The sequence below is a fragment of the Anomaloglossus baeobatrachus genome, chromosome 6 (genome assembly GCF_048569485.1).
Source record: "Anomaloglossus baeobatrachus isolate aAnoBae1 chromosome 6, aAnoBae1.hap1, whole genome shotgun sequence".
Taxonomy (NCBI): Eukaryota; Metazoa; Chordata; class Amphibia; order Anura; family Aromobatidae; genus Anomaloglossus; species Anomaloglossus baeobatrachus.
This window is the reverse complement of record NC_134358.1, coordinates 222,987,413-223,131,591: the sequence shown is the minus strand read 5'-3', so window position 1 is coordinate 223,131,591 and position 144,179 is coordinate 222,987,413. Positions and strand designations below refer to the sequence as shown.

Here is a 144,179-nt window from a genome sequence, read left to right as displayed (position 1 = left end):
AAGCTGCAATGCCCTGCTCATGAGGTAAGGGCATGCCTAATCAGGAGAACTACTGTAGAGGAAGCTCTGCTCACTGGTATATAGGTGCTCAGAGGTAATAATAGATAAAATTAGTGAGTAACCTCGGCACTCTAAATCTCCCAGACTAAGTCAGTAAGTCACAACGGATAGTAATGCAAAATCACTCTTTATTGGTCCGTATTAAGAAAAAAAAAAATTTCATAAGCATATATGTTTTTGTCCAAAACAAGTTACAAATGATGTTTCGGCCTGAGCCTTCGTCAGATTGGACTTATCTGCATGTAATCATGAAAAATGACAATAATCAGTATCACATAAGAGTGAGAGAACAATAACATAAACTCGAAGAATGTAGAGGTACAATTGGGATGCAGCAAAAAAATTGCAACACTGCAAGAAATGAAACACATGATACAAATGTCATAATACAGTACAAGGACAATATAGTAATGACAAATATGGGGTCAGAGTAGACTTAGACAGCTCTGGTACGAAAGAGATGTCAATCATAAAGTAACATGTGCAGTAGGTGTAGAGCTACAGTGTGCATGGCAGAGCTAATGGGTAGACCGACCATAGAAAAAGAATGGAGAAAAAGTGGGGAAAAAATGGAGAAAAAAATGGAGAAAAAGTGGAGAAAAAGTGGAGAAAAAGTGGAGAAAAAGTGGAGAAAAAAATGGAGAAAAAGTGGAGAAAAAGTGGAGAAAAAGTGGAGAAAAAAGTGGAGAAAAAGTGGAGAAAAAGTGGAGAAAAAGTGGAGAAAAAAAATGGAGAAAAAGTGGAGAAGAAAATGAAAAAAAGTGGAGAAAAAGTGGAGAAAAAGTGGAGAAAAAGTGGAGAAAAAAATGGAGAAAAAGTGGAGAAAAAGTGGAGAAAAAGTGGAGAAAAAAAATGGAGAAAAAGTGGAGAAAAAAATGGAGAAAAAGTGGAGAAAAAGTGGAGAAAAAGTGGAGAAAAAGTGGAGAAAAAAATGTAGAAAAAGTGGAGAAAAAGTGGAGAAAAAGTGGAGAAAAAAATGGAGAAAAAGTGGAGAAAAAGTGGAGAAAAAGTGGAGAAAAAGTGGAGAAAAAAATGGAGAAAAAATGGAGAAAAAGTGGAGAAAAAAATGGAAAAAAAGTGGAGAAAAAGTGGAGAAAAAGTGGAGAAAAAAAATGTAGAAAAAGTGGAGAAAAAGTGGAGAAAAAGTGGAGAAAAAGTGGAGAAAAAGTGGAGAAAAAAATGGAGAAAAAGTGGAGAAAAAGTGGAGAAAAAGTGGAGAAAAAGTGGAGAAAAAGTGGAGAAAAAGTGGAGAAAAAAATGGAGAAAAAATGGAGAAAAAATGGAAAAAAAGTGGAGAAAAAGTGGAGAAAAAGTGGAGAAAAAAATGGAGAAAAAATGGAAAAAAAGTGGAGAAAAAGTGGAGAAAAAGTGGAAAAAAAGTGGAGAAAAAAATGGAGAAAAAGTGGAGAATAAGTGGAGAAAAAAATTCTCCACTTTTTCTCCACTTTTTTTCCACTTTTTCTCCATTTTTTTCTCCACTTTTTCTCCACTTTTTCTCCATTTTTTTCTCCATTTTTTTCTCCACTTTTTCTCCACTTTTTCTCCATAAGTGGAGAAAAAGTGGAGAAAAAGTGGAGAAAAAGTGGAGAAAAAGTGGAGAAAAAAATGTAGAAAAAGTGGAGAAAAAATGTAGAAAAAGTGGAGAAAAAATGAAGAAAAAGTGGAGCACCCTTTGGTGCCTTTCATGTGGCACTAAGGGGTGCTTAGCTTTGTATTTAGCCAAAAAAATGAAAAAAAAAAATGACGTAGGGTTCCCCCTAGTTTTGTAGCCAGCTAGGGTAAAGCAGACGGCTGCAGCCTGCAGACCACAGCTGGCAACCTCACCTTGGCTGGTAATCCAAAACTGAGGGCACCCCACGCTGTTATTTTAAATTAAATAAATAATTTTAAAAAAAAACACGTAGGGGTCCCCCAAAATTGGATCACCAGCCAAGGTAAAGCAGACAGCTGGGGCCTGATATTCTCAGACTAGGGAGGTCCATGGTTATTGGACTCTCTCCAGCCTAAAAATAGCAGGCCGCAGCCGCCCCAGAAGTGGCGCATCTATTAGATGCGCCAATCCTGGTGCTTCGCCCCAGCTCATCCCGCGCCCTGGTGCGGTGGCAAACGGGGTAATATATGGGGTTAATACCAGATGTGTAATGTCACCTGGCATCAAGCCCTGGGGTTGGTGAGGTCAGGCGTCTATCAGATACCCGACATCACCAACCCAGTCAGTAATAAAAAAAAATAGACGACAAACACATTTTTATTTGAAAAAACACTCCCCAAAACATTCCCTCTTTAACCAATTTATTAGAATGACAAACAAATCCAGGTCTGGTGTAATCCAAGGGGTTGCCATGACGATCCACACTGTCCCAGTCAATGAAGAGCAGGATGTTCCCCATTGGCTGGGAGAGCAGTGCAGTGACCTGAGCTAACATCAATGGGTCAGCCCAGGTCACTGCAGGGCATGACAAGTGCTGCTGTCAGCGAGGTACATTACCTGCGCTGATCTCCAGCACACTGACAGCCCCTGTCACTGAGTTCAATGACCGGCGCCTTCACACCAAGCATCGCGAGAGGTCCGTGACGTCACCGCTAGTCAGTCTCGGGTCGGAAGCGAGAGGTGATGTGACAAGCGGCGGCCATGGAGGACAGTGACAGCGCTGAGGTCGGGATGGCGGGACTTCATCACCGCAGGTAAGCCGAGCGGGGGGGGGGGAGTGTGTGTGTGTGTATGTATGTGTACATGCCGCGGGCAGGAGGGGGCGGAGCGAGCTGAGCGGGGAAGTGTGGGCTTCCTGCACGTAACTAAGATAAACATCGGGTTACTAACCAAAGCGCTTTGGTTGGATACCCGATGTTTATCTTGGTTACCAGCTTGTGGCAGGCTGCCAGCGATGGCTCCTGCACACTGTAGCTGTAAAAAGCCCTGCTTTTTGCTGCTAGAACCGTTCTCGAACATATCTAGAACTATCGAGCTTTTGTAAAAAGCTCGAGTTCTAGTTCGATCTCGAACAGCCCCCAATATCACTCGAGCTTAGAACTGGAGAACCTCGAACCGCGAACCGCGCTCAACTCTACTCAGGACACTTCATCAGGTGCTTCTGTACATCCTATGTCAGCTCTCCGCAGGCTGCAGTGCATGCTACATGAACAGCAGCTTGTGGACACATGTAGGTTATTGCACCTGTGTTGATAAGGACTATTCATTCTATTCAAATGCACATGGAGTGTACTCCAGATTGGATTACTTTTTTGTAAAATATAAAGATCTTGATAGGATCTCACAAGCTCAGATAGATAGCATAACTTTCTCTGACCATGCACTTTGCACGGTGTCTGTTTTGCTGCAGTCTCCGATTCCACAGCAGTGGCAGTGGAAGCTGATCACTTCCCTGCTGGAGGACCCTGAAAGTCTGCAGACAGTACAGAATTCTTTGATAGAATACTTTACGGTGAACGCGAGTTGAGATACTTCACCAACGACGGTTTGGGAGGCCCTCAAGTGTGTCATTAGGGGGGTGCTCATACAGCAAGTGGCAAGAAGAAAGACGGAAAGGGAATTGGAGGTCACCAGGTTGTTGTCACAGCTGAGAGGTTTGGAGACACGACATAATCAGATGCCTTCGGGGAAAGTGGGGGGATCCCTATTCAAAGTTCGGGACGATTTGCGGAAATTACTGAATAGTAAGGCAAAGGGGGTCCTTAATAGAGATCATAGGCATTTTTAGGAATACGGGAAAAAGTGTAGCAAGACATTAGCAAGAGCTCTCAGACAGCAACAGGCGACAACCTTTATATCAAAAATATCCCCCACACATCCCCGGAGTTCCATATTACACTCTTCGGTAGAAATTGCTGAGACGTTCCAAAAATTCTATGCGTCCTTATATAATTTTGAAACAAATTTTTCCCCAACTCCAAAACCATCTCTCAAATGTAAAATTTTAGAGTATATCAGAGAAGCAAAAATGCCGAGGTTGGAAGACTATGAGATAGCTGCATTCCAATCTCAAATCAAGAATTGGTGGACGCAATTATGTCATCCAAATCGGGAAAGGCGCCAGGGCCAGATGGCCTCCCCCTTGTATACTCTAAAAAACTTAAGGAGATAATATTCCCGCACCTCCTGTTAGCATTTAATTCTAGGGCTTCAGAGGGCTCAAACCCCAATGCAGATTCGCTGAGAGCACATATTACAGTATTACCAAAGACAGGGAAAGATCCAACACAACGTGCTAGTTATCGCCCGATATCCTTGTTGAATGTGGACACAAAACTATTTGCTAAAATCCTAGCAAATAGGTTGGCACCTCTACTTCCACGAATAATCCACCTAGATCAGGCGGGATTTATGGCGGGCCGTGAGGCACGGGATAACACAGTTAAGGCCTCTAATTTGATACATAAAGCCAAAATTGAGGGTCTACCAACCATGCTGCTGTCAACAGACGCCGAAAAGGCGTTTGACAGAGTGGATTGGACTTTCATGGAAGCCACGCTCGGGTGTCTGGGGTTGGGACGCGGAATGATGGGTTGGATCATGTCTTTATACTCGGTACCCTCGGCGAGAGTCCAGGTAAATGGGATCCTTTCGGACCCATTTAAAATATCCAATGGCACCCGCCAAGGGTGTCCGTTGTCACCTTTAATCTTCATCTTGACGCTGGAGCCCTTCCTCAGACACGTACAAGCCAACACAGATATTGCGGGTGTTGGGGTGCGTCAAGACACGCATAAAGTAGCTGCATACGCGGACGACCTTCTGTTCTTCGTGTCAGCTCCCAGGATTTCAGTCCCCAACTTAATGAGGGAATTTCAGAGATATTCCAGCTTATCAAATTTTAAAATAAATTTCACAAAATCTGAGGCCCTTAACATCAATCTTTCATCCAAAGAAGTGGAAGAGCTGAAAGCATCGTTTAGTTTCCGATGGGCAACCCAGTCTCTAAGCTACCTGGGGATACGGCTGACCAGTGACCTGGGTCTACTTTACTCTCAGATTTTCCTGTCTCTGTTGTCTTCTATTAGGAAAGATTGTGACAGATGGGGGACATCATTATTTTCTTGGTTTGGCAGAAGCCAGATATATAAAATGAATGTCCTACCCAGAATCCTGTACCTGTTGCAGGCGCTCCCAGTTAAAATACCTTCAGGATTCTTTAAATCTCTGGAATCAATTCAGTCCTCGTTCGTTTGGGCAGGTAAATCGGCACGCATAAAAACAGCTATCTTGCATAGGACCAAATGTATTGGGGGAGATTGGGTTACCAGACATGAGAAGATATCACTTAGCGGGTCATCTTACTGGAATGATTGATTGGTGCAGGAACGGGTCTCAGAAGGCGTGGATACAAATAGAGCAGTCTTTTTCCCCAACACCCCTTAACAAATTGCCATAGGTGCTCTCAGAGGTCCCTGCAAGACTGAAAGCACATCCAACTATCGGCCCAACCGTGACATATTGCAACACAGGGAGGGTGCAGTCAGAAATGATACCCATGCATTCTAGTCTGATGCCTATCCTGAGCCATCCTGCCTTTGAGCCAGGTAGAGTGGACCCAGTTTTTCAGGTGTGGGTTCGAGGCGGGCCTTCATCAGCTGGTTTAGCAGATAGACAAGACCCCATCCCACTTGGCCAGTGGAGATGCCTGCAACTGGCGCATTTTTTCAGTAGTCTTCCAGCCAGGTCCCACTTTCAGCGACCTAAGACACAGTTTGAACAAATTTGTATGGGATCAGGCACAATACGACATTCGCTTTCGGCGGTATATTCGCTTTTGTCTTCGCCCTCAGACCAACAACTTTCCTCATTTGCTTCACAGTGGGAACGGGACCTGGGAATTCAGCTGACACCAACACAGTGGGAACAGGTCTTTAGACTGGCACACACATCTTCCATCAGCTCCAGGTAGGAGGCTAGCTATAAACTGTTATCCAGATGGTACAGGGTGCCCTCTAGGTTACATGCTATGTTCCCATCTTTAGACCCCACATGCTGGAGGTGTGGTAAAGCAGAGCAGAGGGCAACATTCTACATGTGTTCTGGGGTTGCGGGGCGATCCAGCCCTTCTGGAAGGGAGTGTCTAACACCATTCGCTGGGTTACAGGCAATGATGAGGAATTGGGACCTGCTGCTGCCCTGTTGCATCACTGTGGGACTCCTGAAAAAATCTACAAGAACTCCTTGAGGAAATTCCTCATTATGGCAGCGAGAGTATGTATCCCAGAAAGATGGAGGAGCAAGACACCTCCCACGTTGGTTCAATGGATCAATAAGGTCAATGACCTCATGTATATGGAGGACCTAACCTCGTCGCTGCATGATTCATATGAGATATTCTGTGCCACGTGGGGGGAGTCGTTGGACTTCCAGAGGACTATGGCATTCTGGTGGGGGGGGCGACAGGGGTGCCGAGGGAACCGCAGAACGCAATACATAGTCGAGCCCCCCCTGAAGTTTAGGGACACAGTGCAGAGCCATTTTGTTGGGGACCGTAAAGTGATACTAATATTTTTAAAGTGTCACCAAAGACAGCTAGCATAGTGCTCCACTGTAAACTGTGCTCCACTGTATTCTGTGCCTCACTGTATACTATGCCCCATATACTCTACCACCATAATCCTGTGCCCCATATACCGTTCCCCAATATTTATGTGCCCCCATATTCCTTTGTCCCAATATTTCTGTGCCCCCATATTCCTCTGCCCCATATTCCTGACCCCCCCATATCCCTGTGCCCCCATATTTAAGTGCCCTGATATGCCATGTCCTGATATTTCTGCGCTCTCATTTCTGTGCCCCCATATTTCTGTGCCCCAATATTTTGGAGCCCCCATATTTATGTACCCCCGTATTGCTTTGCCCCCATATTTCTGTGCCCCCATATTTCTGTGCCCCATATTTCTGTGCTCTGAGCACTGAGAGGAGAAACTGTCAAGACACCAGAGACACAAGATAAGCTGTTGGCCGGGATCTGAGGTCCGAGGTGACATGCGGTGAGGAGGGGCGCTCTGTAGCCTGAGCCCAGCACTGCACTACAGATGCCATGCCGCAATCACCGCTCCCAGCCGCATGCACTCACTTCAGACCTCCACCCCCAGCAGCCTCTTCTGTCAGCCTGGTGTCTTGGCTGTTCCTGCTGTCAGCGATCGTAGCACAGAGCAGTGAGGAGGAGCTTCCGAGAGTGGGACTCCGAGGTGAGTACATGCTGTGGTGAGTGATGACCACAGCCTGCCATCTCCGGTCAGCCTGGTTTCTCTCAGCAGCTTCTCCTGGCAGTGCACAGAGCGCTGACAGGAGAAGCTGCCGAGAGCGGAGCTCCGAGATGAGTATATGCTGTGGTGATCACAGCCTGCCATCTCCGGTCAGCCTGGTGTCTCTCGGCAGCTCCTCCTGACAGCACACAGAGCAGTGACAGGAGTCACTGCCGAGAGAGGAGCTCCGAGGTGAGTACATGCTGCGGCGAGTGGAGATCACAGCCTGCCATCCATAATACAATACCATGCTCACGCTGCAGATCGCTGCTCGCCGCTGTACTCAGGAAAAAGTGGAATGCACAATATATACACTGTGGGCTCCACAAAGATGGCGTCGGTCTCCTCCCAGAGCTGTGATCTGGACATCCCAGTTGGCGTGTCCAGCTCACAGCAGGAAGAAGTCTCAGTGTTAAAGATAGAGTCGGAGGGCGACTATCAGTCCTTATGCACAGGGTCTGCCGTATTTGAGGTGATCAACTGTCGTTATACACAGCAAATCCAAGATTGGAGCCCCTAGTATTTGAGTAAAAATAGAATTAAATAAAAACTAAGAATTAATTTAATTTTGTATTAAAAATAATTGATTCCATAATCACTATTTTTAATACAAAAATTAAAAAACGTGGCACCTTCCCTTTGATTAGTCTGTTAGGGTTATGGCTTGTTCACTAACATTGTTAGGAAAGTCCAGGGGATACAAATTTCACAGCTTTATAAAAACCCTGCCTCTTCTAATCTTGGGCCAAAAAAACAGCAGCCATGGGACTTCTAAGCAGCTGCTTAGCACTCTGATAATGAAATTGGTGGAGGCCCACCAAACAGGAGAAGGCTATAAGAGGATAGCAAAGAGTTTTCAAGTTGCCCTTTCCTTAGTTGGAAATGTAATTAAGAAATGGCAGTTAACAAGAACAGTGGAGGTCAAGGTAAGGTGTCACGGGTGTATCACGGATGACAGACAATCCTGAGGTGTCTTGCTATAAAAGTTCACAGCGTTTGACTGCACAAACTGCTCCCTGACCTTGTATTATTTCTGCTTGGTTTTCATCCCTTTCCCTTTAGGACCCTGCAGAGTTCCTTAGTTTTTCAGATGCTTTTCATCAGCACTTCCCTTGGTGTCTTTATATACCTTCACTTACTATTACAATGTGCTGGTGATAGCTCTTATACCCTTAAAACGTCTTGTGATCTCACTGTTACAGGGGGATCCACAATCCTGGGATTTCTCTTTGCCACATGTCTCTGTTTGCCTCCTATCAGTGAATGGATTTTCTGATGCCTTGGGTCTCATTTATGATGATTCTGACCTACTCTCTTTGGTGGAGTCCATGCAGGGGAGTTGGGTGGCGGAGACTTGTTGCTCTGCATATTGTAGCTGAGCAACCGACACCAAGTGGAATGACCTGGCTCTTAGAAGCCAGTTTTGCCAGGGACTTTCAGAGAGGTTGAAGAATGCCTTGCTGATTTATGAAGCCCCTGAGAACTTGAAGGCCGCTGTGTCCTTGGCTATACGTGTGGATAAATGCCATCCGAGAGAGGATCGTTAGACCACTTTCCGTGGAGACTCTACCTTGGGGCAGCACTCCACTGTCGGAGGGCAATCTGTGGGGGAACCATCACTCATAGGTTTGGAGGAGCCTATGCAGTTAGGGGGAGCAACTACGTCACATGTTTCCACTGAGATCCGCCATAAAAAGAGGGGTTTTTTTTGTGGTCATTTTATTGGAGCCTGCTCCTTGATTCCTAAGCAAAAAGAAACATCTGGGGCTCGGCTGACCCTTGGTGGTGTAGGCGTGGACAATTGGAGTGTGTGTTTGTCTTCTACATGTAATTCTCAGTTTGTCATCAAAGCAAAGGTGGTGTTAATGAGCAGGACTGAGAAAATTTCCGTGTTTGTGGACAATGGAGCAGGAGTCTGCATGGTGGATGCTCTGTTTGTAAAAACTCATGGGCTTACCTGCAGTATGTTGCGAACCCCATTTTCACTATGCCATCAACTCAGCGCCGCTTGCTCAGGGATCCCTGACACAGCTTGTACATGATATAAAACTGAGGCTAGGTCTCCTGCATTGTGAAGTAATTTCCTGTTGTATCCTGGAGGGCCTTCCCACTCCTATTGTACTGGGTCTACCCTGGTTGGTGAAACATAATTGTGTAATGGATTGGCAATCCAAGGAAATTGTGGAGTTGGAAATTACTGTCTTAATAGTTGCCTGAACACTTTTCTCTTACTGCATTTTTATTGGGTTTTGAGGATGTATTTTTCAGAGAGGGGGTGTCAGAACTTGCCTCCCCATTGTGTATACGACTGCCCCATTAATCTGCTTCCTGAAGCAAAACTACCCAAATCCAGACTGTATAATCTTTCTGGTCCATAGAGACAAGTCTTTGATAGAAGAAAGACAGGGGTCTCAGTCATTTTTGGATTTTCAGAAATTGAATCGAATTACTGTCCAAGGCCCTTCTTCCTCTGATTCCGGTTTTATTCAACCAAATTGTCAGAGCTAAATGGTTCTCCAAGGTGCACTTAAGGGGGACTTACCAGCTGGTTAGAATCAGAGAGGAGGATCAATAGAAAACTGCTTTTAATTACCTGAGGAAAATTTTGAAAGGCTGACCATGCCAATTGGTCTCGCTAATGCCCCTGCTGTTTTCCAACATTTTGTGAATTATATTTTTCACCATTTGATGGGCAGGTTTGTGGTGGTTTATTTGGACGATATCTTGATCTACTCGCCCGATATGGAGACACATCAGATACATGTAAAACAAGTACTACAGATTTTAAGAGATAACAAACTGTTTGTCAAACTGGAGAAGTGTGTTTTCGCTGCCCAAGAGGTACAATTTTTGGGGTACCTGTTGTTGTCTTCAGGGTTTAGGATGGCTCCAGAAAAGATTCATGTGGTACTTGACTGGGATCGTCCAGAAAACCTAAAAGCATTGCAGCGTTTCTAGGGTTTACCAACTTTTACCAGAAATGTACTCCGAATTATTCGGTAATTGTGAAACCTCTCACTGACATGACAAAAAAGGGGTCAGAATTATCTAAATGGTCGGATTCCGCCCAGCAGGTTTTTTTTTTCTTTAAAGAGATGTTTTTCCAGGGTACCTATACTCATTCAGCCTGATGTTTCACAGCCTTTCGTCGTGGAGGTTGATGCATCTGAGGTGGGGGTTGAGGCTGTGTTGTCACAAGGTCCGTCTCCTGGTAAATGGCATCCATGCACTTTCCTTTTCATTTCCAAGAAATTGTCTTTATCCAAGAGAATCTATGATGTTGGCAATACAGAATTATTGGCAATTACGTTAGCTCTTGAGGAGTGACGTCATTGGGTGGAGGGTGCAGTCCATCCCATTACCGTAATCACAGACCATAAAAACAGGTCATACCTCAAGTCCATCAAATGTCTCAATCCTAGGCAGGCTAGATGGTCTTTGTTTTTTACTAGGTTTAATTTTACTGTGACTTTCCATCCAGAGGTTGGTCAAGGCAGTTGATTTATCCCGAACTTTCCCTGGTGGCAGTGATCATGTGAACCCTGTCTTCATTTTGTAAAAGGGGGTGGTTTTCTTGACCTTGTGCCCAGGCCTGGAGGGGGAGGTTTTTGAGGCTCAGGGGGACACCCTAGCCTCTTGGCCTCCAGGGAGGATGTTTGTGCTACCTAATTTGCACCATAAAATTATAATTGGAGAACATCACAATACTGTACTTGCAAGATCATTCAGGTAGTAAAGCAACCTCAGACCTCCTGTCGCTTTTGGTGGCCGGAGTTGTATCAGGATATGGTTGACTATGTGTATACTTGCAGTATGTGTGCACGTTCCAAGGATACGCATTCTCGGCTGTCTGGTTCTCTCCTACCATTGACAATCCCCAGTAGACCTTGGATGCATTTATCCATGTATTTTATTATAGATCTATCTTTGTCTGCAGGTAAATCTGTGGTCTTAGTGGTTGTGGATAGGTTCAGTAAGATAGTACATTTTATCGCATTACCGGCACTTCCGAATGCCGACACTAGCTCAAGTGTTCATCAATGAGATTGTGAAGCTTCACAGAGTTCCTTCTCATGTGGTCTCAGATTGGGGAACCCAGTTTGTCTCCATGTTTTAGATAGCATTTTGTGCTGAACTTGGGGAGCAGTTGTCATTTTCTTCTGTCTTGCACCCTCAATTGAATGGTCAGACCTAGCACACAAATCAAAATTTGGAAAATTACCTTGAGTGTTTTGTCTCCAAGAACCAGGATGATTGGGCATCTTACTTGCCATTAGTCAAATTTCCTATAAACAATCATCATGAGTCTACTGGCAAGTCAACTTTCTTAGGTGCATATGGCTTTCATCCGCAATTTGGTACTGTTAGTGGTAAAGGGGCCTCGGGAGTTCCTGAGGAGGAACATTTTGCCTCATCGCTCTCTTCTGTATGGCAAGGGGTTCAGAGTAGTTTCAAACTGATGGTAGACAGATACAAATTAATGGCTGACAAAAACCGCTTATGAGGTCCAAAGCTAAGTGTGAATGACTTTGTGTGGTTGTCTACCAGGAATATCAAGTTGAAGGTCCCTTCCTGGGAGCTGGGACCTAGGTTTATTTGTCCCTATAAGGTAATTACCATCATTAACCCAGTAGCATTTTGTCTAGAGTTACCTCAGGCTCTTAGGATCAACAATCTGTTCCACAGGTCCCTGCTCAAGAAGGATGTGGTACCCTTGGATCCGTCTCTCTTGCCGTCGGCCCCAAACATGGTTGATGGCATTTTAGAGTTTCTAATAGCTAAGGTTGTTGATTCTCGTTTTCTACATTGTTCCCTTCAATACTTGGTGCACTGGAGGGTTTACGAAGCAGAGGAGAGGATGTGGGTATTATCATCGGATTTGAATACCAAAAGGTTGGTTCGTTCATTTCATACTGACCATCCAGATAAGCCTTGTCCTGAGTGTCTGGAGACCACTCATAGAAGGGGGGTTACTGTCACGGGTGTGTCACAGGTGGCAGACAGTCCTTTGGTGTCCAGCTATAGAAGGTCACAGCATTTGGCTGCGTAAACTGCTCCTTGACCTTGTATTATTTCTGCTTGGTTTTCATCCGTTTCCCTGCAGCGTTCCTCAGCCTTCCAGATGCTTTTCATCAGCACTTCCCTTGGTGTCTTTATATACCTTCACTTCCTATTACTCTGTGCTGGTGATAGCTCTAAGACCCTAATATGTCCTGAGTGCAAATAGTCGGCTCGTATACTTCTGGACAGACTTTGTGGTTGTTGCAGTTCCCCTCCCTGAGTCTTCTGGAGATTAATAAATTAATTGGACATTAGCACTCAAGAAACAGACGGACCCGGCAGGTGTAGTACAACAAAGATGTATGAATGTACTGTTTGTGAGGCAATTAAAAATCTTCTGGAGATTAGTTATTCATTCACTTTTCCCTGTTTGTTCTCCCTGTGTCTTATTTAGAGCTTACTTGGATTGACTAAGTGCTCATCCCATCTGCTACATACCTAGGGAACACTTAAGGGTCAGCCAGGGTCAGGTATACGGCTCGGCACATAGGTGCAGAAACTATCTAGGGTCACCATCTCGCCCTTCCCTAGACAGAGGGTTTCCCTTCCCCAACGCCATTCAGTTGGCCTTTCACCCACATCTAGCGGGATATAAGGTCTGGAAGACCAAGCAAAAATTTCTTTGAAACTTCTGCTTGTAGGTGTAACGCCTGCCTGGATCCACAGACTCAGACGCACTGTAATGGACAGGCTAGGGGGAAGCCACTCACCCAGCAGGCCCCCTAGAACCCTGAAACCCTTTAACCCTTATACAGGGATTTGGAATTACACAGGGCCCTGGAGATCATTACCCGTGGAAGGCAGCAGTCCGGAGAGTAGTCGTCAAGCAGGGTCAAACCAGGAATTGCAGAACAGGGACAGAATCGGCAGGCAAGGACGTAATCAGCAAACGAAGCAGAGATCAAATCCGGATCGGGCAGCGAGGTACATAAATGACAGGAAGAAGGGTAGTCAGAACACAAGCAAGGTCAGCACACAGGAATCAAAATACAAACAGCACATGAACCAGGAATACAAACTATCTCTGGCAGTGGTCACATGACAGGAGGGGGAATAAGAAGGGTGTGGTGTCTTCCCATTGGCTGCAGGTGAATGATGGAACTTCAGCTGGAAGACACAGGCCACCTACAGTCAGCCAGTGGTACTGCAGGTTTCAGGGAAACCCAGCCTAGTGGATGAGTGGAGCCTGTGCTCAGCAGAGCAATGGGCACCGACTCCTCTCCCATCACCAGCACTATCCATGGCAGGAACACGGCGTTGCCTGGCGATCGGAGCAGAAGGGGACATGACAGTAACCCCCCTTCATGAGGGGCCACCGTTCCCTCAAAACCCGGCTTGTCAGGGAACTGGAGGTGAAATTGCCTGACAAGACCTTTAGAATGAACCTCACTTGCTGGGACCCATGATCGCTCCCCAGGGCCATAACCCTTCCAATGTACAAGATACTGCACCGCCCCTCTAACAATACGGGAGTCAAAGATCCTCTGTACTTCATACTCCAGGTTACCCTTGACCAAAACAGGGGGGGGTGGGCCTGACCGGGTGAATGGGAAAACGATACAACTTGAGGAGGGATTTGTGGAACACATTCAATATTTTGAAGGACTGAGGGGAGGTTCAGGCGGAAAGCTATGGGATTGATAACCTCGACTATCTCATAAGGTCAAATAAATCTGGGACCCAGCTTAGCAGAAGGGACCTTGAGTTTAATATGACGAGTGGACAACCATACCTTATCCCCAACTCCAAGGCTTGGGCCCTTGGAACGCCTCTTATTTTCAGCTGAGGCTTGACCACCCTGTACCCTCTTAAAGTTCTCTTTCACCTCAGACCAGATAGCTTTCAGTTTGTTCACAGTGTTTCCAGCCTCAGGAGTATCCACCGTAGTGAAAGAAAATTACCCAAAACGTGGATGCAACCCGAAATTGCAGAAAAAGGGGGAAGTCTGGATGGACTCCTGATACTGATTATTGATGGCAAACTCAGCTAGTGGTAGATATTCCACCCAGTCAGACTGATGATCGGACACATAACACCGGAGATATTGTTCTAAGATCTGATTAGAACGTTCAATCTGACCATTGGTCTCTGGGTAGTAGGCGGAAGAAAAAGATAACTATATTAATCTTTTTACAAAAAGCCTTCCAGAATTTCGAGATGAACTGCGTTCCTCTGTCAGAAACAATATTCTCGGAAACCCCGTGTAACCGCACAATATGCTTAATGAACAACCTGCTAAAGGGGGCTTTACACGCTGCGATATCAGTAACGATATATCGTCGGGGGTCACGTCGGTAGTGATGCACATCCGGCGCCGTTACCGACATCGCAGCGTGTAACACAAATGAGCGACGATCAACGAGCACAAAAACGTGAAATATTGTTGCTCGTTGACACGTTGCTCATTTCCTTAATATCGTTGCTGCTGTCAGTACGATGTTGTTGGTTGGTCCTGCGGCAGCACACATCACTATACAATACAAAATAGCACATGAACAAGGAATACAAACTATCTCTGGCAGTGGTCACATGGCAGGAGGGGGAATAAGAAGGGTGTGGTGTCTTCCCATTGGCTGCAGGTGAATGATGGCAACTTCAGCTGGAAGACACAGGCCACCTACAGTCAGCCAGTGGTACTGCAGGTTCCAGGGAAACCCAGCCTAGTGGATGAGCGGAGCCTGTGCTCAGCAGAGCCACGAGCACCGACTCCTCTCCCATCACCAGCACTATCCATGGCGGTAACATGGCGTCGCCTGGCGATCGGAGCAGAAGTTGCAGGAGCGGATTCCGGTGGGGACATGACAGTAGGATTACTATAGTGGCAAAAAAAGAAACCCCACTTCACTGCAAATGACCATCAGGAAGGATTAGCAGACTCTGGAGTTGTGATATATTGTTCTACTGTTCAGAGACACCTGCACAAATATGGCCTTCATGGAAGAGTCATTAGTAGTGATGAGCGAGTACTAAAAAGCTCGGGTGCTCGAGGCTCGGGCCGAGCATCCCAAGATACTCGTGTACTCGGCCCGAGCACCGAGCCCAATGTTATCCTATGGGAGACCCGAGTATTTTTGTGAAATGACCCCCCGGCAGCATGTAGAAACCCTAAAAATGTCACAAAAGTCTCAGAAGAGTGCTCAAATGACATGGCAACAGCATGGGGAAGACCCCTTGAAGCATTTATCACTCAAAAGTCACAGCTGTGAACAATTTTGTCCGCGTTTTACGCCATTTTTACGGACTCACCAGAAAACCTTCCAAAATGACACCAAAATGAATTTTCATGGCGGAAATGTTAAGGGCACATACCCAATAGTGAGATAGAGCTAATGTATGTTACTTTTTGAGATCAATACATGAAAGATTATACGTAAAACATTGTGTGGCACTCCGATGTCCCTGAGAAGAGATGTACATAAAGGCCTCTGAGTCTAATGTGGCCATTTTGAGGAAGTGAGTCTTTGTAGTATTTTCCTTTGCCAGGGCAGTCCAAAATTGTGAGGTTCACCAATGCCCCTGCATACAGACGTGCATGATGGCCTGTAAACCTGAAGTGCCCATTGTAAGGAAGTGGGTCTATTGTAGTATAGCCCTTAGGCAAGGCAGCCAAAAATTGGGAGGCTCCACGTTGTCCCTGGATAGAGACGTGCATGATGGCCTGTAAACCTGAAGTGCCCATTGTAAGGAAGTGGGTCTATTGTAGTATAGCCCTTTGGCAGGGAAGCCAAAAATTGGGAGGCTCCACGTTGTCCCTGGATAGAGACGTGCATGAGGGCCTCAAAACATTAAGTGTCCATTGTCAGGAAGTGGGTGTATTATAGTATAGCCCTTTGGCAGGGCAGCCAAAAATTGGGAGGCTCCACGTTGTCCCTGCATACAGACGTGCATGAGGGCCTGTAAACCTGAAGTGCCCATTGTAAGGAAGTGGGTCTATTGTAGTATAGCCCTTAGGCAGGGCAGCCAAAAATTGGGAGGCTCCACGTTGTCCCTGGATAGAGACGTGCATGATGGCCTGTAAACCTGAAGTGCCCATTGTAAAGAAGTGGGTCTATTGTAGTATAGCCCTTAGGCAGGGCAGCCAAAAATTGGGAGGCTCCACGTTGTCCCTGGATAGAGACCTGTTAGGTTCTTAGTGCCTCCGTGCTTGCATTTAAAAACCGCACGTCTGTGCCTGTTGGTGGCAGCTTTCCGCTGCACTTGTGTGCGTTTTGCAAAAACTTGGATATAACGCACAAGTCTAGTGAATACACGTCAGCACAGCATTGCAAAATGCGCAAGGGCGTTGTCAACGAACAAGGAAGTGGACGTGATGGTGGTGCAGGCAGAGACCGAGGTCGTGTGCAAGCTATAATTTCGCCACAACAAAGGGCCACATCTAGTCGCTCGCACGTCCTGTCCCAAATTCTTGGGGACCGCAGCAGTACACCGCTCTTGAACCAAGACCAGTGTCAACAGGTTGTTAGTTGGATAGCGGATAATGCTTCCAGTCAGATTGGCACCACCACAAACACTCTGTCTTCCACACGGTCAAGTGTCAGTAGCCGTGATACTGCACCGCACATTTCAGAACCTGATCCTCCTTCCTACCACCAGGCCGAGTACACGTCCACGGACATTACTGATCCCACACTTGGACACTCGGAAGAGCTGTTCGTTCACGTTTCCATTCACACATTCTGGCCTCTCGCCAGCTCCTGTTGAAGTGGGCCATGACGAGATTGTATGTACAGATGCCCAAATATTTGAGCAGCCACGTTCTCACGAAGTTGGCAACGTGTCTCAACAAGGGGTGGACGATGATGAGACACAATTGTCAGGAAGTCAGGAGGAGCAGGGTGCGGAAGAGGAAGACAACGTGGTGGATGATCCAGTAACTGACCCAACCTGGCAGGAGGATATGCAGAGCGAGGACAGCAGTGCACAGGGGGAGGGAGGCGTAGCATCCCAACAGGCAGTAAGAAGCACAATTATATAACGCACAAGTCTAGTGAATACACGTCAGCACAGCATTGCAAAATGCGCAAGGGCGTTATCAACGAACAAGGAAGTGGACGTGATGGTGGTGCAGGCAGAGACCGAGGACGTGTGCAAGCTATAATTTCGCCACAACAAAGGGCCACATCTAGTCGCTCGCACGTCCTGTCCCAAATTCTTGGGGACCGCAGCAGTACACCGCTCTTGAACCAAGACCAGTGTCAACAGGTTGTTAGTTGGATAGCGGATAATGCTTCCAGTCAGATTGGCACCACCACAAACACTCTGTCTTCCACACGGTCAAGTGTCAGTAGCCGTGATACTGCACCGCACATTTCAGAACCTGATCCTCCTTCCTACCACCAGGCCGAGTACACGTCCACGGACATTACTGATCCCTCACTTGGACACTCGGAAGAGCTGTTCGTTCACGTTTCCATTCACACATTCTGGCCTCTCGCCAGCTCCTGTTGAAGTGGGCCATGACGAGATTGTATGTACAGATGCCCAAATATTTGAGCAGCCACTTTCTCACGAAGTTGGCAACGTGTCTCAACAAGGGGTGGACGATGATGAGACACAATTGTCAGGAAGTCAGGAGGAGCAGGGTGCGGAAGAGGAAGACAACGTGGTGGATGATCCAGTAACTGACCCAACCTGGCAGGAGGATATGCAGAGCGAGGACAGCAGTGCACAGGGGGAGGGAGGCGTAGCATCCCAACAGGCAGTAAGAAGCACAATTATATAACGCACAAGTCTAGTGAATACACGTCAGCACAGCATTGCAAAATGCGCAAGGGCGTTGTCAACGAACAAGGAAGTGGACGTGATGGTGGTGCAGGCAGAGACCGAGGTCGTGTGCAAGCTATAATTTCGCCACAACAAAGGGCCACATCTAGTCGCTCGCACGTCCTGTCCCAAATTCTTGGGGACCGCAGCAGTACACCGCTCTTGAACCAAGACCAGTGTCAACAGGTTGTTAGTTGGATAGCGGATAATGCTTCCAGTCAGATTGGCACCACCACAAACACTCTGTCTTCCACACGGTCAAGTGTCAGTAGCCGTGATACTGCACCGCACATTTCAGAACCTGATCCTCCTTCCTACCACCAGGCCGAGTACACGTCCACGGACATTACTGATCCCACACTTGGACACTCGGAAGAGCTGTTCGTTCACGTTTCCATTCACACATTCTGGCCTCTCTCCAGCTCCTGTTGAAGTGGGCCATGACGAGATTGTATGTACAGATGCCCAAATATTTGAGCAGCCACGTTCTCACGAAGTTGGCAACGTGTCTCAACAAGGGGTGGACGATGATGAGACACAATTGTCAGGAAGTCAGGAGGAGGAGCAGGGTGCGGAAGAGGAAGACGACGTGGTGGATGATCCAGTAACTGACCCAACCTGGCAGGAGGATATGCAGAGCGAGGACAGCAGTGCACAGGGGGAGGGAGGCGTAGCATCCCAACAGGCAGTAAGAAGCAGGGTTGTGGCCCCAGGCAGACGTCAGGCAACTGTTCCCCGGAACAACACAACACAAGGTGCCTGTACAAATGTTAGGTCTTCCCGAGTCTGGCAGTTTTTTAAGTTGGCTCCAGATGATTCTAAAAAGGCCATTTGCAACACCTGCCGTGCCAGCATCAGCAGGGGTACCAAAACTAGCAGCCTGACCACCACCAGCATGATCAGGCACATGTCAGCCAAGCACCCGACTTTGTGGGATGTACAACAGAGTCGAGGAGCAGTGCTTGCTGATGTCACTGCTACGTCTTCGCTTGTTGTGCATGCGAGCCAATCCCCTGTCCATGCTGCCCGCGAACAAGCCTCCTCCGGCCCTGCACCTGCAGTTGCCCACGCAGAAATAACACCATCATCAAGCATGTCCTTGTCCCAGCGCAGCGTTCAGTTATCCATTCAGCAAACCTTTGAACGCAGGCGCAAATACACTGCCAACGCCCCACATGCCACACTTCTAAATGCTAACATTTCGCGACTGCTTGCGCTGGAAATGTTGCCTTTTAGGCTGGTTGAGACAGAAGCATTCCGCGACCTGATGATGGCAGCTGTCCCATGTTACTCGGTCCCCAGCCGCCACTATTTCTCCCGGTGTGCCGTCCCCGCATTGCATAACCACGTGTCACAAAACATCACACGTGCCCTGAACAACGGTGTTTCAGCCAAAGTCCACCTAACCACAGACACGTGGACAAGTGCATGTGGGCAAGGCCGCTACATCTCGTTGACGTCACACTGGGTTAATATTGTGGAAGCTGGGACCCAGTCTGAGCGAGGGACGGAACACGTCCTTCACACACCAAGTTTTGCAGGCCCTACCTCAGTCAGGGTTTCACCCACACTCTACAGCTCTGGAATGTCATGCTCCTCAGCCTCCTCCTCCTCCTGCGCATCCTCATCGCTCTCCCACTGCTCGGGTCCGGCTGCCGCTGCTCTACGGCTGCTGCTGCTCGGTGGCTCGAGCGATGGCCGGATCCCGGGGACTCGAGCGGCGCTCATCGCCCGTGAGTGAAAAGGGGTCGTTTGGGTTTTGGGGATATTGTCCGTGACGCCACCCACGGTTGTGGTGATTGTGTGGACACCACCGCTGCTCTGGACGGGGATCCCGGGAGCCTGTGACAGGGAGCAGCTTTGTTGTTATTTCTCCCCTCCGTGGGTAGGGGGGTTGGTTGTCACGGGGCCCGGTGATGGGGTAGAGATGGATGACAGGCGGGTTGCGGGGCCTGATGAGGTGCAGGGGCAGCGCTGTGCCGCACGGCACGGAGGTACTCACTCAGCCCAATGATGATGACACAGTTCACGGTAAAACAAGTGGCTGGATGGACGGGTCCCTCGGACGGCTGCGGTTGTTCCTCCCTGCAGGTTAGTGATGACTGTCTCTCCCTGCACCTAAGTTCAGTGTTGGTAGTGATGGTTTCCCACCGGTAACCCGCTCCCCGACCTGGATATGGGCCGGAGGAGCCCCTTTTGCCCACAGGTGCTGGCCCTGGGAGACGGTTGCCCTTGGCGGTGGCGGTGTCTCCCCTTCACGGTTGGACGGTTGCCTTCTATCGTGACTTGGCTGTTTGGAAACCCTAAGGTCCCCTTCACTAACGGATTTGGCAAATTCACGGCGACACCAAGCCTTGCCGGGATCCGAAAGGCCCCTGCCAATGGTGCTGGCTTCTCTTTGTATACCGGTCCGGTACGGCCGGGTCACCACCCGTCCACGGTCCTTAGGGCAGACTCCAATCGGCCTCCACTGCAGACGGTCACCACATCCTGCCAACCTTGCTGTCCTGTCCGGGCCACACACCCGGACCAACTTCAGGCTCTTTGCTGTCACTTTTCTCCTCTCTACTACTTTCCTCCTTCCACTTCCTTAGCTTAACTCTCACTGCCTGTGTTTTCCCTCCTCCTTCGTGGGTGGAGACCAACCGCCTGGCTGGTGTGGACAACAGCCCCTGGGGAAGGCAACAAGGATTTTGTGTTTTGACTATGATATGCCTGCAGGGAGTGTGGGGTGTGTAAGTGTTATGCTCTGTGGCCCCTGGCTTGTCCAGGGCGACACAGAAGCACTGCAGCACTGCCTCGGCGAAGCGGCAACAGGCTGTGCTGAAGCTAATCTGCATAGGTGACAAACCCCACAATGCAGAAGAGGTGTGGACAGCTCTGAAACAGCAGGCAGATCACTGGCTCACACCTCTGAACCTAAGGCCAGGAAAGGTCGTGTGTGACAATGGCCGGAACCTGGTGGCGGCTTTGAGGCGAGGCCAGCTGACACATGTTCCATGCGTGGCCCATGTGCTCAACCTCGTGGTTCAGCGGTTTCTAAAGTCATAACCAGAGCTGTCTGATCTGCTGGTAAAAGTTCGCCGCCTGTCTGCACATTTTCGAAAGTCACCTACTGCTTCAGCCGGCCTTGCCGGCTTTCAGCGCCGTTTGCATATTCCGGCTCACAGACTGGTGTGTGATGTCCCCACGCGTTGGAATTCAACTCTGCACATGTTGGTCAGGATATGTGAGCAGAAGAGGGCAGTTGTTGAGTACCTGCATCACCTAAGCCGTCGGGAAATGGGTCAAACTCCACACATAACACCTGAGGAGTGGAGATGGATGTCCGACCTATGTACCATCCGCCAAAACTTTGAGGACTCCACCAAGATGGTGAGCGGCGATGACGACATTATTAGCGTCACCATACCGCTTCTCTGCCTTCTAAAATGGTCTCTGCTCAAAAAACAACCATGATGCATTGCAGGCGGAGCGCGATGAGTTTGAGCAAGAAACAGTAGTGGGTGTGGGTGATAACACACAGCCCAGCCTCGTCTCATCACAACGTGCAGTGGAGGACTATGACGAGGAGGAGGATGAAGACATGGAGCAACTCTCTGGCCAAATTGAGGATATGACATGCAGTCATATCCTCGGTTCAGCGTGGCTGTCCAGAGGACAGGGTAGATGATGATGAGGAGGAGGAGGAGGAGGAGGAGGACAGCATGTTCAGTCATCGTGTTGGTCAGGATACTGAAGTGATGGCTGTTAAGAGTCTGGCACACATGGCTGACTTTATGGTAAGCTGCCTGTCTCGTGACCCTCGCGTTAAGAACATCTTGTCCGACAATCATTACTGGTTGGTAACACTGTTAGACCCACGCTAAAAGGAGAACTTTATGTCTCTTATTCCCGAGGCGGAGAGGTCAGGAAAAATGCAGCAGTTCCAGAAGGCCATAGTCACGGAAGTAGGCAAAGCATTCCCCTCACAAAACGCTAGCGGCATAGGTCAGGAATCAGTGGACAACCAAGGCGTACAGCCGAGAGGGGCACAAGTCCAATCCGCCAGAGGTAGGGGAACAGTCTTTAAGATGTGGGTCAGTTTTCTCAGCCCCTCACATACCACAGCCCCTGAGGTGCGGGGTAGTGCCACAAGAAATCCTAAGTTTGCCCAGATGCTCAAGGAGTACCTTGCAGATCAAACAACTGTACTCCGACATTCCTCTGTGCCTTACAATTAATGGGTATCCAAGCTGGACACGTGGCATGAATTGGCTCTCTATGCCTTGGAAGTCCTGGCCTGCCCTGCCGCTAGCGTTTTGTCAGAGCGTGTTTTTAGTGCCGCAGGTGGAATCATTACAGATAAACGCACCTGCCTGTCAACTGTAAATGCTGACAGGCTGACTCTGATCAAGATGAACAAGGGTTGGATTGGGCCAGACTTCACCACACCACCAGCAAATGACAGCGGAATTTAAAGTTTGTAACGGGATTTTGCCATGTACCTCCACTCACCCATGTTAACACACTTCTGGACTTTGGCTAATCGCTGGACTGCTCCTCCTTCTCCTCATGCGCCGGCATGATGACCGTTACAATAGTTAGGCCGTTGTTTCAGGTATACCCCCAGTGGTAAATTTTTTCGCCCATTCTTTCAGAATGGGCATTACAACGACAGGAGACCCGCTCCTTTGCAATGGGAACAATGTTTTGAGGCCCTCATGCACATCTCTATCCAGGGACAATATGGAGCCGTACGCTGCCACCGACAGGCACACACGTGCGGTTTTTAAATGCAAGCACGGACGCAATAAGAACCTAACATGTTTTTAGGAGCGACAATTAATGAGAAGTCTGACACTATCAGACACTGCTGACTGACGTGTATTATTCACTAGACTTGTGCGTTATATAATAGTTTGTGAAAAATGCACACAAGTGCACCTGTACGCTGCCACCGACAGGCACACAAGTGCGGTTTTTAAATGCAAGCACGGACGCAATAAGAACCTAACAGGTTTTTAGGAGCGACAATTACTGAGAAGTCTGACACTATCAGACACTGCTGACTGACGTGTATTATTCACTAGACTTGTGCATTATATAATAGTTTGTGAAAAACGCACACAAGTGCACCTGTACGCTGCCACCGACAGGCACACACGTGCGGTTTTTAAATGCAAGCACGGACGCAATAAGAACCTAACAGGTTTTTAGGAGCGACAATTACTGAGAAGTCTGACACTATCAGACACTGCTGACTGACGTGTATTATTCACTAGACTTGTGCGTTATATAATAGTTTGTGAAAAATGCACACAAGTGCACCTGTACGCTGCCACCGACAGGCACACACGTGCGGTTTTTAAATGCAAGCACGGACGCAATAAGAACCTAACAGGTTTTTAGGAGCGACAATTACTGAGAAGTCTGACACTATCAGACACTGCTGACTGACGTGTATTCTTCACTAGACTTGTGCGTTATATAATAGTTTGTGAAAAATGCACACAAGTGCACCTGTACGCTGCCACCGACAGGCACACACGTGCGGTTTTTAAATGCAAGTACGGACGCAATAAGAACCTAACAGGTTTTTAGGAGCGACAATTACTGAGAAGTCTGACACTATCAGACACTGCTGACTGACGTGTATTATTCACTAGACTTGTGCGTTATATAATAGTTTGTGAAAAACGCACACAAGTGCACCTGTACGCTGCCACCGACAGGCACACACGTGCGGTTTTTAAATGCAAGCACGGACGCAATAAGAACCTAACAGGTTTTTAGGAGCGACAATTACTGAGAAGTCTGACACTATCAGACACTGCTGACTGACGTGTATTATTCACTAGACTTGTGCGTTATATAATAGTTTGTGAAAAATGCACACAAGTGCACCTGTACACTGCCACCGACAGGCACACACGTGCGGTTTTTAAATGCAAGCACGGACGCAATAAGAACCTAAAAGGTTTTTAGGAGCGACAATTACTGAGAAGTCTGACACTATCAGACACTGCTGACTGACGTGTATTATTCACTAGACTTGTGCGTTATATAATAGTTTGTGAAAAATGCACACAAGTGCACCTGTACGCTGCCACCGACAGGCACACACGTGCGGTTTTTAAATGCAAGCACGGACGCAATAAGAACCTAACAGGTTTTTAGGAGCGACAATTACTGAGAAGTCTGACACTATCAGACACTGCTGACTGACGTGTATTATTCACTAGACTTGTGCGTTATATAATAGTTTGTGAAAAATGCACACAAGTGCACCTGTACGCTGCCACCGACAGGCACACACGTGCGGTTTTTAAATGCAAGCACGGACGCAATAAGAACCTAACAGGCTTTTAGGAGCGACAATTACTGAGAAGTCTGACACTATCAGACACTGCTGACTGACGTGTATTATTCACTAGACTTGTGCGTTATATAATAGTTTGTGAAAAACGCACACAAGTGCACCTGTACGCTGCCATCGACAGGCACACACGTGCGGTTTTTAAATGCAAGCACGGACGCAATAAGAACCTAACAGGTTTTTAGGAGCGACAATTACTGAGAAGTCTGACACTATCTGGACTGTTTTAGACTGTGTACACCAGCCCCAGATATGATGAAGGCTGGTATACGGTCACCACTAGGAATGGCTATATACCCTGCCTGCCTGCCTGCCTGCCTGTATACTGCTACAATAGTCCTGACAAGGACTCTTCTGGTCACTAGCCTGTATTCCGACCTGGCTATACCCTGCCTGTATACAGCAACAATAGTCCTGAGAAGGACTCTGCTACTGTACTCCGACCTGGCTATACCCTGCCTGCCTGTATACAACTAGAATAGTCCTGAGAAGGACTTTTGGTCACACTGTTTGCAGCCCTGCTACGGAAATAGCTATAAAGGGCCGCAAACCTTTCCCTGAAGCAGCGACACTCTACCTGCACTGACTGTCTGGATGGCTGTGAGCAGAGCACAGCGCGCCGGCCGGTATAAAGGCTCGGTCACGCTGTGCGGGCCGGCCAATCACTGCAATTCCACAACTAACAGGGCTGTGGCATTGCAGTGGTCTGCCAGCCAATCCCTGCATGAGGGCTGTCTCTCAAAAGAGCGCCAACATGCAGGGTTGAAGACCACGAGTACAGCACGAGTATCGCGAGATTACTCGGTCCCCGCCGAGTAGCCCGAGTACAGTGATACTCGTGCGAGTACCGAGTAGTAACAAGCATGCTCGCTCATCACTAGTCATTAGAAGAAAACCTCTCCTGTGTCCTCACCATAAACTTCACTGTCAGAAGTATGCAAAAGAACATCTAAACAAGCTGGATGCCCTGTGGACCGATGAGGTTAAAATAGAACTCTTTGGCCACAATGATCAAAAATGTTATTATTTCAATGTTTTCTGTTTCAAGGCACTGCTTTACCCGTTTTGCTGTGTAACAGACGGCATTGTCCTGCATGAAAATTTCTGGCTGGTTGATTGATGAACGCAAGTAAGGAACCATGTGTTGTTGAAGAAGTTTCTAATACACGCTTGCATTCACTTTGCCATTTAGCTGTATGAGAGGTCCAATTCCAAACCATGACACTTCCTCGACCACCATTCACTGACTTCTTAACACACTTAGGGCTTAAGTGGGCTTTACACACAGCGACATCGCTAGCGATGTCGCTGGTGAAAGCACCCACCCCCGTCGGTTGTGTGTCACGGGCAAATCGCTGTCCGTGGTGCACAACATCGCTTATACCCGTCACACGTACTTACCTGCTTAGCGACGAAAAAATAAGGAAGGTTGAGTTTCATATGGCCAAACATAGTTCCAAAAAGATGACAAGTACACCCACGAAAAATAACAATTATTTATTACAGATAGAGCAACTGCTTACCCATATTAAGTGTCTATATAGTAGCCGTGTCCGAGGTCCGGTAAGGAGAGGGGAGAAACGCCCCGACGCGTTTCGCTTGTGGTGCTTCCTCGGGGGGCGATGATCGAGCAGTTGCTCTAAATTATGCACAACCTATGGGCTTCTCTGTGTGTTATACCCTTTGGTGGGCCTCATGAAAGAGACTTACCCCATGGGTTGTGCAGTATGTCTGCCTATATAGAACATTCACTAATGCTGTCTGGGTCCCTGGAAGGGTGTTCTCTGTTTGTTCTTTAACCCTTCACTGTTGTGTATTTTATGAATCCAGCTTTTTCTAATAACAGTACCCCTATTTATATGTGAATTATCTGTAATAAATAATTGTTATTTTTCGTGGGTGTACTTGTCATCTTTTTGGAACTATGTTTGGCCATATGAAACTCAACCTTCCTTATTTTTTCATTGCTATTTTGAGTGGCCCTTTATTTTGCATTGAATATCCATCTGTTACCCTATCTATTTGTTCATTACCTGCTTAGCGACGTTGCTGTGGCCGGCGAACTGCCTCCTTTCTAAGGGGGCGTTTCGTTCGGCGTCACAGCGGTGTCACTAAGTGGCCGCCCAATAAAAGCGGAGGGGCGGAGATGAGCTGGCGGAACATCCCGCCCACCTCCTTCCTTCCTCATTGTGGGTACGGTGATGTTCCTCGTTCCTGCGGTGTCACATATAGCGACGTGTGCTGCCGCAGGAACGACGAACAACCTGCGTCCTGCAACAGCAACGATAATCGGGATTAGAACGACTGGCCAACGATCAACGATTAGATGAGTAATTTTGATCGTTAACGGTCGATCGTGCGTTTCACACGCAACAACATCGCTAACGAGGCCGGATGTGCGTCACAAATTCCGTGACCCCAATGACATCTCGTTAGCGATGTCACTGCGTGTAAAGCCCGGTTTAGTCTTTCCCCATTTTGTCAACGAACATAATGTTTCGCATCAGACCCAAATAAATTATACTTGTTTTTATCACTAAAATGAACTGTGAACCACTACTCCTCTATCCACACAACATGTTTCTCACCAAAGGTGAGTCTAGCCTTTTAATTCTTTCTGCTAATGAATGAGAGGTTTGGTCACTGCAGAGTGGGCTTGCAGTTCAAATGCCTTGTAAACGTCATGACATTGTATGAGGAGACACATCTTTACCCTGTTCAGTGCTGAACTGGCAAGCAATTCCAGCTTTAGAGCGGCTTTGCACACTACGACATCGCAGGTGCGATGTCGGTGGGGTCAAATCGAAAGTGACGCACATCTGGCGTCACTTGCGATGTCGTAGTGTGTAAATCCTAGATGATACGATGAACGAGCGCAAAAGCGTCGTTATCGTATCATCGGTGCAGGCTCCGACATTTCCATAATGCCGGTGCCGCGACAGGTACGATGTAGTTTCTCGTTCCTGCGGCAATACACATCGCTGTGTGTGAAGCCGCAGGAACAAGGAACATCACCTTACCTGCCGCCAGCTGCTATACGGAAGGAAGGAGGTAGGCGGGATGTTTACATCCTGCTCATCTCCGCCCCTCCGCCGCCTGCCGTGTGACGTTGCTGTGACGCCGCACGACTCGCCCCCTTAGGAAGGATTCAGGTCGCCAGCCAGAGCGACGGTCGCAGGGCAGGTGAGTGCATGTGAAGCTGGCGTAGCGATAATTATCGCTACGCCAGCTATCACAAGATATCGTACCTGCGACAGGGGCGGAGACTATCGCGTGCGACATCGCAGCATCGGCTTGTGATGTCGCAACGTGCAAAGCCCACCTAAGTGTTGAAACGATTACCCATCTAGATTCTCTGCATTATTCTGTCCTCTCTTGCATTTGTCTTTCGAAGCGACCAGCCTTCTTAGGGGCTTGAAAAAGTTTGTGGTGTTATAAAGATGCAATACTCTCGAAATTACAGACTTGGAACAACCAACTTCTCTTGCTATGCCTGATAGGGTCACCCCTTTGGCCTTCATCTGGAAAGTCTGCTGCCGGAGAGTTTCAGTCACTTTGGAACGGCACACCATTTTTGCAAAGTTAGTGCAAACTGGAAAGTTATGCCGGCGTCACACGGTGCGATATATCGGGCAATATGTCGGCGGGGTCATCCGGCATCATTTGATATATCGTAGCGTGTGACAGCTACGAGCGATGGTGAACGAGCAAAAATACTCACCTTATCGTTGTTCGTTGACACGTCGTTCATTTTCAAAAAATTGTTTCTTTTTCTCTGCACCAGTTGTTCATCGTGCCTGGGGCAGCACACATACGTGTGATACCCCGGGAATGACGAACACAGCTTACCTGCGTCCCGCCGGCTATGCGGAAGGAAGAAGGTGGGCGGGATGTTTACGTCCCACTCATCTCCGCCCCTCCGCTTCTATTGGCCGGCCACTGTGTGATGTCGCTGTGACGCCGAACATCCCTCCCTCTTCAGGAAGTGGATGTTCGCCGCCCACAGCGAGGTCGTCCAAGAGGTAAGTACATGTGACAGGGGGTTAACGACTTTGTGCGCCACGGGCAACTAATTGCCCGTGACGCACAAACGACGGGGGCGGCTGCGTCACGTGTGACGCAGGTATTAGGCTGCCAGTTAAATACGGTTTCACAGATAATTAAGGAAATTAGAACCAGGTGAAAGATTAACAGCAAAACCTTTTAGGTATCTGAAAGTGTTCTCTAATTTTGATCAGTGTTCTTTTTCATTTATCTCATTTACATTTTTATTATGTGCTTTTGAAAAAAATTCAATGTATGAAATAAGCATAAAATACTGCTAGTTTACTCATATTAGGATATAATCACATAGGACTACACAATGACCTTAACATTTAGGAAATTGAGTGTTGTTCTCTTATTTTGATAACCAGTGTATATACAGTGGTGTGAAAAAGAGTTTGTCCCCCTTCATGACTTCTTATTCTTTTGAATGTTTGTCACACTTAAATGTTTGAGATAACCAAACAAATTTAAATACTAGATAAAAATAACACAAGTAAACAAAATGTAGTTTATCTATATATATAATTGCCTTATTCTGTCTGTCTGTCTGTCTTGCTCCAAAATTGTGTCACCGTGACAGTGTCACCGTGACAGTGTCGTTAGCGTGACAACTGTCGGATTGGCCGCTGGGCTCGGCCTGGCCCCGCCCCCCCACGGACTGGCCGCTCGCCTCGGCCTGGCCCCGCCCCCCGCATGGATTAGCCGCTCGCCCCGGCCCTCCGCACGCATCGCCCGCTCCAGCGTACACCGGCTCCCGGTACACATGTGCAGGGAGCCGGCATACGTTGACGCCTCACCCGCTCGCCCCCACCACACGTTGGCACGCTCGGCCCTGCCCCCGGCGGACATAACCTTGCGATACTGGGATCGTGACGGAGCCGGTGTACGCTGGTAACCATGATACACATCGCGTAACTATAGGAAGCGCTTCTCTTAGTTACCCGATGTGTATCATGGTTACCAGCGTACACCGGCTCCCGGTACACATGTGCAGGGAGCCGACATACGCTGCGGTCAATAATGAAGTGTCATGCAGCGGTGAAAGAGATAAAGACACTGCAAGACACTTCATTATAGGCAGCGGGAACCCCCAGAATAGAGAAGACATAAGAAAGAAGACCCCGCAGTCATACTCACCAGACGCCGACCGGGAGCAGGTGAGCGCATCAAGGTCCTGCAGCGGCGGAACACACACACACACGCACACACATAAGAACAGACACACACACATCAGATCACACTCACTCACTCTCACACACACCTCACACACACATCAGATCGCATCCACACACTCACAACATCCAGTGATATCGCTTACTTCTCGGCGGCGATACTGTGCGTGCAGTGACCTTCCAGGACCTGCCGGAGGATCACATGGCCGGAAGCATGTGGTATCTCCGGATGTTGTGAGTGTGTGAGCGCGTATGTGCGATATCGTCAGTTTGTGCGTGCGTGTATGTGATCGGATGTGTGCGTGTATGCGATCGGATGTGTGCGTGTATGTGATCGGATGTGTGTGTGTCGGCAGAAGGCAGAGGAGCACGGCGTGCAGCACAGCTGCTGGCACCGCCCACCGGAGGGCACAGAGAGAAGTGGGGTGTGAGTGTATGCGATCAGATGTGTGCGTGTATACTGTCTAATGTGTGATTGTGGAGCACGATGGGGAGTGCGCAGCATGGGGGATGGAGCACGATGGGGGGTGCGCAGCATGGGGGATGGAGCACGATGGGGGTGCGCAGCATGGGGGATGGAGCACGATGGGGGGTGCGCAGCATGTGGGATGGAGCACGATGGGGAGTGCGCATCATGGGGGATGGAGCACGATGGGGAGTGCGCAGCATGGGGGATGGAGCACGATGGGAGTGTGCAGCATGGGGGATGGAGCACGATGGGGGGTGCGCGGCATGGGGGATGGAGCACGATGGGGAGTGCGCAGCATGGGGGATGGAGCACGATGGGGAGTGCGCAGCATGGGGGATGAGGCACGATGGGGAGTGCGCAGCATGGGGGATGGAGCACGATGGGGAGTGCGCAGCATGGGGGATGGAGCACGATGGGAGTGCGCAGCATGGGGGATGGAGCATGATGGGGGTGCGCAGCATGGGGTATGGAGCACGATGGGTGGTGCGCAGCATGGGGGATGGAGCACGATGGAGGGGTGCGCAGCATGGGGATGGAGCACGATGGGGGGTGCGCAGCATGGGGGATGGAGCACGATGGGCGGTGCGCAGCATGGGGGATGGAGCATGATGGGGGTGCGCAGCATGGGGGATGGAGCACGATGGGGGTTCGCAGCATGGGGGATGGAGCACGATGGGGGGTGCGCAGCATGGGGGATGGAGCACGATGGGGGTGCACACCTCCCCCTAAAACACACACACAGCGCCACACGCGCACCACACAACACACCACACACACACTGGGAACCACAAACACCACCCTACACAGACACCCACACACAGACAACGCCGCACACACACAACACCCAACACACAAACATCGTGGCATACACAAATATACGCACATACCGTGCAACACACACACTGCACAAAACATACCTCCCCCAAAACACACACACGCACTCCACACCCACACAAACCGCGCAACACACACAGCACCACACACAGACAACACTACAGACATACAGCGCTCCACAAACAACGCAACACACACAACGCAACACACATACAACATCGCTCTCACACACCCCCACCCAGACAACACCCAGAACATTTACAGTGCCCTACACAAACACTGGCAACTACACACAACAACATTGATATATATAACAAAAAACATACATTAACTACACAATAAATTCTAGAATACCCGATGCGTTAGAATCGGGCCACCTTCTAGTACAGTAAATAAAGGTCTTTATTATGACAGACAAATGGGGGGGCCCACTCACCATCGACAGGGGTGGTGATCTTTTCTGCAGTCCCTTGGGCAGATTTCCTGGGACCGCAGTGCTCAGGCCGGCACCCGCATTTTGCTGTCTGTTGACCCTTTAAACCCTGATTTGCATCTCATGGCAAAAAATCGTATCAAAACCGCATGCATTATGATGCGATATTGATGCATTTCTTTTGCCAGGACATGCAGATTTGGTGGAGGAAAATGGTGTATAAATTTCAGCACCAAATCTACATTTGTTGGCAAAAAAATCCTGCGGTTTTGATTCTGTTTCAGTGTGGTTTTCTGCCAGAAGAAGCAAATTTGGTGCAGAAATCTAGTGCAGACATTTCAGCACCAAATTTGCATCTCCTGGAAGTAAACCGAACTGAAACGGTGTCAAAACTATTTTTGGGCATTTTTTTGGTCAAGAGATGCAGATTTGGTGCTGAAATTTATACTCCATATTCTTGCACCAAATTTGCATCTCCTGGCAAAAATCACATTATTATCGCATTACTATCACATCAAAGCCGCATTGTGTTTTGATGCGGTTTTTTTTGCCAGGAGATGCAGATTAAATGCAGGAATTTGGTGTATAAATTTCAACCCTAAATCTGTATCTATTGGCACATAAATCGCGGTTTTCTGCCAGGAGATGCAGGTCTGTGAACTCAGTGACCTCACCTTGAGTTTAATAATGTCAAGTGAGGTCAGTTTACCTATGATCAAAGCTGGGGTACCGTGGGAACCTCCAGCTGTGACTACAAAAAAACTGAGGAACATCACCGCTCATTGTTCTGCCTCAGTCAGTCTCTGCCTGAAGCCACATCATGTGGACATGTTCCGTACCCACGCGCTGTCACTTCAGTATGTATGAAGCAGAGAGGGAATCATCGTGGGATCTCGTATGGATATGTCAGAACTAGGTGTTTGGGGTTCATAAAGGGATGAAAGGGGGTGTTTTATTTTGTATTTTATTTCAAATAAAGGATTTTTTCAGTGTTTGTGTTTATTTCTTTTCAGTTACAGATTAGTAATTGAAGAGTTCTCATAGACCCTGCCCATTAATCTGCTAGGGCTTAGTGGCAGCTATGAGCTGTCATTAACCCCTTATTACCCAGATTATCACTGCACCAGAGCAATTGTAATGAGCTGGGTAAAGTTCTGGGATTGTCACATCTAATGCATGTGACAATTCTGGGTGGCTGCAGGCTACTATTTTAATGCTGGGGGCCCCAAATTGCCATAGGCCTCCCCAGCCTGAGAATACCAGCCCCCAGCTGTCTGCTTTATCATGGCTGAGTATCAAAATTGGGGGAACCGCACACGTTTTTTTTTTAAATGATCTATTTAAATATTTGTTAAAAAAAAAGCTGCAGCTTGTAGCCGTCTGCTTTATCTGTGCTGGGTATCATAATACGGGGTGATCCTACGTCAATATATTTATTTTTACACAATGATAGGGACACACAGAGGGTGTGCGATTGCAAGCAGTCGGATACGCTATCACACAGGGTGGGTGTGCGGTCTTTCTACAACCAATCACAGACTTCAGGACTGCGAGTGGGTGGGAGAAGCCGTGCATATGCATGAGGTTAATGAGTGGCCCTAGAACTAGTGTTACAGCTGCGCGGGAGACTGGTAAGTATAGCTTGCCTGCTCTAGTCCTCCTATCACTTCTACCACCATTTTAAAGCACCTGATTCAGGTTCCAATAGACTTATCTGGAGACCGGCATGTAACCAGATAGCCAGAATTAATGCTAGGCCCGAACCAGGGTTTGTTTTATTTAAACTCGGTTGGACCCGCCGATCTCGGATATCTGCGGGTCCGCCCATTGAAACTTACCACCTCCAGTCCTAGTCGATTGGTCATTAGAATTTCAGGTGTCCAAAATCATTGATTTTCATTTCGTTTGCCGATCTTTACAGTATTTGGTTCATTGGTGAGGTTATGACCCTGAGGAAAGGACATAGGTACTAGCCTCAGATATCCATGCTGATCGCCTTGTTAGGACTTTCTATTGTCTTCACCCTGAATGACTGGGTCCTGAGAGTCCACATGCCCCTCTTAGAGGGAGGGGTACTGTCCCACAGAGTTTTACACTATCATGGTGGCCTCGGGCTCTGTTTACATTGCAAGTCCTCTAGCTCAGTGAGATTGGATGGAGAGCATCTGTGAACAACAATTTTCAAGTCTTGCCACAGATACTCAATGGGATTTAGGTCTTGAATTTGACTGGGTCATTCAAGCACATTAATATGCTTTGATCTAGACCAGTCAATTGGCACTCTCATAGCATGGTAATGGTTGTTGTCCTGCTAGGAGGTGAACCGATGCCCCAGTCTCAAGTGTTTTGCTGCCCCTAATAGGTTTTCCTCCTGGATTGCTGTGTAGCTCCATCCATCTTCCTATCAACTTTAACAGGCTTCCCTGTTCCTGAAGTACAGCATGATGATGCCTCCATCATGTTTGACAGGGAGGATGGTGTATTCAGGGCGATGTGCAATGTTAGCTTTCCACCACACATAGCTTTCTGCATTAAGCTCAAACAGTTCTACTTTGGAATCATCTGGCCAGAGCACCTTCTTCCCCATGCTAGCTGTGTTCCTTACATTGCTTTTTGCAAACTGAAAAAGGGACTTTTTATGATTGCTTTCAAAAATGGCTTTCTTTCTACTATTTTTCTATAGAGATCAAATTTGTGGAGCAGACGACTAAAAGTTGTCCTGTGGACAGATCCTCCTATCTCAGCTGTAGATTTCTGCAGCTCCTCTAGTGTGACCATGGGCCTCTTGCCTGCTTCTCTAGTTAGTGCTCTTCTTGCTTGAGATGTCAGTTTAGGTTGATAGCCAGATCTTCGTAGGTTTGTAGCTGTGTCATACTTCTTTCGCTTTTGGATGATGGATTGAACAGTGCTTCTTGAGATGTTCAGAGCTTGACTTAATTTTTATAACCTAACCCTGCTTTACTCTACTCCACAACTTTATCCCTAACCTGTCTGGTGTGTTCCTTCTTTTTCATGATGCTGTTTGGTCCCTAAGGGCTCATTCAGACAACAGTTCCATTTGTCCTGTTCCGTTCCTGTTTTTTTGCGGACCTACTAACAAATCCATCTTTTCAATGTCTTTTTGTGTAGGATCGGATGGCACACTGAAACAGTTCTGTGTGCCATCAGTTCCTACATAAAACACATGAGATGCTGTATGTCTGTTCCGTTATTATGGAATAAAGCAGTGGAAAAATCCAGCTGGACTCCAAAGGGATAAATAAAAATGCTTCTTTATTTATATCAACTCGATTAAAAATATATATCCATTTCTCAAGTAAAGACACCGGCTTGTTCACACTGATGCATGGCAGATGTATACTACTATGCGTTTCGGCGGAACGCCTTCCTCAGGTCCTGACCTGAGGAAGGCGTTCCGCCGAAACGCGTAGTAGTATACATCTGCCATGCATCAGTGTGAACAAGCCGGTGTCTTTACTTGAGAAATGGATATATATTTTTAATCGAGTTGATATAAATAAAGAAGCATTTTTATTTATCCCTTTGGAGTCCAGCTGGATTTTTCCACTGCTTTCTTCCATTATCTTCTCGGCTTGCTGCCGTAATCCGTGCCGGACCAAAGGGGACTAACAGGAGGATATATTCAGGCTTGTCTCTGCATTGATGAGCGGTTTTGTTTCTTTTTTGCACTTGGTTATTATGGAATATGTCCTATTCTGTTCTGTAATTGCGGACCGTGACACAATAGAAGCCAATGGGTCTGCAAAATCCCTGGAAGCCACACGGAAGCACTTTTGTGTGACTTCCATCGGGTGCCCCTGCAGTCTGTGTCCCACTCCCACACCAGCCTCGCAGCTCCTTGCACTGCAGTGTGTCAGCATCTGCCCGTACAGCAGTGCGAGCAGCTGTGGGGATGACAAGCGCCGACATCAGGAGGTTAGCTAAGTTCATTACCTGCTGTGATGAAGTCTTCTGCACTCCTGACAGCGGCGTTCGTCACTGACTTCCATTCCCGCCGCGTTTTCACATCAAGTCTCACGAGCGGCCCAAGACTGTGACTAGTGGTGACGTCACCTGCAGCTCGTGATACTTCGCTTGTGAACGTGGCGGACAATGGAAGTCAGTGGCGAGCGCTGACGTCAGGAGTGCAGTGGAGTTCATCACTACAGGTAATGATCTGAGCTAACCTGTTGATGGCAGCACTCGTCATCCTCTGCAGTGACCTGGGCTGACCTATTGATGTTAGCTCAGGTCAGTGCACTGCTTTCCCAGCCAATGGGGAACATTCTGTTCTTCATTGTCTGGGACAGTGAGTATGGTATGGATGGTCGTGGGACCCCCTTATTGGATTACATCGGACACGAATTTGATTTTTCTTTCCAATAAATTGGTGAAAGAGGGAACTCTTGGGGAGTATTTTTTCAAATAAAAATTTGTTTGTCATCTATTTTTTTTTATTACTGACTGGGATAGTGATGTCGGGTATCTGATAGACGCCATGACATCATGACTCAAGTGCTTGATGCCAGGTGATATTACACAGCTGGTATCAACCCCATATATTACCCCGCTTGTCACCGCACCAGGGCAACGGGATGAGCTGGGGCGAAGCACCTGGATTGGCGCATCTAATGGATGCACCATTTCTGGAGTGGCTGCGGCTGGCTATTTTTAGGTTGGGGAAAGTCCAATAACCGTGGACCTCCCTAGTCTGAGAATACCAGACCACAGCTGTCCACTTTACCTTGGCTGGTGATCAAATTTGGGGGGAACCCACGTTTTTTGTTTTAAATATTTTATTTAAAATAACAGAGTGGGGTGCCCTCTGTTTTGTATTACCAGCCAAGGTGAAGCTGCGGGCTGCAGCCATCTGCTTTAACCTAGCTGGCTACAAAAAATAGGGGGGACCTGGACATCATTTTTTTTTTATTAATTATTTACTTTCTGGCTAAGTACAAGGCTAAACACCCTTTGGTGCCACATAAAAGGCAGAAAAGGGTGCAAAATTACAAGATGCAGGGGAGTGGGATATTATATATATATCTTTCTCATCAAACTATGACGAGTGCCAACATCATGAGGTTAGCGAAGTTCATTACCTGTGGTGATGAGCTCCGCTGAACTCGTGATGTCAGCGCTTGTCACTGAGTTCCATAGTCCACCGCATCACATCAAGTATCGCAGGCTGTGACCAGCGGTGACGTCACTCAGGTGATGTGCGGTCACACGGCTGGAGTCCTCCACCAGTGACCGGAAATCACCTGAGTGATGTCTCCGCTGATTGCACGGCTCAATTCACTTGCGGCCTGAATCTCACAGCAGGCAGTCATGTTTCATGGCTCTCGCTGTGAGATTCAGATGTAGTAGTGCTGGAAGCGTGGTGGGACCTCATGTGGATTACGTTGGACCTGGAGGGGTGTTTGGGGGTTAATAAAGTAGTGAAAGAGGGTGGATTTTTTGCCTTTTATTTCAAATAAAGTATTTTTTAGTTGTTTGTGTTTATTTACTTTCACTTACAAATTAGTGATGAGGGGGTGTCTCATAGACGCCTGCCATCACTAATCTAGGACTTAGTAGCAGCTATGGACTGCTATTAACTCCTTATTACCCCAATTGCCACTGCACCAGGGGAGTCAGGAAGAGTCGGGTAAAGTCCTTCGACTGTCGCATCTAATGGATGCGGCAATTCCGAGCGACCGCAGGCCGATATTTTTAGGCTAGGGGGCTCGCAATAATGTCAGTCTCCTCAGCCCCCAGCTGTGAGGCTTTAGCTTGGCATGCCTCTCCATCTTAAAAAAGCAGCCTCATCGTGCGGAACGTGCGTCATGAAGTCCAGGTTCCTATCTGGTAAGTTTCCAGTTTGAGGGAATTGATTCTCTACACTTTGTGCACTCCTTCTCCTAAGGTAACTAATTGTCCATTGACTTGGGGTTCCCTAGTTTATTTTATACCATGATACCTATGTCATTATGATAGACTTCCTTACCTGGGTCTATCATTGGCATTTACGATCAAACCACAAATATATTATAAGGTATGATCATAGCCTGAAAATTCCTCACTTGGGTCTATGATTGGCATTTATGATCAAACCCCAATTACATTGAGAGTTTGTGTGTGCAGAAATTGATATCTATTCCTCCTCTGGAATCAATTTTCAGAATTATGGCAGCGAATTCCAGGGTTATTTTGTAACTTCCTTTTTGATACCCTGATAATATGTTACAATATTTTTTCATTTTTTGTATTTTGGGTATTTTTGCATTATCTGACAACCCTCTCTGAGTACCTGTCTTGTCATTATCATGTAATCTTACATCCCCCAGATAATTAATTTGTGATTTTTTTTATCTGCTTTTAATACTGTCCTCTATTGTGGTTTTTCAATAAAAATAAAATTTTCTATGACTTGCACATATACTCTATGTTCTCCTTTTTTGTTTAATGTTTATAAGAGTAGTGCTGCTGGAGTTGTTGGCCCTTTGAGGCCACTCTCTGGCCAACCTTTGTGGTTTCAATGTTGAGAATTCTGTTTCTGTTTATCTTGACTAGGTATCAAAATTGGGGGAGGCCGCACGCCGTATTTTTTAATTATTTATTTATTTTACTGTGCGATATAGACCTGCCCACCGGCGGCTGTGATTGGTTGCAGTCAGACAGCTGTCACTCAGCATGGGGGCGCGTCTGACTGCAACCAATCACAGACGCTGGTGAGCGAGGGAAGCAGTGAATATGTATGAGCCTAATGAGCGGCTGGCTCAGGAAGAAGAAAGAGCTGCCACGGGAGCAGTGTGAGCTCCCACACCTTTGTGTTCCCTATAGACTTTATATGGGGATGAGCATCTGGCCAGATACCATCAACTGTATGTAACGCTCCATCCAGTTTTTTGCGGTCCAGGAAAAAAATGGAAGTCAGACTGATGGAACATAGACCGCAGATGGAACGGAACAGTATGGATGAGGTTGTCACACAGATGCATCCATGGAAAAACAGGACCATTTTTTGCAGACCGCAAAAACGGAACGGTCGTGTGAATGTACCCTAATGTTCACAAACAAACCTTTGAGGTCTTCAGAGATCAGTTGTAGTTATACTGAGAATAAATGATACACAAGTGAATTCAATTTACCAATTATATTACTTCTAAAGGCAATTGGTCATTCATGATATTATTTAGGAGTACCAGAATACAGTGGGTTGAATAGAAATGTATGTTAAAAAAATTAAAAATCTAAAATTGTAACTATTTAAAAAAAAACAAACAAAACAAAACTATGCATCATTTCCTTTAGCCTTCACAAATACTTGCTACTTATTGTTGGTATATCACACAAAAATCCAGTAAAATACATTTAAATGTTTGGGTATAACATGAAAAAATATGAAAAATTCACAGGGTATAAATACTTTTTCAAGGCACTGTATGTATGTACATAAGTGTTTTCAATATAAAGGACTAGCACATGACTTATTCCTTCATAAGGCCTTACAATGGACAAGGGAACATTCATTACATGTGGTGCGAAGGATACTCCGGCAATTGAGTAGGAAAGGGTTCTTTACAGTTACAGCAGTCAGACTGTGGAATGAATGCCCTACTGCAAGAGGTAGTAATGGCATATACTATGACAGCATTTTAAAAAGAGCTGGATATTTTTATTACAGCAAATAGCATTGTGGGTTGTAAATAATCTAGTTGTCGGACTTCCGGGATTTCCAGTTCTCTTTTGAAAGAGCTTGCCCTCTGTTAACATGGAGTTTGCTGTTCTGTTGCCCTACTTCCTGTCCACCTGTTTAAAAGGCCGCCCCTAAGCTTAGTCCAGTGCCTGATTATACTGCTTGCTGTGTACTCCTGCTTTGCTGCTCTTGGTTCCTGATTGACATTTTGGATCCTCCTGAAAAACAACCGACACCGACTCTGGACTTCACCCGGTTTCATCAAGCTGTGCCCGGACTCCGTCTGCCGTCTTTGGTCAGCACTTCTGCCCGGTTCCTTCCGGTTCGTAACCACTCTGGACTCTCATCCCGTGCGGACATTTTTGGACTATACCTATTGCCCTTTGTGTCCCGGCTGCTGCGCATTTAAGCCTTCTGGGGTGATTGCCAGACAGTCCCTGTATAGGGGTTCGCTCTTGGTGGTCTCCCTGGGGGAGTCCGGTGCGTGGCCCCGGGAATTCCCTTCGCTCCGATCCTGGAAGGTATTTCCTGTGTTTATTGTTCTATTGTGTTTTGTTCCGTTTATGTACCTATCGTTGGTTACATATTATAAACATCTCTGCACCAAGAACTCGTCTCTGGTTGTCATTGCCCTAACGCTATCGAAATCCTCAGTACATACAATAGTATTACACTAGTGATAATGCATAACTGGTGGAGAAAGGTTAACCTATATCTTTTTTCCACACATGTAACCTTTCTTCACCTACAAGGCATGCATTTCTTACCTCTAAGTCAAGAATGCCAATTAAACAGAGAAAAAAAACTGTAGCATGCTCCATGAGTTGTGTATGATGTATGTAAGGAGGTGTGCGCCACTAGAAGCAATGCCTGTAGGGTGAATATCTCTGTATTTTCAGTACTCAATTGCTAATGCCGCAAAACATAAACTTCTAACCTAAATAGAAAATCTATCAGACTACATTGGAAGAGAAACCCAAATGTGAGTCCGTAGGCCAGTAAGAAATGCAGAGAGGGCTCATGTCCCCTAATTTACCTATTGCTCAAGGAACACTTGGAGTAGAGATGTTTAGTGAGTGCAAGTACAGCAACTAACTTCACTTTAGTAGGGAATCTTATACTTGTCCGAAAATACAGAGCTTTGGGTAGTGGCAAATGTTTTTTTTTTTGTTTTTTTTTTAAAGAATTTTTCCAAATAAGTAATCCATAAAAAAAGACAGACTAAAACCTATAAAAAAAAGTTACCACATTTATATATAAAAAAAAAAAAAAAAAAAAAAGTGCACAAGAGAGAAACAGTACAATTATACTACCACAATAGACTAAGGGTGGCGTTACACGGTACGATATATCATGCGATATGTCGTCGGGGTCACGGAATTCATGATGCACATCCAGCATCATTAGATATGTCGTAAGGTGTGACACCTCCGAACGACTGTTAACAAGCAAAAATACTCACCTTATCGTTGCTCGTTGACACATCGTTCATTTCCATAATGTCATTCCTCCTTCTGCGCACCGGTTGTTCATCATTCCCGTGGCAGCACACATCGCTACATGTGACACCCCAGGAATGACGAACAACAACTTACCTGCGTCCCGCTGGCAATGAGGAAGGAGGTGGGTGGGATATTACATCCCACTCATCTCCGCCTCTACGCTTCTATTGGGTGGCCGCTGTGTGACGTTGCTGTGACGCCGAACGTCCCTCCCCCTTCAGGAAGAGGATGTTCGCCACACACAGTAACGTCCTTAGGGAGGTAAGTACGTGTGACGGGGGTTTAACGACTTTGTGCGACATGGGCAATGAATTGCCCGTGACGCACAAACGACGGGGGCGGGTGCGATCACTCATGCGATCGCACGATAAATTGTTGCGTGTAACGCCGCCCTTACATTGTACTTAGTTTGTAAAAACAACTAAGCAGGGCAGATCAAAGTATTGTAGTGCACCTACGCAGGACCTCATTGCCAGCCTGTGTGCATGACGTAGGACGCATCATGCACCCAAGCTTCAGAAGAAGGAGGACAAAGATGGCCGAAAGAAGAGGCGCCGGACCCGGAGACACCCATCTGCCTAGTCTGCACCGCACCAACCGTTAGGTGAGTATTATCAATAAAGTGATTTTTACATTCTATACAGCGGCCTGGGCTCTTATATACAGCATGTTAGAATGCTGTATATAAGAGCCAACTGGTGGTGGCCGCAGCTTATAGTCGTCAAATCTGGTGACAGGTTCCCTTTAATGCTGAATACTGTTTTCATCTTAAAGTACTTAAATCTCCCAGTGATTCCTAGACTGAGTTTTCATGAGACATTATACTTCATCACAGTAGTAATTTTACATTAATATGATTGGCACTTATTTATGAAAATATCGAAAATGTAACAAAAGTTACCAATTTTTTTGATCTTTACCAACACCAGGTCACAATTCTGAAGCACTTCAGCATGCAGTAGACCCCCTGTAATACTAATTGTATGAACTGAGGATTTCGATTGCGTTAGGGCAATGACAACCAGAGACGAGTTCTTGGTGCAAGAACGTTTATAACATGCAACCGACAATATGTACATAAACAGAACAAAAACACAGTAGAACATAAACACAGGCAATACCTTCCAGGATCGGAGCGAAGGGGAATTCCCGGGGCCACGCACCGGACTCCCCCAGGGAGACCACCAAGAGCGAACCCCTATACAGGGACTGTCTGGCAATCACCCCAGAAGGCCTAAATGCGCAGCAGCCGGGACACACAGGGCAATAGGTATAGTCCAAATATGTCCGTACGTGATGAGAGTCCAGAGTGGTTACGAAACGGAAGGAACCGGGCAGAAGTGCCGACCAAAGACGGCGGATGGAGTCCGGGCACAGCTTGATGAGACCAGGTGAAGTCCAGAGTCTGTGTCAGTTGTTTTTCAAGAGGATCCAAATATCAATCAGGAACCAAGAGCAGCAGGGCAGGAGTACACAGGAAGCAGTATACTCAGGCAACTGGACTAAGCTTAGGGGCGGCTTTTAAACAGATGGACAGGAAGTAGGGCAACAGAACAGAAAACTCCATGTTAACAAAGGGCAAGCTCCTGTAAAAGAAAACTGGAAATCCCGGAATTCCGGTGAGTGTCTGCCGACTTCTTGTAACGCTCCTGAGCCGAAGCCAAAGAGTCATTTAAAACCTCCAGATTCTGTCGTAGCTCCGTCACCGAAACCGCCACCGGTGACCTAGGCAAAACATTCGGATGGTAACCCAAGTTAGCGAAAAAGGGTGTTACCTTAGTGGAGCTGCTCTGAGTGTTGTTATACGAGAACTCCGCCAAAGGAAGCAGCTTCAACCAATCATCCTGCAGATGGCTGACATAACATCGTAGGTACTGCTCCAGGGTTTGATTAGTCCGTTCGGTTTGCCCATTTGTCTGAGGATGGTATGCAGAAGACAAACAGACATCAATCTGGAGTGCCGAACAAAACCCCTTCCAGAATTTAGACGTGAACTGCACGCCCCGGTCAGAGATGATCTCATCTGGTACCCCATGCAATCGAAATATATTCTGGATAACCAAATCCACTGTCTCTGCGGCTGAGGGAAGACCGGTACATGGAATAAAGTGAGCAGCCTTTGTCAACCGATCCACTACCACCAAAATGGTATTGTTACCGCCTGAGACTGGCAACTCCACAATAAAATCCATTGAGATGGATCCCCAAGGGCGAGATGGAACGGGTAACGGTTGAAGGAGTCCCGTAGGAGCCACACGAGGGACCTTGCACCGGGCACAAACCACACATGAGTGGACATAGTCTTTCACATCCTTTAAACAGGTTGGCCACCAGAAAAAACGACTCAGAAATTCCTGCGTCTTCTGTAACCCCCTATGACCTGCCAACACGGAGTCATGGACCAACTTGAGAACCCGAAGTCTTACAGCCTCCGGGACATAAATACGTCGCTCTCTCAACCACACACCATTCCGAAGGACAAGAGTCACATCATTCGGGGGGGCAGCAAGAAATACGTCACCATCATAGGCCAGCTTGATGTCCTTCCACAAGTCCTGGTCCTGGATTACTCCAACGAAATTGGCATCTGATAACACGGTCTGAGACGGGGTTCCAGGCACGGAGTCCATGGCGTGGATTCGGGACAAGGCATCGGCTTTCCCATTACGTGACCCTGGACGGTATGTAACGATAAAATTGAACTGGTTAAGGAACAAGCTCCAACGGGCTTGCCGTGGAGACAGGCACCTGGCAGATTTAAGAAATTCCAGGTTACGATGATCTGTGAGAACTATCACTTGCTGCGCTGCTCCCTGTAAGTGGTGTCTCCATTCCTTAAAAGCTGAAATAATCGCCAACAATTCCTTGTCCGCAATGTCATAGTTCTTTTCTGCAGGGGACAACCGGCGAGAAAAGAAAGCACACGGGTGCAAGAGACTCTTGTCCCCAGTCCTTTGGGAAAGGATAGCCCCTAATGCATAATCGGAAGCGTCGACTTCCACAATAAAGGGGAGTGCGGGATTCGGGTGTATTAGTATGGGTGCTGAGGTAAAACAAACCTTGAGACGATTGAAAGCTTCCTGGGCCTGGGCAGACCACAAACTTCTGTCCTTTCTTGGTTAACAGAGTGATAGGACGGACGATCTCTGAAAAGTTACGGATAAAGCGTCTGTAAAAGTTAGCAAAACCGACAAAGCGTTGTACCTCCTTGATGTTTCTCGGTTCCGGCCAGTCTAGAATTGCTTGTATCTTGCCAGACTCCATGTTCAGTCCCTGAGGAGAGATGACATATCCTAAAAATTGTATTTTTGAGCAATGGAATTCGCACTTCTCCAGTTTAATATACAGGTGGTTATCCCTCAGACGGGTAAGTACGGTCTTGACGTGCTCCTGGTGTTCCTGTAGGGAATCAGAAAAGATCAAGATATCATCCAGGTAAATCACCGTGAATTGGTCCATTATATCCCTAAAAATATCGTTGACTAGGTGTTGGAAAGCCGCAGGGGCGTTACAAAGTCCAAAAGGCATCACTAGATACTCATAATGTCCATACCGACATCTGAACGCTGTTTTCCCACTCGTCCCCGGGACGTATGCGGAGTAGATTATATGCCCCACGGAGATCCAATTTAGTGAATATTTTTGCCTGTTGAACTCTCTCCAATAGTTCAGGAATCAACGGTAACGGATACCGGTTCTGGATGGTTATCTTATTTAGTTCCCGGTAGTCGATACATGGTCTCAGAGTCCCCTCTTTTTCACAAAAAAGATGGGTGCCCCTGCTGGTGAGGTAGAAGGGCGAATAAATCCCTTGGCTAGACTTTCATCGATGTAATCTTTTAGTGCTTGTAACTCTGGTGCCGCCAACGGGTAGACATGACCAAACGGGATCTCTGCCCCTGGGAGTAAGTCTATGGGACAATCATACGGTCTATGCGGGGGAAGCCGATCTGCTTTTCTTTTGTCGCATATATCAGCGAACTCATGATAAACCGGGGGTAGAACAGGTACCTGTACAGTGCCCTCCGCCTTCGGTGTTACTGGAACCGGTACAGTTGGACTAATGGTCGGACCACTCTGGGGTGGGAAGGATGTTTCTTTAGTCTCCCAATCGATGACTGGATTTGTAGACCGCAGCCAAGGAATTCCTAAAATTATCGGAAAATGGGGAGAAGAAATTAACATGAAAACAAGGGTCTCCTGCTGACCTGGTTTCATCACACATTCTAGGGGTACTGTTTCCCGATCAACTGGTCCAGAAACTAACGGAGATCCGTCTACCGTCTCCATGGTAACCGGTGAGGATCTTTGTTGAGTCCGGATACCGTGTTTCCTGGCAAAAGAAGAGTCCATGAAATTTCCCCCTGCCCCAGAGTCTATCATAGCAGATGTAGGAATTAACTGTCCCTCCCACCGTATCTGAATGGGAAGCGAGCAATGGGTGTTTTTCCCTTCTGAGTCCTTAGGTGAAGTTGACATTACAGTCAAGGGAAATACCGCATCCAGGTGTCCACTTGCCTCAGAGATATCGGACTCTGCGTCCGTGTTGTCACACTCTGCCATGGCTGCCAGTACCTTATTTGGGCGATTTGGACAGTCAATCAGGAAATGGTCCGATTGACCACAATAGAAACACAAACGCTCACGGAGCCGGTATTCACGATGTTCGTTGGTCTCTCGCTTTTGTAGAGAGTCCACTTGCATAGGAACATCCTCGGCCTCCCGTGGCGTCTTGAGAGCGGGTTCTCTAGAAGGAAATGCAAAGTTGGTTACCCGGTTTACAGCTGCCCATTTTTCCTGTCTACGTTCCGTCAAGCGGGTATCGATACGCACAGTGTTGGAGAAACAGTTCAAAATCCCCTGGAGATTCGGAACGAGCTAACTCGTCCTTGATGGTACCGGACAAACCCTTTCTGAAAACTGACAATAACGCATTGTTTCCCCAGTCGGTGTCTACCACTAACCTTTTGAACTCAGTGGCGTATTCGACGACAGACTGCTTTCCCTGATGTAAGGAAAGGAGAGCCGATTCAGCGGTAGCACGGCGATTAGGATCATCAAACATTTGCGCCATTGCTGTTAAAAAGTCATCCAGGTGATTTAAACGGATATCACGGTTCTCTATCATCGGATTAGCCCAAGCCAGTGCTCGGGAGGTTACAGCATGATTATACATAACACTTTTGACCGGTCAGAACGGTAATGATCAGCATGTACATCAAAATAGTATACACTGGTTAACAAATCCACGAAACTGACTACGATCACCACTGAAACGAAATGGGGGTAACCTAGGCATACCGGCAGCTGATACGGACGTAGTGGGGGCGGCTTCCTGAGCCTCCACTCTGGTTTGCAAATCCTGAATAGCCGGACCCAGTACCTGATGATCATGGCCCAGCTGTACCTCCACATCTCTAAGCTTAGTTTGCACCGCCTCCATCTCCTGCTGCAATGAGTTAATCATGGAAAAAAGCTGATCTACTCGTGTCTCAGTCATTGCCCCAGCGAAATCCTTTTATGGCCTGAGTATAATGTAATACTATTGTATGAACTGAGGATTTCGATTGCGTTAGGGCAATGACAACCAGAGACGAGTTCTTGGTGCAAGAACGTTTATAATATGCAACCGACAATATGTACATAAACAGAACAAAAACACAGTAGAACATAAATACAGGAAATACCTTCCAGGATCAGAGTGAAGGGGAATTCCCGGGGCCACGCACCGGACTCCCCCAGGGAGACCACCAAGAGCGAACCCCTATACAGGGACTGTCTGGCAATCACCCCAGAAGGCCTAAATGCGCAGCAGCCGGGACACAAAGGGCAATAGGTATAGTCCAAATATGTCCGTACGTGATGAGAGTCCAGAGTGGTTACAAAACGGAAGGAACCGGGCAGAAGTGCCGACCAAAGACGGCAGATGGAGTCCGGGCACAGCTTGATGAGACCAGGTGAAGTCCAGAGTCTGTGTCAGTTGTTTTTCAAGAGGATCCAAATATCAATCAGGACCCAAGAGCAGGAGTACACAGGAAGCAGTATACTCAGGCAACTGGACTAAGCTTAGGGGCGGCTTTTAAACAGATGGACAGGAAGTAGGGCAACAGAACAGAAAACTCCATGTTAACAAAGGGCAAGCTCCTTTAAAAGAAGACTGGAAATCCCGGAACTCTGACACCCCCATGATAAAAGCAGGGCCAGCACAGGTGCAAAATACTGATGAAGCAATTACTCACAAACCTACCATTCATGGAGGGGATGGTTGTCTATTGTTATAAATGCACTTGGATAAGGCTTGTATAGGGCTCCAGGCACACAGATGTAGTGCATATGGTCTTGATTAGTGACACCCATACTATTAGATCAGGTGGGCTGCCAGAACTATATAACAATGTTTGGCCCTGAAGAAGGGGACTTGAGCCCTGAAACACGTAGACCTATAAAATAAAGAAAATTATTAATAATCAACAATCTCTTCATTCGGCAGCAGCGTGGCATTAACTCCGCTTTTCCTCTCCAGCACCGATTAACCCTCGTGGAGCTGCGGCAGCCGCCATTACTTTACAAGCCTTCATAGCGGTTGTGACTTTCAAAACTTCATTAAGTGAGTGTCAGTGTAATATCGTGCACATTGCAAATTTATATCTGATAAGACCCTATTTCCTTTTTCTCAGCTTTACATAGTCATTAAAATTTACATTTTGTGTTTAATCTGGAGGAACCACTTGTTTATATTAGTAGCGTTAAAATTATTTAAAGGGGTTGTCCACTCTTTGGACAACCCCTTCTCATTCCCCTTGTTCGCACCTGTAAAAAGAAATTAGCTTATAGTCACCTCCAGTTCCAGCTATGTCTGAAGCCGCGATTCCGGCGTCCACATAACGTTGTTATGACACGTGGTCCCCGTGACCAATCAGTGCAGCTTGTTTCACTCTGCTTTCAGACATTTGAGCAGGAAGTCAACGCAGCACTCCCATCCTGCTCAAATGTCTGAAGGTGGGGAGACAGACACTGGATGCTGATTGGTCGCAGGGCCTATATGCCATAAAAAGGTCACATGGCCCCAGGAATACGGCTTTAGACATCACTGTAACCACGGCAGCACGGGAGGTAAGTATAAGCTTATTTAATTTTACGGGGCGAACAAGGGTGAATTAGTAGTGGTTGACCAAGTAGTGGACAACCCCTTTAATTTGTTCAATTCACGCACAGCACAATACAGCACATACAGTACAGCGCACAGCATACAGTACAGTGCACATACACTACAGTGCATACAGCACAGCACACATCACATACAGTACAATGCACACTACATCACATACAGTACAGCACATACAATATAGCACATACAGTACAATGCACAGTACAGCACATACACTACAGAACATACAGTACAGCGCACAGCACAAACACTACAGCACATACAGTACAGCACATACAGTACAATGCACAGTACAGCACATACAGTACAGCGCACAGCACAAACACTACAGCACATATAGTACAGCACATACAGTACAGCACATACAGTACAATGCACAGTACAGCACATACAGTACAGCACATACAACAGAAAAGGGGGGAGCCAGCACTGCTTCTGAATGGCATGCAAACAATTAAAAGTGAAAATTCACATATTATTCCAACTGTACTATAATGCAAAATGAGATTTTTAGCAACTAATTGATCAATTTTTTGAGCCACCCCTGCCACTTCACGGCAAATCTCAATAGGGGGGTCCTACTCTATATTTAATATTTACATTGTGCCATATGGCCTCCTAAATTAATTAAAAGCAGAACCATATTGAAGCAACACATATACCTGTAACATTTCAGAAACCGCTTCCATGTTTTCAAGGAAAGGCAACTGTGAATGAAGGCAGCCCAGGTCCCAGCATGTGCAGCGAACGCCACACAAGCCGGGACAATGTCAGAACTGGCCCTCACAGTGCCAGACCAGGGTCCATGAATGAAGGCGGAACAGGACCAAGTATAAGGTGCTTAATTAACAAAGCCTGTGGACAAGAGAGAGGTGGTTGAATGTGAACAGCCACCAATGTATAATTTTGATAGAAGCAGAAGGAATTATCAAACCAAACCAGGCGTGAACTGCATTGTGGGAGTCAGCCAACGGACCAGTAAACAACAAAAAGAGGGGGGGCCAGCACTTCTTGACAATGGCATGCAAACAATGCAACAACCTTAGGCTATGTGCACACGCTGCGTAAAATTCGTGGAATTTGCCGCGATTTTTGTGCGGAAATTCCGCGGATTTCTCAAAAACGCGCAGTACAGTGAGTCCCCAGCCATTTCTATGGCATTTGGGAAGTGCTGTGCCCATGCTGCTTTTTTTTCAGCAACAGAAAAAATATGGATCTCCCTGCGGAAAAATCTGCAGCATGTCAATTATTCCTGCGGATTTTTCCGCACGATCCTATACTTACCTGCCTTGATTGAAGACACCGGAGTCACTTCCTCCGATGCCGAGGAGCGCGGTGGAGCCAGGAGCAGGCAGCAGGAGGTGGCCGGGGCCTGCACGAGCTCCGGTCATGTGACAGCCGGAGCTAGTTCAGGCTCACCCACCTTCTTCTACAAAGTGCAGACAGACAGGGTCGGAATATGAAGTGCTGTGTGATGGAGGTAAGTATGAACACCCTGATCACTCCAGCACTTGTTCTGCATTGAGGATGCAGTGCCGAAGCAATGGTACTGTATCCTCAATGTAGAATGCCCGCAGCATATCCGCAGGACATTCCGCAATAAAACCGCAACATGTAAACAGACAAAGTCGTGCTGCGGTTTTCTGGAAGCTCCTGCGTAATGTCCTGTGGATATATCCGCAGGACACTTTTCCACGTGGGCACATAGCCTTATACTTGGACCTGTTAGAAATGTTACAGGTGGAAGTATTAGCTACCTCTTACATTCCCAATCATAAAAGGGGTAAAATTCTGCAGTAGGATGGTGCTCCATCTCATACAGCCATCTCTACAACAAAGTTCCTCCTGCCAAAGATCAAGGTGCTCAAGGACTGGCCAGTCCAGTCTCCAGACATGAACATCATTGAGCATGTTTGGGGTAGGATGAAAGAGGAAGCTTGGAAGACAAAACCAAAGAATCTAGATGAACTCTGGGAGGCAGGTAAGACTGCATTCTTTGCTATTCCTGATGACTTCATCAATGAATTGTATGAATCATTGTTGAACCGCATGGATGCAGTCCTTCAAGCTCATGGAAGTCACACAAAATATTAAATATGGCTCTAATAGCACCACAAATTCATTCACTAATATTATGCAACATATCTTTGTATTAGAAGTTAATTATTTGTTTGAATTTCACATTACTGTCTGTGGGATACAAAATTTTTGTCTTGACAAAAGCTGACCTTTTCATAACCTAAACCAAATTTGGGAGGGTTTCAGCTTTCAAAAGGGTAATTTATAAAACCATTGGATGAATTTAAAGTCAGGTTATAAGTTTTTGTTTACATAATATGGATAAGCGACAGAACTACTGTCAGGGAGTGTACAGTACAGCGCATACAGCACAGCACACATCATACAGTACAATGCACAGCACAAACACTACAGCACACAGCACACAGCACATACACTACAGCACTGAACATACAGCACGTAGCACGCTTGCATACATAGCACAGCACATACAGTACAGCGCAGACCATATATAGTACAGTGCACAGCATATACAGCACACATCATACACTACAGTACAGCGCACAGCACATACAGTACAGCGCAGACCATATATAGTATAGTGCACAGCATATACAGCACACATCATACACTACAGTACAGCGCACAGCACATACAGTACAGCATATATATACACAGCACAGCACATACAGTACAGCATATATATACACAGCACAGCACATACAGTACAGCATATATATACAGTACAGTGCACAGCACATACAGTACAGCATATATACAGTACAGTGCACAGCACATACAGTACAGCATATATACACAGCACATACAGTACAGCATATATACACAGTATAGTGCACAGCACATACAGTACAGCATATATACACAGTACAGTGCACAGCACATACAGTACAGCATATATACAGTACAGTGCACATACAGTACAGCATATATACACAGCACAGCACATACAGTACAGCATATATACACAGTACAGTGCACAGCACATACAGTACAGCATACTGTATATATACAGTACAGTGCACAGCACATACAGTACAGCATATATACACAGTACAGTTCACAGCACATACAGTACAGCATATATACAGTACAGTGCACATACAGTACAGCATATATACACAGCACAGCACATACAGTACAGCATATATACACAATACAGTGCACAGCACATACAGTACAGCATATATACACAGTACAGTGCACAGCACATACAGTACAGCATATATACACAGTACAGTGCACAGCACATACAGTACAGCATATATACACAGCACAGCGCCGCTCCCGCCGTCACTCGTGCGCACGCAGCAATGACGCGCTGTGGAGAATGACAGCCAATGACAGGCGGGAAGCTGTGGCGCTGCGGCGTTCAGAACGGGAGCGTCACTCCGGCCAATCACAGCGTGCAAAAATACGTGAGGCGGGGGTATGCAAATCCAATTTGAAAAAGACGGCGGGAAATCTGAGTTTCGCGGGAGGACCTTCGCGCGTAAACCGCATCCCTTCATTCATTGTCAGCTTCCTGGAGCCATTTTTCAGCCGCGGCGGTGGCAGGGAGGTCGGACCGGGGCCCTAGCACACAGCCGTACAATCCGCTTCCATCTGCCTCCCCCGGAGCTCGATAGCCCTCAGACGAGCTCACCCCATGCACCGGGGGGACCTGCTCTAACCACAGCCCCGACTATTTCCAGGGTGCGGGCTGGGCCGTGCGGATTACTGGGGTCAGCAGGAGGAGAGCGTCCCCGGAGAAGAGCGGCGGCTCCGGACCATGAGGAAAGGAGGCCACCACGGGCACGAGCAGCTGCTGCTCCCCGACAAATGCTCCGGCTTCTCCGGGGGCTTCGTGGCCGGGGGCGGCGCTGTGCTTGGCGCAGGAGGCGGCGGATACCTGCACGTCCTGTCCTCCCCCGGCCCGGTGCACCATCCCCCGCACGGACTGTGCGCTCCGGAGCAGCAGGCAGCGGCCAGCTTCATCTACTCCACCCCGCACGGACCCGCCGCCAGGACCGGCCTACTGCAGCCTGCACTGGGGCGCCCTCCGGTAATCGCGCCCATCCCCCACCATCCTCCATGAGTGTGTGCTGTGTGCAGTGACGAGTGCCGGCGCATTGGGGGGGCTCCTGCAGCGGGGTCACCTGTGTATGAGCTGTGATGAGTGCCCTGTGCATTGGGGGGCTCCTGCAGCGGGGTCACGGCCGGGTGGGGGCAGGGTCACCTGTGTATTAGCTGTGTCTGCATCTGTCACTATGGGAGGAGGGGGCACAGTGTTATGTGCCTGGATCTGAGAGGTGGGCACCACCTGTATGAAGCCCCCACCCTCAGATCCTGGCCTGCAGGGTTAGGCTGTGTTCACATGAGCAGTATATCTGACATCACACAGTGCAGTGTTGTTTGGATTGTTCAGAAGTGTTTTTTGTACAGACTGTGCACAAGAAAATGGCAGTGTGCACTCAGACTCTCCTCCTCTAAGTGTGTGTGTAAAAAATCCGATTCCTGTGGCTCAATAGTGCGACACCTGACTATTACTGACTGGTAATGTAATTGTATTTACTGCTGATGTATAAAGCTGACAATACAGATTAAATCAGTTTGTTTTTCTTATACGCTTGTGTGAACGTGGCCTTAGGAGCAACAGGTGCATATCTGCAAGACGCAACCAGTCTTAGGCCTGCGGCCTGCTCCCATAAGGTGCTGCATGCTATAACGCGACCTGTCGGCTTGATCTCAGCCATATTGTGTAACCTTTTTCTCTAGTTTTCTAACAAGGGTAATGATGGGATGTGTTAAAGGGATCCTGTCGCCATGTTTTCCCCATATAACGTACAGCCATCATCTTTCAGCCTCTGTTAGGCTATATGCCCACGATCTGGACTTGCTGCATTCTGGACACAGCGTGTCTTCTCCTGCAGGGCGACGAGTGCTTTCGTAGGAGATCACAGTGGCTGGTGCCCACGATCAGGTTTCGGGCCAGTGCGGTCTTTCTCTACTGAGAACTTGGGACTCCGCTACTTAAATTGACATGCTGCGGCTTGGGACGCTGCACTGCAGGTCATTTTATGATGTGGGAAGAACAAGCAGTGTGCAAGGGATTTCTGTAAATCCCATCCACTGTGCTTGTACTGTACAACGCATCATTTTGGAGGCAGAGAAAACGTGTGTCCAGAATGATGTGAACCCTGATCGTGGGCACGCAGCCTTAGGCTCTGTGCCCACGTGTGCGTATTGCATGCAGTTATAGTGCGTTTTGCACCGCAGCGTAACTGCACACGCCCTGCGTCCCCATCTATGAAGATTGTGCATTATCAATGCGTACGTTGGGTTTTAGAACACAGCGATTTGCATGCTGCCAAATCGCTGCATTCTAAAAAGCAACATATCACTTCTTTTGTGTGCTTTGGATGCAGCCCCTGCTCTGTCTATGGGAGAGGCTGCATCCAGAGCGCATGAAATCTGCTTTTCAGTACGCACTGTTTCTGCAGCGATTTGAAGCGCACGTGTGCTGTTCAAATCGCTGCAGAAATTTCTGCAGGGACAGAACGCAACGTGGGCACATAGCCTTACAGTACTCTGATATGCTCTATGTCTCAATCCGCCCTGTAAGACGCAAGCATGCTTTCATTATTCAGATGGGATGGTCTGGTCTGATAAGTCTCTCCTCTTTTTGCGATCGCTGTCCTCCTTCTCTGCATCATATGTTTAATAAATTCTAAGTCATTCGGCCCCCCATCTCTCCCAATTGCTCTCTTGCGCAGACACACTTTTTTTCTACCCTGCAAAAGGCAGCGCCAAGTACTGTATTGCGCATGCGCGGAGAGAGGTCAGAGCCCTTTATATAATGTAGGTAAGTGGAGCATGCGCATTACAGTACCCCCCTGGGGTAGAGAGAAGTGTGACTGCGCAGGAGTGTGATGGAGGAGACATTGGATTATGTAGAATGCATCATCCGTAGGAAAGGACAGCGATCTTAAGAACAGAGGAGGTGCCGGATCAAGATCAGAGATGACGATCAGACCACTCTGCAGGTGAGTATAATAAAAGCTGTTTTTTGTCTTACAGAGCGGGTTGGGGATCAAAATGCTGTAACAGACTGAAAGATAAAGGCTATATGCTTATATGGGGAAAACCTGGTGACTGGCTCCCTTTAAAGGCAACCTGTCACCAAATTTGGCAACTATAAGCTGCGGCCACCAACAGTGGGCTTATAAATACAGCATTCGAACATGCAGTACACTGTAGAAGAGCCCAGGCCACTGTGTAAAACGTAAAAATCACTTTATAATACTCGCATAAGGGGTGGTGCAGTGCAGACTGGTCGGATCGGTGACTCCGTTCTCCGGTACCGCCACCTCCTCTTTTTGGCTCTTTGAAAGTCCTCCTTCTTGTGAACCCCAGGCATGATGCGTCATGCACACAAGCCGGCATTGAGGTCCCACGCAGGCGCACTACAATACTTTGTTCTGCCCTGCTCAGGCCAGATGAAAGTGCGCCTGCGCAGGACCCCAGTGTTGGCTTGTGGGGATGACGTAGGACGTGTCATGCACCCAAGCTTGACAAGAAGGACTAAGATGGCCAAAAGAGGAGGTACCGGAGAATGGAGATGCCCATCCGACCGGTCTGCACCGCAACGGCCCTTAGATGAGTTATAAAGGGATTTTCATGTTCTACACAGCGGCCTGGGCTCTTTATACAGCATTCTAACATGCTGTTTATGTAAGAGCCCACTGGTGGTGGCCGCAGCTTATAGTGGCAAAATCTGGTGACAGGTTCCCTTTTAAGCAATGTTCCACTGTTTAGTCTTCTGTGCAGCAATCCCCTTGCTGTAGGCTCACAGGGTGCAGCTACAGGTCAGCCTGCGATGGTGAACCTGCAGCAGTTCATAGGTAGGTTGTGACTGTAGTATGGCCTTGGCTAGGTGGGACACTTCTACCCATGGCCTAGATTGTCTGTGCAAACACTTAGGGGTACTTTGCACATTGCAACATCGCTAGCATCGGCTAGCGATGACGAGCGCGACAGTACCCGCCCCTGTCGCAGCTGCGATTTCTTGTGATAGCTGCCGTAGCGAACATTATCGCTACGGCAGCTTCACACGCACTTCCCTGCCCTGCGACGTCGCTCTGGCAGGCGACCCGCCTCCTTCCTAAGGGGGGCGGGTCGTGCGGCGTCACAGCGACGTCACACGGCAGGCGGCCAATAGAAGCGGAGATGAGCGGGACGTAAACATCCCGCCCACCTTCCGCATAGCCGGTGGAGGCAGGTAAGGAGATGTTCCTCGCTCCTGCGTGTTCACACACAGCGTTGTGTGCTGCCGCAGGAATGAGGAGCAACATCGTATCTCCTATTGGTGCGACATTAGGAAACTGACCGACGCTACACAGATCACCGATTTTCGACGCTTTTGCGATCGTTTATCGGCGCATCTATGCTTTACACGTTGCGACGTCGTTACCGGCGCCGGATGTGCGTCACTTTAGATTTGACCCCGACGATATCACAGTAGCTTTGTCGCGGCGTGCAAAGTACCCCTTAAAGCGCACTAATCATCAGCATTTTCCTATATAACCTAAAGCCAGTGCCATACGGGCACTATTATGCTGATTCTATACCTTTTAGTTGTCAGCTAGGATGTATAGGTTTTGAAACACAAGTAAAGTTTCTGTAAAATGAACATCTGTTTGAGTGGCAGCAGCTGCTGTTAGCTGGGGTGGGTTTTCATTGTGATCCATCCCTCCCCCCCGTCTATCCATCCGCCCCGTTATTTATGCTAATTCTTTTATAGAATCGTTTCGCTATCTGACTAGGACCTGTGCTGATGTCATACCCAGTGACCAGAAGGGGCGGGGCCTCAGCCAACATAGCTGATACCTGGAAGCAACTTAATTTTTCTGCTGGCTGAGGCCCTGCCCCTTCTGGTCACATGGGTATGACATCAGCACAGGTCCTTCTAGTCAGATAGTAAAATTATTCTAAAATAGTTAAAATAAATAACAGGTGAAAGACGGACAGGCAGTGGTGGGAATAACAAAAAGCTGCTCATTTTGCAAACTTTACTTGCTTGTGTTTCAAAACCTATATTTCCTAGCTGACAAAGGTATCTATCAGCATGATGGTGCCAGTATAGCAATGGCTTTAATTTATATAGGAAAATCCTGCTGATAGGTTCCCTATGCCCTCCAGCTCAGCAGCATTTATGCTTGCATGCCCTAATTTCCTGCCTAACCAGCCCTGTATAATGCTATTTACTAAAATCAATATTTAGGGAAAGCTTTTATAAATAGCTCTGTTCCTATGCTAACTAGGCTTTTGACTAGTCGAAGGGATGTTATTTTCCCAGACTAGTTGGCCTTCTTTTCTTTTTATGACACCCTTTAGCGAGGCACATTAGAAAAACAGCTTCTGCACTTCCGATCATATGCAGTGCTCCTCTCTGAAGCCTGAACGTGTACACCCGACTTCAGAGGCATGCTGAGGCTACCTGTAATGAGCTGACCGCATGCGCAAGATTTCCAAGAGCTGTGATAACTCTAGTTCTTGGAAAATCATGTTAACAAGCCCACAGTGGGAATTTTGGCATACACATGTGATTGCTACTGGGTTGGAGGGCAAAGGGAATCTTAGAAATTCCTGCAGGCTCTTGAGGTGGCGTGAGTCAGACTGGAGATACGCTGGTCCTGTACCTGCCATAGAAATGTTATGGAACCAATGTAGATCAGCTGCACTGTTATTTCTGCAGCTCCCGTCGTCAGACTGGAGATGGCGCTCATGAAAGACAGGTAAAGAAATCTAGCTGCTTGAAATCGACAAACGTGGTCTCCCTCATAGCTTGTCACTCCATTGGTGACAGTCCTTGCTGACTGGGCTCAGATGATGCTGAGAGAGATTGTATTAGACCGCTGAGCTCAGTGATTGGCTGCAGTGGGTATGAGTAGCGGGTGAGGTTTTATCACTGCAGCGAGAGGTGGTGCTGGAGCAGCAGGTGGTAAGTACAGTAATGCTGAACTTGTCTTTCAAGCGCTTTAAATGGTTTTTGTGAAAATGGAACATCCCCTTAATATTTAGCGAATATTAGTGTTAAAATCCAGGTTTTGAAAGTGGCAGTTAATGGGTTGTTGTCACTAGCCCCTCCCACCCTTTATCTTCTATAGTGTATGCCTTATGGTATATGGATAGAGGATCCCTGTGTGCCAGATTTGAGTCCCTAGTGCCCTGCTGCATTAATGTGTTACATGGAAAGGAACTCTTGACAATCACATAATGCTACATTTTGGACAGTGTGGCTATTCATGGCTTCATCTGATGTTAATGTAAATGTACAGGGTAATGAGAATCTGGACATGATCGCCAAACCTCTCACCTGCATTAAAGGGAACCTGCCCCCAGATTTTTGGATTATATATATTATATTATAGTGTTGAGCGAGCACTACCATGTTTGATACCTGTAGCGAGCAGTTGGATGCTCAGATGGGTGTGACCAGAGTACCTGAGTCAAACGGAAGTCAATGGTGAACTCTAGCATTTTTACAGGAAATCTTACATTTCTTGCATCACAGGTGCCCATGCATATCTTTTTGTAAGTGAATTATACATGTCCCTTGCTGCATGTAAATTGTGTGGGTCAATCCGATGGGCAAATGCAGATTGCTATCAGCGACATGTCATCTCTTCTTGCTGGGTTGAAGTGAATAATGTCGCCACATCAGCTACACAGTGATGGAAGTCTCGCGCCTGCGCGATGGAATCGGAGGCCTCACAGGTGACATACAAGTGAAGCTGGCGCTCGCGCATTACATGACTTTTAGGGCTCTTCTCCACTTGCGATTTCAATGTGCGAGTGCGATCTGATAAAAAATCGGATCGCACTCGCACCAATGTTAAGCTATGAGGCATTATCCACTAGCTTAATTTTATACGATGCGACTTGTGCTCTTGGTGAAATCGCAGTATGCTGCGATTTGCAGTGTCTCAGCTCTCGCACCCCCATGCAAGCCTATGGGAGTGAGAAAAAAAATCAGAATACGGGTGGCATGCGCATGTCATACAGATGGCATACGCATGTCACACGGATTCTTGACACTTGCATACAGCGTCGGACTGGCTACCGGAGGAATCTCAAGTAATACCAGTCGTGGCCGCGGCTACATGCACTGCACTCCGGAGCTGTCACCTGAGCTCCAGAGTGCAGCCTGGACTGAACAGCAAGCGCCGAGTGATTCCCCGGCGATTGCTGTTCGGCACAGCTGCAAACAGACCGGGCTGAACTCTTGATCTCAGCTGAGAGCTCCGGAGTTCAGCGCAGGTAACCACGGCCAGGAATGGTGTTACTGGAGATTCCTCCGGTAGGCAGTCCTACGCTGCTTGCATAAACAGCAACATAGCACTCGCATGACGCTCGCATGTCATACGGATGCTATGTGAGAAAAAAAAAACATCGTACGCAGACCACACACAGGACACTCAACTCACATTTGTAGCAGAGTATTGCTGTTATTTTTTTTTTTTTTTTTTACGCAAGTGCTTGTACGGCACCAGTGAGGCCTCAGATTCCACTGCGTGAGACTTCCAGTACTGAGTGGATGACTGAGACGTCATTCACTTCCAGATTATTTCCAGGTGGTGCTTGAATGGTCCATCAAGATTGTGATAAGCGCCACCCATTGGAGCGGACCACACAATTTACATGTGGCGTATTTATAACACTTTTTCAAATCTATGTAGGGGCAGGTAAGCTATAAAGAGGTTGTAGGAACTGCATTCACATGATCTTAAAGGTAATGGGCAGAGTCTATAACTAGTGATGAGCAAATAGTAACTATTCATGTTCGGAGAATGCTTACCGAGTAATCCAGTATTCGTCAGAAAAATGCTCTGGTTCCCCATTGACTTGAGTTTAACCCTTAACGACCTCGGGCAGTAAAATTACATCCTAGCGGTCAGTTTTAATAGCGCTCATAGTGGCAGCCGGTGGAGATTCGCGCACATTGTACAGCTGACGTGTGCCTCATAGGCACAAGTGGAATCACATTCCACCCTGTAAAAAAAAAATTTGACAGCGCCATTTTAATGGCGATCGCTGTAAAACTGTACTCACCAGCCACCATCGGACGTCACATGACGTGATCACGTGGACCTGATGGTTGCCATGGTAGCACAGGGTCATGTGATGACTTCTGTATCTATCATGGCTCACTTCCTGTTTCACATGGCCGAGTGATGTGTGAGACAGGAGGTGATCATTTCTGGTGTTAACAGCTGTGTAGCAGTGATCAACAGAAAAGAATGAGCGATTAGACTGCTGATCCTTATAGTCCCCTAGGGGTACTAGTAAAAAAATTTAAAACAAAAACAAAAAAACACAAGTTCAAATCACCCCCATTTTCCCCATTGAAAATTAAAGGGTTATAAAAAAAATATACAGTTTGTGTCGCTGCTTTCAGAAATGCCCGATTTATGAAAATATAAAATCAATTAATGTGGTAAATGGCGTTGCGGCAAAAAAATTCTAAACACCATAATTACTTTTTGTTTGCCAGAAACTTTGTGCAAAATGCAATAAGTCCATCAAAACGGCTCTATGGCTCAGTGACTGCTTTTTTTTTTTTTTTGCGTCTCAACTGACGTTTTTAACGGTACCATTTTTGCGCAGATGCTACGTTTTTATCGCCTGTTAATGCATTTTGCGCAAAATTTGTGGCAAACAGCATTTATGTATTTGGTATTTTTTTGCCTCTATACCGTTTACCAATCAGATTAATTGATTTTATATCTTGATAGGGCATTTCTGAACGTGGCGATACCAAATGTGTGTATAATTTTTTAACCCTTTAATTTTCAATGGGCCGAATGGGGGTGATTTGAACGTTAAGGTTTTATTTAAATTTTTTTAACTTTTTTTTTTTTTTTTTTTTTGCAAGGTCCCCTAGGGGACTAACGATCAGCAGTCTGATCGCTCTTCTATTTCTCCAGATCACAGCTGAGATCTGGAGAAAAGGTGCTTTACTCTCACACACGGCAGTCTGCCGGCAATGAGAGAAAGTGACTCAAGATGGCTACAGGAATCGTCACATGACCCTGTGCTACCATGGCAACCACCGGGAGTCACGTGACTTCCGATGGGGGTGGGTAAGTTATCCTTTTGGCGGCACGCTGTTAAATCTTGCTGTCAGAATTTGACAGCGAGATGTAAGGGGTTAATAGGCGCGGGTGGAACGCGATTCCACTCGCGCCTGGTAGGCACACATGTCAGCTGTTGAAATCAGCTGACATGTACGGATCATTGCGGACTGCTGGCGGCGACTATTAACCTCATGATCTATGACGTACCTGGTACGTCATGGGTCGTGAAGAAGTTAAGATATCTAATCTAACAAACACCATATGCCGTTTATTAACTCCAGCACTCTCCAACTCATCTGGCTGGGATTCACCCTGATCTTGAGATTATGGTGCTATATATCAGGTACAACAGTATTCCTGATTTATAGTGTTCGTACAGTGAGCATCCAGGAGATATGAGCCCTGTCATCTCTCCAGACTCTGCCTGAATGGTGCATTCACGTAACCCGAAATGGGTTTTTGAGAAGGTCAAAAGTGGCCAATTTTTGTTCCTTATTCCTGCCGTTCCTTAGTAGTTTGTTTTATAAGTTAGTTTCTCTGACTTCTATAAATGAATCTGCACATTTTTTATGCAAATAAGCCATGAAGTAAAGGGGGCTTGGCTCTTCACTTACATCTCTGTACTTTCCCGGCCCACCGCCAGCCTCCCATGAAGTTACTGACAGATCACACTTCTGTGGCTTGACCGAGTGCTTGTGCAAGTGCTGTCATTCCCAGGGGCCAGTATATGTGTAGTAATGTCCTAGTGCCCTTTGTGAGAGCCGGCTTATAAGTCTCGCATGTGCTACCACCTTGAAGAGAGAAGTGACCAGTCAGTCACTGACAAGAAGCCGGGGATCTGTAAGGACAGGCCAAGTCCCCTGCACCTGTGACTTATTTGCATAAATAAGTCAAACATGGATTTCTATAAAACCCATGGACTTTAAAAAAAAAAACAAAACACAAATGTGTTTGAATGTAATAGCTTTAAATGGGTGACCTTAGTTCAAGGTCTAAAAACTTACGGACAGGTTCCCTTCAAATTCAGTGTGTGACTCCAGAGGTATGGGCCTTTTTTAGTGCTAATTTGTAGTATTTTATATGGGGGCCATGTCTGTACCCTCATCTGCATTTTTATCCTGTAAGCACTGTCCCTTCATTAAAAAAAAAAAGCACTAAATGTGGTGAGCAGGGAGAATAAAATAAGAGCAAAAACTAGCCACTTTTGACCTCGTGACAGGTTCTCTTTAAGGGTACGCTCACACGAGCGTATAAATTGGACGAGTGCAATGCGAGAAAATTTCATGTTAGACAATGCTGCAGCTCAGATCAGCTATCCCCCCCCCCCACCCTTAACTATTCCCTAAACGAACTGAGGAAATAATCGCAGCATGCTGCGATTTTTTTTTTTTTTTTTTTTTTTTTTTTTTTTTTTTTTTTTTTTTTTTTGCGACTGACTTATTACTCGCACCCATTCAAGTGTATGAGAGCAACGAGGGACTGCACTCAGATGTTATCCCAGTGCAGTGCGATATACGCACAGGCTGACCATGGAGGAGATGGGCGGATTAACTCCTCCCTCTCATCCGCAGTGACGGCCTGATCCCAAGCTTGGGTTACAGGCGCATGACACTTGGCTCACGCCCGCAGCAGAGCCTCAGTCAGGAGTCATTAGCATATCGCATCCATTGCTCTCGCATCGGATGCCATGCGCTAATGTGTCTGCAGCCTAAAGGTGTATTCCCATCTCCAAGATCCTATCCCAATGTGTAGTAGGTGTAATCTAATATATAAAGCTGAGTGTGTGTATGTATGTCCGCTAAAGGAATCCACATTTACAATCACAAAATTTTGCACACACGGCGTGACTCGGGGAATGTCATAGACTATGTTTTGATGGGAAAATTTTAACCCCGCGCTTTAGTTACTCCAAAAAAACAGCCCCCATTAAACTGAATGGAGCTGGGAGCTACAGGTCATTAATAGGTGTTGTGATTGGTTGTTATAGGAACAAAGGAAATTGTGTGAGGTAATGTCAGTGGGGAGACCGAGGCACAGACAGAGAAAGAGGCAGACAGGGAAAGAGACGGACAGATAGGGGGAAAAAAAGGCAGGCCGAGAGACAAACGGTTACTATCCCGGGCAACGCCAGGTGCTACAGCTAGTAATATTAGCAAATACCTCATGTGGAGGGTATTGTAGCTTGGGTATCCATGGATACGAACATAAGCCACTAAGTCGGTGGATGTACCTCATGATCAATGCCCTGCACATGAGGTAAAAGACATGGCTATATCAGAACTATACTACATTTCTAATTGTATGTATTTGGTATTATTAATTATTATTCCTATATATTGGAGATGGGAGTAACCCTTTTAAGTGTAAACAATTGCCCTATGCGTTGCTAAGGGGAAAGCTGTGATTATCCCCTTAACGGCCCATGACGTAAGTAAAAGTAATGGCCGTCGGCGCGCGGCCATTACGTTTACTTAATCACGTGACTTCCTGTGATTGCCATGGTAGCAGAGGGTCATGTGATGACACCTGTAGCTAACATGAGTCACTTTCCCTCAGTGCCAACATTGAGAGTAAAGCACCATATCTGCAGTTCTCAGCTCTGTAGCTGAGATCTACAGATATGGCAGAGCGATCGGATTGTTGATCCATATAGCCCTCTGGGGGACTAGTAAAATAAAAAAGCCTAAAAGTTCAAATCACCCCCCTTTTTGCCTCATTAAAAATTAAAGGGTTAACAAAATAAAAAATATACATATTTGGTATCGCCGCGTTCAGAAATGCCTGATCTATCAAAATATAAAATCAATTAATCTGGTAAACTGTGTAGCGGCAAAAAAAATTCAAAGGCCAAAATTGTGTTTTGGTTGCCGCAAGTTTTGCACAAAATGCAATAGGTGATCAAAATGTAGCATCTGCGCAAAAAGGGTTCCATTAAAAATGTCAGCTCGAGACGCAATCAATGAGCCATAGATCCCAAAAAATGAAAACGCTACAGGTTTCGGAAAATTGCGCAAAACGTGCGCCACTTTTTTGGACAACCTTGTGAAATTTTTTTTTTTTAACCCCTTAGATACAAATAAACCTATACATGTTTGGTGTCTACAAACACGCACCGACCTGAGACATCATAGCCACACATCAGTTTTATCATACAGTGAACATGGTGAATAAAATATCCTAAAAACTATTGTGCGAGCACACTTTGCAATTTTTCCACACTTGGAATTTTTTTTGCTGTTTTCCAATACACTATATGGTAAAACATGGTTTCATTTTAAAAGTACAACTCGTCCCGCAAAAAAGAAGCCCTCATATGGCAAGATTGACATAAAAATAGTTACGGCTCTCGGAAGAAGGGGAGCAAAAAACCCCCCAGAAAAACGGAAAGTGCCCGGGGGCTGAAATGGTTAAAACCCGCAACATATATTGACAGGCTGCACAAATAAAATCTGCCCCACAGGTCAGTTGCTTGTAGATTTGGTGAAATCTTATCCAGTTGGTTCGTGTTGAAATATGCGGTGTATCTGCTTCATATTTTCCCCCCCATCAACATAAAATCATGCGCAGAGTTCGTGTTGTGGAAAAAAAAAAGCTAATAAGAAAATCTGCATTTGGCTGTCCTGTGACTTTGTGGTACTTTTAATATAAGACCATTCAATTATTTAAAAAAAAAAAAAAAAATTAATAATCTGCCAGTTGCTAGATCATGGAGTCATAAGGGCTCTTAAGATGCAGGGTAATATTTGTTTTATACCTCAACTGCATGTTGTGACCACGACCTTAATATCAATTTATGCCTATTTAAAGAAACACTCCCATTTATCTTTGTATGAGCTAAACTGCTGTGAATGTAGGAGTGGTATCTGTGCATTAATATACGCACTGATCGCAGTCTTCAGTGAGGCTCCGGATCTCCTCTGAGTCACATGATTTAAGTTCTGACAGTTCGGATTACACTGCTTTGAGTGATGTGAGCCTATGGAACGTCAGAACGAGACTCCATAGATTTGCATTGTAATGGCAATTGTCAGCCAGCAAGTCGGAATAGCCTTCACGTGACTTGGAGGAGCACCGGAGATGACCGCAATCAGTGAGTATATTACCGTAACCCATGTACACTACATAAACATTCACACTGGATAAGCCCATAAAAACTTTGGGACTACTTGTTTAAAGTAAATGATCACTTGGGTATAAGGCTGTGTCTTGCAGTTGTAAACGCATCCTCTGGCAGAATGTGGCAATGTCAAATTTTGGTTTTGACCACAAAAACGCTGAAAATACGCATGTCTTTATAGCGTTTTTTCTGCTTTTTACATGCATTTTCTGTGCTTAACGACAGATGCATTTTCAATACAAATACACTACTAAATAAAGTTTAGACATTCAAACACAATGGAAAAAATTGATAACAAATATGCTTGACATCATACACAAAATAGCTACAGTGGAACCTCGCTTAACGAGTAACCCACTTACCGAGAATTTCGTTTAACAAGCAAAGCTTTCTGTAAATTTGTAACTCTATTTACGACAAAGCTTTGCTGTACGAGCGAAATTCTCACCGCACACACTTCCGGTTCCGTACATCCACCACGCTCTGACCCGCACTTGCAGTCCACACAAACACACATGCACGCACACACATACGGTATTATGCTCACCTTCCATTCCATCGCCGGTCTCCTGGTTCTTGTAGTCCGCCGGCTCATTGCGACGTCCTCGCAGTGAACTACAAGACCCAGGAGGCCGGTGATGGAGCGGAAGGTAAGGTGAGCATATGTGTACCTTCAGTTCCGTCGCCGACCTCCTGGCTCCTTTAGTTCGCTGCTGTGCATCAGCAACCATAGCGACGAAGCAGTAAGTTCTGCTGTCAGACGCTACTCAAAGGCAGCGCGCTGGCCAATCAGAGGCAAGTGTCTCCTGCCTTTGACGTCAGCGGTCTGGCAGCGAAAGTTCCTCCCTCGTCGTTATGGTAACCCGATACACAGCCCGTACCGGAGAACAGAAAGTCCCAGGAGACCATTGACGGAAGGTAAGGTGAGCATAATATGTCTGTGTGCTCGTGTGTTTGTGCGTGTGTGGAATGACACAATAGGGGACCTGAATGGGACATTTAAGAAGTTGTGGAACGAATTGTCAGCATTGCAATGATTTCCTATGGGAAATCTTGCTTTGCTGAACGAGTAACTTGGTTAACAAGCACAGTCCCAGAACGGATTGTTCTCGTTAACCAAGGTTCCACTGTATTTTAAATAAAAAGATTAATGTGATTTAATATTTATGTATAAAATAACGATAAATTATTTCACTTTTTTTATTGTCGGACTGTGTGTGAAACAAGGAGACATAATGACCTCAATATAATGTTAAAAGCATGCGTTTTGCATCAAAAAAAGCATGTAAAACGCTAGGATTTTGATTGTGTATGCGTTTTGAGAGTTCTCATTGACTTTAATGTTAGCAAAACGCTGCCAAAATGGCAAAAACAATTGACATGCTGCTCCTTCAAACGCAGAAATTTTGACATTTTCTGCAACTAAACCGCTGCGTTTTTAAAAGCATCATGCGCACAAGAAAGCCCTATTTCCCATAGACTTTGCTTGGAAATCAAAATGCATGCAGTTTTGCATTGAAACGCTGCAGCTCAAAACGCTGCGGAAACGCAGGTAAAAACGCAACGTGCGCACACAGCGTTAGGCTGTATTCACATCCACACTTTTTTTTTTTTTTTTTTATTGGAGCATGAAAAATAGAATTCAGGTTTTAGATCTGACACACGTCAAATGGAGGTCTTAAGGGGGCTTTACACGCTACGACATCGCTAATGTGAACTTGTTGGGGTCACGGAATTGGTGACGCACATCCGGCCGCATTAGCGATGCCGTTGCGTGTGACACTGATGAGCGATTTTGCATCGTTGCAAAAACGTGCAAAATCGCTCATCTGTGACATGGGGGTCCAGTCTCCAAAATCGTTGCTGCTGCAGCAGTAACGAGGTTGTTCCTCGTTCCTGCGGCAGCACACATCGCTCCGTGTGACACCGCAGGAACGAGGACGCTCTCCTTACCTGCCTCCCGGCCGCTATGCGGAAGGAAGGAGGTGGGCGGGATGTTGCGTCCTGCTCAGCTTCGCCCCTCCGCTGCTATTGGGCGGCTGCTCAGTGACGTCGCTGTGACGTCACACGGACCGCCCCCTTAGAAAGGAGGTGGTTCGCCGGTCACAGCGACGTCGCCGGGCAGGTAAGTATGTGTGACGGGTCTGGGCGATGTTGTGCGCCATGGGCAGCGATTTGCCCGTGTCGCGCAACAGATGGGGGCGGGTACCCACACTAGCGATATCGGGACCGATATCGCAGTGTGTAAAGCCCGCTTTAGTGTATGGACAAACAAGATGTGAACCAAAGAAGAAAAACCGAACAATATGGTCACTTCATATATCTTTATTGATGTAAAAATACACACAAATAAATAAAAATAAATAAATATTAAAAGACACAAAGCTGTGAACTGGAAAAACGGCGTCAAAAACCTGCATATCATGTGATAACAATATTAATGAATCAAAGTTTCTCAGACAAGTACAATAGGACAGAGGGTAGTATATGGGAATTCAGAGGCTATGTGCGTAGTAAATAATAAATTATATGTATATATATATATATATATATATATATATATATATATATATATATATATATATATATATATATATATATATATATATATATATATATATATATATATATATATATATATATATATATATATATATATATATATATATATATATGGAATAAAGTGTCAAGTGCAAAAGGTTTATAGCAGCAGTGATATCACAATGGAACTATCAGCAAAATTTATAGTTTATAATCAGAAACATTACAGCTGCTGACACATTATAAGCATATTATGCATGAATTCCACAAAATACTAAGCCAATGGCCTAAAAAAGCAGGTGAGATATAGGAGGAGGAGGGCGGCTCAGATATTAATGGCCAGAGGAGAAAAGGTATACTCAAGTCTGTATAGCATTAAGCAAGTGTCAGAATCGACACAATAAAGGTCAATAGAAATATTAAGCACTGATATAAAGCACTAATATAATTACCAATGGCCACGGAGCACGACCACCTCCTGTTATGCGACGGGCAGGCGTCGCATAACAGGAGGTGGTCGTGCTCCGTGGCCATTGGTAATTATATTAGTGCTTTATATCAGTGCTTAATATTTCTATTGACCTTTATTGTGTCGATTCTGACACTTGCTTAATGCTATACAGACTTGAGTATACCTTTTCTCCTCTGGCCATTAATATCTGAGCCGCCCTCCTCCTCCTATATCTCACCTGCTTTTTTAGGCCATTGGCTTAGTATTTTGTGGAATTCATGCATAATATGCTTATAATGTGTCAGCAGCTGTAATGTTTCTGATTATAAACTATAAATTTTGCTGATAGTTCCATTGTGATATCACTGCTGCTATAAACCTTTTGCACTTGACACTTTATTCCATATATATATATATATATATATATATATATATATATATATATATATATATATATATATATATACATATAATTTATTATTTACTACGCACATAGCCTCTGAATTCCCATATACTACCCTCTGTCCTATTGTACTTGTCTGAGAAACTTTGATTCATTAATATTGTTATCACATGATATGCAGGTTTTTGACGCCGTTTTTCCAGTTCACAGCTTTGTGTCTTTTAATATTTATTTATTTTTATTTATTTGTGTGTATTTTTACATCAATAAAGATATATGAAGTGACCATATTGTTCGGTTTTTCTTCTTTGGTTCAGTATTTAATCCGAATGGTCCCATTGATCCTATATCCCCACGTTTTGGTTATATATCATTGACCTTATATTTATAATATACTGTGAATATAAATGTGGTACGGATTCTATTCTTCTATTTTTGGTGTACAAACAAGATGTGACAGATTAGCTGCTCACTCTGTACAACCCTCTGACATCCATAGCTTCTATTTAATGCCTATTGACAGGTTGTCTTCATTTAGGCTTTGGTTTTTTGTTTTTGTGGATTTTTTTGTTTTATTTTTATTTATTTTTTTTCTAGTGCAGGGGTGGCGCTTTAAATGTAAGTTTCCTGCCCCTTTTCTTATACCCTCCCTCTGACGGCTTCATTTTTCTTTTGACGCTGCTCCGGTCCTGTGGTGCCATCTTGTGCTCGTAACTTCTTACTGGCTGGAAGTCAGAAGTTACATTACAGGCTCTCAATGAAAGTCTGAGAGCAGAATGAGGCTGCATTGATTTGTGACTTTTGGCTCACCTCATGAAACATTAGAGCAGGGGTCTCAAACTCTGCTGGGTGTATGGGCCGCACAGAGGAAAAAAAAAATGTGGGAGGCCGCATTTTTTTGCAGGACAAAGTGACATTTTTATTGGTACCATATAATTTATTTTTTTTATTTTTTATTTTTACACACCTTTGGATCACTGATTTTGAACCTTTTTTCACTCGTTTATTATAGCAAACGTGCACATTATTTGTTTAAATATAAATTTATTTTTTATATTTTTACATTTTATTCCTTTCTTGTAACTAAAAGGTGCTTTACACGCTGTGACATCGCTACCGATATATCGTCGGGGTCAAGTCGTTAGTGACGCACATCCGGCGCCGGTAGCGACATCGCAGCGTGTGACAGCAAGGAGCGACTATCAACGATCGAAAAATCGTTCAAAAACTCTGATCGTTGACACGTCGCTCCTTTCCTTAATATCGCTGCTGCCACAGGTACGATGTTGTTCGTTGCTCCTGCGGCATCACACATCGCTGTGTGTGACACAGCAGGAGCCACTAACATCTCCTTACCTGCGTTCACCGGCAATGCCGAAGGAAGGAGGTGGGCAGGATTTTACGTCCCACTCATCTCCGCCCCTATTGGGCGACCGCTTAGTGACACCGCAGTGACCTCGCTATAACGCCGAACGCAGCTCCCCCTTGAGGGAGGGATTGTTTGGCGGTCACAGCGACGTCGCTGACAAGGTATGTGCGTGTGACAGTGCCGTAGCGATAATGTTCGCTACAGCAGCGATCACCATATATCGTTACAATGACGGTGGGCAGGTGCTATCGCACGCGACATTGCTAGCAATCGCTAGCGATGTCGCAGCGTGTAAAGTACCCTAAAGTCTAAAAATTAGCACTATATAGAAATTTTGACCAACATATTTTAGTAATGTTCCCCATCTTGTTGTAATGTGCCCATCCTTGTCCCTATCTTGTAGTAATGTGCCCCATCCTACAGTAATGTGCTCATCCTTGTCCCCATCCTAAAGTAATGTTCCCCATCCTTGTCCCTATCTTGTAGTAATGTGCCTCATCCTTGTCCCCATGTTATAGTGATGCGCCCATCCTATAGTAATGTCCCGAGCCTTGTGGCCATCCTGTACTAATGTGTTCATCCTGGTCTCCATCCTATAGTAAGGTCCCCAATCTATAGTAATGTGTCCATCCTTGTCCCCCATCTTAGTTATGTTCCCCATCCTTGTCCCCTTGTAGCAATGTCCCCATCCTATAGTACTGTCCCCATCCTGTAATAATGGGGGGGGGGGGCAGTGGCTATAATTTACCGATCACCCCCCTCACCTTCCACAGATTCCGTTGTGAAGCTGAGGGGAGCGGTCTCCGGCCCCAGATCCACAGTGATTGGAGAGATCGGTCACAAGGCCGGTCTCTCCAATCAGAGCTGGGGGCGGGTGAAACAAGTCACCCAGCTCTAGCCAATGATCGGTGCTACAGCTGCACTGATCTTGGCTGGCTTTCAATGTTTCAGCCATTTTCAATGGCTAAAACATTACAGTGGCTGTGATTGGCTGAGCGGCGTTCGTCAGCCAATCACAGCCTCCATAGATCGGGGAGGAGACTCCACCCCTCCTGAGGTCAGTCAGAGGTCCCCTCCTCAGCGACTCTAAGGTACTTGCAAAGCGATCGCAGCCACAGGGGCCGCGATTTTGCCATGACGTACTGGGTACCTCATGGGTCCTTAAGTACCAGGGAGCCATGACGTACCCAGTACGTCATAGGTCACAAAGGGGTTAAGCCGTCCTTCACATACACACACAAAATAAAACCACCATTCTCATCTGTCCTGCGTTCCCTCCGCTGCCTCACCTCTGCTTCGTGCGGCCCCCATGCCCGTGCCCCCGGTGACTATCGCGGCAGGGGCCGCAGCCCCTCAGCGATTTATGTCAGATGATTGTATTGCCGACGCGAGAGCGCAGCGCCGGCAATACATTCATCTGACATAAAGCGCAGACAGTGGCTGCGGCCCCTGCACCTGCCGCGATAGTGAACAGGGGCATGGGGGCCGCACGAAGCCGCATGCGGGCCGCGTGTTTGAGACCCCTGCATTAGAGCAACCGGCAGGTCACAAATCACTGAAGACTAATGGTAGCGACCCTGGAAACAGAAGACAGTGAGTGGCAGGTGACTATAAGACAAAGGGCCTGCATGAGAACTGCTTTAATGACTTCGGACTAACAATAGACTTTAACTGTCTGGCACTGTTTTTATTCTGTAGTGATGTTCTAGTCTTCCAGAGACTCCCCATATAGAAGTCAGAAGGCTTATTACAATATTTACCTTTACAATAGCTGTGTACATAGTACTGAAGTGCAGTATATACTTTAATAGGAAGCAAAAACTGTGCTTCTTCCTTTTAGGAATGTCAGTCATGTGAACGCTGGATGTAGGACGGATGCAAGAGCTTCTATTTTCCTGTCACCTTTGCTATGCAGCCAGGTGGCTGTATTTCCTCTAACTGGGGATAAGACAACTTCTCATCTCGCTTTAATGTTGAAGATTTGGCCATAATGGGGATGGTTTACTGATTTTTAAATAGATACCTCTAGTGCAGAAAGCTGCAGTTTGGTTCTGGTTTAATTTATTAGACACGATTTGGTGCAATATCCTTTTCGTACATCGGGGTGGGACTGTGGGTATGGTATTTGGCTAAGCCACAGCTCTTTTGCTTTTGTAAGAGCCGCTCTTGTTTTTAAAAAAAAAAAAAAAAAAAAATTGAGGAAAAAGAAAGAAAATCAATTTGCTAGCACTTCCCGAACAAGGGTGGTACTTGCACATGTTCACCCGGGGGTTTTCAGCAAAAAAAAAAAAAAGGTTACACATGCACACAGACATCTGACAATCTTGAGCAAACTTGGTACTGCGGGTGGTGCATGCACAAATTCAGACCCCAGCTCAATGACTAGCCGAGATCTCAATCTGTGCATGCAGTGCAATTTTTATTTTTTATTTTATTTTTTTGTTGAAGACTGTCCAATAAAGGTGCTCAAGCCTTGCCCTTGCGATGTAAAGCTAGTGCGGATTTTAAGAGACTGGTACAAATGCAAAGAGGCTCTGGCAGAGCCGAATACCCTGCCCAGGGTCCCCGATGTTCAAAAAGGATATTGCACCAACACTTCTACTACTAATTAAATGGATACTCCAAGAAATCTATTACCAGTTAAAGGTTTAGTGAACAAAGGAATGCATTGTCACAATACCTGACCAAATGCTGCCCTCACCTGATGTCTGTCTCCAGCAGACATCTTTACGTAGCATATCCTAAGATACGAGACGGGTGGGAAACTTCTAGGAGCTGACATATTTCAAACTCTGATAGCTTACTAAAGATGACCTTTTTGCTTCATAAAGGTAACTGGTAAACTTTTGTAGTAGAGAAATGTACTTTCTGTATTTGTTACATTTCAGAATACCCCTTTAAAACGAGAACCAGGCTACAAATTGCACTCCAGGGATCTATTAAATCAGTATAACATTCACATTATGGCCATATCTTTTACTTCTAACATATATTACATCGTGATGACCGGTTCCCTTTACATGCTGAAATGGAACTTGCGGTCCTATGACCTTTATAGGGAGCACAATATGCAAAAAAAAATTAAAGCAACATAAGAGAAAAAATGTACAACTACTACCAATCCAAATCGTTATTACTATCCCTACCCCGATCAGAAAATAAAAACTTGTCTGATTTTATGTCATTACAAAAAGGAACACATGCTTATTTCTTGTCTCACTGATGTCAGCAAGAAAATATTAAAAATGAAGCCCCACACATCACTGCGGAATAAATTGAATATCTCAGTGGGAAATATAACAGCTATTTAAGCCGCATGTACAGAAAAAAAAATGTGCCTGTTTAGGAATGGGAAAATGGCTTGGTCCTGAACTGTTGAAGCAAGTACTACTGCACCAGCTGAATGGCTCATTGAACTTAAGTTCACTTCATTGGCTCAAAAGGTAAAGTAGGAATTGAAAACGTGCACAAATATCATGAGCTTTGGTGCCCATCTAAATAGTATTTTGGGCTGCCTTTCAGCAGCTACATTGCACCTAACGACATGCATTACCTATGAGCCTTTACTAGATGTTAAAGGAAATCTGTCACCAAGTTTTTTGCCACCTAATCTGAGAGCAGCATAATGTATGAGCAGAGATCCTGATTCCAGCAGTGTCACTTACTGGGCTGCTTAGTGTAGTTTTAATTAAAATCACTAATCAGCAGTAGATAATTTAAGGACTACTTGGTGTGCTGCTAGATAGCCCAACATATTCATCAGCTCTGTAACTACTAGATCTACAGTAGATAAAACATTTGTTTTTTTTTTTTTTTTTTTCTATTACACTGACAGCAAACAGCTCAGTAAGTGACACATCGCTGGAATCACGGCCTCTGTCTCTACATTATGCTGCTGTCTGAGGTAGCAAAAACCTGGTGATGGATTCCCTTTTAATAAAAGGAATTTGTCAGTATGTGGATCAATTTCTTAGGAAATCTCATGCTTTTGCTATGTAATCTGAGAGTAGCATAATATAGGGACAGACCCTTATTCCAGTGATGTCACTTATTAGGCTGTGTTTTGGTGCTTCAATTGTGTTTTGTCATTAGGCGATTATCACTAAAGAACCACCTTGTCATAATCTGCCCCTACAGGGATTAGCAGCTTTCTGTCAATATGCAGTGTACACGGAAAGCTGGCAATCAATGGTGGAGGTGGGGGTTACTTGGCTCAGCATTCCAAGCTCTGCTAAATCTGCAACAGGTAAAATGGTCATTCTGTAACATTTGCTTCAACCAGTTAACTAAGTGACTCATTGCTGGAACCTGTCTTTGGCCTTACATCATACTGCTGTCTGATTATATACTCAAAAACCTGCCCAATGATTCCTTTTATTACAATGATTCCCCTGCTGTGAGGTCGCCGGTCGTTGCTCAATGTCCTGGACCATTTTTTGGTCGTTGCTCTCCCACTGTGAAGCACACATCGCTGTGTGTGACAGTGAGAGTGCAACGATCTGAATGAGCAGGGAGCCGGCTTCTGCGGACGCTGGTAACTAAGGTAAATATCGGGTAACCAAGCAAAGGCTTGGTTACCAGATATTTACCTTTGTTACCAGCGTCCGCAGCTTCTTGAAGCCGGCTCCCTGCACACGTAGCCATGGTACACATCGGGTAACTATAAGCAAAGCGGTTTGCTTATTAACCCGATGTGTACTCTGGCTACGAGTGCAGGGAGCCAGCGCTAAGCGGTTTGCGCTGGTAACCAAGATAAAATATCGGTTAAAATATCGGTTAACCAAGCGAAGCACTTTGCTTGGTTACCCGATATATACCTTAGTTACCAAGCGCAGCATCGCTTCCACGCGTCGCTGGGGTCTGGTCGCTGGTGAGATCTGCCTGTTTGACAGCTCACCAGCGACCATGTAATGACGCAGCAGCGATCCTGATAATGTCAGATCGTCGACGTGATCGCTGCTGCGCCGCTACGTGTGACCTAGGCTTCCGTCAATTATATTATCAAATACAATAAACTGAATAGACTAGAATAACTAGAAACTAAATGGCTAAACTCAATGGAAAACAACAACCTCCTGTGGTGCGACAGTAATGGCCTTAATTACAGAACAAAAGACGGTGATAATAGGATGTTAGCTAAAATCATTCAGGTCATTCGACCCGTCTCTGGGTTCTAAAAGTAGAAATGTTAAATGACCCCTCTCTGGGACTTCTAGTGTTAAATGACGTGCTCACTGTGGTGTCTTAAAAAGGAAGGGCTAAAGTGTAAGGCTGTGTGCGCACCTGTGCATTTTCCATGCATTTTCGCAGCATTTCAAACTGCAGCGTAAATGTATGCATTGTGTGTCCCCAGCAAAGTATGAGAATTAAGCAGATTCCACGCGCACGTTGCTTTTTGAAACGCAGCATTTTGGATGCCAAATATTTGACAAAATCGATGCGTTTCAAAAGGCAACATGTCACTTCTTTTGTGTGTTTTGGATGCATTTTCCACCCACTCTGCTTTCGGAGCACACTGTCAAAAATGCATCCAGATCGCATCCAAAATGCATTTCAAACTCAGCTTTTTTAATGCATTTTTTAACGTACGTAGAGTCTACTGCTGTCAAAATGCTGCATTTTATTTGACAACCAGAACGCACATGTGTGGAAATAGCCGAAGGGTATGTGCCCACGATCAGGACTCACTGCGTCCTGGACAAAGCGGGTCCTGACCTGCGGGGCTGTGTGTCTCCTCCGCAGGAGACCACAGCTGCTTGTACCAACGATCAGGGTTCAGTGCGGGGGTCTCGATTGTGTTCTCCCCACGGAGGACGCATGCGAATCCGCAGCAAACAATTGACATGCTGCAGTCTGGAAAGATGCACCGCAGGTCAGTGTTTGCTGCAGAGAAGACAAGCACAGTGGTCACGGGATTTCTAGAAATCCCATCTACTCTGCTTGTACTGTACAATGCAGTGTTTTGGATGCAGCTGAAGCACGCTACATCCAAAACGCTGCAAAGACTGATCGTACGCACACACCCTAAGGGCTCATACGCACATTGCGTAATTGCATGCATTTACGCTGCGTATAGCACTGCAGCGTAAATGCATGTGTCCTGTGTCCCCGGCACAGTCTATGAATATTGTGCATGAGATGTGCACACGATGCTTTTTTTGAATGCAGCGATTTGGGTGCTAAAATTGACCCAAATCCGTGCGTTCATAAAATGAGCATGTCAATTATTCTGTGCGCTATGGATGCAGTTCCCACTGTCTATGGTGAGGGCAGCAGCCAGAGCGCATGAAATCGGCTTTTTTTTTGTACAGAAAAACTGCATCCATTATGCAGTGTTTCTGCAGCGATTTGATGCGCACATGAGCTGTCAAATCGCTGCAGAATATTCAGCAGTTGCGTGTGCATGAGCCCTAAGGGTGCATGCACAGTCAGGAGACACTGCGTCCTAGATGCAGTGTCAGGCATCCTGTATGGTCGCGAGTGCCCTCCATAGGAGACCGCAGCTGCCCATGTCCATGAACAGGGTTCAGGCCACTGTGGTTTTACTCTGTTCTCCCTGTGGAGAACACTCGTGCCTTCGCAGCAATAAATTGACAAGCTGCAGCTTAGTAAGCTGCATGACATGTCAGTTTACGCTGGGAGCAAAACAAGAACAGTGGGCGTGGGATTTCTAAAAATCCCATCCACTGTGCTTGCACTGTACATCGCAGCGTTTTGCACGCAGCTCTAATTTTTCAGAGGTCCTCTGGAAAATAAAAGCCATGGGCCTTGGTTGCTATGGGCAAATCCACAACTTTTTTTATTGTTTAGCTCTCCTTCTGTTGAAGAATCAGTCTGTGGTATAGGCACACAAGTTATTCTAGACAAACAATGTCTGGTCATGTCATGTGCCAGTAGTTTTTTTTCCTACATGTTTTGTTAGGCGTAAGCCACACAGCGAGAAAAACTGTGCGAGTGGAGTGAGATAAAACATCTCATTCCACTCGGACCAATTTTAGCATGTGTCAGCACACATGAGCGATTATTTTCTCAGCCCTAATTGGACCGAGAAAACAATTGCAGCATGCTGCGTTTGTAATACGAGACTTTCTCTCGCACCCGTTCAAGTGTATGGGGCGAGAGAAAAATCGCACTGCACTCGCGGTGCACTGCAAGTGCAGGGCGGGAATGGCAATAGCCGGCTACAGAGGAGAGGGGGAGAGAAATCCCTTCCTCCCCTCCTCAGTGCTGGCCGTCCCCTCCTCAGCTGAGGTCCGCTTGCACAGTCGGACCTCAGGCGCAGGGACACTCGCATGACACTCTGCTCCTGCTGTGTGGCCCCGGCCTTAGGCTTATAGTCCTTGCCCTGTCCTAGGTCAAGGGAGCACAACCTGCGGCCCTCAAAACTTTTCTCTGTGGTCCTCATCCATCTGGTCAGAAATGCCTGACAGTGAATGGGGACTACTTAGACATATTTTCAAGGCTAGCGTAGGGGTGATGGGTAGTACCGCAAGAAAGTGTAACTAGTGGTGCACTGTATGGACATGTTATCGTCCCGGTATTGAATAGATGAAGTCATGACTGCATAAATGCTGCCATTAACATTATAATTTATCGGAGAAGTGAAAAACTCGACTTCTCGCATAAACTGCAATAAAGAAGGCTGAATCCATGGTCTCTTCTGGGTTGTGAATGAGGACATTTAACCACCTGATGGGTTAAATGTCAGGATTTTCCCTGCCGCCCATGACAGCACCACATGAGAGATAGGTTCCGCCCACATCAGGACAGGAAACCCACTGATAAAAAGGCGGTACCTCTCCTCCACATCAGTTTTGGTTTCCTGTCCTGGTATGGACAACCCATTGCTGTCCCAGGTCCGGCCCGGTGTGGAAGCCTGGTACTTACCTGAAGCCGGTGCTCGGGCCTGGATGCACCCCCCCTCGGTCTCAGACCTCTGCGGCGGTGAGGCGCGGGCCTGGAGCGGGAGCTTGGCCCGGCGTCGCTCCAGGGATGTGCGCACTCACGGCGGCCGCTGGAAGGCTTGTCCCTGCTGTGCAGCACGCTGGAGTGAAGCTGGAAGCTCCGACCGGAAGTGACGCGATTCCAGGGTGACGTGCGCATTGCGACCAGGAAGTGACTGGTGTGCGCATGCGCACTAGGATCCAAGATGGCGGCGCCCATGTAACGAGACAAATGTGACCGGCGCTTGGGACTGGTGAGTTTTTTTTCTCCTCCATTGTTACCATTATGGCAGGAGATTCACCCCGCAGCAAGGAGCAGCGCAAGGAGTCGCCACAGCGGGGCTCGGAACGCGGCTCTGCGGATCGTTCCCGGAAGGCTGTATCCAGTCCGGGCAGCGTTCGGTCGGTGGGTCCCAAGAGGTCCAAGGGTGATAAGAATCCGCCTCCTGATCCGGTATTGCCTGGAGTCGTGGGGGTGAGTGGACTTCGTGGTCTTCCATGTTTCTAAGTCCCCGTTTCCGTGTCCCCTCTCTTGTTAGGTACCGAAAAAATGTGCCTCCAAGCAGCGTCACAAGGAATGTGCCATATGCCAATCCTCTCTGTCTTCGGATTACACCAAGGCCCTGTGTGCAGGCTGTATCCAACAGACCCTACTCAAAGAGGGGCCGGGGTTCTCATCTGAATTACGTTCCATTATCAGGGCGGAAGTACAGGAGTCCCTTAAATCCCTTAAGGGGGGCAAGAGGCGCAAGAAGTCCCGTCATCATAAGCTGTCTACTCCCGATACCTCGGCGGGTTCGGCTCAGGGCTCTCGGTCGTCGGGGTCCTCGGGATCCTCCCCCTCCGATTCTGGCTCCTCTTCCGATGAAGGTGGTCGCCCTTGTTTTCCTACAGCAGACGTCGGACCTTTGGTGAAGGCAGTACGTTCGACCATGGGTATAGTGGACCCCAGGGGGCCCGAATCTACCCAGGATGTCATGTTTGGGGGCTTGGATTCCAGGAAGCGTAAGGGGTTTCCCATTCCCCAGAAGGTTCAAAGTCTCATTACTGACCAGTGGAAAAAAGTGGACAAAAGGTTGAATCTTGGCTCTTCCCTTAAAAGGAAGTACCCCGTGGATGAGGAAGCGTCTACCTCTTGGGATAGAACCCCAAAAATTGATGTCGCTATTGCCAAGGCGTCTCGTTCCACTACCTTGCCGTTTGAGGACTTGGGGTCCCTTAAGGATCAGCTGGATAGGAAGGCTGATGGTTTTCTGAGAGGTACATGGGAGTCTACGGCAGGTGGCTTGCGCCCGGCCGTGACCAGCGCCTGTGTTGCCCGGTCTTTAATGGTGTGGCTTCAGCAGTTGGAAGACCAGTTGCGCAATGACACTCCTAGGAAAGATATTATCTCATCCTTGCCCTTAATACAGGGTGCTGCTGCCTTTATGGCTGATGCCTCGGTTGATTCTTTAAGACTATTTGCCAGGTCGGCGGCGCTTTCCAATTCCGCGCGTCGGGCCCTCTGGCTGAAAACTTGGAAGGGTGATGTCCAATCCAAGGGGCGACTATGCAGCATGCCTTGTGAAGGTGCCTATCTTTTTGGCTCTGGCCTGGACGACCTCCTCACTAAGGCATCCGATAAGAAACAGGGGTTTCCAGTTTTTCCGGTGGCGTCCTCTCGCAGCCGGCCCTTTCGGAGACGTCAGTTTTTCGCAAAAAAGTCTCAAAAACCGCAAGATCAGTGGAAGGACCGTAGAAAGACTACCTCGGGCTTTCTCTTTGGCAAGCACTCCGATAATAAGCCCAAGCCCTCTCAATGACGCCTATCATCAGGTAGGGGGTCGGCTGTCCCTCTTCCTCCATGCATGGCAGGCAATCTCCTCCAACAGGTGGCTCCTTCAGATTGTGGAGGAAGGGTTAAAATTGGACTTCCGTTCACCCCCTCGGGGGTCTCTCATGATAACATCCTTGCGGTCCCCAGAGCTGCAGATGGCCTTGGAAGTGGAAGTGCTGACTCTCCTCTCGAGGAAAGTCGTTCAGGAGGTCCCCATAGAACAAGAAGGGGACGGCTTTTACTCCACTCTCTTTCTGGTTCGGAAGCCGGACTCCACCTTCCGCACCATCTTCAACCTGAGGAACTTGAATTTACATCTGGTGCAGCGAGCCTTCAAAATGGAGACCATGAAGTCAACTGTCAGGCTGTTGTATCCAGAGTGTTTTATGGCGGTCCTCGACTTAAAGGACGCCTATTATCACATCCCTATTTTTCCGTCTCACCGGCGGTTTCTCAGGTTCGCACTACACGTCTCCGGGAGGCTGAGACACTTCCAATTCGCAGCGCTGCCATTCGGGCTTTCCATGGCCCCACGGATCTTCACCAAAGTCCTCGCGGAGGTCATGGCACATGTCAGGGAACAGGACATATTGATCATTCCGTATCTGGACGACCTCCTGATAGTGGGTCAGTCGGAGTCTCTATGTGCGGCTCACGTGACCAGGGTCATCACCATCCTGGAAAGCCTGGGGTGGGTGGTGAATCAGCAGAAGTCCAGACTCCAGCCTCTCCAGTGTCAAGTCTTCCTGGGTCTCGTCTTGGACTCTACCAGACAGTTGTGCCACCTGCCAGAGGACAAGGTCGCCAGGATCTTGTCCTTTCTCTCTTCCGTAAGGAGTTGCCCAAGCATGTCCTTACGGCAGGCTATGTCGCTGGTCGGGACTCTTACCTCTTGCATCCCAGGAGTGTGGTGGGCCCAACTGCGTTCCAGAATCCTCCAGATGGAGGTCCTTCAGTTTCAGAGACTGTTTGGAGGCTGTTTGGAGAAACAATTGACCCTGTCTGCGGTCACCTTGCACTCCCTGGGTTGGTGGCAGGACCCCTCTCACCTCCGGATGGGGGTTCCTTGGCTTTCCCCGGTCACGGACACAATAGTCACAGATGCCAGCCATTGGGGGTGGGGTGCCCATCTACGCCAACGGGTGCTCCAGGGTCCCTGGGACGCTCAGTTGGTCAGACAGTCCTCCAACTACAGGGAGCTCATGGCGGTTCTCAAGGCACTAGAGGGGTTCCTCCCCTTCTTGAGAGGTCGCCATGTTCGGATCCTTTCGGACAACAGGGTGACGGTGGCGTACGTCAACCATCAGGGCGGCACCAGATCCCCTTCTCTTCTGACTCTGACTATGCACATCTTCCAGCTGGCCGAACAACATCTCGCCTCCTTGACGGCTCTTCATATCAAGGGGACGGACAACGAGGAGGCAGACTTCCTCAGCCGGCACTGTCTCCGTCAGGGGGAGTGGTCCTTGGACCCGGAGGTCTTTCGCAAGATCACGCTTCTATGGGGTGTCCCTGTTCTAGACCTGTTCGCTACCAAGGCAAATCGGAAAGTGGACAGGTTCTGCTCTCTCAACCCCCGAGACGATCCTGTTGCCCTCGATGCCTTCCAGATGTCTTGGTCTCACGGCCTCCTGTACGCGTTTCCTCCCCTGATCCTGTTGCCTTCGGTTCTCCGAAAAATCCGGACCGACAGAGCAGAGGTTATTCTCATCGCCCCCTTCTGTCCGAAACGGGCGTGGTTTTACTGGCTGCGGACACTGTCTCTGGTGGATCCTTGGGTTCTCCCGGACGCCCCTCATCTCCTGTCCCAGGGCCCAGTCCGTCAACCCCCGACCCGGCTCTCCATTTGACGGCTTGGCGTTTGAGCGGCGGCTGCTAGCTCGACGGGGGTTTTCCTCTTGCTTAATCGATACTCTTCTTCGCAGTAGGAAAGCGGTCACCACGGCCATTTACGGTAGGGTCTGGAAGCGCTTTCTCCTTCAGTCGGGGGCTCGGGCGGAGGGCCCCCCTCCTATCTCGGCTATTCTAGAATTCCTCCAGAGGGGGTTGGAATTGGGGCTCTCCACCAGTACGCTCAAGGTGCAGGTATCGGCCTTAGGGGCACTGTTTCATTGTAGTCTGGCGCAGAATTAATGGGTTTGCCGGTTCATTAAATCTAAGTCCAGGTCTGTACCTGTTCAGGCTCCCAGGGTTCCCCCATGGGACCTTAATTTAGTGTTGGATGCCCTCACAGGGCCTCCGTTTGAGCCCTTAGGGGAAGTCCCTCTCAAACTGCTGTCCCTTAAGGTTTTTCTCCTCGTCGCACTCACCTCGGCCAGGCGGGTGGGGGATCTCCAAGCCTTGTCTGTGGTTCACCCTTATACCCAGATTCTGGATGATAGGGTAGTGTTGCGGACTGATCCCTTCTACTTACCCAAGGTTTCTACACCTTTTCATAGGTCCCAAGAGATTGTGCTCCCTTCCCTCTGTGACCCCCCTCGGAACGAGGAGGAGGCTAGGTTACACACGTTGGATGTCCGGAGGGCCTTAGTCACGTACCTAGATAGGACTAGGGAATGGAGGAAGTCTCAGGTCCTGTTTGTCACTTTTCAGGGGCAGTCCAGGGGGCATGGGGCTTCTAAGGCTACCTTGGCCAGATGGGTCAGGGATGCCATCGGTTTGGCGTACTCGGCTAAAGACGCCACTCCTCTTCCGGGCATAAGGGCGCACTCCACTAGAGCGGTGTCTACGTCTTGGGCGGAGAGGGCGGATGCCTCTCTTGACCAGATCTGTCGGGCGGCTACTTGGTCGTCTCCTGGGACTTTCTTTCGGCACTATAGGCTGGACTTGTCCTCCACAACTGACCTTTCCTTTGGGAGACGGGTCTTGCAGGCGGTGGTCCCTCCCTAAGGTGGATGGTCTATTTAAATCTCTCATGTGGTGCTGTCATGGGCGGCAGGGAAAAATCTTAATTACTCACCGGTAATGGGATTTTCAATAGCCCATGACAGCACCCTTAGTTCCCCCCCTATTCACTGGTTGTGGGCACCCTTCGGGGAGTGTTAGTTATGGGTGTTTTTCCTTGGGTGGTGGTATGATTAATCTGTTTCTTGTGTTTTGTTGGTCCTCTCTGGCTCTGAAAACCTACTGATGTGGAGGAGAGGTACCGCCTTTTTATCAGTGGGTTTCCTGTCCTGATGTGGGCGGAACCTATCTCTCATGTGGTGCTGTCATGGGCTATTGAAAATCCCATTACCGGTGAGTAATTAAGATTTTCCACCTAGTAGGTTGTACATCCACCCCTGTTCTAGGTCAAATCAAGGTAGGAATAAGCACTTTGATCAGAACATGTTTAAGGCTGGAAACACATCTGTGCGAGTAAAATCGGTCCGTGTTGGCTGAAAAAAAAACTCGGCTGATTTTAGTTCACGTTAGGTCAGAGAGGAATGCAACTGCACTGCGATCTTGAGATTTTTCTCATGATTGCAGTGCTTGTGCAATGCGTGTGTGATCCTTGTTTCTCAGCAGCTGTCATCTGCCATTCAGCTCTGCTACATGGCCGCTGACAGCAGCCACAGACAGCCATGTAGCAGAGCTGAATGGCAGAGGACAGCAGACACCGACAGAGCCGCACGATGAGAATGAACTCGGGTGAACTTCACCCGACTTCATTGTCATGCCGCGGCTCTGTGTCGCGTCCTGATTAGCGGTCACCCGTGAAAGACTCACTGGTGACCGCTAATCCCCTGAGTGACTGAATTGAGCAGCGCGATTAGCGCTGTTGTCACTCAGGTTACCTGCGGCCAGCTGGATCCTCCCCCCGTGACCGCAACTCACCTGTGACTTAATCGCTGTCACTCGGGTGACTTGCTGTCACTGTTGGAGGATCCAGCGGTGGCCACGAATTACCTAACTGACATCAGCTGATCGCGCTTCTCACCTCAGTTGCTGCGTGGAGGTGACAGGAGCGGTGGTGTTCTTCTGCAGCTCCTGTCACCTTCATGTAGCAGAGCTGGAAGCGACGCGGGACCTCCGTGGATTACGTCGGACAAGGATGGGTTTTTTGCGTACTTAATAAAGTGGTGAACGAGGGTCTTTGTTATTATTATTTCAAATAAAGGATTTTTTTTCACTGTGTGTTTATTAACTTTAATTTACAGGTTAATCATTGGGGGTGTCTCATAGACGCCTGCAATGATTAATCTAGGCTTTAGTGGCAGCTTTGGGCTGCCATTAACTCCTTATTACCCCGATTGCCAACGCACCAGGGCAAATCAGGAAGAGCCGGGTACTGTCCCAGAACTGTCGCATATAATGTATGCGGCAATTCTGGGCGGCTGCTGGCTGATATTGTTAGGCTGGGGGGCTCCCCATAACTTGGAGCTCCCCATCCTGAGAATACCAGCCTTCAGCCGTATGGCTTTATCTGGCTGGTATTAAAATTGGGGGGGACCGCACGCCGTTTTTTTTAATTATTTATTTTAATGCACAGCATAGACATGCCCACCTGCTGCTGTGATTGGTTGCAGTCAGACACGCCCCCACGCTGAGTGACAGCTGTCACTGCAACCAATCATAGGTGCCGGTGGGCGGGTAAAGCAGGGAATACAAGATTGTTTAATGAGCGGCCGGCTTTTTCAAAAGAGGAGAAGCCACCGGAGCAGTGTGAACGCTGCGCTGGTGATCGGTGAGTTTGAGAGGGGGGGGGAGAGGGATAGACCGACATGGACAGAGAGTGAGGGACAGAGATAGTGACAGACCGATCGTTAGAGACAGAGAGGGAGAGACCGACTGACAGAGAATAGTGATTGACAGACATTGTGAGACATCACTTGTTTCCAGTGTTTTAGGAAACATGTGAGAAATGCCGTATTTTTCGCTTTATAAGACGCACCGGAATATAAGACGCACCCCAAACTTAGACATAAAAAATGGTAAAAAAAAAGAAAAATGGGGTCCGTCTTATACTCCGGTGTTCTCTTACCGGAGGGGGGCAGCAGTGGTGGTGAAGCGGGGTCACAGGAGGCACAGGTTGTGCTAGCAGGCGCGGCAGGTCAGTGGCAGCGGGGTCCGTGGTTGCAGGTGCCGTGGCGTCCGTGGTTGCAGGCGCGGTGGCGTCTGCGGTGGCAGGATCCGTGGGGTCCGTGGTGGCGGCAGCAGCCGTGGCGGGTGAGCCGTGCAGCAGGCCGGTGCAGTGAGTGTCCGCGGTCCCGGTTCAGTGGTGGCAGCGGCGGCGGCGACTGCTCAGTGGTGGCAGGGACTGCTCAGTGGTGGAGTGTGTCCGTGGTCCCGGTTCAGTGGTGGCAGCGGTGGCGACGGCTCAGCGGTGGGAGCGGCGGCAACTGCTCAGTGGTGGCAACGGCAGGGACTGCTCAGTGGTGGAGTGTGTCCGCGGTCCCGGTTCAGTGGTGGCAGCGGCGGCGACGGCTCAGTGGTGGGAGTGGCGGCGACGGCTCAGTGGTGGGAGCGGCGGCAACTGCTCAGTGGTGGCAGCGGCAGGGACTGCTCAGTGGTGGAGTGTGTCTGCGGTCCCGGTTCAGTGGTGGCAGCGGCGGCGACGGCTCAGTGGTGGGAGCGGCGGCGACGGCTCAGTGGTGGGAGCGGCGGCGACGGCTCAGTGGTGGAGTGTGTCCACGGTCCCGATTCAAGTAATGGCGCCCGGAGCGACGCATGCGCAGATGGAGCTCTCATCCAAGGGCTCCATCTGCGCACGCGCTGACTCCCGAAGCAGCGCGTGCACAGATGGAGCTCTCATCCAAGAGCTCCACCGGCGCCATCATTTGAAAGTGGGACCGCGGACAGCTGGTAAGCTGCACAGCCGCCCGCCCCACATGCACAGAGTGGCAGCCAGCAGGCTGCCCGCCCACCCTGCGTACAAGCCGCCGGGTACCTGTGCTTGCGTGCGGTGGCAGCCGGGTACCCATGGCTGTGTGCAGGCGGCAGCGGGGTGACTGTGTGAGGGCGGCAGCCGGGTACCTGTGTGAGGGCGGCAGCCGGCTGCTGCCCGCACGGGCACCCGACTGCCGCTCGCACACAGCACCCGGCTGCCGCCCGCACACAGCCATGGGTACCCGTCTGCCACCGCATGCAAGCACAGGTACCTGGCTGCCGACCCCACACAGCACCCGCTGCCGCCCGCACACAGCCACGGGTACCCGGCTGCCGCTGCACGCAAGTACAGGTACCCGGCCGCTTGCATGCAGCCACAGGCACCCGGCCGCCCGATCGCCTCAGACAGGACACCCCCCCCCCGCTACCGCTTTATAAGACGCACCCCCCATTTTCCTCCCAAAATTTGGGGAGGAAAAGTGCGTCTTATAAAGCGAAAAATACGGTATTTAGAAAACCGGATGTCACTAGGATGGTGTGAGTGCCGTCCCGTGACATCCGATTGTTTTTTGTTTTGTTTTGTTTTTTTTACACGCTCCCATAGACTTGCATTGGAGAGACTCGCAGTAGAAACTCTCAAAAAAGCAGCATGCTGCGATTTTTATATTTTTTTCTCAGTCCGATTTGGGCTTCAGTGAGAAGCAGCCCTAATACTGTCTAGTTCTTAGTGCAAACTTCGGCTAGAGAGTGTTAAATTGCTCCAGATTTCAATAGTTTATGCAGTCTGATAACTGGTGGTGCAGCTTTAGGCTACATTCACATGACCGTTCCGTTTTTGCGGTCCACAAAACACCGGTTGTTTTTTTTTTTTTTTTCTTTCTTTATTCCCCCGGATGCATCCGTGTGCTTTTTCGTTTTTTGGGGTTCTTTTGCGGACCTCAAAACACAGAAGCAGCTAGATAAATAGATGGATAGCTTGATATAAATGGACAGATGGAGGAATGAATGAATAGGATAGCTAGAGTGATTAATAGATGAGAGAGACATATAATGCCCCACTCCCCAGCATTTTGTAATCGTGAACCCTTTCATGTGGCACTAAAGGGTACTTAGCCTTGTATAAGTTTTCAAGGCTAGCGAGCTAGCCAAAAAAATAAATTAAAAACGACATGGGTCCCCCTATATTATATTTTTTTTTTTTTTTTTTTTTTTTTTCTGTAGCCAGCTCAGGTAAAGCAGACAGCTGCAGCCTGCAGACCACAGCTGGCAGCTTCACCTTGGCTGGTAATCCATAACAGAGGGCACCCCACACTGTTATTTTAAATTAAATTATTTAAAACAAAAAACGTTGGGTCCCCCCCAAATTGGATAAACCAGCCAAGGTAAAGCAGACAGTTGTGGTCTGGTATTCTCAGACTAGAGAGGTCCGCAGTTCTTGGACCCTCCCTAGCCTAAGAATAGCAGGCCGCAGTCGCCCCAGAAGTAGAGCATCCATTAGATGTGCCAATCCTGGTTCTTTGCTCCAGCTCACCCCGATGCCCTGGTGCGGTGGCAAATGGGGTAATATATGGGGTTGATACCAGATGTGTAATGTCACCTGGCATCAAGCTTTGGGGTTATTATGTCATGGCATCTATCAGATACCCAACATCAGTAACCTAGTCAGTAATTAAACAAAAATAGACAGACAAATTTTTATTTGAAAGAAAACTCCCCAACACATTCCCTCGTTAACCAATTTATTGAAAAAAATAAATCCGGGTCTGGCGTAATCAAATAAGGGGGTCCCACGACGATCCATACTCACTGTCCCAGTCAATAAAGAATAGAATATTCCCCATTGACTGGGAGAGCAGTGCACTGACCTGAGCTAACATCATAGGTCAGCCCAGGTCAGTGCAGGGCATGACCAGCGCTGACTTCAGGAGGTTAGCGAGGTACGTTACCTGCGGTGATGGAAACCGCTGCACTCCTGACATCAGTGCTGGTCACAGACTTCTATGCCCCCCGCGTTCTCAGATCACTTCTCGCGAGCGGCCCGTGATGTCACCGCTAGTCAGTCTCGGGCCGGCCGCGCGGGGTGATGTGAGAATGCGGCTGTCAGTGATGAGTGCTGACGTCAGGAGGGCAGGAGTTCATCACCGCAGGTAATGAAGTTTACTAACCTCCTGACGGCAACTCTCATCATTCCCCCGGCTGCTCGCACTGCAGTGCTGGCATATGCTGACACTGCAGTGCGGGTAGCTGCAGAGCGGGACACAGACTGCGCGGGCACCCGACGGAGGTCACACAGAAGTGCTTCCGGGAATTTTGCGAACCCATTGACTTGTATTGAGTCACGGTCTATTATTACGGAACAGAATAGGACATGTTCCGTAATAACAGAACGGACATGCGGCATCTGATGTTTTTGTTTTTTTTTGTGGGATTGGATGCACACGGAAGTGCTACTGTGTACCATCCGAACCTACATAAGACATTGAAAAGATGGTCCTGTCCGTGGGTCCGCAAAAAAACAGGAACTGAACAGGACAAACTGAACGGTCATGTGAATGAGCCCTTAGACTGTCTAATCTAAGTTGGTATCACGTTGTGGGTAAATCTTGTCACACAGGGCTGCCTGTCAGGCCGTGCCTCTTCAGTCTTGCCTTTTTGGATGCCGTGCAGTGTTTAAAACTTTTTATAAATATGGTGCAAATCATGTAAGATGGTGTTTCACCAATATTTTGGCACATCTCTGGGATCCTTTACTTGATCATAAATTTCTCCCAATGTTGCAAGTTTTTCTGTCTTTGGTTTTCCTCGCACCTATATAGTTCTACATTGAAGACTAGTTGCTAATCTGTAAGATGCTCCAGATTGCAGCTAAAATAATCATTGGCTTCTGACCCTATAATTAAGGCATCAAGTGATAACTGGCAGTTTTGGATTATTGGTTTTTGATTTGGCAATTGGTCAGTGCCTTGTCAGAGAGCGTTAATGGAAGGCTAAAATTTAAGAAGCCCATTTACCTTGGCTTTAATATAAAGGGTTGAAGGGGTTGGCTGCTTCCAGAAAAATTTACATTGTAGAGTCATTGAGCTCAGTTATTGGCTGTGATGCTATTAATGCGACATCTGTGCTTTTGCTAATACACTGAAAGTACAAAAGGGGACTTGGTGGTGGCCATGGGTAGGATAAGTATAGCACAGTTTGTTGTGTACAACTTGTAGGAGAAAGTTCAGACCTAAGACAACCCCTTAAAGGTTTGTGCTTTTCAGTGAGCCAGTATCCATATTGTGATGTTTAATGCAGACAGGCTGCGCCCACTCGGTGAGCCAACTGTTCATATTTGTCACAACACGAGTGTGGAACATGGATCTAGGCAGTGAAAGCAATAAAATAAAATTACTTCTGTAGCTTTGTGTACAGTTCTTGGAATCTGCATAAAAATGAAACCATTTTACCAAATGATCAGCTTGCAGTAGATTGTCCACTGTGCATGATAAAGATGTGCACTAAGTAGGTCATACACTTAATTGTGTACAGAATAATCTTAGGTTTCATGTTATACTCTGTCTCTAGTATGAATACCCCGTACACATCTTCCAGTTTGGAAACTATTAAGGTCAGTACTAAAGCAAAATTCATAATGTGTGACATTTAGGCATCCCCGTCCCCTTCAATAGTTTGTCCGAACATCTATGCCTTCTGACCTACTCATACCCCTGCATGGTTGGTTTGGCAAAGCATTTGAGCTTTCAATGTGCAGCTCTATATGCCACTGTCAGACTTACGACTGACGTCCCTTCGAGAACCTGCTCAACAATTTCTCACTTGGAATCTGGACATGTCTGGTTCTCAGGGTTGCGATCAGGGCATTACAACCATGAATCCTGTATATGGCCCAGTGAGCAGAAGCCAGGAGGGGGCCTGGCTGTTAACTGCCTATGCCCCTCCCCTTTGATTCCTCTGCTCATCAGGCCCCAGAGGGTGGGGCCATTCACGTCACCACAATTGCAATCAGGGCAATGATGGAGGGCCCAGGCCAGTCATAGAGAATTGCTCTCTTCCTTCTCTGATCTATGTGATTGGTGCAGGACAGGATACTTACCGGACCAGAATGGAGGCTGTAGGAGCTGAGAAGGTGAAGGCTCTTCTGTCTTTCAGGTCATCTGACTAATCATGTGCCAGATCACATGATTGGAAAAGTGCATTGGAAGGTCGTATAGCTGTTCAATTGCTGTAGCCTCCATGTAGGTATCACTTGCTTCTCTCCTGCTCTGCACCTATCAGGAACTGCAAGATGAGGTATTGTATAGTGTGTAAATAAATGTGCCTATTGTAGGGCTGTGTGTGTGTGTGTGTGTGTGTGTGTGTGTGTATGTGCATGTGCATGTAGCAGAACTGTGTGTCTATAGGAACGTGTGGAATGCATGTAGCGGAGCTGTGTGTGTGTGTGTCTCTATAGGTGCGTGTAGCGGCGCTGTGTGTCTACAGGTGCGTGTAGCAGAGCTGTGTGTCTGGGTGCATACAGCAGGTCTGTGGGTCTATGGGTGCGTGCAGCAGATCTGTGTATAGATGCTGTGTGCGCCTCTTACATATACACTGCTGAAAGATATTAATAGATTTATTTTTTTTATTTTTTTTTTAACCTGCCTACTCTACCCAAGTAAACTTAAAATTATTAATAATGACCCCTCCCCTTTACACAGCCAGAGAAGTTTTAATAGGAAAAATATTTTTTTTACATTTTCTGCTGTGTAAACCTGTGGTGTGTGTTATGGTAAAGAGCGTCTTTATAGTCCAAAAAACAAAATATGGTACTTAGCTTTTTTTTTTTTTTTTTTTAAGCCTCGGGGCCCCAGTCATATCCACAGCTACTTGAGAGGGGGCTGGGCTTGTGTGACATCACCAGTAACGTCTGACGCTGCTGACCCGCCTTTTGTTCATTATTGTGAAGTTTGTACTGTGCATGCGCAAAAGAGGCTGCTATGCACAGTACAAACAGGAACGGAGTGGAAGACTAAGCATGTCACCGCGAGGAGAGAGGAACCTCCCAATCACTGCCAAACTCCAGGGCTCCATTTGAACCTTGTCTTCAGCGTCGGAGCTGCTTGCTGTTCGTAAATATAATCTGTCTTTTGGATCTTGTTTGCAGCTCATACACAGCACCATACTGTATATAGACATGTGCACACTATAGTCTGCATTATGCATATGGAGTAAATGTGTGTACAGTATAGTGCTGTGTATACACTATATGTTGCCTCTATATTATAAATACACAGCCAGCATCCACTATATTTTATTATATAGCTAGTAGCCTGTATCCTCCTAATAAATATATACATGCATATGGCTGGCTATTATGTCTGGGACTCGTCATTTTGATAATGAAAAACTGCATGCAGATTTTTTCACGCTGTCAAAATGACAACTAGTGGATAATGTTTGGTGAGGACTGTTTGCAGATTTAGAGATTCTCAAAGAGTGGAAGGTTTGAAGGGTAGAGGCGGACCTGGGATGGAGTCTTAAGGGGGCCCGAAAATCATAGTGGCAGCCCTGCTGGTTCCTATCATGACACAATGTCAAAGATTATGCTACTATATTGAATGAAAAAATGAAATCCATGTGCCGCATGCTATAGATGGTGGTTTCTAGTAAAATGTAGACTTGTGTTTTTGAGCAAGGGTTCCCTAAAGGACTGAACATCTAGTCCTTGGGATGTTACGATCTGCTGTTTGACCTCCCTTCTTAAGGCTGCTTTCACACTGTTTTGTTGTTTGTTTGTTTTTTTAACATGGGTCATGAACGTTTTTTTTCCTGTAAAAGTGGATCCTGTTTTTACAAAGAAAAACACATGCAAACGCATGTTATTTTGCAGGATCCGGTCACTTGAAGTTTATGGGCGGGTATTGGAGTCATGTGATCGGGAGTGAGGGGAACTGAACGTGATATACTGGGAGCCGGCATCTGACAGCTGCGGACGCTGGTAACCAAGGTAAACATCGGGTAACTAAGCGAAGTGTTTTGCTTGGATACCCGATAGTTACCTTGGTTACGAGCGTCCGCAGCTGCTAGGAGCCGGGCTGCCTGCTCCCTGCACATGAAACAAAGGTAAACATCGGGTAACTAAGCGAAGCGCTCTGCTTGGTTACCCGATATTTACCTTGGTTACGAGCGTCCGCCGCTCTCAGGGGGAGAGAGCGAGCAGTAGCGTTTTTGAAAAAAGTTAAACTGCAAGTCGCTGGATCCTCACTATAACGCACGTGAACGCATGTTGACGCTAGTCCATTGCAAATGCATTGAAATGAAAACGCATTTGCACTGGATCCGTTTTTGTGTTAAAAGTTCATGACTCATGTTAAAAAAACGTAGTGTGAAAGCAGCCTAAGTTGATTATTCAATTTATATTAAAGCTGTGCTTCTCGTTTATGCATCCATGTGTTTCCTTGTGTTTTGGATTGCATTGATGCTGCTAATTGTCATAGCACTGCTGTCATTCCCCTATCCTATTTAGATAAGTTGTTTATAGATGCATTGCAATTTTACACTTAATATCTGTATTATCATGTGTTTTTAGGCTAAGCGACGATTAGAACTTGGAGATGGAAGCCAACAGTATCTATCTGAAGGATTAAAAACTCCGAAAGGCAAAGGAAGAGCCACTGTATTCTGTCCGGACAGTCCAAAAAGTGGGTTTTCGTTAAAACTTGTTGCTAATTGCTAGCCTAATTGGTCAAGAATGCTTGGGCATTCACTGTCTTGTCACTTAAAGGGCCTCTGTCAGCACAGAATGACTGTTCACACCAAGTACAGGTGCTCATGCATCATAGCGGAGCAAATCATTTAAATTCACCTTCCCACCTGCTTGTTTTCGATCGCCTCCATTCTCTGGCTCTATGAAGCCAGAGCTGTTAAAGGGAACCTGTCAGCAGAAACCTAACAGATTCCCCCTCTGCAGCTCCTGGGCTGCATTCTAGAAAGGTCCCTGTTATTATTGTGCCCCCTTTCTGACCAAAAAAAAGACTTTATAAAGAGGTACCTTTTTGGCTTTGGATTCTATAAATGTGACACGGGGGCGGGCAGCCTGATGGCCGTTATTCTGCCCCCTGGTCCTGTATGCCGCCCCCATCGCTGACTTCCATACTTTTGGACGCCGCCCACTGCTCCAGCCATCCCCACGCATGCCCAGTGCCAGTCTCACGGGACTGAGCACTGTGACTGCTGGTGACGTGTGCGCAGGCAAGTGATTATGGGCGGGACTGTGACTGTTATCAGCAAGTAAACGCCCATAATCTCGTGAGCGCGCAAACCTCTCCAGCGGTCACACTGTGCTCAGTGTAGATGCTAGACTGTATGGGCTGCTTCCAGGGATGACGTCCCTTTGTCACGTGATAGGGGCGTGTTCAAAATACTATCTAGCTCACGAGATTATGGGCGGGTACTTGCTGATAACAGTCACAGTCCCGCCCATAATCACTTGCCTGCGCACACGTCACCAGCAGTCAGTGCTCAGTCCCGTGAGACTGGCACTGGGCATGCGTGGGGATGGCTGGAGCAGTGGGCGGCGTCCAAAAGTATGGAAATCAGCGATGGGGGCGGCATACAGGACCAGGGGGCAGAATAACGGCCATCAGGCTGCCCGCCCCCGTGTCACATTTATAGAATCCAAAGCCAAAAAGGTACCTCTTTATAAACTCTTTTTTTCTCTAGTCCCTTCCACGACAGCATAGGAGGTTGTCTCTCCACGCCCTAATTGGGACAGGAAGTTCAAGAGGTTTAAAAGGACCCTCCCACCTCCCACAGCCAGTGTCTTTCCTGTCCCCATGGGGCATGGAGAGGTTTTTATTTTTCTCCTATACTGTGGTGGCCGGCGAAACTACAGTATAATATTTTTTTTTTTTTTTTCTCTCTTCCCCTGTTACCTTAAGCCGGACAGCATCGGTCGGGCCTTCACCGCTCCTCCCTTGCTGTTCCCTCACGCTGTGGGGGACCGCTGCTCCAGCCTTCCGGAGCCTCCTTAGGGGTGATGCAGGCTGTTGAGCTCCCCGGCCGGCGTCCTCCCTGAGCCGCCGGCCGCTTCCTGCATGCACGCTGCCGGAGCGATCCGGAAGTGCTCCCGGGGGCGGGACTTCCGGTCTTGCGGACTTCCGGTCGAGCGCTTCCGGTTTGCGGAGGCAGCGTGGAGGACACGCCGACGGTGACACGGCCTGTCCAGGACCGGATGCGGGAGGCGGGGAACGTTTACCGTCACTGGGGAGGCAGGCCCTTTTTACATAAGGGCTGCCGTGAAGACGTCGGATCATGGTAAGCAACCGTGCTCCCTGTCATGTCTTCTGCTGCAGCTGCATCTGCAGAACCCAGTGTGCCCCCTGCTACTGTAAGTATGGAGGGGAATGGTCCCTCGGTCATAGGTCTCAGTCAGATGCTTATGGCTCTCTGGTCTGTGTTTTCTAGGAGGACAAGGCCACCAAGAAAACTGACAGAAATGAAAAGTCAGAGAAGCCTGAGAAGTCAGAAAAGACTGACAAGGATAAGCCTGATAGACCTGACAGATTGGAAAAAATTAAAAAATGTCCTATCTGTATAAAGAAGCTCCCTGCAGTATGGGATAAAAAGCTTTGCCAGCAATGTACGGACCAGATTATTAGGGCCGAACAACCGTCCCTGATAGACGAGTTGCGGTCCATGATGAAACAGGAGATTAGGGCCTCACTGGCCTCCCTTCCTGCTCCTGGCCCTGCTCCTGGACCCTCTCCTCCAAAAAAGAGGAGACTCCAGTCGACCCCATCTGATCAGGAGGACGCTGATTCCACCTCTGAGGGTCCTGATGAAGGAATTCCCTCTGGGGGGTCTGACCAGTCCTTTCTGTTTCCCTCAGAAGATTTGGGGGATCTTATTGGGGCAGTTCGGAGCACTATGGGATTAGAGGAAGTGCAGTCACTTCCCTCTATCCAGGACGAAATGTTTGCTGGCCTGAAGTCAGTCAAACAGTTAGGATTTCCAGTCCATGGCAATATCTTGGATATTGTCTCTCAAGAATGTGAATTTCCTGAGAGGCGGGTACGGAGTGACCCTAAACGCCGGTTTCCTCTGGAACCTTCTGGATTACATTGGGAGGTCCCAAGAGTAGACGTTCAGGTGGCTAGGGTAGCTAAGCAAACGGCTCTTCCCTTTGAAGATACTTCCCAACTGAAGGATCAGATGGATAGGAAGGTAGAAGGCCTGATGAAGCGGTCCTGGGAGGCATCGTCTTCTATTCAGGCTAACATTGCCTCCACCTGTGTATCCAGGTCCCTAATTAGGTGGTTAGATCAGTTGGAGGCTCATATTTCCCAGGGAACCCCTAGGGAGGAATTACTGGAATCCCTTCCCTTGCTTAGGAAGGCTACCAGTTTTTTGGCAGATACCTCGGTGGAATCTGTCCGCCTGGCGGCCAGGACCTCGGTTCTTTCTAACTCTGCCAGACGTGCCCTCTGGCTTAAGGCCTGGAGCGGAGACTCCACCTCCAAAATGAGGCTTTGCTCCCTTCCGTTTAAAGGGGATTTGGTGTTTGGGCCTGCCCTGGATGATATCCTGGACAAGGCGACCGATCGTAAGGCCTTGCCCGATCCTAGACCCACCAGGAAGCGGTCCTTTCGTCCCTCGATGCCTCAGGCCTCCCAGCCCAGAGGGAAAGGGAAGGCAGGCAGGTGGAGCTATCCCAAGGGTAGAGGGAGAAACATCCTCATCCCTCCCCATCAGCAACGTCCTCAGCAGGACAAACAGTGACTCGGCCCGGGTGGGGGGACGACTCTCGGCGTTTCTTCCCCAGTGGCGGTCCATAACCACTTGCCAATGGGTTCTGAAGATAGTCTCGGAAGGTCTCCTCATAGAATTCCTCTCCCCCCCTCGTCCGGGTCTCCGAGTCACTGCTCTGGCGTCGCAGGTTTCACAGGCTCTGTTGTACGCAAAGATTATAGAGCTAATGCACTCGGGGGTCGTTTCCCCAGTCCCGAGTCAGGAAGAAGGGGTAGGACACTACTCCCGCCTCTTCCTTGTCAAGAAGCCGTCTTGCGACGTCCGGATAATTATCAATTTAAAACGTCTAAACCGTCAGGTCAGGTACCGGCGGTTCAAGATGGAGTCAGTAAAATCAGCTATTCCCCTGATAGGTCTACACCACCAGATGGCCTCTATAGATCTGAAAGACGCCTACTTCCATATACCGGTCCATCCGGGTCACAGGCAATACCTCAGGTTTGCGGTGCTACACGGGGAGGAAGTGCTTCATTTCCAATTCAATGTACTTCCCTTCGGGATCTCCTCGGCTCCAAGGATCTTTTCGAAGATCATGGCAGAGGTGGTCGCCTTCATAAGATTGCAGGGTATCTGTCTGGTTCCATATTTGGACGACTTTCTTCTCATGGCTCCATCTGCTCCAACCCTCCGGAGCCATGTGGAAAGGTCTTTGGGAATCCTTCGGTCCCTGGGATGGATTCCCAATCTCAAAAAATCACAATTAGCCCCTTCCTCCACTCGGCAGTTTCTCGGAGTGCTGCTGGACTCCGACACAGGCATCTTTTCTCCCAGAGGGCCACAGGGTAGCTCTGTTAGCCAAAATATCAAAGCTTCGCAGGCAGGTTCGCCCGACGCTTCGAGCGGCTATGTCAGCTCTGGGTTCCATGACGTCCTGCATTCCCTCAGTCAGGTGAGCTCAGGCCCATTCTCTGTGTCTCCAGGATCATATCCTGGCACATTGGCACAGACTCCAGTCATCCCTAAACAGACGGTTTCGCCTCTCGGGGTCCGTCTCCTCATCCCTTCTCTGGTGGCTGCGTCCCGCCAACCTGCAGGTGGGGGTTGCCTGGACTCAGACACCCCTGGTTACACTGACCACAGATGCCAGCCTACGGGGATGGGGGGCAATGGTGGCAAACTCCCCATTTCAAGGGGTCTGGAGTCCTTACGTCAGCTCCCAATCCTCCAACTACCGGGAGCTCAGGGCAGTCAGAGAAGCCCTCCTTGCGGCTCAGGACCTCGTCCGGGACTCTCACGTCCTGGTGTATTCAGACAATGTCACAACAGTGGCACATCTCCGCCATCAGGGCAGTACACGCTCAGGCGCCCTGAAGTCAGTGTCCTCCCGAATCTTTCAATGGGCGGAACAATCTCTGCTCTCCCTTTCTGCGGTCCATCTGAAGGGCTCCCTAAATCTTCAGGCGGATTTCCTGAGTCGTCGGGATGTTCATCCGGGGGAATGGAGTCTGGATCAGGCGGTGTTCTGCTCTCTGGTGGCACGGTGGGGTGCTCCAGAGGTGGACCTCTTTGCTTCGGCAGGGAATTGCAAGGTCGCAACATATTTCTCCCTGAACCCACGGGACAAGGCGTTAGGGGTAGACGCTTTCTGCCACAAGTGGTCCTTTCGCCTCGCTTACGCGTTCCCCCCTCTTCCTCTTCTCGCAAGGGCACTGAGGAAGATCAGAGACGAGGGGGTCCCAACTATACTGGTAGCCCCGCTGTGGCCTCGGAGGAGTTGGTTCAGCCTGGTCATGACGCTAGGAATCGACGGCCCAGTCCTCTTAGGTTCGGACCCCAGCTTACTGTCCCAGGGTCCGATTTTCCATCCGGCTCCCCAGAATCTCAACTTGGCTGCCTGGCTTCTGAGGCCCGGGCACTGAAGGCCCAAGGGCTTTCTGACAGAGTTGTGGCTACCCTACAGAAGAACCGTAAACCTGTGACAAATAGTATTTACAACAAAATCTGGAAGAGATTTTCCTCCTGGTGTGGTTCTCAGCCTCCTGACCCACTTCGGCCTAATATTGCGCAGATTCTGGACTTCCTCCAGAGTGGATTGGACTTAGGCCTTCGGCCTAGCACCCTGAAGGTTCAGTTGTCAGCCCTCAGTGCAGTCTTTGACACGGCTCTGGCAGATCATCGTTGGATCCGTCGGTTCTTTGTGTCCGCTAGTAGACTCTGTCCACGTCAGAGGGTCCTGACGCCTCGCTGGGATCTCAATGTGGTCCTTACCGGACTATCTCAGTCACCATTTGAACCTCTGTGCTCTTGTAACATTCGTTCTCTTTCTCACAAGACTGTTTTTCTTGTGGCTATTACGTCTGCTCGCAGAGTCGGAGAACTTCAGGCTTTGTCTATCAGGGAACCTTACCTGACCGTCAGAGATGACAGCATTGTGTTTCAGCTGGACCCTTCCTTCCTTCCCAAGGTAGTTTCGGATTTTCACCGTTCTCAGTCCATCGTCCTGCCTTCCTTCTGTCAGAATCCTCGGACTCCGGGTGAGGAAGTGTTTCATTCTTTGGATGTCCGTCGGATAGTGTTGCACTACCTGAAGGTTACTGCTTCTTGGCGCCTTGATTCTAACCTGTTTATCCAGCCCTTTGGCCGCAATAAGGGCAAGAAGGTGGCTAAGAGTACCATCGCCAACTGGATTGTGCGGGCAATTAGAGACGCCTACCTCGCTCAGCATCTCTCTCCGCCTACTGGATTCACGGCGCACTCCACCAGGGCTACCTCTGTCTCCTGGGCTGAACGGGCAGGGGCCTCCCCTGAGCAGATCTGCAAGGCGGCTACGTGGTCTTCGCTCCATACTTTCACGAAGCATTATCGGTTGGATCTGGATTCCAACAGGGATTTGGCCTTTGGCAGGAGGGTCCTGCAGGCTGTGGCCCCCCCCTAGGTATCAATTCTTTGGTATTCCTCCTATGCTGTCGTGGAAGGGACTAGAGAAATAAGAATTATTCTTACCGATAATTCGGTTTCTAGGACCTTCCACGACAGCAGGTAATTCCCTCCCCTTTGTATTCATTTATTCCTGAATGTGTGGTACTTCTCATATGCTATGGATTCTTTGTAAGACACTGGCTGTGGGAGGTGGGAGGGTCCTTTTAAACCTCTTGAACTTCCTGTCCCAATTAGGGCGTGGAGAGACAACCTCCTATGCTGTCGTGGAAGGTCCTAGAAACCGAATTATCGGTAAGAATAATTCTTATTTTTTGGTCAGAAAGGGGGCACAATAATAACAGGGACCTTTCTAGAATGCAGCCCAGGAGCTGCAGAGGGGGAATCTGTTAGGTTTTAGGGGAAATTTCTGCTGACAGGTTCCCTTTAATCACAGAAGAGTGAAGACTGTGGGGAAATTGAATTTAAATGATTAGGCCCACCATGATGCATGAGCACCTGTATTTGGTGTGAATAGCCATCCTGTGCTGACAGACCTTTTAAGTTCTGGATGTGATATAATCCCTTTTACCTGCTGATACTGGTAACCACTTGTTGAGTAGTGTTAAAACCATGTCTGGCGGCTGCCTTACTGTAGAATGAGCTATAGGGAGAAAATGAAGTTGTATTCTACCTGCAGCCGCTTACTTCCAGTATTCAGAGCGGTGCACATTATGGCACACTACAGTAATCATTACCTGTACATGGATTGGCAGCATGCTGGCTGTGAATGTACAGGGGAGTGACTACAGTGCTCTAACAGCTTCCTTCACCACCCTAATGACTGTAATTGAGTGGTTACAGGGAGAATGTAACCCCCCCCCACCCCCACCCCTATGTGTAGCCACTCTTCCATTAAACATGCTAGCTATTACACAATTGTTATTTATCTGCACATTACCAATATAATTACAATAAATTTAAATAGTTTGGACCTGTACACGTAGCATAAGTATTGGCTGATGTTCCACAGTCTAAATTGTGTTGGATTGTTTATATAGGCTTAAAAATTATTAATTTTTTTTTTTTCTTCCTGTACTTTAGCGCCAAAATCACCTCTGGAAAAAACAAGATATGACACCTCACTTGGCCTTTTGACTAAGAAATTCATTCAACTTCTTAGTCAATCTTCTGATGGTGTGGTGGACTTGAACAGAGCTGCTGAAGTTCTCAAGGTGCAAAAAAGAAGAATTTATGATATCACGAATGTATTAGAGGGCATTCATCTAATTAAAAAGAAATCTAAAAACAACATTCAGTGGATGTAAGTATAGATTATATCCGGTAAACTTGCAGCAGGATGTCTATGGATTAGGATAAAGGCAATCACCCTCAATACTCTGGCATTTTAGGGAAACTGTACTTTGATGGTCTGGCTGGGGATCATAGCTGAAGACTAAACCAGTCAAACTCTGCCCCCGGCAGGCTCTTTCCAGCGCCGATACAAGTTTTTGACGTATTTCTTGCTTGAGTGGGATTTTTAAGGTTCTATGAAATGGTGGCGTTTTTCAGAAAGTTTATTTTGCGTCAGTCGTGTAGCCATACTGTCTGGATAGCATGAGTCTCCCAACAGGTTCCCCTTTAAAATGACTGTGGTAACGGTTCTTGTCATGGTGAGAGAATGTTATGTAGGTCACGCAATCGCTCCCTTATGGCTATTGTCTGACCCTATGACAGAGATTACACACCCATTGCATATGCAAATTCCTCCATGGAAGGCCATTACAGATTTCTGATCCTGAGGCCCTGTATTGGTGTGGGTTGCCATCAGCAAACTTGTCTGGGTGCCTCCCTATGGTAAACGCACAATTGGCACAAGACTCTTCTGAATTATTTGATCTGAAGTGGGAGATATTTTGAGAGAGCATGAATTTGATGTACCTAGGTCAGGTCAGTGAGGCTGGGGTCCTTAAATCATTCCAGGCCCTGAGGCATGAATATGCTGTTCCGAATAATTTATTTTTCATTTTCAACACTCCTAGTTCCCACATGCTCCCCCTGTCCTTCAGGATTTTCTCCTGATTTGGGCTTTTGGACCCCTCCCCTCTTTTGAGCATGCATATATGATGGGAATCTTTTTGTATCATATATGTCACATGAGCTGGAATTTTGGGCCAAATGATTAGGTTTATTACATGACCGTTTGGGGAAGCCCCATTACAGATGAACCTAGAACCAACATTTTTGTTTTACACGAAGATGTGCTCAGATGAGTTGAGTTCCCTGTGACTGCATGGCCTGCCATTCCTCTGGATTGTCGCTGATGGCTGAAGCCCAATGATCGGACCATTGGCGGAATCTGTGTTTTGTGTACATATGGTTTAGAGCTATAAAAACTTAATTTATCTGTATTTAATTTTACACATTGTCCCCCAGCCATGAGGTCATAAGACCTTTAGGAGCAGTTGAGATTAAAATAAAATATTTTAATACTTATTTCCCTTGTAACTGAGGGGGATTGGCATTATAGCATAGCAGAGCTGTCAGTCTGGTGTCACCCAGCAGCTCTTGCGTTCTCCCTATACACAGCAATCACATTACTGCTGTGTATGGAGGAGGATGCGCAATCAGCGCCTGTTTAACAATGTGTATGCAGTGAGCAAGAAGGCACAGATGGTAATAACTGTCTCTGCCTTCTCCTTGGGGACTCCGGCTGTCACATCCAGATCACCTCTTCTGCAGTTACACAATCGCATGTAGCTGTGCTACTATGCAGTGACTTTAGATTGTCAGCCCATCTTGTATGTTGTATGCCTGTATACTGCATATCATGAATGGATATACGTTTTGTTTTCTTTGTATAACTAGAATAGATCAGTTTACGCCGTTGCAGATTGTAGTCTTTGTGATATACATATTTCATCCTGTAATTTCTTAATAAAGTTTTTGTTTAAAAAAAAAAAAAAATGAAAACAAACCAACCCAGGGGCTGCACACTTCCTGATGATGGATGTAACATGGTACGATGCCAAGGCTTGTCCAAGGAGCTCGCAGAGCTTAGTCAAGAGGAGAAGAAACTAGATGACTTGATACAAAGTTGTACCTTGGATCTGAAACTTCTAACTGAAGACTCAGAGAACCAAAGATATCCTTTACATAATGCAATCCCTATCCGTGTGGCTGTGTGAAAGAACAATCCAACCTTCATTTGTAAGTTTGGGTGAATACACAACTATAATACATGTGGTGTTTTTTTCATGGCACTTTGTGCATTTTTGCACATTTGAATTCCATGGTATTACTGTAAAGATAATTGTTCACATTTATGTATGAAGACGCGCACCCATTAATTTCATAGATTTCTTATAGCAAGGCTTGACAATCTGTTGCTGCTCAAAATATGGCAATTTATGCTCCCACGATGAGTTTTTGATGTCTCTTATTTTCGTTCTGCAAAAACGTCTAGTATTTACATACCCCAAGCTCTTTTATTAAAGGGAACCAAACATCAGGATTTTCGTGTATAAGGTGCAGTACTGGCACTATCAGGCACATTGTGTACATACCATTAGTGGGCAGCTCGGGTGTTTAGGCTGTGAAATCCAACTTTATAAAGTTTGATAAATTCGTGCACTTTTTGATTGATGTGTGCACCTCTCTGCTAATGTCCTGGCGTGTTATGCACTTGTATCTCTGCCCCCCCCCCCCGTCCTCCGCAGCCTGTTCCTCCCTCTCTCTGGTTGTTTGCAAGTTTCTCTTCAGAAACATGGCGCCGGCGCCATGTTTCTGAAGCCCGCAGTACTTAGTATTTTGCAGGAGAGGGCGGCGCATGCGCCCTCGCTTCTTCAGATCCCGTTGTGACCGCGGGAGCGCGCGTGGTCACAACAGGACTGCAGAACAGCTGATGGGAGGACGCGATTACTACCTCCTCAATCATCATTATCCTCCTCCTCCTCCAAACATACCTGCGGGACAGTGAGAAGAATCCTGCTGTCGGCTTTTTCCTGTGGCGTCCCGGTGTCCTAGGCGGCTGCTGTGCTGTCACTGTGTCGTAGCTGCAGGTAATCGCGTCCTTCCATCAGCTGTTCTGCAGTCCTGTTGTGACCACGTGCGCTCCCGTGGTCACAACGGGAGCTGCTCACTAATGGAATGTACACAATGTGCCTGCACCCTATACATGAAAATCCTGATGTTTCCCTTTTAAGCGTTTTTAAGGCTATGTGTGCACTAGTGCGTTTTACCCGCGGATTTGTCGCAGAAATTTCTTGAGAAATGTCTGCAATCTTTGTGCAGACATTTCCCAGCAAATCCTATGTGAAAAAAAAATAGCTGTGCGCACACTGTGGATTTTTCTCAAGAAATTTCCTTGAAGAATTTCTTGAGAAAATGAGCATGTCAGTTCTTTTCCGCAGGTACCCTGCGGATTTCGGCAGTACAGCCTGCAAAATCCGCAGGGAACAACCTGCGGGAAAATCGCGCCAAATCCGCATGCGGATTTACCGCGGATTTGGTGCAGATTTTTTCCGGAGGTCCAGAAATCTTCCACTCCCAGACGTTTCTCAAGAAATTTTCTTGAGAAACTTCACATTTCTAGTGCGCACAAAACCTTAAACTTGCAACATATCAATCTCTTAATGTATGCTGAGTTTTAGTTGTGAATTTTCCCCATAGGATTGCATGTGGAAAATTTGCAGGTTAGGAAATACATTTAAAAAGATTTGTAATAAACACAACTGTCAATAAACTTTGACACTGCCAAATACCAGGAAGTATAAAAAGCTGTTTTATTTAAACACCTGAAGCCAAAAAGACACCTCTGCATCAAAAGCAATACAAATGCAATGGAAAAACATGCATGTTACATAATTGTTGATGGGTACGGAAAATTTGCAGCATCACAAACTCTCCAAATAAAATAAATCCTTTTAATTGACCTTAATTACCCTTAATTTACTAATTGATCATGATTCCGAGCCAAAATATTTCGGTCATTATTTAAATTCTCTGAATTTCATGTTTTAAGCCTTAACTTAAGATACGTTGGCTTATGTAACTTATCAGGATATACGAAAAATTAGTGGCCTTAAGGATCAAACTGTTATTGTTGTGAGAGCTCCTCCGGAGACTAGACTTGAAGTGCCTGACCCAGTTGAGGTAAGTGTAATGGCCTACAAACCGTTCTTTCTTCTTTCATTTATCACTAATCCCTTTCAGGCCGGGATCACACTGGTGTATAGCATCCGATGTGAGATAACTGTATCGGGATTGCAGATACTGATACAGTTGAAATGATGAAAGAGGGACCTGTCTGCTATCTGCTACCTCCCCATTGTGTCTGTGCTTTGATATCTCAGGACAGTAGGCGCAATATCACTGTGTGCCCGCTGTGCCGAGCTGCAGAACGTACCACGGCAGAGATTGGCGCAGCGGGGGAAAGAGGAAAGGCGAGTATTGTTTGTATACTAGTGGCCTCTGGCCAAAATTAATATGGATCACTATGGGGTGCATTATAATATATGGATTTATGGATTACTATGTGGGGGCATTATAATATATAGAGGTCTATGGGGGGCATTATACTATATGGAGGACTGTGTGGCCAATTATACTATATGGAAGTGCATATTATATGGAAGGCTAGTGGAGGCCAATATACTATTTGGAGGCTTATGAGGTAGCCTTAATTGTTTATGGAGGTTCAGATGAGGGCCATTATACTGTATTCCAGCCATTATACTGTATGCCAGCAATTATACAGTGTGAAGTCTATCATACTGTGCAGAGGGCTAGTGGTGGCCATTATACAGCATAGAGGGTTGTGTGGGGGTGTCACAGTTGGGATCATACTGTTGGGGTCACTATACTTTGCTGGGGAAGTTGAGGGGAGGGGGGGGATACAGTAGTATCATCATACTGTGTCTGACAATTCGCAATGGAGGTATCGTACAGTATTTATGGGGAACTTTTGTTGGCAACGTACTTTGAGTGCAAAAGTGAAAGGGGGATCTAGGGTTTTCAACATGAGGAAAATTTACTTTGTAAGGGCTGTTAAAGTTGAGATGTTGTATGTCCCAGACAAACTATTTCTGTGGGGTAGTGGACCTGTAACTTTTGAGGCCCCATGATTTCTGCTCCCAGTCGGCACTTGCTTAACTGTCTCCGTTTCAGACATATTAAACATCAAGAGGACATTAGCAACCAGCCGCTGTTCTCACTTTTTCTGGATGTTTGATTTGTCCAAATGCGGAAAGGGTGAAGCCAGCACGGATTAAGCGCAGGGCCTGCATTACATAATACATGAGCCCCAGGAGAGTCAGTGCCAGCACCGAAAGTGAGTATAAGGCCACGGTTAGGCCGGTTTCACACATTCGGCTTTTTGCCGTTTTGCCGGATGTGGCGCTCTCCCGTACATTTAATACAGTACAATGACAGCGCAACAAGCGCCGGTCACATGCTGTCATGTGACCGGCGCATGTGACCCGGAAGTTACAGCGCTGTCATTGTACTGTATTAACTGTACAGGAGAGCGCCGCATCCGGCAAAACGGCAAAAAGCCGGATGTGTGAAACCGGCCTTATACATTCAGTATTTGGTCGGTGTTTTCCATCAGTATTTGTAAGGCAAAATTAGGAATGGAACAATTAAAGAAAAAGTATAATAGAAATGCGTTCTCCTCTTCTGCATTCTTCACCCACTCCTTGTTTTGGATTTATAGATGCTGATTTACAATACTGACCAAATGCTGATAGTGTGCACAAAGCAAGTATTATTTTAATGGGTGCTTATTAAGAAGGGGCTGTCAGAGTAGTGAAAAGCCCCTTTTTAAAGGGTATCTGTCACCATGGAAATGCACACCTCTGCAAGTAACAAACTATAGAGCAGGGGGTGCTAAGTAGATAGATTATACTTAATCTTTCCTCACAACTATTACCTGTGTTTTGAACATCTAAAGCTGGGTTCACACATAGCGACAACGACATCGCTGTTACGTCACCATTTTCTGTGACGTAACAGCGACCTTGTAAGTCGCTGTTATGATCGCTGCTTAGCTGTCAAACACAGCGTCGCAGCAGCGATCATAACGTCGCTACATGTGCAGGGAGCTGCGCACACTGCTTAGCGCTGGCTCCTTGCTCTCCTAGCTACAGTACACATAGGGTTAATTACCCGATGCGTACTGCAGCTACATGTGCACAGAGCAGGAGCCGGCACTAGCAGCAAGAGCGGCGGAGGCTGGTAACAAAGGTACATATCGGGTAACCAAGGACAGGGCTTCCCTTGGTTACCCGATGTTTACAGTGGTTACAGCTTTCCGCATCTGCCAGATGCCGGCTCCTGCTCCCTGCGCTCTTCATTTCGTCGCTCTCTCGCTGTCACACACAGCGATGTGTGCTTCACAGCGGGAGAGCGACGACGAAAAAATGAAGCAGGACATTCAGCGACGAGCAACGACCTCACAGCAGGGGCCAGCTTGTTGCTGGATGTCACACACAGCGACAGGAGGTCGCTGCATTGTCACAGAAAATGGTGACGTAGCAGCGACGTCGTTGTCGTAGTCGCTGTGTGTGACACCACCTTAAACCTCTGCTCTCTGTGGGATATTTGCTCCAGCGGTTCTTTATCAGCGATTAACAGCTTTCTTTGTACGTGCACAGTGTGTTTGGGGTTTTTTGTGTCTATTTATCGATGAGATTCCTGAAATTTTGTGCACATTATGCACTTCTCACCCCCCCCCCCCCATGCAGATTTGGTGCAGGAATCTGCAGTATGTCAATTCTTTAAGCATTTTTGCAGCTTTTTTTTCCCACCCCAGAATACATGAAAACGCTTGCAAAAAAACACATCAAACTTGGGGGTTTGTCTGCCAAAAAATGCAGATTTGGTGCAGAAACTTTTGTAACCAAATACTCAGCCAGAGCGCAGTGCCTTAATGTGCATACAGAAATAGCAGTCAAAGTTGTGTTACTGATAGGACCGCCCACTGGGCCCCAAATCCCAGAAAGAGCAGAGGTTTAAACAAAACACAAGTTGTGCTGAATCTTTTCTCATAAAACTGTATCGGACTGCAAAGCTCTGACATGACTGCAAATTGGACGGTTTTCATGGTGACAGGGAGAGACTGGTGAACTCGCAGATGTTTGGGTTTGACTGGTTTGGCCGAACTTAAGTTCTGGTTGAGACCGGACGTTGAATCCCATATAAATGTATGGGGACCTGAACTTGTGTGCTATCACGTGTTAGTAAGGGTTAGGGACTGCTAAGGGAAGAAATATGGGGATTAGAGCAGGACAATTATACTAAGGGGATGTGTGCACGCTGCAGAAAATTTGTTCACAAAAAATGCACCTTGTGGCAGAAAAATGCATCTTGTGCCAAAAACACAACAAAAATCGCATGCGTTTTTGTCCCATGTGGTTGCTGGGTTTATTTTAATTTTTTTGTTAGAATCAATGACTGGAAAGGCTAAAAAAAAATGCAGGACAAAAACGCACAAAATTCACATGCAGTTTTTTGTGCATCAAAAATTGCAGCAAAAAAGCAACATGCACAGAATTTCTGAATACTCATAGACTTTGCTGGGAGAAGGAAAAGCATGCAGTTTTGGGCAACAAACTGCACCAAAAAAAGTGGCAAAAAACGTAGTGTGTGTGTGCACAGACAGCCTTAGTGTCTCATGCGGCTGTCACACTGCTTCCAAGTCCGATTAATTAACATTGATGCATATTCACTGCTTTCCCTGCCCACCCTATGACAGCATCTGTGATTGATTGTGGAGTGTAAAAATAATTATAAAAGATGGCGTAATCCACATGAGGTCCCACAAGGATCCCAACTCTGCTGCATCTGAGGTTGCATTGCGCTGTCAATTAGAAAACGTGACCACTCACTACTGCGGCAGAGACACACTGATGGATCTGCAGCTATGAGCGGTCATGTCATTGAGTTCACCTGACTTCACAGCTGGGGTTCCCACAGTACCCCATCTGTGACCTCGGGTGAACTGACCTCTGTTGAACTTGGTGACCTCACCTTTTATGTGAAGACATTAGTTAATTTCAGATTAGGCTATATGCACATGTTGAGTATTTGGTTTCACACATTGCCTAATCCAGTAATCCGAAACTGAGTTCAATGACATCTTGAGGTGATGTCACGGAGTTCATTCACCAAGTCAGTTCACCTGAGGTGATAGCTAGGGTACCTTGGGTACAATTAGCTGTGAATTCAGTGACGTCTCTGCTGTGTTAATGGAGCCCTGACGCTGTATTGCTCGGTCACGTTTTTTAATGTGTCAGTGCACTGCGACCTCATAATAATGATAAATTGGAGAAATGGTGTGGTGGGTTTTGTTGATTACTAATGGGGGAGTCAAATCACAGCTGTCATTAACCCCTTATATTACCTCAATTGCCACCAAACCAGGGCAATATGTATGAGCTGGGAAAAGCGCTGGAATTGGTGACAATTGGATGCGACAGTTCTGGGGCGGCTGCAGACTGCTATTTTTAGGCTGGTTGGTCCAATGACCATGGGACTTCCAGCCTAAGAATACCAGCCCCCAGCTGTTTGCTTTTATCTTGGCTGTGTATCAAAATTGGGGGGGGAAGCTGCACACTATTTTTTTCAAAATTATTTAATTTTAAAAAGAGCCGCATGGGGTCCTTTGTATTTTGATATACAGCTGGGGGCTGGAGCCTGTAGGTATGTTATCTGTACAGGGTATAAATATACGGGGGACCCTACGTGATTTTTTTTTTTTTTTTGCCAGTTTTATTTTTATATTCCACAACTAACCAGACTCTGGCACAGAGGGTGGGCGGGGAAACAGTGAATATGGACAAGAGTTAATGGACCCGGAAGCAGTGTGACAGTGGTGCAGAGATTAGCATAACTGTCCTGTCCTAATCCCCTTTCTGCCTTTTTTTTTTTTTTTTTTCCCCTCCCCCAATAATGAACAGCAGCATATAAGGGGAATTTACTGCAAGGAGGGGAGCATGATGGGCACATTACTGCAAGAAGGGGACCCTATGAGAGAATAACCACATAATGTTTGCCAGAATTACTATATATTGCGAATTGTTAAACAATATTACTTACAAAAAGGGGATAAAATGTGAAAAAATCTAAATGAAAAACATGGAAATTTCTTTACAATTTTAAAAATGCTTTTTTATATATCAACCAAAATAAACAAAGGTCATGTTATCGCCACATCTGTAACTGTTCAAGCTATAAAACTGTACCATAACATGATGAATTCCATTAAAAAAATGATCCAAAGGTTTATATGGTATTACTAGAAAATGTCATTTTGTCCTGCAAAAAATGTGCAAACCCCCCCCCCAATATTTTTTGAGTAGTTTGAGATCCTTGGTCTAAGCTAAATTTCAATGTTGTACTGAAATTTTTCCCACAATGTATCACTGCTCAGCTCCTCCACTACCATCCTGCCTGTCAATAAGGTGCCATGTTCAAAGTTCTCTTTAGGGTGGGATTGTAAACTGGGCCAGGTTTAGTCAGTGGAACACCATTTATTTTTTTTATTTTTCCTCTCTATAAAGCTAAGCACTTATCAGGAAGTAATTTCTAACAACCCGCCTGTGCTGCTGTGACTCTCCTGGCTCAGTCATCATGGACCTCTCCTACTGAGTCTCCTGCTTCCTGTGACTTCTGCTCTGTGGACGGAGCTTCGCTACCGACGTTCTGTTAATAAGCAGAGTCTGCTGTCCCTGAATAAGACATCAGCAGTGATGCCTTGTCAACACCACAGGAGAGAAGGAACAGCTATGTCGGCTTGACATTACAGAAAGCAGGAGAATCAGCCATGATGGTTCTAAGCTGGGGGACGTAGTCACAGTGCAGCACAGGTGAGCATTTGGAAAGCACCTGCCTACATGGGTTTGACCCCCCCTAGGGAAGAAAAAAAAAAAGTATCGTATTTTTCGCTTTATAAGACTCACCGGAATATAAGACGCACCCCAAACTTAGACATAAAAAAGGTAAAAAAAAAGAAAAATGGGGTCCGTCTTATGCTCCGGTGTTCTCTTACCGGAGGGGGGCAGCAGTGGTGGTGAAGCGGGGTCACAGGAGGCACAGGTTGTGCTGGCAGGCGCGGCGGGTCAGTGGCAGCGGGGTCCGTGGTTGCAGGTGCCGTGGCGTCTGTGGTTGCAGGCGTGGTGGCGTCCGCGGTGGCAGGAGCCGTGGGGTCCGTCGTGGCGGCAGCAGCCGTGGCGGGTGAGCCGTGCAGCAGGCCGGTGCAGTGAGTGTCCGCGGTCCCGGTTCAGTGGTGGCAGCGGCGGCTTAGTGGTGGGAGCGGTGGCGACGGCTCAGTGGTGGCAGCGGCAGGGACTGCCCAGTGCTGGAGTGTGTCCGCGGTCCCGGTTCAGTGGTGGGAGCGGCAGGGACTGCTCAGTGGTGGAGTGTGTCCGCGGTCCCGATTCAAGTAATGGCGCCCGGAGCGACGCATGCACAGATGGAGCTCTCATCCAAGGGCTCCATCTGCGCACGCGCTGACTCCCGGAGCAGCGCGTGCGCAGATGGAGCTCTCATCCAAGAGCTCCACCGGCGCCATCATTTGAAAGTGGGACCGCGGACAACTGGTAACATGCTGCACGGCCGCCCGCACCGCATGCACAGAGTGGCAGCCAGCAGGCTGCCCGCCCACCCTGCGTACAAGCCGCCGGGTACCTGTGCTTGCGTGCGGTGGCAGCCGGGTACCCATGGCTGTGTGCGGGCGGCAGCTGGGTGACTGTGTGAGGGCGGCAGCTGGGTGCCTGTGGGAAAGCAGCACCCGACTGCCGCTCGCACACAGCACCCGGCTGCCGCCCGCACACAGCCATGGGTACCCGGCTGCCACCGCATGCAAGCACGGGTACCCGGCTGCCGACTCCACACAGCACCCGCTGCCGCCCGCACACAGCCACGGGTACCCGGCTGCCGACTCCACACAGCACCCGCTGCCGCCCGCACACAGCCACGGGTACCCGGCTGCAACCGCACGCAAGCACAGGTACCCGGCCGCTTGCATGCAGCCACAGGCACCCGGCCGCCCGATCGCCTCAGACAGGACCCCCCCCTCCCGGTACCGCTTTATAAGACGCACCCCCCATTTTCCTCCCAAATTTTTGGGAGGAAAAGTGCGTCTTATAAAGCGAAAAATACGGTAATGGATACCTCAAGTTTCATAGTTCACTATAAGGCTATGTGCGCACGTGTGCGTAATTCATGCAGTTACGCTGCGCTTTGTAGCGCAGCGTAACTGCATGCGTCCTGCGTCCCCTGCACAATCTATGGAGATTGTGTAGGGGCCGTGCGCACGTGGCATATTAGAACGCAGCGCTTCGGCTGCTGCCCGAATCGCTGCGTTCTAAGACGTGACATGTCACTACTTCCGTGCGCTTTGCAGTCAGCCCCTTCTCTATGGCAGGAGCTGCAGGCAGAGCGCACGTTCTCGCCGGCACCATGCGCTTCAGAACGCAGCTTTTCAGCTGCACTCTGAAGCGCACCTTTTCGGTGCGGTGCAGAGCGCACATAGCCTTATTCTAGTGGTGTTAATCTGAGGATCCATCACAATCTGCAGTTGTAGATATTAAACCTCAGAATGTATCCCTGCCTTTTCTTGTGCTGAGGCGTCCCTATCTTGTCTGTTTACTTGATGACCATTTGAAGCTACAGGTTATCGCTGGAGTCTCGAGGATAAACACAGCTAAGCGTATGCATGGGAATGGCAAAAAGGCAATTAAACTTCCCCCCCCCCCCCCCCATTTAAATTATAAAAATCCAGTGACAGTCACCAAAATCCAATGACTAGGTGCAGATTTGAGGTGGAAATGTTCTACAGACAATTTGACAGTGTTGCTTTCAGCCAAGTAGATTGTGTTATGCACATAAACCGAGATGGTTTTCACTAAGCTCTTAATTGCTAGTTGTAACAGCAAATGAGGCATAGGCAGAATAGAGCATGCATTAAAGGGGTTATCCAGGTTTGGGGTGCAAGACTGCAGTCACTTCTCCAGCGCCAAATCAATTTGCATATTTCTGGCTACATGCAGACTAGATTTGTCCAGTCTGACTCTGATTTTTATTGTGTAGTACCACCCACATTGTCAGCACGTGCATGACCGTATGTATGCAAATTGCAAACTTGCTATCCTGACAGCGTGCACACTGCGCTGAGGATTCCCAGGTCTGCAGTCACATAAAATTACTGCAGACTTGCACCCCAAGCCTGGACAACCACTTCATCCTCTTGGTGCATATGTTATACAGGCAGCATTTGCCTTCAAAGGTAGTCTGGCACCAGGTATTTGCCAGCTAATGAGAGCAGCATAATGTTCAGCCGGAGACACTGATTCCTGCAATGTCACTTAAGGTGGTGTCACACTCAGCGACGACGTCGCTGCTACGTCACTATTTTCTGTGACGTAGCAGCGATGTCGCTGTGTGTGACATCCAGCAACGACCTGGCTGTGAGGTCGCCGGTCGTTGCTGAATGTCCTGCTTGATTTTTTGGATGTTGCTCTCCCGCTGTGAAGCACACATCGTGGTGTGTGACAGCGAGAGAGCGACGAACTGAAGCGAGCAGGAAGACTGCTTCTGGCAGCCTGCGGTAAGCTGTAACCAAGGTAAACATCGGGTAACCAAGCAAAGTGCTTCGCTGGATACCCGATATTTACCTTAGTTATTAGCGTCCGCCGCTCTCAGGCTGCCAGTGCCGGCTCTCTGCACGCGTAGCCAGAGTACACATCGGGTAAATAAGCAAAGGTTTGCTTATTAACCCAATGTGTACTCTGGTTAGGAGTGCAGGGAGCCAGTGCTAAGCGGTGTGCGCTGGTAACAAAGGTAAATATCGTGTAACCAGCGAAGGGCTTTGCTTGGTTACCCGATATTTACATTAGTTACCAAGCGCAGCATCACTTCCACACGTCGCTGCTGGCTGGGGGCCATGTAACGACGCTTATTGCGCTGTTCGGTTTAATTTTTGCTACTTTCCTGATAAGTGGCTATATCATAGGATTAGTACACCTGCTACCATGTAGTCCTCCATATTGATAAGCTCTTTATAACCATACCCCTGATTGGCAGCTTTCTAAACGCTGTACATAGGCATAAAGCTGACAATCAGTGATGGGGTAGGGATATACAGAGCTTGGCATGCAGAGAACACTGATTTTATCAAGACTGCAGTATAATAACCCAATTTGCAAATCGGTGTCAAAAACCTGGCGTCAGATTTCCCTTTTAACAGTATTGGAATGAGTTAAAAATTGCTGTTTAACCCTTTTGATTCCACTATCAGGCAGTGGTATTTCATTTTGGTGTCTGGTATGTATTCACTCCTTTTTGTCTTTTAATGATTGCGCTGTGCAAGGAGAGTGAAGGTTTGCCACCTTAGTGTGGTCTTGCTGAAGGCGCTCGTTAGTGCCTATGACTGGGCTTCACAAAATGTAATGGTCATATAATGCAGTACATTAGTTTTGCAATTTTTATAAATTAAAGCAATGAAATGATCAGATTTAAAAAAGAAAAAAAACTCTTTTTTTTTTTTTTTTTTTTGTAAACTGCCTGGATCATTAAGACTAGCATGCACACAATTTGTTGAATTAAACTGCTGGGTTTAGCCATTTTGCTCATGCTCTGCCCGTTTTTGCTAAGCGTTTGGGGACTGGTGAAAAATGACCAAACTGTTAAATGTTTGCTCAAATTCAGATTGCACAAAAATTGTTGGTTTCTTTTTGGAAGTGTTACTCCAGAAAACTGGGAACCCCCACCACCTTTCATGAATGTGACCCTCAGTATACTCTCCATCACATATGTGATATGTGGTAGTATATGTGATCATTGCTGCACACTGGTCAGTAAAAAGGACTGACTTGGAAACCAGGGAAACTTCAGCACAAGAAGAGATATTATACTGGGGGGTTTTTTTGTTTTGTTTTTTTTACACAATTCCCTCCAGCTTTTGTGATTGATCCACAAGTTATTGCTGCAGCTGTAAAAGTTCATAGTATGAAAATATAAAATGAACTCCACTCAAATGCTAAACTGCATAAAGACGAGTTTGAAATGCTACATTTGTAGGGTTCACCCCCCTTACTTTAATTGTACTGTATTGTTAAAGGTATATTATGTAGGAAAGAAGGGTCTCTTTCAAAACTACTTGTACTGCAAAACAAAAAAATCCCTCCATGGCAGTCAGTTATGTAATGTCTAAAAATGGCCTAATGCTTACAGGTTACATTACTGATTTGACCTTTGCACTGACAATTCTGCTGCATGCTTTTACAGTCTCTGTAGATGTATTATATAGGAGTCCTCTCCTGGAGTCAAATTGACATGAGTCATATCAAAACAATCACCTCCTTTTGAATTATTTTCTTCGCAGAGTTTACAGATACACTTATCTAGCACTCAAGGGGCCATAGAAGTTTACTTGTGCCCTGAAGAAAGTGAATCCAGTAGTCCAGTCAAACAAAACAATCCTGATCAGAATGCGAATCTTCATAAGCCAAATTCCAAAGGTAAATCGAACGTTAGTACTATGTCCTAATTGGCAATTGCTCAATGTACTAGGGAAGGAAAAGCGCTTTCTCACAAATGTTTAGTTTTCTTTAGCCTATCTTTAAAGGGAACCTGTCACCTAGAATATGCTATCTGACATATTAGCAGATGCATATTTGCCCTTATAGCAGCTCCCTACCCATCCCTGTGCTGTAAAATTGTGTAATATGAAAGTAATAAAAACCGTTTTATTACTTTCATATTTCCTATGTAACTTACAGAGCCGCTGGCCCCATGGGCAGTGCCTTGCCCTAAGGGCGTCTGCATACTTTCCCTGGTATCACGCCCCTGTGGGCGTGATACCATGGAGTCACATGAGCGACGTCCCTGTCGCTCGTTCTATCCTGCGTATGTTTATACTTATTATTGCGGTAGGCTTCTCTTCTGGGTTCTCCTTGTCAGTTTCAGATGCGCACTGCGCGTCTGAAGCCGGCGAGTGAATACCTGGAAAAGAAGCCTGCCGCAATGGTAAGTATAATAATCGCGCGCAGGATAGAATGAGCGACTGGAACGTCGCTCATGTGACTCCATGGTATCACGCCCACAGGGGCGTGATACCAGGGAAAGTATGCAGACGCCCTTAGGGCAAGGCACTGCCCATGGGGCCAGCGGCTCTGTAATTTACATAAGAAATATGAAAGTACTAAAACTGTTTTTATTACTTTCATATTACACAATTTTACAGCACAGGGATGGGTAGGGAGCTGCTATTAGGGGAAATATGCGTCTGCTAATATGTCAGATCGCATATTGGAGGTGACAGGTTCCCTTTAAAAGGAAACTGTCACCTCAGGGGAAAAAAAAACGTTTACCTGCAGATGGAGGGTTAATATGAAATTCAGGTATCATTGGCAATAATACACAAAGAGAATAACGCTGTAACAAGTGGTAGTATAACCTTTGATTATGATTCATATTTCCTATCAAACCACCAACAATCATGTCTGATCCATGTTGGAACTGTTTTAGGTTAATCAATGCCCAATACGTATAGTCAACCTACCATATTATTATTATTATTATTTATTGCGCCATCAATTCCATGGCGCTTTACATGTGAAAGGGGTATACATAATAGGGACAAGTACAATAATCATAAACCGTACAAGACACACAGGTACAGGAGGATAGAGGTCCCTGCCCGTGAGGGCTCACAGTCTACAAGGGATAGATAAGGATACAGTAGGTTAGGGTAGAGTTGATTGTGCGGCGCTGTATCAGACTGAGGGTTACGGCAGGTTGTAGGCTTGTCGGAAGAGGTGGGCCTTCAGGTTCCTTTTGAAGTTTGGCAAGGTAGGCGGGAGTCTGATGTGTTGTGGCAGAGCATTCCAGAGTATCGGGGAGGCACGGGCGAAATCTTACTCTTTAATCCTCAAAGCGAGGGTTCCAAACAACCAGAACCAGAGAGTAAGAAAGGAAGCGAAGAGAGGTGGGGGGGAGGGGGAAGAACCATGGAGGGATGCAAGGAGGCAACCAGGGAGGGGGCGGAGAATTAGATGGCGTTCCGGGGTAGCCCGAGCAGTAAAAACATCAGAGATACACACCTTGAATATTGACATGAGGTACGGGTGAACTCCCTGCGTAACACTCTTTTGACCCTATTTGACCCACTTTTTCCTATCAGACAGCTATTAGCTGTGCATTTAAAATATATGAAACCTACATATAAGATGCACACCAGATATAATTCATTGTTTTATTAACATATAATTCAAAATTAGAAAGGAGAAAAACCACACAAATAAGATTTAGTAAAACGTGGTGGAATGTTTGTATATAATCAGTACACCAAAGTGCTCCTACTAGATCAGCATGAAAAAATATCACAAAATATAAAGTATTTGGTAGGCAGATATCGGTGAAAAATCACAATCAATTAGAAGGTTAATATGGTGGCATATTCATGTAGGACTAAATTAATATCACCTAAACAGATTGATTTTTAAATACGGTTTCACACAGGGCACCGTGACTATATACAGTATACTGGACGCTGGATAGGTATAAGCAAATGTGTGAAAGTTACAACCTAAGGAGCAGGGGTGTCAGACTGTAATAGACCCACAGAGTTAAATGGAGACCCTCGACATTTTGCTGTGCTTTTAACTAAGGATATGTGTAGATGGCATATTGCAGGCATTTTAAACACAGGCCAATCCACTCATGGCCATGCAGAGACCAATGTTGCATCCTTCTCTGGACAGTGAGCAGTAAATGTGCACACTGTGCAGAGGAGGCGGCGTTGGTGTGCATTCCACAGTGGGACTCATCAATGTGTTTATAATTGCCACTTACACTAGTGAGTGGTGACGAGCTACTCTGTGCACACCACCTCTGACTGAAACAGTGACTCCAGATAGGAAATTAGGTAATTTTTCCTCCAGATTACCTGCATTTTCAAGTAGGGTGGCCAGACAACATTGTGATGCTATTTTCCTGTAGATTAACACTAGCTGCTGGTAAATTATGCTTTCGGAGGTGATAATTCCTTTGAAATCTAAATTTGTAACCATATTTATGTATATTGTCTTCTGCAGACTATCTCTCACCTAACATAGAAGCTGTAAACTGTAAAGTAGAACCCATTTCTCCCTTGACCTCTCCGACCAACCTACTACAGCAAACAGAAGATCAAATACCTTTGAATCTCGATAGTCCTTTTGTGAACTTGCTGCCTCCTCTAGTTCACGAGGATTATTTGCTAAGTCTTGGAGAAGAGGAGGGAATCAGCGATCTCTTTGATGCCTATGAATTGGAGAAATTGCCATCTCTGGAGGACTTTATGTGCAGTTGATGGATTTTTTTTTTTTTACAATCCCGCCACAATGGATTAACTTTCGATACGGAATGTGATTGGAACCTGAGTCTGCATCCCTTACTTGACGCAGTGTTTGCCTCTCCCTTTAAAAAGGCATGTAATAATCAGTGCAGCATTGGGTGCAAAAAGTGCTGTTATGATTGAATATACTTGAGGCTATGCAAATTTGCAAGACTGGGATGATGCTTCGGGGTTGCTGAAGGCACAAATGAATAACTTGAATCAATTTAGCTTCCTCAGTATATCTCAATACTTGGTCTGGTGAAGTCAGTCTGTGCCTTCCTGTACTTTACGTTCTCCCCAGCCTATGTGGAGAAACTCCACAATAAATATGAACTGTTTTGCATATGCTGTGTGCATTATTTTTTTTTTTTTCTTTTTCTAACAGTTAGGCCACCTCACAATCAAGAAGTTCACGAGCCCAAAGAAGTTCAAAGAACCTCACGTTACATAGATACCTTGTACATGGTGTATCCCTTCAAGATGCCCTGGCTCACAATATCCTATAGCGCTTGCTGTGAACTGGGGCTTAAAGTGCCTATTTATTTGCTAAGAGGAAAATTTGATAAATCTATTGTATCACTCTGTTACTAGTCAAGTTCTGGATGTACCTTTTTAAATGAGTATTTTGTGTACTATGTCCTATGGTGTGATCAGTCTTCATATTTAATTTTGGAAAAATGAAGTTTACACATTGTGTGGTTCCTTATAGGAACCCTTGCCTATTTTTAGTGTCGTGGGCCTAGGTGTTTTTGTTTTGAGGGGGGGGTTGTGTGCGTGTATAGCATGCATACTTCAGAACTCCTATATTATGTCTCTTCAAATAAATAATATGCTTTTAATCATGGGATCTAAAGTATGGAGCTCCTACAAGGCTAACGGTGCATTCCCTCATAAGATTTGTGCCTGACTCTTCTGTTCTGGGTTATACTTACTAGTCAGTGAATGAGAAATGTGCCAAAGGCTTTTTATTTTCTAGTGGTGCGGAAGTGCTGCTGTTCTCTACAGGGGAAAGTGGGAATCTAATACCTGGTTTTTGTCACCTAATCTGAGAAGTATAATGTAAAGATAGACCTTGAATCCAGTAATGGCACTTACTGGACTGCTTGCTGAATTTTTAATTAAATCATGGTTTCATTAGAGTACTAGTAAACCTGCTGCCATATAGTCCTCCATATTCAAGAGCTCTGTATAACCCTGCCCCACCACTGATTGGCAGCTTTCTGCCTATGCACAGTTTGCATAGATAGCAGTGGGGTTATACAGAGCACAGCATTCAGAGAACTGGGCAGATCTGTAGCAGATAAGTGACTACAATGCAACCTACTAAAAGATTAGTGAAATTGGGGTCTCTGCCTGAAGTCATGCTGCTCTTAGGGTATCAAAAAGGTGCTGACAAATTCTATTTAACTGTCATCTGATTTATTCTCTTAATGACAACCCCTGTAGCTTTGTTCTGGTGGTCAATAAGTCTGCATTCAAACCCTCTAAGTTCTTTGAGTTGTACCTATGCTGATCAGCAGTTCTTTCTGGGGAAGAAGCTGCTTGGTTATACATTTGCTTCTGCAGACCATTTTATTACATGACTATCATTGAAATGAATAGCTGACCATGCAATCCGTGGTCTGCTTGAGTGAGCAGCTTTTTATTTAGCTAAGAGGGGTTTTGAGCAGGTCACGCCCCATAATGGCCATATTCCTTAATGAGATATATATATAGGTGTGTTTAGACAACAAGCCCTATAAATCTGGCATGCACTGAACTGTTAATTTGTATTTCTATATCCACTCTTCATTCTGCCTGCTAATTGAAGCTTTGGAGACGAGGATTTCCTGTGGTACAGAGCGGCTACACCAATGTTCAGGTGGAATCTTTTACCTTCAAGTTTTGTGGCTGCTTAAGTTTCTCGTCAGGTTTTACAAATGTCCTTAGCAAGTTACACATGTGGGAACTTATGGACGAATACAATGTGAACAGTGTTGCACACGTGTAGTAGGTCTACACCATCTGCTTATGTATCCTACATTACAATTCTATACATAGACTGGAGACCTGAGAAATTGTAATTAGTGCAACTTAAGATATTTTTGTATTTTATTTGGGTCAGTTTTAAATTAAGATTAATGTTATTTAACCGTTACGGTATTTGTGGAGCAGAAAATGAGTGAGTTTTGAATGACTATTATTTTGGGGTGGGGTGTTTGTGTAGGGGTTTTTTTTTTTTCTGTTTTTGTACGAATTTGGCCTATCTGCATGGACAGGAACAATTCACTAAAGTACATTTTATTGAAGACACTTGATTGTGCTTTGTGGTTTTGGACGAATTGTACCATAATGTAAGAAATAAATGGCTATTTGTAAATAAATTATTTACAGGATGTCCTGTAATGTAGCTATTATGTTCTTTACATACATTTTGTAAAGTACCCAATAAATGTTTTGGGGTTTTTTTTCCCTAATTTGTATGTTGTGCAATGAACAGGTCTGATTTTAAAACTGCTAATGACTTTATTATAACACAATTTTGAAGGGGTTCCCACAAACTCCATGTGGCGTGCAGTTCTGATAAAAGCACAATTTTAACATGGCAAATCATTGAGCATCTATATTACCGTTCATAACTTTATTTTTTCCCCTTTCCCCCATTTCTGTTCCGGGGCCTTTTTTTAATATCTCCATCCACTTTTTTTCTTCATTCTCATAAATCAACACTGTCAGTGCACTGGAAAAACAAGCACTTTTGCAATTGCCTCTTAACATGCAGCCATATAAGATATATTAATGCTCGTTTTACCCCTTGTTACTTAGGTGACCAACCACTACTGCTGTCTAATTTGTAAGCAGATTGCTGAAGCTGGATGAGATATGTGGGTAACTGCACTGCCAATCCTGTCCAGCTTCAGAACAGTGCTTACAAGCTCTATGGAAGAGCTTGTATCCGCACCATGCGCTTTGCTCTCTAGCAGTGGTGGTTGGTCTCAAAGGCCGTGACAGAAAAAGCACTTTTTTTTTTTTGTCCCCCCCACCACCTCTTTTTTTTGGCAGCTAAAAAAAAATGCATGTTGTCTTCTGACTGCTTTTCCAGATCAGACTGTGTGCATGGCTGTATGCATATATACATATTTTTACTTTTTCTACTTCTCTGAGTACAAATTAGAAAAAAGCGTGTGAATCTGGCTCAACACAATAATAGACTGCTTATTCCGCTCTGAAAAATAATTGAAAATTGGATGGAAAACATCAATGTTACCTCTTTCCTAACTGAATAACTCCATTTTTTTTTTTGCTTACTCCCCCACCAGCCCAGACCCAAAACCTCCCCCCAGTTCCCTATACCAGCACCATCGCAACAGGATTTGCCCCCAAGGATTAGAAACTTACAACTTTTAACACTAAAAGTTCCAGAGAGAGGTCATTTAACATTTCTACCTTTGGAACCTAGAGACAGGTTCAATGACATGAAGGATTTTAACTAACCACCTATAATCACTGTCTTTTGTTCTGTATTTAAGGCCATTACTGTCGCACCACAGGAGGTTGTTGTTTTCCATTGAGTTTAGCCATTTAGTTTCTAGTTAGTTCTATTCAGTTCATTGTATTTGTCATTTGATCCTTTTTTGGGAGTTCAGGGGGGCGGAATCGAAATTTCTGGGACTTCCACTGTTAAAGTGTGGCGCTTCGCTTCAGGATAATCTACAGTGGCCTTGCACTGCCGAGAAATCTTACTTAGGAGCTGCTAATCACAGCATCTGTAAGCTGTGGCTGGAGCCTGTGATGCTGGATGGCAGAAGGATTCTGGAGCACGGCTGTACATGGTGCATCAGTTCCACCAAATGGTGGCAGACGTCACGTAAGGTGAGGAGGTATGGCCTTGTATGCTGTGGTGATTCCCCTGGTTGCCTAGATGTGCTTGCTGAGGTCCATATCCAGCAAGGAGAGTATGGCCTGGCAATGCATAGTACTCCCTGCAGCTCATTATGTATGACCCAGACAGGAAGTGCAGAGATTACTTATGGGTTTCTCTAACATTTCCTGGGTTGGGTTGAGCTGGACCAGAAAGGACCTCATGAGCAAGTATAAAAACAACTTGCACGATTATCCCAGCTGGAGGAATATTCTAGAATGATTAATGACAACCAGGCCAGAGAGCCTATTGAGAACAGCTACTTGCTTTAGTAACTTTCCTTCAGGATTGGGAGTGTAAAAAATAAAATCCAGTAGCTATAACTTAATATCTGTATTTACTTAAACATATGCTAGGACAGATTTTGAAAAGTTCAGGTCTAAATAAAACAAAAAAAAACCCAAAACATTAAAGAGGGGAATAGGGTTCCAGCACCTCGTCAGGGAAGAAAAATATCATGTTACACTCCAGCTCAGAATATGAAGTAGAATATGGAGGGCTAGGAGAGTTCTATTTAGATGAGTTCTCATGATCACACAAGATCCATTCATTCTCATACAAATAAACTGAGGTTCTCATACAAATAAACTGAGGCAGACAACAGAGTGTGGATTGGAAAAAATGGCCGATTGGTTTTATTAAGGGTTACAAAATAATCAAACATATAAACCATAATAAATGTTTTACCATATAAATAACATTACCAAATTCACCAAGATAAGTACCAAAATCCAGCCAGGGCCACTGGGCGATTTTACCCATATGGATACTAATGCCTGATTAGTGTCCCCCCACACAACCACAAAGCCAATTTTCCACCATATTCTGCAGGCCCAGGTTAAAAATATCAATCACGATGTTTGATAAATGTATTCCATCTACCCTATAAATACCTTGTTGAAAACCCTCATGTCCAAATGCCTAAATGAAAATTCCCCCAAGGAAATAAATTGAATAAGGTTTTATCAAATTCTTTTCCTAATCTTTTCCATGAAGAAAAACTGAGCGGAATTCCATACCCGTCTAGGGATGATTTAGGAAAATACTAACGCCACTGTAGGAAAAAGGTTTTTAACAAAAATAATGTCCCTATTTACTTGTGAAATAAAATCTAGGGTTCTTAATTCATTTGGGAGGTAACGATTTGGGTAAAGTATCAGTAGATCTGGTGACTGGTTGAACATGGCTCTCTTCCTCAATTCAGCCATCAGGTGCTCCCATCTCATACCGCGGCAGCTAAGCCAAAAAATGTTGACCTGATCATGAGTAAAAGAAAGATTTTCAGTATAATTCCGTATAGCCGCATGCTTCTGTGCCCAATAAATAAATGAGTGGCCGACAATCCAAACGATCGGGGGCTCTGCAATTAAGAATCACTAGTTAAGCAACAGATTAGGCCTTACATACAGCTTGTACCTCCCAGAAGACCATCTCCCCAACTTCATAATTCTACTACTATTTAATCCTAGCTAGCCGCAACCGTAGCGGCCCCAATTCTGAATGAAAGAGACGAAATTTTCAAATCACTCTTATCCAGGCTTGCTAGACAACGCTTTAAAATAGTATTAAACTGAAATTTTGTCGTTGGCTCACCAGATATATGCAAAAATAATGCACCCACAAAAGGAAGACGAACAGACAACCACTGCCTAAAGTTAGAGACTTGACACACCCTTGAATCCTCAATAGAAGAAAGTTTAATCAATTGACCCTTCTCAAATTGATCCGTCTTGGAACTGCTAACAAATAAAACAATGAGATCTAAAAACATTAAACCTCCCACAACCTTCTTACTATGAGATACCAACTCGGAAATCCGTAGAGCTGCAAAAAAGGTGAGCACAAAAGCCGCTTTAAACAGTAATGTCTCAAAACTATTCGCACGAACAAAACCCTATGCTACCCATAACTCCTCCAGCAACTCCACCGAAATAGGGCGTCTAACATCCACTTGAGTCAACCCTCTCTTAAGACCCTTTAACAGCTGCCGAATGGGAAAAAACGAAAAAAGTGAGTCAAAACCCCTTAATTTAAGAAAAAAGTTAATACCAGACAAAGCTTTATGCAGAGCTGAATGACTGATACCGCCCGACAATTCAAAATTGATATACCACCAAACAATAGATAAATCGCTCCCATGACAAACCCTGTAGCTGCACAAAACTGTCTCCACCTGTTCCATGCAGCAGCATAAGCCGCCCATGTATTCGGCGCTAACAAATGTTTAATATAACCAGGGATTAAATCCCCAGAAGCTGCAAACAGTGCTCTGGACAAGCTACCTCCACATGTCCCCTCTCCGTTCTTTCCTGCCATCCAGATAGATGCTGTAAAAAAGATAGAGATGAAACAACCTCCGGTTCTTGAATCCAGACTGCTTTCAACCAGATATTAGCCTTCAAACATTGCAACACCAGCTGCTTTAACACCTTCGCAGCCCAAAAGCATTTGTACGTAAGCGTGTTAATCCCAAACACAACACCTTTACTTCTGGAACATATCCTTTTATTACAAAGAACATCACTCCAAATGGAAACCGCTACAAAATCAGCAAATAACTCCAACACAACCTTCTTATTATTCAAACCCACAGCGAACCATTTTTCCAGCCAAGCCTCTGCTGACCAAGCACTGCCCAATGAGACTAAAAACCCATGAGTAACATCTGTACAAATGCTAAGACCCAGCACATCTGACGAGGAAAACTTCCTGCAAACAACTGATCCTGTTAAACTCACCCAAAAATCTCTTCCAAACCAATAAGTCTTCCCTCATCTCAGCAGATACCCGAACATGAGCACTAGGAGAACTTAACCCCTTTGTACTATCGTACAACCTGCGACAAAACACCCTCCCCATGGGAATAATACTAAGGGCAAAATTCAAAGATCCCAACAGAGATTGTAACTCTCGAAGGGTGACTTTCTTTTTAGAAGCAATGCTGCCAATCAGTTCCTGCAACGGACTCAATTTATCAGTTGGAAGGCTGCACTCCATTGAACCTGAGTCAATTGTAATCCCCAAAAACTCCAACCTTTGGCAAGGAGACACTGTTTTTTCGCCAGCCACAGGGACCCCAAAATGATACATGAATATCAAAAACCTCTGCAACAACTCCATGCACAAATCAGAATCCCTGTGGCCAATGAACAAAAAGTCATATAAGTAGTGCAGAACCCCGCCAGATGGCACGGAATCCTGCACTACCCAATGAAGAAATGAGGAAAAGCATTCAAAATAAAAACATGAGAAACGCAAACCCCATTGGCAAACATCTATCAAAATAAAATTCCCCGTTAAAGTTAAAACCTAACGAGTTGAAACCAGACAGATGGACTGGCAGTAATCTAAAAGCAGATTTGAAGTCCGACTTTGCCAGCAGAGCTCCTGACCAAACTGTCTAAGGAGCTCTACTGCCATGTCGAATGACACAGTGAACTGATGCCACACTGGTATCAACTTCGTCATTAAGGGGCCCACTTTTCGGGAAAGACAGATGGTGTATAACCCTAAGACTACCAGCCGCCTTTTTTGGAACTATCCCTAAGGGGGAAATTTGAAAATTAACAAAAGGAAAGCCAGAAAACGGACCTACCAATCTGTCTAAAAGCAACACTTTCCGAATGTGCTGGGAAACAAAACGAATATGCAGCCTAACGGAAGGTAAATTTCGTACTAAAACACACCCCTGGCCAGCAAATGAAGACACAAAAAACCCATGTTCAAAGCCGTTAGTTATTATGCTGGCTTTCAGCTTGTCTGGGAACCATTTTAATCACGGAAACATTTTTCCCAACTTCACCGAAGTCTGTGCCTTTGAGAAAAAGCTCCCGAGGGTTGTTCGACTGCTGACCTGCTGGCACATGTCGCTTAAAGCATTTAACCATGGGATGTGCACCGCAACAGGTAGAACATTCATGCCTGAACCTCTTCATTTGCAGATTAGGAGCTTGCTTTGCAACAATATTCCTTTGTGGTAACATGAGATTCAACCACAATCCTACATCCTTCTCCCCCCATTTCATACTAGAATGTACAGCCATCTGCTGTCTAAATGACTCATCATATGCAAGCCAGGCAATTCCCCCGAAATTACGGTAGGCCTCTAATATAGCATCAATATGCTGAAAAAGCCCACTGCAATCTCCAGGAAATCTCTCACCTAAAACTGAAGCATAGATTGCAAACGCCTGCAGCCAATTGTGAAAGGACTTGAAAATTTTCCTCTTATCTCCGTCCACTTCACCTCTGGCCTCAGACCCCACAATCTGTGTCGACACTCTACCGGTTGGAAGAAGAGAAAACACATCAACATATTCCCTTTTCCAAATCTTCTCCTTCACAGCTCCACTCAAATGGAACCCCAAAGGAGAAGACTGGCATGTTAGAGCCTCTTTATAGCAAGTTTGAGGGATGCCCCAAACACTAAACTCCTGTGGTTCAGATTGCGGCACTGGCTGGGGGGTAACTTTCTAGAACCAGTCTGCATAAACTCTGCGCAAACACTGTAAATTAAATCCCTCACACTATTCACACTGCCTACACCTAGATTAGTCAAAGGGGAAGGGGAATAGGAAAGCTCACCAGTCCTGCAGACACGATCATCCCTCCTGCTGCTTGGATCCAAAGGCTGGGAGATGGCGACCGAGGGGACTGTAGCGACAGGCCTTGGGACTCCGCAGACCTTGCCGCTTTCACTCCCTGAATCTTCGGAGGTCCAGGCCTGTAGCACCGCCGCTGCAACGTAACTCTTTTTGCAGCAGCGGCATGATACCGCCTGAAACAACCTCTTTACCGGCGATCTTGGCAGCGTGTCGCGTAACCTCCAGCTCAGCAGTCGCATCCCGATGACGCGACCTCCGAACGTCTCACGCTGACGTCACAAGATCACGTGAGACTGATGGCGCCGCTATCGCGCTTCCGCTTCCTCTTCTTCCTCCATCCTCGCTACGCGATGCTGCCGCCGACCTCCTCCGGACGCCTGAAGTCTTCCCTCCAGCCTTCACGTTCCTGGACCTCCCTTCCGACACCGGCGGTGAGTATGCTTCTCTCCTCTTCCTCGACCTCCCAATCGTGACGGCACCTTCATCCACCACTGGAACCGAAGCCTGGGTCTCCGCTACTTCTCCCATCACACGACCATCCGATAATTCAGCGGAGCCTCCGCCAAGACAGGCTCGCATCCACTGAACTCCATCTTCTTCGCCGGCCCTCTGGATCAGCTGCTGTAGAAGCGACTCCATGGCAATTTCTTTCTTGTCTGTCAGCTGTGAATGACACAGCTGACTAAAACCCCACTTTATATAGAGAACTTGCTTACCGCACAAAACAACACCAATAATAAAATATTCATAAACACCCGCGCAGTGAGCTGATTGGCACAAGCCACCCACCCGCGTTACTAGGCAGAATATTCAAAATAACTAAGGGCCTGTGTAATCATGGCAATCCCTAAGCTAATCGCCATTGGATTTTTCATTATCATCCTCCTCTGATGATTGAAGATGTCAGCCATGCTTTCCCATTGAAGATGGAGATAAACTGGTGAAGGAAGTCAGGGCAAAAATGAGATGTGACATAACCAAAGTCTGCGCAGGATGTATTGTTCAGATTGGAGGTTTGGAAACAAACACAAAAGCTTCCCATTCACAAAAACTTAGCCTCTGTTCTCAAAAACAGTGGAAAAAGCCAGATAACACATTATCCCAAGGAAATATTTTTTTGAGACAGTCTAGGATAAGGTAACAAAAATAGACATTGCGGATTCTAAAGTGCCCTATAAGACTGTGCTCTCCTTTTGATTCAGGCCTCTTAAAGGACCCGTTCGAAAAGCGGATAACTTTCGTTAATAAGTCTAGCAATATGTGGAGGCAGCCTTAAAGCCCAATATAGCGGCCACATTCACAGCAAGGTCTCTTAGCATGTGGTTCAACCAACATGACTCCCAGATTAGGAACAAGTGTCCAAGAGACTAACTACTAGCAAGCCTCACAACTTTTCTGAAGGCAGGAGATTTCTTGGCAGATGCATCTGCTGTTTCAGTCAGACTCACTGCACATGTTCTTTCTCAAATTCAAACAGGAGGGTTCTGTCTAAAAAAAATCAGACAGGGAACGTTCCTGCTAAATCCAGACTGTGGCATCATTTGCGAAGACAAAGTTGTGGCTCTTGGAAGAAAGGGAGGAAAAAATGAAGACAGAAAATCACCCGGGAGTGAAGATGTTAAAAATTTAAAAGATGAAAAAATGTATTTTTTTGCCTTACAGTACAAAGGAAATGTGTCATTTTTAACGTTAAGCCTTTATAAAGATCATTTTATATTCAACTTGCTTAACTCTTTACCATAACAGTAATTTTCACTAGAGGTGCCACTGTATGGTAAAATTGATCTGACAATGATTTCCTAGGTCAGTAAAAATACATAGATACTAACCATATATATATTGTGGGTTTTTTGTTATTTTTTTCTACCATTAAAATAAAAAAAAAAATTGGGTTTTGTCACCATTTTAGGAGACCCATAACATTCTTACTTTTCAGGATCTGGGCCTCTCTGAGAGCTTTTTTTTTTTTTTGCACCCTGAGCTGAAGTTTTTACCGATAACAATTGGGATTGATATAACATTTTGATCACTTTATTGGTATGTTGTGGAGAATAAAAAATTCTAGCTTTTATTTTTTTTTCCATGTTAATGCTGTTTACTGATCAGATTAATTTTATATATTTTGATAGATTACGATACATTTCTGAAAGCAGCGATATTAAATGTTTTTTTTTATTTTATTTTTAATGGGGCAGAAGGGAGGTGATGTTAACTTTCCTGTTTTTTAAACATTTTTGTCTTTTTATTACTGTTTAACTGCGGTCTTCCGATCGCCTGTGCTATACAGATAAATTGATCAGCACTGCTCTGTATAGCAAAAATCATAATCTATGAATGCTAGTTTGTAACTGGCATTCACAGAAGGATCGTGATGACAGGTATGGGGGTCATTAGCTGACCCCCAGCTGGTATGACAACCCATTAGCACCCCGCGAACATGTGTCAGGGACACCTATGGGCGGGATCAGTGACATGCTTCCTGTAAGCGTGTGTTAAATGCTACTGTCCGTGATTAACAGTGGTATTTAACTGGTTGAATCAGCCATGAAGTGTTATAACTCTGGAATGCTTCAACGGATCCCAGTGATTCTGACATTGTTTGTTGTGACATATTGTACTTCATGATAATGGTAAAATGTGGATGATATTTTTTGTTTGTGAAAATAACGGAAATTTGGCAAATTTGCAATTTTAAACTTTGAAATTTTATGCCCGTAAATCTGAGTTACAGTGGGTATGGAAAGTATTCAGACCCCTTTAAATTTAGTTTCATGGCAACCATTTGGTAAATTCAAAAAAGTTCCTTTTTGTTTCTCATTAATATACACTCTGCACCCCAACTTGACAGAAAAAAAAACAAATGTAGAAATTTTTGCAAACTTATTAAACAAGAAAAATTGAAATATCACATGGTCATGAGTAATCAGACTTTTTGCTCAGTCACTCATATTTAAGTCAAATGCTGTCCATTTCCTTGTGATCCTCCTTGAGATGGTTCTACTCCTTCATTGGGGTCCAGCTGTGTTTAATTGAACTGATAGGTGTGTACATTTCCAAATCAAGTCCTATCTATATAAGACCTCACAGCGCATGTCAGTCCAAATGAAAATCCTGAGGTCAAAGGAACTGCCCAAGGAGCTCCGAGACAAACTTGTGGCAAGGCACCGATCTGGCCAAGGCTACAAAATAATTTCTGCAGTACTCAAGGTTCCTAAGAGCACAGTGGCCTCTATAATCCTTAAATTGAAGAAGTTTGGGACCATCAGAACTCTTCCTAGACCTGGCCGTCCAGCCAATCTGAGCAATCGTGGGAGAAGAGCCTTGGTGAGAAAGGTAAAGAAGAACCCCAAGATCACTGTAGCTGAGCTCCAGAGATGCAGTAGGGAGATGGGAGACAGTTCCACAAAGTCATCTATCACTGCAGCCCTCCACCAGTCGGGCCTCTATGGCAGAGTGGCTAGACGGAAGCCTCTCCTCAGTGCAAGAATTCTGAAAGCCTGCATAGAGTTTGCAAAAAAAACACATGAAGGACTCCCAGACTGAGAATTAAAATTCTCTGGTCTGATGAGACAAAGGTAGAACTTTTTGGTGATGCTGCTTAGAATTATGTGTGGAGAAAACCAGGCACTGCTCATTACCTGCCCAATACAATCCCAACAGCGAAACATGGTGGTGGCAGCATCATGATATGGGGGTGTTTTTCAGCTGCAGGGACAGGACAACTGGTTGCAATTGAAGGAAAGATGAATGCAGCCAAGTACAGAGATATCCTGGAAGAAAACCTCTTCCAGAGTGCTCTGGAACAGACTTGGCAGAAGGTTCACCTTCCAACAAGACAATGAACCTAAGCACACAACTAAAATAACAAAGGAGTGGCTTCAGAACAATTCTTTGACCATTCTTGACTGGCCCAGCTAGAGCCCTGACCTAAACCTGAAGGCCCCTTTACACACTGAAACCTTCTAGCGATCCCACCAGCGATCCCAACCTGGCCAGGATCGCTACAAAGTCTCTGGTGAGCTGTCAAACAGGCAAACCTGGCCAACGACGCAACAGCGATCCAGACCTGCAGAACGACCTAGCTAGTCATTGGGGACGTTGTAAAGCAGCTTTTTGAAAGGGAAGTCGCTAACGAAGTCGCTGTAAAGTCCCCTTTACACACTAAAACTTTGCTGCACAGCGGGAAACAAAGGACCAAAGAATGGTCCTGAACGATTTGTAGCGATCACAACTTCACAGCAGGGGCCAGGTCGCTGATGTGTTTCACACACTGCAATGTTGCTGGGGAGGTCGCTATAACGTCACAAAACCGGTGACGTTACAGCGATGTCGTTTGCGATGTTGCAGTGTGTAAAGCCACCTTAATTGAGCATCTCTGGAGAGACCTGAAAATGGCTGTCCAATAATGTTTACCATCAAACCTGACGGAAATGGAGAGGATCTGCAAGGAGGAATGGCAGAGGATCCCCAAATCCAGGTGTGAAAAACTTGTTGCATCATTCCCAAGAAGACTCATGGCTGTACTAGCTCAAAAGGGTGCTTCTACTCAACAATGAGCAAAGGGTCTGAATACTTATGGCCATGTGATATTTTAGTTTTTTTGTTTGAAAAGTTTGCAAAAATTTCTACATTTGTTTTTTTTCTGTCAAGATGGGAGTGCAGAGTATAAATTAATGAGAAAAAAAATGAACTTTTTTTAATTTACCAAATGGCTGCAATGAAACAAAGAGTGAAAAATGTAAAAGGGTCTGAATACTTTCCATACCCACTATATGTTTGCATTTTACTCTTCAGCAATCATACCCCAGACTCTCATTGCTACCCCCCCAGTGTATTTTAATCTCAGGACAAAGCAGAACAGAGTTCATGGGGTGCAACTATAATATATATCAGGTAAGTTTATCATCTTTAAAGTGTTTAACTTTTTTTTTATGCGTTGTAAATATTATTTTATTTTAACATTAAAGCTATGTTTTAAATTTAAGTAATTATTTACGGTTGCTGGATTTTTTCTTTTGTTCTGTTCTGCATTTCCTGGTAGCCAGTCCAAGATTCCTATGCACCGCACCCTCATGCCTTTTGGACTGGTAATCTGTTAACAGTCTCTCTCCTTACTTGGCAAATGAGATTTAATGTTGATAAATGTAAAGTAATGCCCTAGGTTGGAAGAAATCCTATTGCTGCTTATACATTAAATGGAAGTAAACGTGGGACTGCAGAACAGGAGAAGGACTTGGGTATTCTTATTACAATTAAGCTGAGCAGCAGCAGCTGCAAAAGCAAACAATATTTTAGGGTGTATAAAAGGAGAAATTAGATCCTGTGATCCCTATTTTTACCCCTCTAGAAGTCTCTTGTAAAGCCACATCTTGATTATGGGATCTACTTTTGGGCACATTTTAAAAAGGATATTAAGACCATAGTCAGTTCAAAGGCAGGCAACTAGATTATTACAAGGAATGGAAGGCCTCCCATATGATGAGAGGTTGAAAAAGTTGGATTTGTTTAGCTTAGAAAAAATGAAATCTGAGAGATCTCATTTGTATGCATAAATACATATGTGGGAAATACAAAGGACTGGCACATGACTTATTCCTTCCAAAGACAATACTAAGGACCAGGGGGCATACACTGCCAGTGGAAAAAAGTGATTCCAGCAGCTAAATAGGAAAGGGTTCTTTAGCGTTAGAGTAGAAAGATTGTGGCATGTCCTACCACAGGAAGTACTAATGGCTGACACTATAACATCTTTTAAAAAGGGTTGATTTCCTCAGTACACACAACATTGTCGGTTATAAATGATTTAGTGACAAAATATATAATTAGTGGAGAAAGATTACACTAGATGAACCTAGGTCTTTTTTCAACCTATGTAAATATATGTGACTCCAAGATGGGTCTCCAAGTTGTCTTGTCTGTACTGGCTGGGGTGTGAGAGCAAGAGGCCTAATCCTGTCACTCATCCACCTCTTGATTTTTACAAAGGAAATGCCAGACCACATGCTGTGTGTTGCATGGACCATTTCTCACTGCTGTGCAAAGATACTATGGGGAAATGGGTGGTGGTGGGGTAGCAATTGATGCCAACATCCTGCTGTCTGCCTGAAATGTTTTTAAATATCAAGACTACAAGAAGAGTCTCCAAGTTGTCTGGTCCGTACTGGCAGAGGTATGGGAGTACCAGCCCTACACCTGTATCCCATCCAACTCAATATTTCTTATGTCAATAGTCTAGGATGCTAATGGCTATGCCAAAACAGTGGGGCTGCACTGGAAAACGTATTTTTGCTGGTTCGGAAGCTTTTCGACCTCCGTAAAAGTGTTTTCTCTGCCTTAGGTTTTGCCTCCCATTGAATCCAATGGGGTTTGAAAAGGTTCAGTGTTCAGTTCGGCAAACATAGGGTTTGTTCGGCAAGGCTTGGAGAACCGAACTTTGAAAGGTTTGCTCATCTCTAGTGACCATTAGATTTAGGTGTTAGTAGATCATTAGAAACTTAAAGGAAAAGTGCCATAAAAAAAATCAATAACTCAAAACATCTAAAGTATTAATGTTTTAATATTTTGTTTAAATATTTGTTTTTAATTGAGCAAAATATAAAAAATAATTTTAATAGTTTTGATATTTTGCAGTTTTAAACACTAGGGGGAACAGCTGCTGAAAACCTAGTGTACAACTAGACTGGAATACAACTCCAGTAAAAGTGGGTGAAATCTGCTCTCATGTGACGCTTCCTCTCCCCTTTTAGGTATTTGCAAAAGGAAAGTGAGATTTACAAAAGGAAAGGTAGAAGTTTAGGATCACAGTGCGGAGCCATTTTGTTGGTGACTGCAAGGTGATCCTGAACTGTGGAAAGTGTCACGAGGACAGCTGGCATAGTGCTCCACTGTATAATGTGCCTCATATACTCTGCCATCATATTACTGTGCACCATATTACTGTGCTCCATTTACTATGCACCATATTATTGTGCCCCCCATATACTATGCACCATATTACTGTGCACCATATTACTGGGCCCCCATATACTGTGCCCACATATTACAGTGCCCCCATATTACTATGTACTATATTACTGTGCCCCATATACTGTGCACCTTATTACTGTGCCCCCATATTACTGTTCACCAGATTACTGTGCACCAAATTACTGTGCCCACATATTACTATCCACCATATTACTGTGCCCCATAGACCTTCTCTGTAGGAAAAAAATATGTCTATAAAAAATATATATACATATTTAATATAGACGGACAAATTTATATTTAAATTAAAACACAATTTTATTTCTGTACGTTTAAAAATATAAGTGTAAAATAAGAATCAAATACCAAAAGTCAAAAGTAATGATAAAAATAAAAAAGGAAAAGAGAGAAAAAAATATTTAGAAAAATTGTTTAAAAATGAATGAAAAAAGGGTAAGCAAGAAAGGTAGCAAACCTCACTAGAAAGGGGATAATAAAAACATAAACAGATGAAAAACAAATTCAGTAAAAAGTAATTAATAAATGAGGGAATATATTATTTATTTCGTCCCATACGATGAATAAATATATATACATATATAAGAAAGGGGTTGTTTCGGTGATTGTGGAGAGAGGAGGATAAATATACACATAAAAAAAATCCATATTCTTATTAATTGTTGGGGCTACTAGTGTACCAAGAGTAGGGGCCCTACGATGAATAAATCTGGGGGTTGGAGATACAAATCCCCTATTAGCTTGTCTTGACATAAAATGTGCCAATATTTATAAATTATTTTTTAAAATTTGTTTGCGTTATTATGGAACTCAGTGATGATTGGAATTTGCGCAACTTGTTGGGGAATGGATAAAGGTAGCAGGGATATTATTATTACCACTATCTTTATAGTGTAATAAACCTGTGTGTGAATCTACCTGTGAGCGCCAGTGTATTTCTTCATTTATAATAGCTTTAATGTTGTCCATTAAAAACAATTTTCAAAGCATATGTGGACAAAAATATCCATCTTTTTTTCTTGTTTGCCAAGTGCCTGCCCATTCAGATATCTTATCCAGATTATTTTGTTATATTGAACTATCAAGGTCCATGTTTAATATCTTACATAGTTTGGTGTCATCAGCAAAGACTGACACTTTACTATCAATCCCATCCACAAGGTCATTCATAAAGAGATTAAAAAGAATTGGTCCTAGCATAGATCCCTGCGGTACCTACTACTAACTATAGCCCAATTAATTAAGTTTATACATAAAAAAAGCATTTTTAACCCCTTTACGACCGCCGATACGCCTTTTAACGGCGGTAAATAAGGGTACTTTTTCCGATCCGCCGCTTTTTAACGGCGGTCGGAAAAAAGGGTCTAGCGCCCCCCAGAGTCAGAAAATTTCCGGGGTCTCAGCTGCCGGGGGTAGCTGAGACCCTGGAGATCATGATTCGGGCCGGTTTTTCCGGTCCCCGCTCACCTGATGACCGGTATACACCGTATACCGATCATCAAGTTATAGTAAATGACCGCGCCGGTAAAAAATCATTTATCTCCCATCTGGCATGATCAAACATGCCAGATGGGAGATAAATCTTTTTCCCGGTTCCCTCCGGTCCCCCGGTGTCCCCAAAGTGCCCCCCCCGACCCCCAACCCCCTCCCGAAAATCCAAGATGGCCGCGCGCACCGGCGATCACAGCAGCGCGCCGGCCGCATTTACAGTGTTCCTATGGTTTCTGTCGTATGTGCCATAACACATACGACAGAAACCTGCTCCCTAGGCCCTGCCGGGTCCCCCCCTATCCCCCCCCTGGTGTTCCCCGGTGTCCCCCGGTGTCATACATACCTGTCGCAGCTCTGATCCCCCGCGGCCCCCTCCTCCGGCTCCTTCTGTGCAGACTCCGGTCACATGTGCAGAGCGCAGCTGTCAGCTTCCTGTGTTCAGAGAGCTGTGCTGCTGCACGGAGTCTGCAGCTGTGACCCAGGGAGGGTGGGTGCAGATTCTTTGCACCCACTCTCCTCAAATGGAGGGTCTGCCCTCCTAGAAAATGGGGGATACGTTCCCTGAACGTGTCCCCCATATTCTAGAAGGTCCAGAGGCGACGTGGGACATCCAAATGGATTATTGTGGATTTTTTTTTTTCTTTTCAATAAATTGGTCAATCAGGGAATGTTTTGGGGAGTGTTTTTTCAAATAAATTTTTTTTTGTTGTCAATTTTTTTTTTATTACTGTCAATTAGTTATGTCGGGTATCTGATAGACGCCGTGACATAACTAATTGCTGGGCTTGATGCCAGGTGACATTACACACCTGGTATCAACCCCATTCATTACCCCGTTAGCCAACGCACCAGGGCGCGGGATGAGCTGGGGCGAAGCGCCAGAATTGGCGCATCTAATGGATGCGCCACTTCTGGGGCGGCTGCGGCCTGCTATTTTTAGGCTGGGAAGAGTCCAATAACCGTGGCTCTTCCCATCCTGAGAATACCAGACCCCAGCTGTCAGCTTCACCTTGGCTGGTGATCTAATTTGGGGGGACCCCACGTTTGTTTGTTTTTTTTAATTATTTATTTATAAATAATTAAAAAAAAAAAACAGCTTGGGGAGCCCTCCAAATTGATCACCAGACAAGATGAAGCTGTCAGCTGTGGTTTGCAGGCTACAGCTGTCTGCTTTACCCTAGCTGGCTATCAAAAATAGGGGGGACCCCACGTCATTTATTTTAATTCTTTTTTTTTTTTTTTGGGCTAAATACAAGGCTAGGCATCCTTTAGTGTCACATGAAAGGCAGGTAAGGGGAGCTTCCTCGTTCCTGCGGCGTCACACATAGCGATGTGTGCTGCCGCAGGAGCGACGAACTACATCGTTACTGCTGCAGTAACGATAATCGAGAATGGACCCCCATGTCACCGATGAGCGATTTTGCACGTTTTTGCAACGATGCAAAATCGCTCATCGGTGTCACACGCAGCAACATCGCTAATGCGGCCGGATGTGCGTCACCAATTCCGTGACCCTAACGACTCCGCATTAGCGATGTCGCAGCGTGTAAAGCCCCCTTAACAGTGAGAAATTTTTTGATACAGCAACAGTTTTGTGAAGTACCTGTGGATTCAAAATGTTTACTATACTCCTGAATAAAATCCTTGAGGGGTCCAGTTTCCAAAATGAGGTCACTTGTGGGGGGTTTCTGATGTATAGGTGCCCAAGGGGCCCTGCTAATGTGACATGGTGCGCGCAATTTACTTCAACTTTTCCAAAATTCAAATGGTGCTCCTTCCATTCCAAGCCCTCCCATTTATCCAAACAAAGGTTTTTGGCCACATGTGTGGTATCCCTGCGCTCACAAGAAATTAGATAACAACCTGTGGGGTACACGTTTTGTTGTTGCCTCTTGAAAAAGTGAAAAATGTGTCGCTAAATCAACATTTTTGTGAAAAAAATGAAAATTTCAATATGGCAACCTAAGCTTATCAAATTCTGTGAAGTATTCGTGGATTCAAAATGCTCAATATACACCTAGATTAAAGCCTTGAGGGGTCTTATTTCCAGAATGGGGTCACTTGTGGGGGACCTCCACTGCTTAGGCACCTCAGGGGTTCTCCTAATGCAACATGGCGTCCGCTATTGATTCCAGCCAATTTTGCAGTCAAATTGCACTCCTTCTCTTCTGAGCCCTGTAGTGTGCCCAAACAGTTGATTTCCACCACATACAAGATATCAACAAACTCAGGAGAAATTGCGCAATAAATTTCATGGTGATTTTTTTCCTGTTACCCTTGTGAAAAAAAAAGCTACCTGGTTGAAGTAACAATTTTGTGGTAAAATTTTATTTTTTTATTTTCATGGCTCAACGTTATAAACTTCTGTAAAGCACCTGGGGGTTCAGGGTACTCACCAAACATCAAGATAAATTCCTTGAGGGGCCTAGTTTCCAATATGGGGTCACTTGTGGTGTTTTTTTGCTGTTTACGTACCTTAGGGGTCCTCCAAATGCGACATGGTGCCCGCAATCTTTTTCAGCCAAATTTCCTTTCCAAAATTCAAATATTGCTCCTTCCGTTCCAAGCCCTCCCATTTCTCCAAACAAAGGTTTCAGACCACAAGTGAGGTATCACCGCGCTCATAAAAAAGTGGGTAACAAACATTGGGGTCACATTTTTGGAATTACCTCTTGAAAAAGTGAAAAAATTGATGCTAAAGCAACATTTTTGAGAAAAAAATGAAAATTTTCAATGTGACAACGTAACGTTATCAAAATCTGTGAAGTACCTGTGGATCCAAAATGCTCACTATACCCCTAGATAGAAGCCTTAAGGGGTCTAGTTTCCAAAATGGTGTCACTTGTAAGGGGTTTCTGCTGTTTAGGTACCTTGGCGGACATGTAAATGCAACATGGTGCCCGCAATCTATTTCAGCCAAATTTGCTTTCCAAAATTCAAATATTGCTCCTTCTGTTCCGAGCCCTCCCATTTGTCCAAACAAAGGTTTCTGACCACATGTGGGGTATCGGCGCGTTCATAAGAAAGTGGGTAACAAGTTTTGGGGTTCATTTTGTTGTGTTATTTCTTCTAAAAGTGAACAAATTTGGGGTAGAGCAACATTTTAGGTAAAATTTTATTTTTTGCTTTTTTTCATTCCACTTTGCTTTAGTTCCTGTGAAGCACCTGAAGGGTTAATAAACTTCTTGGATGTGGTTTTGAGTACTTTGAGGCGTGCTGTTTTGAGAATGGTGTCACTTTTAGGTATTTTCTGTCACTTAGGCCTCTCAAAGTCACTTCAAATGTGATGTGGTCCCTAAAAAAATGGTTTTGTGAATTTTGTTGAAAAAATGGGAAATTGCTGATGAACTTTGACCCCTTCTAACTTCCTAACCCCAAAACATTTTGTTTCAGAAATTGCGCTAATGTAAAGTAGACATGTGGGAAATGTTATTTATTAACTGTTTTGTGTGACATAACTCTCTGGGTTAAGGGCATAAAAATTAAAAGTTTGAAAATTGCAAAATTTTCAAAATTTTCATCAAATTTCCGATTTTTTCACAAATAAAAGCAAAAAATATCGTTCTAAATTTATAACTATCATGAAGTACAATATGTCACGAAAAAACAATGTCAGAATCACCGGGATCCGTTGAAGCGTTCCAGAGTTATGACCTCATAAAGTGACACTGGTCAGAATTGCAAAAAATGGCCTGGTCATTAAGTACAAAACTGGCTTCGTCCTTAAGGGGTTAATGGCAAAAAAAATTCATGCTTTGATTTTGTTTTTTACATTTTATCACCTTCTTGTAATTTTGTTTTACAATTAACAGCATCATGTAGTAATCTTAGCCAACATCTTGTAGTAATGTCGCCGTGCTGCAGTAATGTCCCCCATCCGTGTGCCCTGTAGTAATGTCCCTCATCCTGTAGTATTGTTCTCAATAGTACAGTAGTATTGTACCCATCCTTGTAGTATTGTGCCCGTCCTTGTGCCCTGTAGTTTTGTGCCCATCCTTGTAGTACTCTGCTCATCCTTGTGCCCTGTAGTATTGTGCCCATCCTTGTGCCATGTAGTATTGTGCCCATCCTTGTAGTATTGTGCCTATCCTGTAGCATTGTGCTCATCCTTGTGCCCAGTAGTATTGTGCCTATCCTGTAGCATTGTGCTCATCCTTGTGCCCAGTAGCATTGTCCCCATCCTGTTGTATTGTGCTCATCCTTGTGCCCAGTAGTATTGTGCTTATCCTTGTAGTATTGTGTCCATCCTTGCAGTATTGTGCCAAGTAGTATTGTGCTCATCCGTGTAGTATTGTGCACAGTAGTATTGTGCCTATCCTGTAGCATTGTGCTCATCCTTGTGCACAGTAGCATTGTGCCCAATGTGTGGTTTTGGGCTCAACCTTTAGTAATATACACAAAAAAAATCTCACCTTTTCTCCGTTCCCTCTTATTAGGCTCCATGCCCACGATCAGTATTTGCAGCGTTTTGGATGCAGCCTGTTTCAGCTGCGTCCAAAACGCTGCGATGTGCAGTACATGCAGAGTGGACAGGATTCCTAGAAATCCCATGTCACTGTGCATGTACTGCTCGCAGCAAACACCGACCTGCGGTGCGGCTTTCAGAGGCCGCAGCATGTCAGTTCTTTGCTGCGAAGTCGCATGTGTCCTCCCTAGGGAGAACACAGCGAGGAGAACACAGCGTACTGAACTTGAGCATGAGCAGCTGCGGTCTTCTGCGGAGGAGACTTGCTTACTTTCTTGTTGCAGCCAGCAGACCCAGTGACTATCGCAGTTCTGCAGGGGGTCGGCGCCGGCACAACTTTACAACAGTTGAATCATTTTCGGTGCCGCGCAGAGGAGATCTGTGCACTATAGCAATGGCTGCGTCGGCGAATCAGATGCAAAGAGGTGAAATCATACAGCGACGTCACTTCCTTGCATTTGATTGGCGGGCAGGAACCATTGGTATAGTACGGACAGCTCCGCTGCGCAGCGGCACCGCAAATGAATCAACTGTAGTAAAGCCGCGCCGGCCCCCTGCAGAGCTGCGATCGTCTGGGGGTCTGCGGGCAGCAAGAAGCAGCCTCAGGGGCCGCATGCAATCTGCGGGCTGCGTGTTTGAGACCCTGAGACCCCTGCTCTACAGTATAGAGAGGACACTGCTGACCATAAGAGCTTACACTCTACAGTATAGAGAGGACACTGCTGATCATAAGAGCTTAAACTCTACAGGACAGAGAGGACACTGCTGACCTGACCATAAGGGGTACTTTGCACGTTGTGACATCGCTACTGCGATATCGTCGGGTCAAATCGAAAGTGACGCACATCCGGCGCCAGTAACGACGTCGCAACGTGTAAAGCCTAGATGCACCGATAAACGATCGCAAAAGCGTTGTAAGTCGGTGATCTGTGTAGCGTCTGTCATTTTCATAATGTCGCACCAATAGGAGATACGATGTTGTTCCTCGTTCCTTCACACACATCGCTGTGTGTGAAGCTGCAGGAGCGAGGAACATCACGTTACCTGCCTCCACCGGCTATGCGGAAGGAAGGAGGTGGGCAGGATGTTTATGTCCGCTCATCTCCACCCCTCCGCTTATATTGGCCGCCTGCCGTGTGACGTCGCTGTGACGCCGCACGACCCGCCCCCTTAGGAAGGAGGCGGGTCGCCGGCCAGAGCGACGTCGCAGGGCAGGTATGTGCGTGTGAAGCTGCCGTAGCGATAATGTTCGCTACGGCAGCTATCACAAGATATCGCATGTGCGACGGGGGCGGGTACTATCGCACTCGGCATTGCTATCATCGGCTAGCGATGTCGCAGCGTACAAAGTACCCCTAAGAGCTTACACTCTACAGCAGTCATGGCGAACCTTTCGCAGGCCAAGTGCCCAAACTGTAGTCCTAAACCCATTTTTTTTTCCAAAGTGCCAACCAATCCTATTATGTAAATAATTGATTTTAACCATACCTTTGCAGTCTTCTCTTCAGCAGGGGGCATCACACTCATGAATGCTCACCCCACATTGAAGCTGAGCCTCTCCCACTGCCCTTTCCAGACACAGGAGTTGGATTGATCTTTCTGGAAAAAATTGCAGCATATTAGACAGATTTTTAGCAAGGAATGCAATCAGATTTCACCCTGTAATCCACATCTACATTTCAAAGTCTGAACATCTTGAAATCCCATAAAAACGTGTGAGTTGCTCTCCTCCCCTTTCATTGTGTAGTTATGTCCCCCTTCCTGGGCCACTTCCTGGTAAACATGTCTCCCATCCTTACATATATTTCCTACTTTCTGGTATATTTGTCCCCATCATGGCCCCATCCTGGTAAATGTACCTCATCTCGGCATATTCCCCATCCTGCCTGGTAAATGTCATCCATTCTGGTAAATGTACCCCATCCTGGCAAATATACCCCATCATTATAAATCTGTCTGACTTTTTTCTCTCCATGATGTCATATCCGTTTTACCTTTTTCCTCCCCCTTTTTTGCTTTTTAAATCCACATGGATTGGGAATAAGAGCTTGTTAGCTCGAAACGCGTTCCATCATTGTTTCTCATCTCATCTCCTATGGGGATTTTTATATTCAGGATGTGATTCACATCGCTTTTTTATCAGAATGTGAATAAAAGTCAAGTTTTATATCGTGAACACGAGTGCTGGATTTTTCCTGGAATCTTCTGGCTGGGCCAGCCATTTCCGAGCACCTGTTTCTATTGGAGTCCACACTGACCTGGGTGAGCTGAAATCTTTGTTCTTTTGCTCTTACCTGCTATGGCCTTCGTGCTCCCTGGATATATTGAATGAATCTGTAATATGAAGTTTATCTCTGAACTATATTGAGAAATTTTTCTATGTGATTTTTCACTGGATTATTTTGCATTCAACATGGGGACTCCTAATCCTGATATTCCCATATATACTGATGAATTTTTTAATGTTAATTGTCAGACAAGACTTAACAGAGCAGCCAATATTTTTGGTAAAACTGGAAGTGCGGTTTCTCAAGATCAGAATGATTTGAACACGTTGATGCACAAACTAGAAAAACAAATGTCGTCCCGGTTAAAAACATGGTGGAATTACAAAACGTTATCTGCATATTTGGAAAACAAAATGATCCCTAGAGGATTACGTATAAAAAAACGTCCTACCACTGAGTTTGATACAACGTTCTTGAAGGAGTGGGACTCCATTCTCTCTGAATGCTCGCTTAAACTTATTAAGCTTATCACGGACAGAGAACTGTTGAAACTAAATGAATCAGAATTAAAAGTCAAAGAGATTGAGACTGAATTAAAGGATTTTTCTAATAATCCACAATTTACATCTCTGAAAGAAAAAATCAGTAACAATCTAACAAAATTAGAAGACTCCATTACCGTTATGAAGGAGAGGAAATTTAAAAGGGACTCTTTTGACTATGAAAATGATCAGGTATATGATTGGCCGCAGGTTAGGAGGCAGTTCAGACAATATACAACACCCAGGTCAATTGTAAAGAAAAGAGTCAGCTTCTCTTCTACGGAAATGGATTCATCAGAAAATAATATTGAAACATCGGACTCAGAAGGACTGTCCTTATTGGATGCACGAAGTAACCAGGGAACTGTGTCAAAAAACGCACAAGAAAAGTTCCAGAAAAAAACAAAGAAAAAAAACAACATCTCAGACGGGCTGGACGGAAGCACCGTAATAGAAAAAGACCTGTTTTTTCACCGGACGCGGAGGGGCAATTACTTAAGGGCCATGACCTTACAGTAATGAACATGTCAGCCACAATTCTTAGTGATAAGTAGACAAGGCACTCCCAAAATGCTTAGAATGAAGGTTTATTAATGTGCTTATAACGTTTTCGGTCCAATTCTTAGTGATGACCAAATAAGTGTGTTACACAAGGGTCTAAATTTTGTGCCCACATCGAGATTCAATGTCTTTGAAACACTCATGGACGTTAATAAATTTATTAGACGCCTTACTATTAAAAAACACTTCTACAATGATACTGAAACTGAATGTCCCAATGAAATATCCAAATCACAGGATTTTTTTCCAACTTCATTTCCTGAACAGGTGTCGTTAACTATATTGCGTGATCTCTCTGATCTGAGTATAGAACCACAACGTAGCTGTGACTCACAATTTTCTAATCAGGTTCCCAATCCAGATTACTACCCCATCCACTCTAAAACCAATAGTATGGAAGATTTCCAAAATGTCATAGAGTCCGAACTAATTAAATTAAGAAAAAATAATAATAATAAAAAAAATATTAAACAGAATCTTAATTTAAGTGAACAAACAGCCTTGTCCCAATTACAAAACAACAATTATATTGTTGTAAAAAAATCTGACAAAGGTGGATCTGTTGTTATACTAGATGTCGGACTCTATGAGCAAGAATTAACCAAAATGCTAAAGGAAAATTCTATATACAAAAAAATGTCTACTAATCCCGATGAAAACATCAAAAAACATCTTTCTAGAATTCTGGAGGAGGGCGTACAACTTTGTGTGATTACAGTGAAACAGAGTGAATACTTGAATCCATCTTCCTTTATTACTCCTCTTTTTCATGCTCTGCCAAAAGCGCACAAGAATCGCTTTCCTCCAGAATTCAGACCTATCATATCGGGGATTGGTTCGTTAACAGAACGACTGTCTGAGTAGTTGGACATACGCCTGCAGTCCCTGGCTCAAATTTCACCTAGTTATGTCAGGGACACTAAACATATTTTGAGTATTTTTTCAAAGTTTGCATGGAAAGGGGAATACAGCTGGCTAACATGTGACATTGCCAGTCTGTATACATCCATATCCCATGAACTGGCCCTCATGGCCCTTAAACATCATATGTCCAGATATAGTACCTACTCACCTGATCTCCAGATTTTTATTCTGGATGTGACATGTTTTTTACTTAAAAATATTTTTTTACTTTCATGGGTGGTCACTATGTCCAGACACAAGGTTGTGCCATGGGTGCGAAATTTTCCCCTTCCCTAGCAAACATTTTTTTGGCGGAGGGTCATACCTTTTCTGTTGATAATCCCTTTTCACGCGACATTGCGATATTTTTGCGTCATATTGATGACGTGATTGTCATGTGGAAGGGGGAGGAAAAAGGGATTTTGGACTTTGTAACATACTTGAACAATAATCCCTATAACCTTAAGTTCACACATGAATATCACAGAAAACGGATTACCTTCCTAGATGTCAATTTTTCATCTAATATTGAGAGTGGGACCATAACATGTAGTCTATTTAGAAAACCAACATCAGGGAACTCTCTGCTCCATGCGAACAGCTGTCACCCCAGACATGTGGTGAATAATATCCCAACAGGGGAGTTTATTAGGGCGAGGAGGTGCTGTTCATCAGAAGAATTGTATGAAAATGAATGTAAAATCATTAGAGAGAGATTTCTCTGCCGAGGTTTTTCTAATGCGATTATTTCTAAAGCTAGGGTACGTGCAGACTCTAAAGCTGGGTTCACACTAAACGACAGCGACAACGACGTCGCTGTTACGTCACCATTTTCGGTGACGTAACAGCGACCTTGTAAGTCGCTGTTATGATCGCTGCTTAGCTGTCAAACACAGCAGAAGCAGCGATCATAACGTCGCTGTGCTACATGTGCAGAGAGCAGGGAGCCGCGCTTAGCGCTGGCTCCTTGCTCTCCTGCAGCACACATCGGGTTAATTAACCCGATGTGTGCTGCAGCTACATGTCACAGTTCAGAGAGCAGGGAGCCGCGCGCACTGCTTAGCGCTGGCTCCTTGCTCTCCTTGCTACAGTATACATCGGGTTAATTACCCGATGCATACTGCAGCCACATGTCACAGTGCAGGAGCCGGCACTGGCAGCAAGAGCGGAGGCTGGTAACCAGCGTAAACATCGGGTAACCAGGGAAAAGTCTTCCCTTGGTTACCCGATGTTTACGCTGGTTACAGCTTACCGCAGCTGCCAGTGCCGGCTCCTGCTCGCTTCATTTCGTCGCTCTCTCGCTGTCACACACACCGATGTGTGTGTCACAGCGGGAGAGTGACGACCAAAAAATGAAGCTGGACATTCAGCAACGACCGGCGACCTCACAGCAGGGGCCAGGTCGTTGCTGAATGTCACACACAGCAACAGCGACGGGACGTCGCTGCAACGTCACAGAAAATGGTGACGTAGCAGCGACGTCGTTGTCGTTGTCGCTGTGTATGACACCAGCTTAAAACTAGAGATCAGTATTTGGAACATAAACAAAATAAACAAACTAATCCTACACATAAACAGCCATTGATTGTGTTTTCAACAAAGTATAGTACAGATTTTACCCTATTATAAATATCATAAAAATATCTTCCCATATTGAGTACTGACGATACTATTGGAAAAATTCTTGAGAAGGGAGTTAGATTCGTTTCAAAACGTAACAGTACTATTGCATCTATCGTTTCTCCAAGTGATCACACTAATCGCAAAAAAAACAGTCCTCACAATTGGCTATCTGTTTCAGGCTCGTACAGGTGTGGCCAGAAAGTATGTTGCCTGTGCAAATATATGTCCAATACGAAAAAATTTGTGTCAAGTGTAACTGGTAAAGAATATAACATCAATTCTTTCATTAATTGTGGAACCACTCATGTCATTTACCTTATTACATGTGACACATGTAATATTCAATACATTGGAAGCACGGGACGTAGCCTAAGGAAAAGGATCTCTGAGCACCTGTATGACACTTGCAACAAGAGTAGCAGAAGCCCTTCGGGAGCTTCGCAACATTTCACCTCTGTTCATGGTGGATGCACAAATAGCTGTCATGTAAATGCGATAGAAAAAATTGTTTTACCGCATAGAGGAGGGGATCTCACTAAAATCGTGCGCAAGAAAGAGGCAAAATGGATCTTTTTAATGGAGACCAGAGCTCCCTTGGGCATGAATTTAACCCCTTCGCCCCCGGCCACTAAAACACCCTAATGACCGGGCCATTTTTTGCAATTCTGACCAGTGTCACTTTGACAGGTTATAACTCTGGAACGCTTCAACGGATCCTGGCGATTCTGAGATTGTTTTTTTGTGACATATTGTACTTCATGTCAGTGGTAAATTTAGGCCGATATTTTTTGCGTTTATTTGTGAAAATTTAGGAAATTGTGCGAAAATTTTGAAAATTTCGCAATTTTCAAACTTTGAAAATGTATGCCCATAAATCTGAGAGATATGTCACACAAAATAGTTACGAAATAACATTTCCCACTTGTCTACTTTACATCAGCGCAATTTTCGAAAGAAATTTTTTTTTCCGTTAGGAAGTTAGAAGGGGTCAAAGTTCATCAGCAATTTCTAATTTTTCCAACAAAATTTACAAAATAATGTTTTCAGGGACCACATCACATTTGAAGTGACTTTGAGAGGCCGAGGTGACAGAAAATACCCAAAAGTGACCCCATTCTAAAAACTGCACCCCTCACACTGCTCAAAACCACATCCAAGAAGTTTATTAACCCTTTAGGTGCTTCACAGGAACCAAAGCAATGTGGAAGGAAAAAATGAAAAATTTACTTTTTAACACAAAAATGTTACTTTAGCCATAACATTTTCATTTTCACAAGGGAGAAAAGAGAAAGTGCACCCTACAATTTATTGTGCATTTTCTCCTGAGTACGCTGATACCCCATATGGGGTAAAAATCAATTGTTTGGGTGCACGGCAGAGGTCGAAAGGGAAGGAGCGCCATTTGAATTTTTGAACGCAAAATTAGCTGCACTCATTAGCGGACGCCATGTCGGGTTTGA

General features: G+C 46.0%; 1 protein-coding gene across 1 annotated transcript; it reads left to right on the top strand.

Annotated features, from left to right (window-relative positions):
- Window positions 1–51,335: 51,335 nt before the first annotated feature.
- On the top strand, window positions 51,336–117,837 carry E2F3 (E2F transcription factor 3). The gene is made up of 7 exons (XM_075314701.1): window positions 51,336–51,871; window positions 90,959–91,070; window positions 98,140–98,359; window positions 100,022–100,180; window positions 102,075–102,189; window positions 112,421–112,556; window positions 115,134–117,837. Exons 1-7 carry the CDS (start codon window positions 51,599–51,601, stop codon window positions 115,388–115,390), a joined length of 1,272 nt encoding a protein of 423 aa, XP_075170816.1. The 5' UTR covers window positions 51,336–51,598; the 3' UTR covers window positions 115,391–117,837.
- Window positions 117,838–144,179: the final 26,342 nt, after the last annotated feature.

What these genes read in the sequence shown, in the direction of transcription:
- E2F3 (XM_075314701.1), top strand. Translation starts at nt 51,599, where the DNA reads ATGAGGAAAGGAGGCCACCACGGGCACGAGCAGCTGCTGCTCCCCGAC. An exon ending in CTGTCCGGACAGTCCAAAAA is followed by an intron (nt 91,071 to 98,139) that starts GTGGGTTTTCGT and finishes CCTGTACTTTAG; the next exon opens with CGCCAAAATCACCTCTGGAA. An exon ending in GAAGACTCAGAGAACCAAAG is followed by an intron (nt 100,181 to 102,074) that starts ATATCCTTTACA and finishes AACTTAAGATAC; the next exon opens with GTTGGCTTATGTAACTTATC.